Source organism: Chionomys nivalis, chromosome 3 (genome assembly GCF_950005125.1).
Source record: "Chionomys nivalis chromosome 3, mChiNiv1.1, whole genome shotgun sequence".
NCBI classification, from domain to species: domain Eukaryota; kingdom Metazoa; phylum Chordata; class Mammalia; order Rodentia; family Cricetidae; genus Chionomys; species Chionomys nivalis.
This window is the reverse complement of record NC_080088.1, coordinates 64,869,718-64,991,613: the sequence shown is the minus strand read 5'-3', so window position 1 is coordinate 64,991,613 and position 121,896 is coordinate 64,869,718. Positions and strand designations below refer to the sequence as shown.

At 41.7% G+C, this 121,896-nt stretch overlaps 1 protein-coding gene across 4 annotated transcripts; it reads left to right on the top strand.

Annotated features, from left to right (window-relative positions):
• The first annotated feature begins 1,280 nt into the window (after positions 1-1,280).
• Positions 1,281-84,530, top strand: Opa1 (OPA1 mitochondrial dynamin like GTPase). Of its 4 annotated transcripts, XM_057764135.1 has the most exons (31): positions 1,281-1,494; positions 7,283-7,601; positions 8,228-8,324; positions 9,494-9,601; positions 10,058-10,111; positions 11,003-11,070; positions 18,607-18,717; positions 23,293-23,346; positions 26,172-26,276; positions 28,595-28,681; positions 29,210-29,323; positions 36,087-36,167; positions 36,289-36,363; positions 36,952-37,023; positions 37,105-37,204; positions 37,476-37,606; positions 39,369-39,441; positions 39,541-39,613; positions 40,369-40,484; positions 41,181-41,245; positions 41,711-41,787; positions 45,200-45,365; positions 47,428-47,580; positions 49,652-49,760; positions 50,362-50,441; positions 53,755-53,895; positions 56,178-56,294; positions 57,006-57,099; positions 57,492-57,602; positions 80,596-80,670; positions 81,843-84,530. In XM_057764135.1, exons 1-30 carry the CDS (start codon positions 1,445-1,447, stop codon positions 80,658-80,660), a joined length of 3,066 nt encoding a protein of 1,021 aa, XP_057620118.1. In that variant the 5' UTR covers positions 1,281-1,444; the 3' UTR covers positions 80,661-80,670; positions 81,843-84,530. The 4 variants fall into 4 exon arrangements, with proteins under 4 accessions (XP_057620118.1, XP_057620119.1, XP_057620120.1 ...); XM_057764136.1 differs by lacking the exon at positions 10,058-10,111; XM_057764137.1 differs by lacking the exon at positions 18,607-18,717.
• Positions 84,531-121,896: the final 37,366 nt, after the last annotated feature.

Here is a 121,896-nt window from a genome sequence, read left to right as displayed (position 1 = left end):
GTCGAAGCTGGTTTCAGCCCATTGAGGCCAGTCTGAGCCGGTCGAAACCGTTCTGAACTGGTTTGATCTGGTTTGAACCTTCTGCTTCCTGTTCATCAAGACAGGAATGGCCTTCGTCACATGCTCTGATTGCCATAGTGTTCTGCCCCATCCTGGAGCCTGTGGAGCCAAGGACTATTGGCTGGAAGCTCTGAAACTATAAGTCAAAATATATCTTCCTTCTCACATTGTGTACATCAAGTATGCAGTCTCGTGCCACACAAATTATCTCCTTGAGGATAGGTGAGGAAGGAGAGGACATAGCATTTACTTGTGACCATGAGCTCATCTGACTCAGTCAGGTACTGTTCACATCCCTCCAGGATGGTCACATGGGACCCTTCTCTGGGGCCTTTTGGAGTAACATTTCCTAGTTCTTTCTGGTTGCTTAGAGAACTGTTCTCCCATTTTTTCCATGACGACTACTGCTCAACCTATATAACCAATGTATATCCGTAGCTGTTGGGCGGGGCTGGGGAAGCAGTACTCCACACTTCCCCTACGTCTGCCTTCAACTGGAACTTTTGAACATTAAAAAATAGTTGGGAGAAACAGATAGCTGGGGGACTAGGAAGAAGCTGTGCCTGAAGAGGGGATGGTAGGGAGGAAATAGGGAAGGATGGGTTACAAGGAAAGGAGAGGACGAATATCACGTTTTGAAAGTCAAAAGAAGACTTAGAAGATGGCTTAGCTGAACGCTGCTGAAGGGCCATTACTTGAGCTACAGAGCTGTGAAGAGACCTTGACAGACACAACTTCAATAAATCAGTGCCATTAAAATTCAGATGAAAGCCAGCTAAAGAGAGAATGAATAAAATCAATTGTGCCTTCACTAAACGCAATATGTGTTTATTCCAAACCTAGAGTTTAACTGTCTGAAGGCCCTTTCGGATCTGATCGCAGACATTATAAACTAGCCGACCAGGACTCGACCTCCCGGCTCTAAGATTGTTCGGTTACGAAAATACTTTTAAACAGATCTCATTAAATCGGATGCTCCCAATAAACATTCATCGTGTGTATTTCATGTGTCCAGCCCGCTCAACCCTCTCGCTCCGAACCCTTAAACAGAGGAAGATCATTTTCAAAATTCCTACACGGACACTTTGAGGGCAGGGCTGAGGGGGGTGCCTAAATGGGTTCCGCCCACAGGCTTCCGGTGCGTGTGCACGTACTCCGCGGCCCGTTTGTGCAGCCTCCCTAGCGTTCCTGTGGGTGGTTATTTCGGTGACGGACTGACTACGGGTGCCCGGTGGGTTCTTGCGGAAGTCCTTTCGCCATTGAGAGGGACTCGGCGGCTGCTCTATGCCCTTGTTGCCGAGGGACTCTTCCTGGGTCGTTGCGGGAGCAGGAGTCGGACTGGGGCCGACACGGGGCTCCCACGTGGCCGTCTCGGCGCCTGTGTATGGTCTGCGCTGGCGGGATGTGGCGAGCACGCCGGGCGGCAGTGGCCTGGTAAGTGCGGCCTGCGACCTGGCCCCGTTATGTCATGGTCTGGGCCATTTGGACAGCGGGGTTGTCCCATCACTACTTCCTGAATGTGCAGGTGACCCTCAGGCCAGGCCGAGGCTCTTAAGAGAATTCTCACACATGTTTGAGCACCCGAAACTGACAGTACCTGACCGGTGACCACTCCTTGTTCAACTCGAAGATTTTGGACACCTTCGGTCTTGACCCGTCATTGCTGTCCCCTTTGCCTCTGCCCTTGTGATTCCGCTGTTAGCTCTTTCCTGGTTGCTGCTTTTATTGTTGCTGTTCTCTCCCGGCCCGTCTCTTATCTGTGCGTGTCACTGAACTGTCGTCTTCCAGCCGTATGCCATGTCCACTTTGCACTTGCAGCCACTTTGGCTCTTCTGTGTGAAAGGGATCTGTCTGTTTGCCTGACCCTCTGGCTAGAGTCACATCTCGAGCAGTGACGCACATAAAGAGATGCCCTCCTCAGAGATCTTGTGCAGCGTTGAGGTACACTTTCAGGTGCAACGTGCTGCATGCGGCGCCACTTTTCTAATCACGCTGCTGTTGTTGCCCTGGTCTGGTTTTGAAGTAGAAAAATCATAAAATATTTTGATATGTGTGGATTGCCGTATGCACTTTAATGTTACCAAATTTGGTGTTACATATGCAATTCGTTTCCGTAGCCTCCAAGCTTCACACATTGTTTCAAACGTTTGATGATAGCAAGTTATATGCACCAAGGAAGATTGGGAAATATAGTTCTCCTGAATTAACTTCACCTTTAGACATTGATCTTAAATTTTATTTAGAACTTTTAAAGGATTTTGGTTTACTTATGTGTATGGGAGGGGCGATCTGTGCCAGAGTACAGGTGATCTCTCTGGGCAGAGGGGTAGGATCCCCCTGCAGATGGAGTTACAGGCGATTGAGCTGCCTGACATGGATCCTGGGGACCAAACTCAGGTCCTCTGCAGGTACAGCAAGCATTTCTAATCATTCCATCCACCTCTGCAGTCCCCGGAACTTTTTTTTTTTTTAATGTGTATATCTGTTTTGCCAGCATGTATGTCTGTGTGCTACATATCTCTACTGCCCATAGCGACGAAATCACAGCATTAGCACGCTGGGGCTGGAGTGACAGACAGTAGTGAGTTGTCATGTGGATGCTGGAAATCCAACCTTGGTCTTCTGGAAGGGCAATCCTTTTTCTTAACCAATAAACTATCTCTCCAATAAATTATCTCTCCAGCCCTGCCCTCGGGAACTTTCTTTTTAATGGTGTAAATGATTTTATTATACTTAAAAGAAGGGAACCCATTTGTTTTGTCAGAGTTAATTAAGAGTCCAAAAGTGGAACCACCTTTGCTACAATGTGGTTCTTGTTAATCTTGTGGGATTTTAATTATGAGTAAACTCACAATCTTTGGTATTGAAATAAGCTATCTGCAACTTTTGCATTTTCACCATTTTGTAATTAATGTGGAGATATTTCTATTTTCTATAAAATAGAGAAAATGCTGAAGATAGCATATTCATTTTAAACAACAAGACATGTAGGAAACACTTTAAATTGAGTTGACAAACAGATGTATAGTTTGAGTTGTTTATTTAATCAGTTATGTACCATGAGGCTGAATTGTTCCTGAAATTAGGGGTTCCACAGTCATGGCTTTAGCATGTCTCATGCCGAAGCACAGCTTAGCTAATGACAGAAATGGATATATGAAAGCCGGAAAGCCCCAAGCTCAGGAATTTGCCTTTTGCTGTAGTTCCTCTGCAAGTTATATCTGAAATATTGCAGCTTAGTACTACTTTAGTCGTAAGATGGAAACAGATTTTTATATACACATAAAAATACTCCTCCTGGACAAGTCAAAATGAAGACTGATGGCCAACATTGTGGGGGTGCAGTAAATATTTGTTCTATATAGGTAAAAGATGTGGTAGTTGAGCAAGAGATGACTCATGGTGATCTACTTTGCATCACATTCGAATTTTGTTTTTAAGTTTCTTTAGATAAAGAAGTCTTTTTCTCTTCATAGCCACATTTAGGATCTTTCTTGACTTTGTCCTTTGTCTCAGATTTCTTAAGGCTTTGTTCAGCTGTGGGTTTTCTTTTTCCTCAGTCGTCTGGCTTGACCTTTGATTTAAAAAAAAAAAATCTTTCTTCAGTTCTGCAAAATTTTTCTTCAGCTTTACTTTCTTCCTCCCATTGCAACTGTTCTTTTTCTTTCTAAATAATTTAAAAGAATATAAGATTGCTTTAGGTAGGTCCAGTATGTTCTTCATTTCCAAAATAAAGACATGGAATCCCTTTTTCTTTCCACACGTTTTAAAAGATATAAGGTTACCTCTCTGCAAGGATTCATTCATGTTTTCTCCAAGCTACACAGTTAACCATTGTAAAAGAGAAAATGTTTGTAATGTACCAAGTTGTCAGCCAAGTCATAAAACTGCATGTTGTAAAGTCCTTTTATAGTACAGTTTGTTTATGAGTATGCTCAAACTCTACTGAAAAAAAATTAGCAGTCTCCAAACCTACAAAGTGCCCAGAGGTGCTCAGGCATATTCATAGTCAGTGCTTCATTCCCTGAGCCCAGTGAACCATTGCTGTATATTCTGTGGGCTGCATCACACCTCCCATTCCCCTAATTCTCCACTCCCTTATCCAGTGGACCATTGCTGTGTATCCTGTGGGCTGCATCACACCTCCCATTCCCCTAATTCTCCACTCCCTTATCCAGTGGACCATTGCTGTGTATCCTGTGGGCTGCATCACACCTCCCATTCCCCTAATTCTCCACTCCCTTATCCAGTGGACCATTGCTGTGTATCCTGTGGGCTGCATCACACCTCCCATTCCCCTAATTCTCCACTCCCTTATCCAGTGGACCATTGCTGTGTATCCTGTGGGCTGCATCACACCTCCCATTCCCCCTAATTCTCCACTCCCTTATCCAGTGGACCATTGCTGTGTATCCTGTGGGCTGCATCACACCTCCCATCTCCCTACTTTGCATCATAGCTTTTATGTTTTCTACATTTTTTCCTTATTCTGCATCCTAGGCAGTGTCCTTGATTATTTTCTGCTATTGATGTCTATGCAAGTGCAGCTTTGCTTTCCATGAACTGCTTTTTTGATATTCACTAAGCTCTTTTTTAATGTTTAAATCTATAAATGCTATATTCTCTAATATTTTTGAACATGTTCTTATTTAAGTTTGCAGTTTTTTCAGGATTCCTGTCCATACCAGTGATAGCATGCTAATAGCTGCTGGTTTGCTGCAGGGGTCTGGTTGTCTGGTGACATTTAAACATGAAGGGCCAGTGGCTGATGCAGATGCTCTGGCCATGCTGCGTTTTCTTTACTGATTATTTCACTTTCCTTTTTGGACTTTTATGGAATTGCACAGGCAGGTGATTCGAGCTGTTACAAATGCAGAACTGGTGCCAGCTCCTCCTGGAAGCCTCCACACATACACATGCACTTAAGATCCCCAGGTCTTCCCTGACAGACTGCTCAGCTTCCAGAGGCAATTGCTGTCTTCCTGCTCCTTTTACTCTCTTACCTATATATCGTGAATACTTTGTTGTGGGGCTGGAGAGATGGCTGTTCCTCCAGGGGACCTGGGTCTAAATACTGTCACCCACATGACAGCCCACAACCATCTGTAACTCCAGTTCCAGGAAGTCTGATGCTTCATCTGACTTCTGCTGATACCATGTACACATGTGGTACCCCGACATACATGAAGACAAAACACCAATAATAAACATAAAGTAATAATAGCATTTTTTATTAATTAATTAATTTATTTAATTATTAAAGATTTCTGCCTCTTCCCCGCCACCACCTCCCATTCCCCCCCTCCCCCAATCAAGTCTTCCTCCCTCCTCAGCCCAAAATAATAGCATTTTTAAGACTTAAAAAAATAGGAAATCTGATGAAGACTAGCTTTCCCCTGGGTGAGCTTTGTCTGCCTTTTGAACTGGAAGCTCTAGACAATGCCTGTCTTAGTACAGGGATTTGTTCTGAGTCCATTATGGCTCCAGAGGACAACTGAAGACATTCTACATCTAACTACTGACCTGGAATATCCTGTCCCTGGCTCTCATGGTTATTGCTGTCACCATTGTGAAAATAGGAATAGTTGAGGATATGGAGAGAGATGAGGAAGAAAACAAAGGCATAAATTTCCTAGGGCTGTACTTGGCCTTAGAGTTCATCTAGGTGGGATTATATTTAGGTTAGCCCCTTTCAGAAAAGGAGAAATCAGTCACTTATTCACAAACTGATAAAGTTCAATACCAATTAATACTGAAGTGACACGAAGCCATTACTCTAAGCAGCCTTTGCTAAGTTCTTTGTAGGCCCCAAGGCAAATCCAGAGAGCAGGGCCTCCATACTGTCCTCACAGCCCCACATTCAGTGTTCCCTGAAACACTGTTTATACGGGTGATTGTAGTAAGAGGCTACTTGTTTGTTTCCGGCTGCTCAGCCCTGAAAACAGTACACAGAAACCATATTACTTGTAATACTGTTTGGCCAATAGCTTAAGCATATTTCTGGCTCACTCACATCTTAAAATAACCCATCTCCATTAATCTGTGTATCCCCATGAGGCTGGGCTTATCGCGTAAAGTTCCGGCGTCTGTCGTCTGTCTCCGGAGAGGCTACATGGCTTCTCACTGACTCCACCTTCTTTCTCCTAGCATTCAGTTTAGTTTTCCCTGTCTGGTTCTATTCTACCCTGTCACAGGCCCCAAACAGATTCTTTATTAACCAGTGATATTCACAGCACACAGAGGTGAATCCCACATCAGGTGCTGCTCTCCACACTTCCCCAGCGTCATCTCTTGTGGAAAGAGCTCAGACTTTATTACAGAACTGAACCTGGTTTCAGCCTCTCTTTCACTGTTAGGCAAGACATCATTTTTAAACAGGCAGGTTTATAACAGGAACTGTTTATTCTTTCAAGTTTTCCCTCCTCAAGTTTGTGAAAGTACCTAGCATAATATCTGGGACATAGCTAGAAACAAGAGCTGAAGCCTGCAATGCCTTTTCTGTGTAACTGGACGAATGGACATTCTAACACTAGCATTGGGCCTCACCAACAGGATGGAACCAGATGTGGTTGAATGAGATAGGGCATGTAGGCTTCTTGTGCCAAAGAAGGGTAGGGTGGAGCGCAGGCCCTTAGCGTGTACATTGAAGGATCCTCATCTTTTGAAGGCTGCTCCAATACTTGCATTTTCCTAAGGAACCAGGTTTTTGAGACAAGATTAATTTAGTTTCCATCTCTAGGCTAATTTAGGATTAGGAGGCAGAACAAGCAGATATTCTTGACTGCTAGAATTTTTGTCCTTAAAAGCAGAATTTTGCATGCCTTTTTGTTACCAGCTGTTACAGTGCACAGCTGTTGGTAAACTAGTGCTCACCTCTTCCTTCTTCGGTTTCAGTTCCTTGGACCACTATATCACAGCCCACATAAATAAATTAACATGTAGAGTCTGGAGTCCCCGAGCCTGGACTTATAGTTCACCTTTATTCCTGTGTTACTGTCTTCTTGGACAAGTTGTGTTTATATCTCTGTGCTAGATTGTCCTTCATCTGTAGAATGGGCTAGTGTAACTACTCATGGTAGGGATTGAATGAGCTGGCACACAGCAAATGCAGACTACCATGTGATGGGACGTGGTGTGTCAGTATACAGGTGTGCTCTTTCCTCTCAGTTCCCAGGCATTGTTACTTTCTCTGATGTGTCTCCCATCCTTGTTTGTTTTTCAGTGAAGTCTGCCAATCACTAGTGAAGCACAGCTCTGGAATACAAAGAAACTTACCACTCCAGAAACTACATCTGGTTTCACGAAGTATTTATCGGTCACATCTTCCCACTCTAAAGCTTCAAAGACCCCAACTAAGGACATCATTTCAGCAGTTCTCTTCTCTAACTAACCTTTCTTTGCATAAATTAAAACTTTCTCCTATTAAATATGGCTACCAGCCCCGCAGGAACTTTTGGCCAGCAAGGTTAGCTGCAAGGCTCTTAAAACTTCGATATATCATACTTGGATCTGCTGTTGGAGGTGGCTATACCGCAAAAAAAGTGAGTTTACTTTCTTATTATAGTTGTAACTATTCCAAAAAATCATAAATTTGTATAGCATAGGAGAAAGAAGTTGACATTTTTCTTTAGTGAGTAAAATATAATTAGCTGTTGAAACATTTTCTGTGTATATTTACGATGTCTTATGTTGTTTCAGTGATGCCATTTAAATATTAACTATAATTATAAATGATCTGAAGATGGAGCCCTAGTCTGAGAGTAAGAAAACTTAAATTTGGCTGTGGACATTGCCACTTAGCAAAGGAGAGAAAGTTGGGTGGTGTGTTCACAGGGCTACTTCTAAGAGCCCTGAGTCCAGAAGCAAGGTGACTGCTCACTGACCCATCTTCCTTTTTCTTCATGGTGTTATTTAATGCCAACACGAGCCTTGTTTGAAATAGAATTTTGAATTTTACATTTCTCACATTTGATAGAAGAATATTTACTTTCATTCTATATACTCACCTACTGATTTGTTCTTAAAAGACCTAGACTTACATAGATCTGTTCCATAAGAGTTCTGTACATGATACAATTCCTAGTAGATTGTTTTCATCAACCTGATTTCTGTTTTTATTGGGTATGGCACTTAGAATATCTGATTGACATATGTTCTTGTCTTTTAGACCTTCGATGAATGGAAAGATATGATACCAGACCTTAGTGATTATAAGTGGATTGTGCCTGACTTTATATGGGAAATTGATGAGTATATTGATTTGGGTTTGTATCATCAACACTAAAAATAGCTTTTGCATTGTTTTGGGGAGGGACGGGAGTAGAAATAAATGCATTGATAGTTTTAGCTTTTGAGTCTAATATGTGATAGTTTTATTTTAATAAAGTAATAATCTATAAAAGAAAAATTTTATTACACTTATTTATATGTGTGTGGGTGTGCATTCACTTGTGTGCACATGTGCATGCATGTAAAGATCAGAAGACTTTTTTTTTTTTTAATTAAAAGGGATCCTATGGATACAGGGACAAACTCAGGTTGACAGGCCTGGTAACTTTTACCCCACTGAGCCATTTTGCCAACTCAGAGAATAAAAGTATGAGACTCAGTACCCAGCAGTCTGCTATTTTAACATGGCTGTCCCCACTCTTGTGAAATATTTTCTTCTGGTTTTGCTTATTAGTTGAATGTGGCTAACATTTTGCTTTCTTATTTAAAAGTTACATGGCATATGTACCTTGACATTTTGTATTTTGCTACCTAGCACATCCCCTCTGCGTTTCCGTGCTTCTAGCAGCCTTTCCAGACACCAGTTTTAGTATTATGCAATATTGCCTGCATCTTACTTACTAGGACCCTAACCAAAAACCCCTCTCTTTGGTTAACTGCTTTGGTTATTTGTGCTTTCTGCAGACAAGTTTCTTTAAAGTCTGTTAGTGTGGAAAGTGGCTTCATCCCTTTGACAAGTAGGTAAAAACAGCAATAGCTGATTGCAAGTAATTCATGATGAGCTTAAAAAGTTTGGCGTATTTTCTTCAGTCCCTTTTTGAGATCTATGGGGGTGGAATTAGTCTGCATAAATCTCCATCCTAGTACTTCTTAAAGGTAACCATGAAACAAAGGCGTTTTTAGGAAGGGGACAGTTTTGCTTTTTAAAATAGAATACATGTCAGTACTGTGCAATACTGTATTTGCCAGTATCCTAGTGTAGTAACTGAGAGTCTGGATTTGGAGTTAGGCTGCCTGGTCTTGAACCCCGGCTCCCTCACTTCTTTGCTGCGTGCTCTAGATTCTCAACTCTTAAGCGGAGTTGACAGTAGGAAGTCTTTTGTAGGACTGGCTTGAGGTTTAAACAAGTTGACACATTTATACCTAGTTGTTTACTGTTTCCTACTTTAAGACTGCTTGTGACTCCTGTTTTCATCTTCTCTAGACAAAATTAGAAAAGCCCTTCCCAGTTCAGAAGACCTTGCCAAGTTAGCACCCGACCTGGACAAGATTGCCGACAGTCTCACCTTATTGAAGGACTTCTTCACCACAGGTAAGGGGAGACTTTTCAGCTGACTTCACAACTTAGGAACCTCGTAGATGGTCTTATTTGTTCTCATTTTTTAAATTAAAGCATTTTAAAACAAACCCAAAAGCATTTTGTTTTAACACAAGATAAACATAAAGTTTTCACAATACTTTTAATCATTAGCCTAATCAAATGAAAATTTGTAAGAATGTGTGCTTCCCTTTTAGTTGGTGAGTAAGAAAATATTGCTTCTTGACAAGTGGATGAGACTACCTATGCATTTGCTTTTCATAACTGCTTAGAGCCAATATTGTTACTTTGAAACAAATTTAATAGTATAGTCCATATATGGTACAATTCATAAGGTTTATCCTCCTGTATTGTCCAAGTGTTGCCCTAATATGATATAAGTCTGAGATCTCAGACCTCTTTGCTTATTCTTATTAAATTTTTATTTCCCCTTTTGCTGATTTTTCACAGGTCACAAATTGGTTAGTGAAGTCATAGAAGCTTCTGGCCCACTTCTCTTGTTAGGTGTGTAACCAGACATTTTCGCTGACCTTAACATGCCCTTTAAATGCTTCTAATACACTAGGCACGAATAAGATTGCAGACCAAATTTATAATCCTGCTTATATATGCTGATCTTTAAACCCAGAACTGTATTAGACAAACTTATATCCTTTTGATGGAAATAGTAAAAAAAAAAAAACATTTATGACAAAATTTAAATTGCTAAATATATGACATAAAATTATTAAAAGAAAATTTGCTTAGCCAGAGTGTTTTCCTGAAAAAAAAAAACTCTTTTTGATAATTGAAATGAAAAGTAATTTTAGCTTGTCTCATCTGCCCTGTCATAGTGACATTAAATTTGCTTTGTATCATATACGTTGTCTGATGGCAGTGGTACTTGACTAAACTGTAAGTGGTCCCTTTAAAAAAAAAATCCTTACCAAAGACTTCTTAATTTCACTTATACTTTAAAAAAGAGTTAATTTTGAACATTTTGACATTGATTGCCAGTAATTTTCTTAAAAATAAAAATGTATTCTTTGAACCTTGCTTGGTTGCTCTTGAACCACAACCTCACCACTGAGGCCAGCCTCAGTCTCCTGAGCAGAGTGCCGGGACTGCAGGCATGCTCCGGGACTGCAGGCATGCTCCGGGACTGCAGGCATGCTCCGGGACTGCAGGCATGCTCCGGGACTGCAGGCATGCTCCGGGACTGCAGGCATGCTCCTGCTCTGTTTTGATTTGGTTTCATTTCTCATGCTGGGGACCCAGTGTGTACTAGGCAAGCACTCTGCCACTGGGCTGTTTCTCCCCACCCCATTTACTTTTTAATTGCTTAGGTCAGATTTGGAATTTAGCTTGGACTGTTGACATCACTGGGGAATGTAAAAAGCTGTGTTTCTCTTTAAGGTTCACCTGGAGAAACAGCATTTAGAGCAACTGATCATGGACCCGAAAGTGACAAGCATTATAAGAAGGTAAGTACAGAGTACTGAAAATTTGACTTTTCCTTTATTGTTCAGATATTTGAAAATGTTGCTCCATTACTAGAAAATATAAAACTGTATGCTTACTAAGTGAGCGCTGCAGGTCTTACTGCAACAGCTCTGGGATAGAATCAAGAATGCCCATTCCCCTCTGGTTATGCTCTGCGAAGTAACCATTCGAGAGTTTGTTATAAAATATATGTGGGGCTGTAGACATTTAAGCAATCTTCTCTTTCTTGGGACTTCACAGACCAACATATATTCATTCATACATGTTCGTAGATCTCCAAAAGAACTCAGGATGTACAAGGAATACCACATTTATGCATAGAACCTACTTCCTCTTCTGGAGACTTACATTGGAAAGTTTGGAGAAAGATATGAGAGAATAGAAAATGTGTTATTAGCAGATGAATCAGTTCTTACATGTTGAGAACCTACATGGTTGTGTATGAATGAGTTCACTGAGAATACATCGGTTTTGGTATATCTCAGACAATCCATGTGGACGCTACAGAACAGGTGTTAGCACAAGTTACTCTGCATTTCTAGTCAGATGCTCTGCTATTACTGCCTTAGTTTTTAACTTCCATCACCTTTTTTAACTGGAAAAAGAAATAATTACATGTAAAGTTTTTTAAAAATAATGCCTGGATAAATAAATTTATAAGCAAAAGATTCTGTAAACATTATATTTAAATTAAATATTTAAGTTAAATATGGACTGTGTAGTTTATGCTGAATGTTAAAGCATCATAGGAAAGAAATAATTTTATGATTCTTAAAGCAGAAAGAAGAAATCTTTTCTGTATTTCCATTTCTTTCTACTTGAACCTTTTTTTGCTATTCCAAATCTTAAAGATATTTCCAAGATTTATTTTCTGTCGGCTTTTAGGTAAAACATACTATAGAATACATATTTGCTTTCATTTTGATCTGTTTTTAGTACACATACTTTTAATTAAGGAACACTCCTTATTTGTGCATCGAGGAATAGGGTTAGAAAATAGCTTATCAAATGTGGCTAATTTGAGCCAGGGAAAGCCTCGGCTAAAGAAAGCCAAAAACTTAATGTGAAAAGTTAAGTAATCTGAGAAGGAAGCCCTTTCGACAGGTATGGTCATGTGGACCCTTGAGCAGCAGTGATTTGCCTAAATCAGTAGCCATGTTTGTCTCTGCTTTCTCACTGACACTGCATGGGGTCGCTTTAGTAAATGGAGAGCTGATTTTAGACTCGATCAGATTAAATCCCCTAAGCTCTGCCAAGATGATAAGCAAATCATCTATAACTGATCTCTGTAGAATAAATGAAGCAAGAGACTATATCTTTGGGAATTTAATTATTCTTATAGATTTTGTTTTATTCAATTGACTTGAAAATAAATTTGTTGCTTTTTTAAACAATGAATTTGTTTGGCAGTAATGCCCCTTGTAACTTCTTTCCTTTAATTTTTTTCTCAATTTATGGTAATTACTTTCCCCTATTAAAACTTACTAATTGGGGCTGGCCGTATGACTCAGCTGTTGAGGGCACTTCCTGGACTTCAGAGCACCCACACCAGGTGCAACCACCTGAACTCCAGTGCCACAGGATTTGTACCTTCTGGAGTCCTTGCACAGTGGACTCGCATATTACATTTCCACATGCAGATACATACACACATATAATTTTAATTATTTATTAAATGATTTAAGCTTACCAATTTCCAGTGGTTTATTATAAATATTAATTCTGTTAATACAGAATTGTACCTTTGCTGCTTTTAATACAGGTTAAATCAAGTTATAGAAAATGCTAATAGAGTCAAGCCATGTCCAAAACTTGTTCTGATAGTTTTCAGTTCTGTTGATGCAGTGTTATTTCTAATGTTTGACTCTTGCTTATGATACTTGAGAGTAATACAAGCCACATAGACAAGATATAGATAGGTTAGTGTGGTTTGATGGACCTTGCCTACAAAGTCATGTTTGAATATCGTCATGCAAGGAGACTTGAGCCAGTAGTCTTTTTGAGATCATTCATACTGGGCTGGAGAGATGGCTCAGCTGTTAAAGGCTAGGCTCACAACCAAAAATATAAGAGATCATTCAGACCTCAGTTTCTAATCATTTATGTATTTTATTTGTGTGTGTTTTGCTTGTGTACCATCTGTATGCATCATACCCACAAAGGCCAAAAAAAGGGTCGTATCCCCTGGGATTGGAGTTATAGTGAGTTGTGACCTACTATGGGAATTAAACCTTTATTCTCTAGAAGAGCAGCCAGTTCTCTCAACCACTCAGCCTTCTCTCCAGCCTGCTCAGATAGCAGTATTAAAGAGTTGAGTGATCAGCCTGGTATGGTGGTGCACTCCTTTAATCCCAACACTTGGGAGGCAGAGGTAGGTGAAGGTGGATCTCTGTGACTTTGAGACCAGCCTGGTCTACAAAGCAAGTTCCCATACAGCTAGCACTGTTACATGGGGAAACCCTGTCTTGAAGAGAGAGAGAGAGAGAGAGAGACAGAGAGAGAGAGAGACAGAGACAGAGAGAGACAGACAGACAGAGAGAGAGAGACAGAGATTGAGAGATTTAAGGGATCATCAGCAGTGCTAGGATGACATCCACAGTTTGTCTCTCTGGTTTCCTTTTAGTTGTTTTAGCCTTGGCTCTTAAGATGTCCTCATTAAAATCATATTCTGGTCAACATCTGTACCAACCTAAATGTGCCTGATTTCACCTACGTTGTATTGAGGGTTCGAAGCAGTCATGCTTCAGTTTAATAGTTGTCTGTTCATGGTTGTAGTTTCTGGCAAAACTTCTCTACTAGAATAGTAGATGCAATGCAAAAACGATTGTTTAAAATAGTAGTAAATGGAATACATTTCTACAACTAGAACTGAAGAGAAGAGTTGCCCTCTCTAATAGGAGAACACTGTCTTGGCAGTAGAGTTAGGAACACTCAAAGCCAGCTGAAAGGAAACTCAGATGTCAGATAGTGTGGCCCGAGTCATGACCAACACGACAAGTGGTGGCTTGTGCTTCCTGTCTTGAGCTCACTTGTCTTTGGGGAATTAAAGTGGAGATCTTCAGAAAACAAAGAAGCCACACGACACTGCACAGCTAAACATCATCCCGTTCCTTTGCTTCTACCTGAACTCTTATCTGTTTAGACTGTGGACACTATGCTGCGTTGATCAGAAGTTTTGTTGTGAAATGACTAAGCAGTTGGCCTTACTGCATTGCCTAATAAGCATACTGCGTTTTATGTCATTTAGGAAATACTATGAATATGTATCAATAAATTAGACTGTTGTAAGTAGCCACTTAGAAACAAAAGAATGTAATGGAAATTATAATTGATAATTACTGATAGCCATTTTATTTATCTCTTAAAACTATATGTAGAAAATGTTCAAGTAGAAAATTATATAGTATGCTATTTCTGATTGAAAATTAAATAACCCAAAGTGGGAAGACATTTCATTTTGGCAACCAATAACAAATTTTGCATTCATAAATATCTTGAGCAGGTATGTATTAGAAAACCAGTTGTTGGGCTGGAGAAATGGCTCAGTGGTTAAGAGCACTGACTGCTCTTCTAGAAGACCTGGGTTCAATTCCCAGCACCCCCATGACAGCTTACAGCTGTCTGTAACTCCAGGATCCAGCTTTATTTTTAAAAAAATTTTTTAAAAGTTGTTTTTAGCTAAACATATAGCTGAATTATTCAAAGTTTGGAAAATAGTGCTTATGACTATTGCCTAAAGTTCTTTTACTAAACCAAAATGAAGTTTGGTAAATGTTATCTTTTTAGTATCGATGCCAAATACTTTATTTAGGTTTGCAGATCATAATGTCTCTATCAGCTTGTTAGCCTGCCCACTGTATGCTGTCAACTCCGCTCTGCAGTAATCTAGATATTCCTGCCACTGTGCTCTTTGAACTGCGGGTTGATTCTAATGGGTCAAAGGCACTTTGAAAATAGCTGTGCACTATTACTGGGTGGAACTGACACAGACTTTCAATCATGGGTCCCATTTTTCCTGTTTTCTAAACTGTAACCTACAAATTATTTAGCTTCTCTGAGTTTCTCCTTTCCTCTGGAAAAGGAGGAGTAAATGTCAATAAATGTGAAGCTGCTAGGAAGTAAGGGGCAGTGACTGTGCTGTGAGAGGTTCTGTCTCAATGAGATGTTAACATTTGTTTGATTTCTTCTCCTTGCTTTGTTATGAAGTCTTTTGGAGATTGTGAAAATGGAAAAATGATCTGTAGAACTGACCTTGTGGCTTCTAAAGAGTTTTAAATTATCTTTAACCAGAAACTACAGGTGATCGATGGATAGGTAAAGTTCAGCTGTGTTTTGACTCACTCAAGCAACAACATATGCCAAACCCTGTTCTACCTGGCTGTTAACACATCTCAGATATGCCAGGCCTTATTTAAGGTGCTAGGTATTAAAATAAACAAAGTGGAGCATATCTATGGTGCCAGCCACTCAGGAGGCTGATAGGAGGCTTGCTGGAAGTCAGACCTTTCGACCTGTCTAACATAGCAAGTGAGGTAGTTATCTTAGCCTGTTCAAGCTTTATAAAAGAAGGGCCTTAACGAGGCGGATTATAAACAACAGACATGTATTCCTCACGGTCCTAGAGCTGGGATATGAGAGTAAGATGCCAGGTGTGATGTGTGGTGAACACTGTCTGTCTGCAGGGCAGAAGGGACTAGGCAGGCAGCTCCTGGCATCTCCTTTACAAGAGCGCTTAACCTGGAGGCCTTGTGACTTCATCACCATGCCGATGCCCTGATTCTCTTCCTACCACACTGAGGGTTAGGTTTCACTGTGAATTTGGGGGAGCTCATATTTAGACTATAGCATAATAATTCAAATTTCTTAAAATCTTTTGTACCGAAGTCATTAAATTTTAAGCTGGCATTTTCAGTTGGTTTTAGAGCTCTAATTAGAACCAATTTTTTGACGTAATGCTGTCATTTTTTTTACAATTATAAATGTTATACCTGAAACATGAGACAAGATTGTCAAATTACCAATGACCAAAGTTTGTTAAAGATTATACCTTTTAAACCAGGCATGGTGGTACACGCCTTTAATCCCAGGACTTGGGAGGTAGAGGCAAGTGTATCTCTGTGAGTTTGAGACCACCTGGTCTACATAGCCAGTCAGAGTTACATGGTTTTCTCTCTCTCTCTCTCTCTCTCTCTCTCTCTCTCTCTCTCTCTCTCTCTCTCTCTCTCTCTCTCTCTCTCTCTCTTTGATAAATTATTGAAGTTACCTTCTCTAATTGTTAGTCATAGTCATTGTGATTTGTTACAGTTACTGTGATTTCTATATAATATCTTTAAAATGATTATTTCTTGAGAGAAAAGAGTTGAAGCTCAGGAGAGTGTTACTGGCACAGGTGTTCTGTGCATCTGTCTCTTGGCTGTTCTCCATGCTCAGAGGCTGGCAGCTGCACACCTTATTTGGTTCTTAACTTGGGGGAAGGTGCTTAAGTTGCATGATTCTAATCCTTGTTTTCTCCTACTTTTTTTTAGGAGGTAACAGTTAATTTCACCTACCTTCACATAGCAGTGCTTCAGTAACAGACTTGGAAGGAAAGTGAGGTGTCACTAGAAAGAGTACTTTCTGGTAGTCTAATAGATATTATCATGTTAACTACACAGCTGTGCTTAGAAATAAGTGGAAATTCAGGGTGGGGCAGTTAAGCTAAGTCAAAGTCACTTGACATTTTGTAAGTTGGAGTAGTAGTGGTATATAAATATTAACAGGTAAACTACCAGGTATGTCCAGCCTTTTGACACTGACACTGCTTGTCATTTACAAAGTTCACACTGGAAAACTGCACAACTGACTTAAGAAATAAAAGTCAAATAAATATAATCTTCTAAGTAAGTTTGTGCTGCATGTGGCCCATGGGCCTGGGGTTGACCCACTGCAGGCTAACATAGGAAGCCTTCTTCAAAGGCAGATGTCTGTGTCATCTAAATACTTGGGTGATTAGAAGACATGATGACAAGATAAGAGTGCTGGTGGATAACACTGCCAAATTACTTTCTGTTGTTTCATGTTTGGAGTGACAAAAATTATGGGAATAATGAAGATAATTGGCAGTGACTTTGATAAATTTGTCAATGATCATATATATATATATATATATCTTAAAAGACAGCCCCAATTTTTATGAGTCCCTTTTATACTATTGAATCTGGAAACAAATGTTGACATTTTGCTTGTCAGCTGCTTTCATCCTTTGATTTGCTGTAAATCATTCAGTTTTCTTCATTGTCTAACACTGACAGTAATCATAGCATCAAAAGTGGGAATGAAACAAAAATCCCCAAATTTTCTGTCAATTTTTCTATAACTTAGACTGTTTTACTGTATAATTCAAACCCCCATGTTATTTTTAGGAACTCTTTTTATGGTTTCTTAATTTCTTGGGTTATGTAAGGTAAATAAGTGAGCCTTCTACAAACTAAAATTTGAATGTGCATTTTAAGAGACTTTCTAATAATACGAAACAGTATTTTCCACAATTATTTCTTGAAATCTGAAGCTTTGTAAAGTCCTGATTTAGATTGTTTTAGTAATTACTAGCTTTCTTGCCTTTAGTTTGACTTGGTAAGTCTGAGCCCATTTTTTTTTTTAACACGTTACACTGTTCAAATTGATTGTTGGAACTTCACCATTTTAGTTTTTCTAGTTGAGAAAACATCAGTCTAGTATCACTGTTGGTTCTTAATTGTATTTTTCTTCACTTATCTCAAAGTTGACTTTCTCCTAGGCCAACAGTTCACAACACAAAGGGCCCTTAGCTCAGTAGGCAGGCAGAAGGCCTTGTGTGTTTTAGTATTGTACCACAGGGGAGCGCAATGTACAGATAGTGTACCGGCTCAACTTTAATGATTGAGTAGAATCGATGTTAGAAATAAAATTTAAAAAGTAATATGCTCCAACTAGTTCTTATTTTTTCAGTTTTCATAATAACTATTGTTTCTGTATCTTAATTATGTTTTTTTAGTAATATATGCTGTTACTTTCTCAGAAGCTATTCTATTTTATGTCAAAACAGCTCATAAAAAGTGAAAATTCCATCAAGCTGGTTATGTAATGTTTCAAGTCAACAGCATACATTGATTAGTAGTACACACTGGCAGTTTTATAAAGAGTTTTATCAGGAAATCCAGGGACCTGCCATGCCGTCCTCCTTGCACACTCCCGTAGTCTGGTTTCCCTCTGTGTTGACATTGTCTTACTGGCTACTGAGTCAGTGGTCACTGCCCTCTCACGTTCACTTTTTAAACCATGCTGCTTTATTTTGCTGAGATGCCCAGTTTGCCGAGGGGAAAATGGAAATGCATTGCAGAGCCCATATGTGGGCTAGCACTGTGGGTGCGTGAGTTTCCATTTTTGTTTTAAGCTATCCATTCCTCCCTGTCTTGCATCTGTTCTTCTGTTGTACCCTTTGGTTTAACATTGTTCTCCTCCCCAATTTTCCTCTTCTCCTCATTGTAAACTCATGGCAGGGTCTGCTTGGTGAGCTCATTCTCTTACAACAGCAAATTCAAGAGCACGAAGAGGAAGCACGCAGAACCGCTGGCCAGTATAGCACGAGCTATGCCCAACAGAAGCGCAAGGTGATGGATGGTTTACGGGGGCTACTGATGCATCTCACTAATCAGTCAATTCTGCCAAGATCGTGTCGCCTTAATCTGTTGATGGGCTCCAGTCATGGGCAATTATTTTTAACAAATTAAATTAAAAAGATACATCATACCTCCTAAAGTGGATAGTGTAGACAAAACCCAAAATATAACTCCAGTATAGAAACTAAGGTTTGGAAGATTAGGTTATCTGTGAGCGTCCATAGATTTGTATTTAGGATGAAACTGGGAATTGTTGTTTATGGGATCCAGTTGAGTCACTCAGATACCTGGGTATTGAAGCTCTCATGAAGTTTTTAAAAAACGGGCTTTTACCATTAGATCAAAGCCCCATAGGATCAGTCCCTGTATTCTGTACAGACTTTTATCACAATGAAACAAGTATAATGATTATGCATTTGTTTGCAGATCTCAAACTAATTATCTCAGTTCATTTAGATCAGAGAAGTTTTAAAGCTATATACAAATCTTACCCAGGCAAAAAGAATCAGTCGTATATAGTTAGCTTCTTGTTTCCTGTTCGATCTAAATCAAGGAATATATAGATACAGACTCGATGCAGTGCTTCTACTGGCTAATCTTGGTGGTGGTTTATGCTGGAGAGTGTTCATCCTAATTCCATGTTCACTCACTGTCACTTCCTGGCTTTTCCCAATTCCATGGCTATGCAACCAACAACTCACTGTATATTGTTCAGTTTTCAGTGGATGAATAAAATAAGTAGAAGAAACAGGTTATTTCATCTTTGTGGTTAAAGTAGATACCCTGACTTGAGGAAGGACTTATTTTAAACATCTCTCATTCCGTATGTTGTGATTATATCATTTAAATGCTCTAAGACTGAGCTATCCATATTATAGATTTGTTATAGAGAGAAGTGGGAGGAATGTGTGCTCTGGAATGTTAGAAATATGAACATAATGCCAAGTGCATTTTGGTCTTTTTCATAGTGGTAAGATGGAAATGAGGCCCATCTTTCTGCCATCCTAAACTCTAAGATACAGATTAAGATTATACCAACATGCTGCTAATTCTGACCTTTCCAGGGATTGCAGTAGTAAGTACTGGCTGATTTTTTGTGATAGCAGACATGCCTGCTTTACAGGTCTTCAGACTTTTGACTGCCGTTCCTGTTCTATTTACTGGTTATTTACTCAACCCTTTTGTTCCCCTCTTCGGGATTTGTGAAATAGAGTGACAGAACTATGCTTCTGTCTGGGTTGTTTTGTAAAGGAACACTTAGTGGGACACCAGCCAGGGCATTATTTATAAAAGAACACTTAGTGGGACACCAGCCAGGGCATTGTTTATAAAGGAACACTTAGTGGGACACCAGCCAGGGCATTGTTTATAAAGGAACACTTAGTGGGACACCAGCCAGGGCATTATTTATAAAGGAACACTTAGTGGGACACCAGCCAGGGCATTGTTTATAAAGGAACACTTAGTGGGACACCAGCCAGGGCATTGTTTATAAAGGAACACTTAGTGGGACACCAGCCAGGGCATTGTTTATAAAGGAACACTTAGTGGGACACCAGCCAGGGCTTGCCTCTGCCCGCTGTATAGTGAACTTGTGTGAAAGTTAATGGGGCATTAAAAAGAAGTTATGCTACCCCATAATGATGACATTCTTCCTGTCCTGAAAGCCCAGTTCCATGCTGTGTCTTCCTCTGCACCCCTACAGTTAGGACAGAGATGTCATCAGCTCTTCACCATCATAGTCAAAAGATTAGCATTCCAGGCATCTGAGGTTTGCAGGAGGCCTAAAGTAAGCCACAGGCCTTTTAATTCCTTTAAATATTTATTTCTCTGTTCTTGAAGAGTCTAACTAGGTCTTCATTTTTCAGCATTTTGTTAGAAATAGAGTTTTTGCCTGTATTTTCTGAGCAAAAGAGATGAACTGAGGCCAGAGGTATTGGTCATTTCCTCCTATGAGTATGTCCAGATAAAATTTTCCAAAAATTTTCCAGAGATCCTCACATGCACACTTGTTTCAGAGCAGCCATGGTGACCTTCTAGAACAAGTTCTAAAGCGAGTGTTCTCATGAGGAGCTAAGGTTCTCTTTCATCTGAGCTCATTTGTGCAGAAGAGCCCGCCCTCAGTTCTCCCTCAGTTTCACAGCCTTGGGATTGTGGAAAAGCTCTGGTTCAAGGTCATTGGTTTTGTTCTTGTCAGGGTGACTTTAAAATTAATTTCATAATAGAAACTAAATATATTACACAACAGAATGTGAGTCTCGTGTAAGCAGCTGAGCTTTACCAGTAAAACCATTGGAAGATGGCATACCTAAATTGTCTAAAGAGGTAGGGGGAAGTATAGGCTTCGCAAGCAAGAGAACTTGAGTTTGAGCCCCAGAACCCATGTAAACATGTCAGATATGGTGGCGTCCTCTTGTAATCCCAGTGCTGGGGAGGTAGAAATGGGCTCCTTGGGGCTCACTGGCTAGCCAGCCAGGGCTAATTTGAAAACTCTAGAACAGCGAGAGACACTGACTCTAAGGAGGTGTGTAGTGTCCCGGAGGATGACACTAAGCTAGTCCTCTGTCTCCACATGCCTGTGCATGCATGCACGTGCACATCTAATAGTAAATGACAGAGTGGAATAGCCGTGCTAGTAGTCCCTTAAGGAAACATGTAAAAGTTATCTTCTCACCAATCTTTAATACTTGGTTTTATAAACCTAAAATTTTTTATCCTAAATCTTAGAAAACAAGTGAGAACTTAGTTTTTACTCAACTGCTTATCTTAAAACATTAATTTTGATTCTTATTAAATGAAGCAGCTAGGAAGTATGCCATTTTGTAATATTCTACTTGTTTTGATTTCTTATGTAGTCTTTTTAACCCAACTACTAAGTTAACCTTTTGTAGCCCTTGGCTTATATTAACATTTTAGCCTTTTAATTTAGTTATATTAGTCTCTTAATTATTATTCCACATTCTGAGCAACATTGACTTTTTTATAGTAATTCAGGATGTATTGTAAGAAGTCACTCAGTTTACATTTAAAACTAAAACCAAACAAAACACATCATGGTGGCAAAGAAAAACTTTAATCCCAGTGCTTGGAAGGCAGAAGCAGTCCAATCAGTGAGTTTAAGGCCAGCCTGGTCTACATAGTGAGACCACGTCTAGATGAAAAAAGTAAAGCGAAACAGTTGGAAGTATTAGTTTTTGTGTATTGTATTGTAAATTCGCTACAATTGGATGGCTGTTTAGTGGAAGAAAGTCAGTCCAAGGACCTTTGAAATGAGTGGGGAATTTAATCTGCATCACAGATCTCTATGCTCAGACATTACAGAATGACGGCATGCCCTGTGATTGTAATAGGGAGTGGTCTGCTTCTTCATTGGTCATTTAGGCTTTGTTCTTTGGGTCATGGGCTCTTTGACTTGCCTGCCTCCTCATGCTTTAATTCTTTAATAATTCTTGTCCAGTCTACCTCAGCACACATAATCAAAATGGAAAAATACATTACACCAACAAGTCTCCTCTTAGTTGCCACTTAAGGCTAGAAACAAAATTTGTGTCACAAAATCTCATACAAAATAACTTAAGGAGGTTTCAAATACAGACATTTAAGAAGGAAAATAAATGTACCTATCATTTCTAGCAAGTATTATTATCTATGAAAATGGGGAAATTCTGAAAAGTTATTTGGAATTAGGAGTTGAAAATCTAAAAACATTTTGTAGCATGGACAAGATTTATTAATGTCTACCTCAATTAAAAAAAAGACTCATTTAAAATCTGATGAAGATAACTCTGCCTTGTCAAGAAGTCAGCACACACTTACATGAATTTGTCATATGTGACATTGTTTTCATTGTGTTTTCTGTTTATAATTGTATTGTGACTACTTTAAATTATATTATACAATCAAATTTGGAGACTTTAAACAGTTTGTTTTAGAACTATTGATAACAATTTGAAGTAGTTTACACAATACTGTAAATTTTTTTTTTTATGTTCAAATCAGTTCTAGTTGCCTTACTTGGTTTTACAGATACATTTGTTCTGTTGAGAGTTAGCTCATGTTACATTGAAATCAAACTTAAGAACGAGCCTCTGGCTCCACTCTCTGAAGAGGCCGGTTAGTCTCTGTGTCCGGTGCTTGTGCACATCTCCACAGATAATGAGGAAGTTGAAAGCTGTGCTTTAGAAGATCCACTGTGACCAGTGAGCTTTTGCAGTGGCTGTGAACCGTGACTTATATCTGGAATGCCCGTGCTTGTTTTTGGTGACAAGACAGTGCTTTAGATGTTAGGTTCCTGTGCCTTCATACAAAACAACTCTGATAGAGCAAACCCAGATCCACCTCTGCTGGACTGTGACAAGACAATGATTCTTTGATGTTTCTATTTCATAAGATTTTGAAGAACTGTTATTATTGATGAGTATAACTTTATTATCTTAAATATTCACTTGATTTAAATTTTATTTAAAATATGCATATAGTCAGTGCTGCTTTTAAACTTTAGCTTATTGTGTAGTCTATGTAACCCTAACCCTAGTCAACTAAAATTAATCTATTTTAAATATTTAGGTGTCAGACAAAGAAAAGATTGACCAACTTCAAGAGGAACTTCTGCATACTCAGGTAACTGTAGTCGTAAGGGTACCCAGTGCTCCCCTGCGTGTGAGCTGCTGGGGGGCGAGCACTCAGACACTGAGCAGCATCCTCAGCCCCAGGGACTGCTTTGGGATATGGACAGTGGGTTCTCTTTCCAGCAAAGCAAAAGCTGGAATACTCAATGACAGACCTTTCCACTAAAAGTAATTTTTGTATCTACGAAGGCTGATTGAGAAACAGGGTAAGAAGAAACCAAATGAATACCAGGTTAATTCATTATGTAGAGATTCCTATTTTGAGTGATTCTTGTCCTGATTTTAAAGATAAATTATTGTAAGAGGAGAATGGGTAAAAGTATTTGTCCTTATATAACCTAATGCTTATATTTTCACTTTGCTAAGCAAAATATAAAGAAATTTGAGTTGAGTTTCATGTATCTCTACTTTTCTTTGTTTCCTTGAAACCTGAAAAAAAATGTGATTTTTTTTTACTAGAGATAACTCTGATGGTATAAGCCTATCTCTTAGAGTTAACAGTAGAAATGGTTGTTAAAAAATCAGTTCTGTACGATGTAGTGAGTACCCAACTACCTTCCCATATAAGATTTGTCAGCAGCAGTTACTCTATATTCATAACATCTAATAATTAAGACTTATTCTGTAAGCCAGAAGACATAATTACCATCTGAGGTCTTTTTAGGGAAAACATAAAAGAAGGGGCAGTCTAAATGAAATCAAGCAGCTATTATATTTCTGATACATGGTTTTCCTAGACCTGTTCCTGGAGTCTCATGTGTGATTTTTCACTAAGAGCACCTGTGCTTTGGCTGGCACCTGTCTTTCTCCAGACTTCTCTGCCATGAGTTACCATTTGTGTCTCCACTGCTCCCTTGTCGTATACTCAATATGCTATCCTTAATTTAAAAAAAAAATCATCAGTGTTCTCTGAGAGGGATAACATAATAGAGCCATAACATTAATATTCCCTGGGAATGTTTTAGAAATACAGATTCTTAGTTCATCCTAAACCCACTGAGTTAGAATCTCTGGCAGTGGAACTCAGTAATCCTTGGGGTATTTTGTAGTTCTTTTTAATTTATATGGTTTTCGTTTGGTAGCTGACCTGGAACATAAGTCCTCCCACCTTAGACTCCTAAATGCCTGTTCCTATTAAACCCAGCTACAGTCTTTGTTTTTAATGTGCTTAAGGTAATTATTATGATACGTCCTAAATTTGAGAATTCTTTGTTCTTCGTAAGCATGCCCAACCTTCTGACTTTGTAACAAACATGTTGTCTACAAGGTTCACACTAAAGAACCGCACAAACAAGTTAGAAAACGAAATCACACTCCAAAGAATTTATAATGTTTGAAGTAGATTTACAGTTTTGTTTGCATCTCTATTCGCTGCTGTCCACAGGTTAGACACACTTGTCGGCCCATTTATGCTTCCAGAGGATACCTGTAGGTTGACACTTGTATCTAAGAAAGGAAACATAGATTCCCCAATTGATTTCTTAGTTACAAAGAAATGTGCCGGCACTGTACCCTGCAGTGGGGCAGTTCCAGCTCTGAGGCAGTGTTGATGCGGTGTGTGAGGAGCATGGAATATACTGGGCTGTGCAGTTATCCCAACAGCGGTTCTCAGGTAAAAGAGATACACTGGCTGCATGTTCCAATTTTCATTTTAAAGGGATAGCAGACGGGAATTAGTTTTAATAATATATGTTACTTAATGCACTGTGCCCTAAATTAGTATCATTTCAACATGTGCTTGATAACTATGGGTGGCTAGTGACTTTAAACAGCAAAGAAATAGTAAAATTTTACTATATCCTTATAGGCTATAAATGGATGCTTTATTAAATGTTTATCATATAACCAATTAGTTCTACTTGTGTAATCTTATATAGTTTAACTACAGATGGCTTTTTTTTTAAAATTAAGCCTAACTTATACATTCTGTAAGGATAGGACCTTGATTTCTTGTTATTGGCCATTTTCTTTGGAGTTTAAAACCTAAAAAAGTCTAAGAAATGTTTTCCATAATGTGATAAAAGTTGTGTATCTAAGCATTCTGCTGATTATGGGGAAGTGTTAGTCTGAATTTTCTGTGCAAACTAAGATGACCAATTTGAACAGCTCACCTTGAAAAGCAAAGTGCATTGCCAGTTAGCTGCTTTGAAATAATAACCCTAAGTAAGTTGATTTTCTTAAGTATTTGTTTTTATATCGGTATTTTAAATACAAACTTCTCCAGACATGAACATTTGACCGAACCTGATGTTTAAGCATCTCCCTCAGACAGACCTGTTTAAATGCTCTTTCCTCCAGGACCTTAGTTAGGACAAGTTAGCATGTCTGTAAAACCTCTACTCCAGTGGGCTTTCTGAGAGGATCATCACATAGTACATGCATAGGTGTTACACACTCATGTTGTATGTCATACTGTAATCTTTCTTAAAGAAATGTCCAGATTTGAATTTCGGCCAGATAGCCTTATATTGGAGACTTTATTTTGGGATTTTAGGAAATAATTGTTTCTTGGGGTATAGTTCAGACTTCATTAAGTTTTTAAATTTTAGTATTTTTAAATTCTTTCTTTAACATAAGTAAGTAAATTTTTAAGTTAAATGCTAAGTTATAATGGAAAATTATGGATTTCACTGCTTGCTTTAAATAATCATAATTTTATTTTCTTCACATTGTCATGGAACATTTTTAAGTGTAATAATTTAAGTGTAACCAGTTAAGTCATATAACTTCAGAATTTTGGAAGATTTTAATTAGACTTAATATTTTTTTGTTAGCCCATCTTTTTCTAACACAGTCATGTGTATTGTCTTGTTGCAGTTAAAGTATCAGAGGATCTTGGAGCGTCTAGAAAAGGAGAACAAGGAGCTGAGAAAATTGGTACTGCAGAAGGATGACAAAGGCATCCATCATAGGAAACTTAAGGTACTTTATCTTAATTTGGTAGTTGTCAGAACTTTGGCATTTGACATCATGTATTAAATAATAAATTTTTAGTTTATCTTCTTTTAAAAATATTGTTTGGGTGATTTGCCTGTATGCCTATGTACCGCTTGCCCGGTGCCTATGGCAGCCAGAAGAGGGTAGATTCCTTAAAACTGCAAGTACAGGTGGTTGTATAAGCTGATGGGTGGCTGCTGGAAATTGAACCTGAGTTCTCTGGAAGAGCAACCAGTGTTCTTAACGAATGGGACATCTCTCTATCTTCTAAGTGATAAAACTTTTAAATAATGAAGTGTTTTATTGCCTTTTCATCCTAGCCAGTGTAAATATTTCATAAATTATAGTTTCTAAATTCATCATATAGCATACCCATAAAATTTTCATATTTTAAGAAGACTTTCTTATGAATCAATCTATTTTTATAAAATACCTAGTTTATCTTCAGGCTTAATTTTCCATATCTATAAAATTGGGATTCTTTTAAAGGCTTTTTAAAAATTATTGTGCGTGTTTACAAATACACATCTGTGCCAGTACCAGAGAGAGATGGTGAGTGCAGGGCAGGGAGCAAATCTGTGAGGTGGCTCTTTCCCCTTCCCTGGACTCCAGGAACTGAGTTCAGGTCACCAGGTTTGCATGGTATTTGCCTTTACTTGATGAGCATCTTGGCTGCCCCAAATTAGGATTATTCTTAAGTAGTACTCGCCACTGTTGCCTCACTGGTATTTCCACTTCAGTTTGTCTTCATTTTGGAAATTTAACATTTATTTTCCAAGGTAATTTTCTACTACAGAAACTAGAATAAATTTTTAAAAATAAGTGTATTTTGGTATTATTGTCACCAGCATATTGTTAATTACCACTATCAATGAACAAAGTCTACTATCACCACAGACTCAGCCAGATGTATTAAGTTGACATGGTTCTTTTAACTTGAAGGTTTAGTGCTATAATCAGTGTCTGAGAAAAAGTGAACATGAGTTGCTGCAGCATAGAGGATCATGGCGAATGTTCTAGAACCAAGATCCAAAGATGTCATTCTAGTTTAATAAAATGATTTAGTAGCTTTGGCTCTAAATCATCACCACCCAGTGCACGAAAGCCTGACTGTCTTTTTTTTTTTTTTTTTTTTTTTTTTGGATGTTTCGAATATAAAGATAGTGTTCCTCTGTGTAGCTTTGGAGCCAGTCTTATAGACCAGGCTGGCCTTGAACTCACAGAGATCCGCCTACCTCTGCCTCCCAAGTCTGGGTTTAAAGGCGTGCGCCACCGCTCAGCAAGCCTGACTGTCTTTACAAGTGCTGCTTGATCACTGGAAAGTCCTGCTCAAGTGTTAGGAAAAACAGAGAGCTCCCTTACAAATGGCGTTTTTCCTCATAAGATACAATGGTAATGAAAAGTGTGCATTTTTAGGCAGATGTGAGAGCAGCTGTCTACATTTAGGTGTTTCTGTATATTAAGAGTCAAAACTATCATAATGCTCCGACCTTAGTAAATGCTTAGTGGTTACCCTTTTTCTCCCTAAGATATTTTACTCGACACTGTGGCATCCAGAATGCCGTGCTCCATCCTGGTCTCCAGAGAAAAGCAATCCAGGACCTTTGTCCTTTACTCGCATTGCAGCCCTTGCCATTCTCAGGGTACCTAGATCCTCTGCTACTTTACTGGCTTTCCTGACCCTCAGCCCCGCCTCTGCTTTGTCCTCTGGCTCTCACGTGTCCTTGTTTCCTGCCCTCTCTCTCCACTCTGTTGTTGTTTTGTTTTTTCAAGATAGGGTTTCTCTGTAGCTTTGGAACCTGTCCTGGAAACTACCCCTTGTAGATCAAACTGGCCTTGAACTCACAAAAATCTTTTTGCCTCTGCCTCCAGAGTGCTGGGATTAAAGGCGTGCTTCACCACCGCCCAGCTTCTCTCTCCACTCTGTCATGTGCTTTCCCCCTCTCCTGTCATTCTCATACACCCTAGACTGACAGAGGGTAGTTTCTCTGTCAGTTGGTCACCTGACCCCTTATTTGACATTTATGATATTAGTAGTTAGCTTGTTAATGTTAATGAACTTTCCCTTTTACTATCTAATTAGATTATGAAATCCTAAATTAATGAACTTTTTGTTAAGTCAATATATTTCTAAATAAAATGAAGAAGTGGAATTTTTATTCTTATACTGGTTTTACTATGAAAATATATTTATGTAATTAGAAAAAGCAGTGCAAATTTGAGTTTATCCTCTTGATATATATGCAGTGTATTTATTGTTTGATTTTTTTCACTGGGTTTTATTAATTTTAATTTTTTTGCAGAAATCTTTGATTGACATGTATTCTGAAGTTCTTGATGTTCTCTCCGATTATGATGCCAGTTATAATACACAAGATCATCTGCCACGGGTAAGGGGAAAGTAAACACTGTCACCAGGAAAGTGTTCTCCCCATGTCTTACTAACTCCCGCGTTCCCGAGATGTCTTAAACACTAAGCATGGCTTGGCTCCTTATTTGAGGGACTATAAAAGCAAATATGTGTTTTGAAAGAAGGCTGTCAGATATTTACCCTTATACATTCTTTATCATGTTAAAATACCTAGGCAAAAAATTAAACATGTGGATGAAATTTAGTTGGATAGGATCCAAAGTGTGTTGGTAAAATGTAAACTGGCTATGAAAAGTATTTGTGGAAAGTTAATGATCTATTTTAGAAATAACTCTTTATTAGCATAGTTTTCAAAAATAAAAATTTGACTATAATTAATGGATCCAATCAATGCTTCTGCTGTGTGTGTCTTCAGAGTGCCTACATGTGTCAACCCTCATTCTTTTTAGAAAAAAAAATCACTTCTTTTGGCTATAAATATCTAAGAGATTGTTTTAGGTGATGGTATCAGAAAAATACTAAGAACTGTCGTTTGTCTTGTGATTAGGTTGTTGTGGTTGGAGACCAGAGTGCTGGAAAAACAAGTGTGCTGGAAATGATTGCTCAAGCACGGATATTCCCACGAGGGTCCGGGGAGATGATGACACGGTCTCCCGTGAAGGTAGGAGAGGAGACCTTAGGGAAGGTGCCACTCGGTGTTAAAGTGAAGACGTAGCTTCCTCACTTCACTTACGGAAGAGGCTTCTTAGCATCTGGAATCATTCCCACTGTAGGAATTAGTGCAGGCACAGCCAGGGGCACACGTGTGCAGAGCTGCGAGAGTAATGAAGGGAGAGTGGTGGAAAAGGACATCTGAGGCGCAGTGGCTGTCTAGGTGATGCTGTGAGTCCTCTTGAAGGTGTTTGGAGTAGGTCACAGAGGCGAGAAAGAGAATGTGAGTATTGGAAGAGGAATCAACGAATGTAGATAATTTCCTATAGTATTTATATGCTGATTATCATGATCTGTTAAGCTAGAAAAAATGATAACAGGAAACATTGCGAGAACATAGTCAGTGAAGTAAAGGAGACTTGTATCAGTGTGTGTGTGTGTGTGTGTGTGTGTGCTTATTGCCCATATACCAAACTACTAGCAACTCCCCAGTGGAGACAGGAAGAATATAAATACTATAGACTGTTTTATTAAGCAAATATTTGTACATGAATAATAAAAACCCAGAGACAGATATTGTCTCGATCTAAAGATGAGAAAAACAAAGCAGCCAGGCACTGGCCCTTACCTCTACCTCAGACTGAAAATGGGCGATCCTGCCTCCAGGAATCCTCAGAATGAGACTGAGCATGAAACCTGTCTCCTCCCATCTTATATTCCTCTCTAGTGCTGGGATTAAAGGCGTGCACCACCACTGCTGGCCTCTATGGCTAACTAGTGTGGCTGCTGGCTTAAACGTGTATGCCACCACTGCCTGGCATGTATGGCTGACTAGTCTGGATGCTTTGCAATGATCTTCAATCAAGCTTTATTTATTAAAACACAGATACTATACCACTATAAATATTTATTCAGCTCTTAATATATGCCAGCATTGATGTACCAGGCATGTGCAACCTTTTGACATTGTGGTATTTGTATTAGATACAAAACACTTGAGACCCGTGTTACCAAATTAGTAAATAAATAAGTATCTCAGTGTTTAGTTAAGTTTATGGTTTGACGTTGGGCCACATTCATAGTTATTCTAGGGTACATGTAGCCCACAGGCCACAGTTCGGATAGACCTGGCTTTAGACAGGTGTACAGTAAATTAAAGAAGATTCTTGCCATAGGCATAATAAATATCTAAATATTACACTGTTTAGAACATTAGAAATGGAGCCAGTGGGGGTGACAGGATGCCTGTAGGTGGTATAGCTAAGGTGGCATTTGGACCAAGATTTACAGAAAGTTAGGGAAGTAGTCATGTTGCAGTCTGGTACAATTAAGTTCCGAGCAGAGACTAGCTGTGCACAGCTCCTGCTGTGGTTGGGGGATGATCCTGTTTGAGGAAAGGAAGGAGACCAGTGTGATGGGTCATAGTGAAGAATCCTCAGTACAGTCGGAGAGATGATGGATGGCAGGGAGAAGCAGATCATTAGGACCTGCCAGGCCAGTTTAGAGAGTGTGGTTTTTATCTAAAATAAACTGAGAAGCCAATGAAGTCCTGAGTAGAGTTCTATTACCTTTTCAAAGGCTCTGCTGCTGTGTTGGAAAGAGATGTTAGTAAGTGGGTCACACCACAGAGGGCAGATGAAGGGCAGTTGGATTAGATGATACTTGGATACAGGAAGTATTAATGAGGGTGAAAAGAATTGATGGGCTCATGAAACAGTTTTAGAGTAGAACCAACAATACTTCTTGACAGATTGATAAGAGACCAATCATCAAGGACTTGGGTTTCAACCTGAACAGATTAGAGGATGTTAGAGTTTGCATAGAAACATGTAGATAGGTCCAGTTTGGGAAAGATGTTCCAGGGTTTGATATTTTTGCTAAAGGGAGATAATAAATAGGTATCGGGATGTACACATTTGGGAAATGGTCTGGACTGGAGACATAAATTTCAGAACTAAAATGAAATATCTACTGGATAAGATCTCAAAGGAGTGAGTGGGCATAAAGACACAGGAACATGAGAGGGTCAGCCAGTGCCGTGGAAGTAGAACCAGAACCATAGCAGGAAAGAAGTATCAAAGAGGAAGGGACCTGAGGAGCAAGGGAAGACTGAGCACCAGTCGCTCAGTTTACCATGGGGCCAACTCAAGTGCTGGGTGCTATGAAGGCCTTTTGCTTGCTGCTACCTTGTGGTGAAATAAATCACCAGGTTATCAACTGTTAAGAGAAGGGGTGAAGATCTTTTCCCATTCTGTAGGCTGCTGTTTTATCTTATTGACCGTGTCCTTTGCTTTACAGAAGCTTTTCAGTTTCAAAAGGTCCCATTTATTAATTGTTTCTCTCAGTGTCTGTGGTGCTGGGGTTATATTTAAGAAGTGGTCTCCTGTGCCAATGCGTTCAAATGAACTTCCTACTTTCTCTTCTGTGAGGTTCAGTATGGTTGACTTTATGTTGAGGTCTTTGATCCATATGGACTTGAGTTTTGTGCATGGTGATAGATATTGATCTATTTTCATACTTCTGCATGTTGATATCCAGTTACGCCAGCATCATTTGTTAAATATGCTTTCTTTTTTCCATTTTATATTTTTAGCTTCTTTGTGAAAAATCAGGTGTTTGTAGGTGTGTGAATTAATATCCGTGTCTTCGATTTGATTCCATTGGTCCTCCTGTCTGTTTTTATGCCAATACCAGGCTGTTTTCAGTACTATAGCTCTGTAGTAGAGTTTGAAGTCAGGGATTGTGATGCCTCCAGAAGTTCTTTTATTGCACAAGATTGTTTTGGCTATCCTGAGTTTTTTCCTTTTCCATATGAAGTTGAGTACCGTTCTTTCGAGGTCTGTGACAAATTTTGCTGGGATTTTGATGGACATTGCATTGAATCTGTAGATTTTGGTAATATTGCCATTTTTACTATGTTAATTCTACCTACCAAAGAGCATGGGGGATCTTTCCACTTTCTGGTGTCTTCTTCAATTTCTTTCTTCAAAGATTTAAAGTTCTTGTCATACAAGTCTTCCACTTGTTGGTTAGAGTTACTCTGAGATATTTTATGCTATTTATGGCAATTGTAAAGGGTGATGTTTCTCTGATTTCTTTCTCAGCCCATTTATCATCTGTGTACAGGAGGGCTACTGATTATTTTGAGTTAATCTTTTATCCTGCTACATTACTGAAAGTGTTTATGAGTTGTAGAAGTTCCTTGGTAGAATTTTTGGGGTCACCTGTAAGAACACATTTGCATAGGAGACCACTTTCTAAATATAACCCCAGTAGCACAGACACTGAGAAAAACAATAAATGGGACCTCCTGAAACTGAAAAGCTTCTATAAAGCAAAGGACCTGGTCAACAAGACAAAACGGCAGCCTACAGAATGGGAAAAAGATCTTTACCAACCCCACATTGGACAGTAGACTGATCTCCAAAATATACAAAGAATTCAAGAAATTGGTCATTGAAAGAACAAATAATCTAATTTAAAAATGGGGTACAGACCTAAACAGAGAACTCTCAACAGAGGAATCTAAAATGGCTGAAAAACTCTTAAGGAAATGCTCAACATCCTTAGCCATCAGAGAAATGCAAATCAAAACAACTCTGAGATTCTATTTGACACCCATAAGAATGGCCAAGATCAAAAACACTGTTGACAACTTATGCTGGAGAGGTTGTGGGGAAAGGGAACACTTCTGCACTGCTGGTGGGAGTGCAAGCTGTTACTGCCCCTTTGGATTTCAGTATGGCGATTTCTCAGAAAATTAGGAAATAACCTTCCTCAAGACCCAACAATACCACTTTTGGGTATATATCCAAAGGATGCTCAATCGTACCACAAGGATATGTGCTCAACTATGTTCACAGCAGCATTGTTTGTCATAACCAGGACCTGGAAACAACCTAAATGCCCCTCGACCGAAGAATGGATAAGGAAAATGTGGTACATTTACACAATGGAGGACTACACAGAAGATAAAAATAATGAAATCTTGAAATTTGCAGGCAAGTTGATGTATGGAGCTAGAGCTAGAAAACATGATATTGAGTGAGGTAACCCAGACCCAGAAAGACAGTTATCATATGTACTCACTCATAAGTGTTTTTAAACATAAAGCAAAGAAATTCAGCCTACAAATCACAATCCCAGAGAACCTAGACAACAATGAGGACCCTAAGAGAGACATATATGGATCTAATCTATATGGGAAGTAGAAAAAGACAAGATCTCCTGAGTAAATTGGGAGCATGGGGACCATGGGAGAGGGTAGAAGGGGAGAGGAGAGGCAGAGAGTAGAGAGGGGAGCAGAGAAAAATGTGTAGCTCAATAAAATCAATGTTAAAAAGAGAGTGAAAAAGGAGGAGATTGAGGCAGGAGAACAAAAACAAAATCTTTCTAAGAGATTGTGTTAACTCTACTGATAAAGTTGAGTAAAATGAAGATGGATTAGTCAGACTGAAGTCACCAGTAAGGCTATGGGCATAAATTTAAAGTGAATCTGTGGTTGGGAGATTGGTTATTGTTTTTCTTTCACATTCCTCTGATAGAGGTCAAGATAAAGTAATTCAGAATAGAAAATTGAAATCACCAAGAAGTATGCTCAGAATTGTGATAGAAAGTGAGACAGTGAGACTGGTATTAAAGTCTCCAAGTGATGTCTGAGCGGAACTGCAACCAGGTGGAGTGTTGGGCAGCAGGTGTGATTCACAGTATTCCTTGGAGTTTGACTGTGAGTTGGACCATATTTTGTCTTAGTGGTTCCTCCTTCATCAACTGGCCGTATTTGGTGAGCATTTATTATACACCGATGGGAGTCTACTGTACTTAATGTAGGGGAAGCCCAGGGTGGACTTGTGCTTATATCATGCTCAGTAATCATTATAAAGACATTGGGAGTTCATCTTTCACTCTGATACAAGTATCGTAATTCTAGAGTGTCATTTTTAACAAAATCTCAGTCATTCCGTTTTAACAATAAAGATTCAGAAGCCAGATGCTGGGGTGAAAACCTGCTGGCTCAGAGAGACAGAGAAAGCACCCAGCTGACCTTCCTTCTCTGCTGATATTCCAGAAAAAAGACCTTCCTCCTACACCATCTCAAGCAAGACTCCTCCGACTCAGTGTCCCTCTCTTCTGCTTCCTGTTTGTGTCTCTCTCTCTCTCCATCCTCCTGACTTCCTCTTACCCTCTATGTTTTTTTTATGTTTACTTCCTGTCATCTGGTTGCTTTTTCCACCTCTTGACCTATGGTTAATTTTATTTAATCCTGTTTACAATAAATAAGCAGAAAGCTCTTGTATTAAAGGTGTGTGCGAGGCCTGAGCCATACCGCAACTAGAAACGGGATTTTTCAGTAAATAAGGCAATCTCAGGGTTGACAATGTGATCAAATATTCTTCTCCAATAGGAGAGCTTCAGAAAAGTAATGGTTCTGGAAGGAGATTGCCTTCAAATAGACAAGGCCGTTAGCCTTCTGTTCACCAGGACTCTTACTTACTTCTTGATGTAGGAGTCCTATTTATGTCTCCTCAGAGCAGTGAAATTGGCAAATCTGGACTTAGCATTTCAGCTTCTTTACCCCAGCTTCCTGCTTGGTTTCTAAATATCCCTGTCTTGAAGGGACATTGCACATAAGATAAAGAATTCATTTTAGGTGATTCATTTCTGTAGCTCATTTGCTAAGATCTTGGCACCTGAGATAATAGTTGTGCTTAAAAGCCTGAATTCCATTTGTTTATTTGTTTGTTTGTTTGACAGTGCAGTTGCTATAGAGTTTAAGCTTCTCGCTTAGCCCTTTGTCTGCACCACAAATAGGCAAGTACTCAAGGAAAAGTGGCCTGCGCACAATCCACCTAAGGCCTCTGGGATGGGATGCTTAGACCAAGCCGCCATAGTCACTTTCAGCATTGGTCTTTGTTTTCTTGTGTAAAGCTTGATTTATTTCAGGGAAACAAATACATTTTCTTTTTTTTCTTTTTTTTTTTTTTTTTGGTTTTTCCAGACAGGGTTTCTCTGTGGTTTTGGAGCCTGTCCTGGAACTAGCTCTTGTAGACCAGGCTGGTCTCGAACTCACAGAGATCCACCTGCCTCTGCCTCCCAAGTGCTGGGATTAAAGGAGTGCGCCACCACCACCCGGCTTAACAAATACATTTTCAAAGTAAAGCAGTATAATTAGGATACCCTGAAATGTGTAAACCTAAGATTAAGGAATATTGAGTTTAGACACTTGTAAAATGACTCACTGTCACTGCATATTGTTAAATAATCTATCCTGATACTCCCCTAAGAAGCCTGCAGTGAATCCTGCCAACCAGGGTCAGTCTGTGGTTCCGGACCTTCCACCACACTCTTCCTTTCTGTGTGGAGTGAGCCCTGAAGCAGAGAATGTCAGGCCTGTGTGTCTCCATCTCTAATAATGCTATATAGCTCATGTATTGAGGAGTGGTAACCAAATGAACTATCCTCTCCCTGAATTCATCTCAAGTCAAGCCTTGGCTTCTCTTTGAATTCTTCAAGTTGTAGAGGGGCAGTTTCTCTGCTTGGTGTCTGCAGAGCATTGCCTGGCTGGGGAGGCCAGCAGCACCCTAGGTCATAAAAGACAGAGAACCACCAGTCTCACTGCCCGGTGTCAGTATGGCATCACACACAGCACAGAGCAGCCGTGTTAACAGCACCTGAGTATAGCATAAAGGCTCCGTGATTGACCCTGTCTGGACTGTGCGGGTGCCGTGAATTAATGTTAGCTGTGAATGCATCTTATGTTTCTGTCCTTTCAGGTGACTCTCAGTGAAGGTCCTCACCATGTGGCCTTGTTTAAAGATAGCTCTCGGGAGTTTGATCTTACCAAAGAGGAAGACGTAAGTAGAATTCAAATCAGGTTCATCTCTGTGACTTTATGACCCCTGTGTGGTCTTAGACAAAGAAATGAAATATTTGACATTAAGATGGTCTTAGGACTTTGTTCTTCTCCATTAATAGCTTGCGGCATTAAGACATGAAATCGAACTCCGAATGCGGAAAAATGTGAAAGAAGGTTGTACTGTTAGCCCTGAGGTAAGAGAAGCAGTCATTTGAGCCATGATGTGGAGACAGGAAAGTTTATGGATAGTGATGATTAATATGGATGTAGTGTTTAGTTTATAGCTGTTCCAAGATAGGTGGGTGGGTGGGTGGGTGGGTGGGTGGGTGGGTGGGTGGGTGGGTGGATGGATGGATGGATGGATGGATGGATGGATGGATGGATGGATGGATGGATAGATAGATAGATAGATAGATAGATAGATAGATAGATAGATAGATAGATAGATTTTAATTTTTTTTGTTTGTTTTTCTCTTTATGAGACAGGGTCTCACTATGCATGCCTGGCTGGCCTGGTACTCACTCTGTAGACCAAGCTAGCCTTGAACTCACAGAGATCCACCTGCCTCACAAATGCTAGAATAAAATTCTTCTGGCATCATACTCAACATATTTTTTAATGTTCTAAATAAATGTATCAATGTATCATTATAGGGGGAGTTTTCTAGAATAATTACTTGGGTGTCAAAAGAAATAACTTTTTTGAAGTAAATATCTGAATGAACAAGAATTTTCAGGATATTTATCACCACAAATATTGATTTCCCCCGCTCCCCCAATAGACCATATCTTTAAATGTCAAAGGCCCTGGACTCCAGAGGATGGTGCTTGTGGACTTACCCGGTGTGATCAATGTAAGTGCCTGCAGAATATGTGTTCATTTTATTCCTCCTGGGGAAGCCATCTGTAATGACACTTAATCCTTTCTCTTCCAGACCGTGACATCAGGCATGGCTCCTGACACAAAGGAGACGATTTTCAGTATCAGCAAAGCTTACATGCAGAATCCCAACGCCATCATCCTGTGCATTCAAGGTGAGTCCCACAGGTGCTCCTACACGCCATCCTCTCCTCTAGAATTCGAGGCATTAATACAATGTCTGCCATGGAAGCACACATGCAAATGTGTCTCCACTGTCCTTGTCATTTTAGTAATAAATAGAGTTTAAGCTGGGAAGGTTTTGATAGTTTTCATTTTCGACATCATTGGAATTTTTATTGACCACATCCCTAAAGTAAATGTATTAGGACTAAATTTTCACAATCAACTTTGTAATTATTACATTGTTATTTCTTCTTTTTGCAGATGGATCTGTAGATGCTGAGCGCAGCATTGTTACAGACTTGGTCAGTCAAATGGATCCTCATGGAAGAAGAACCATATTTGTTTTGACCAAAGTAGACCTGGCAGAAAAAAATGTAGCCAGTCCAAGCAGGGTGAGGGCTGTGTGTGTGTGTTTCAGTGCTTTAGGCTTCTCATTTAGTGGCAATGAAGACATTTATGATATGATTGCATAGGTTTTTATGAATTACTAGTCAAATAATTCACAGTGGTTAGAATGGCTGTCGGGTACCAGGTGTTATATAACTGGTGACTGACTTGTTTACGAATGATAAATTCCTATTCTGTAGTCTCCTGTAGAACAATGGTATTAAGTCCTCATCTCCACTGCTACTGCATAGACTGTCTCTCTTTCTCACCTTAAACCTGTGGGACTTTGCCTCTGTGTTAGAGTCCCCAGACATACCAGCCTCAGGTGTAGTGATTCTTTCAAAAGACCCACAAGGTCACCACATAGTCATAGTTGCCCTCAAAGACACATTACAGAGCCGTGAAGGAGAAGATGTATGGGATGCAGTCAGAGGCATTCTGCTCATGTTTCCAGAGATCTTCCCTTGGAGGCTGCTCAGAGAGGCCGTACCAAAATTCCAAATCTCAGAAGGAAACTGTCAGCACATACCTCATTACTGCCTGGGAATGCCAGACAGAGGCAAGCAGAGCTTTTGTAGGGTCCTGTTGGGCCTGCTGTGGCGACGTGTCCTTGAGCCTCTGTGCCTCTGCCGTATTTATTTTGGTTGTGAGCCAGCCTTTAGCAGCAAGCCGTCTCTCCAGCCCTCTCTGGCTTGTTTTTAAGAGCAAGGTAGTGTTGTTGTGACACCCTTGGGGCTCATATGGAGAAGAAGAAGCAAGGTGGGAACAATGTCCATAGCCTCCATTTCTCCCCTAATGCTCACATTCCTTTCTTCTCTGGGGAAGTCACATTGGATTTCCCTGGGGAGCCAGTTGAAGCTTATTTCAGGCCTTCTTATGGCAAAGACTCAGCTGTAGTCTAACTTGAACTTGTCTCGGCACAGTGTTCATCTGAATAGGCCTCTGAAAGCAGAAATCCTCCATCGTGTGTGAATGATAGGTGTATGTAGATATGCATTTCCTGTACCCAGACTCCATAGTTTTTATCACACACAGAAAAAGGATTTTTATCCTTAAAAGAGTTGAAAGCCAATCTAAAATATATTGTTTCAAGTAGGGATAAGAAGAGAAATTAGTAAAAGATAATCTAGCTTGGTGAGAATCAAGATAATCAGGGCCCACATGATGTATCAGCAGGTAAAGGTGTGGCCAAATCTGAGTTTGATGTCTGAAACCCACAGAGTCGGGAGAGCTGACTCCTACAAATCGTCTTCTGACCTATATTTATATGCGTGCCCACACATACAAGTCCCATTTTTTAATTTAATAGAATAATTTAAATTTTTAAATATTCAAAGAAAGTATAAGGAAAAAGTAACAGAACTATTTATTGAGTGCTTCTCCGTGTTAAGTGCCATTATCTCATAAGCTCAGTAACCTTTTACTAAAATTAGCTCATTTACTCAAGGCCACACAGCTAGTAAATAGCAGGGCAAGGATCCAACCAAGGTCTGACTCAGACCTATGAGTCATTCCAGGTTCTGATATTGGTATATACATTTAATAAGAAATTTTAAATATAGTAAAGTGTATTTTCCTCAGATAGCAATCAATGCATTTATATGCTTTTGAACAGATATATATATATATATATATATATATATATATGCTGATAAGTATATACACATGTAGAGTTTTTTAATATTTTGCTTTCTAAATTGCATATTGTGCTTTTAAAAATTAAGTGAATCTATCTTTTACGTTTATTTTTCCAATTTATTAAAATAGATACAACAGATAATTGAAGGCAAGCTCTTCCCAATGAAAGCTCTGGGTTATTTTGCTGTTGTAACAGGAAAAGGTATGCTAAGATGGATTGTTGCTACTAATTTTTAGCTTTTGTTGTTTTCAGATAATAAAAATTAATTTTCTTGGTGAAAATTTTGTCCATCTTTCCTAGGAAACAGCTCTGAAAGCATTGAAGCTATAAGAGAATATGAAGAAGAATTTTTTCAGAATTCAAAACTCCTAAAGTAAGTGTCATGCTAAAGTATTCAGAGACTTTTCAGGGAGGACACAGCCCACTGCACTCTTCAGCTACACTGCTCATGTCTGGCAGCAGTCGGTCTCCTGTCGTCTGTCTGTCCACATGCTGGGCTGTATCATGAGGCTGGCCTGGAGCACTCTGGAGTCGATATGAAAGCAGCTTATCACTTGGTACAGCAGATGGCAGGACAGACGGCCTCTGCAGATGTGGACTGAGGGACTACCCTTACACCTCTTACGCTGTTTTCCCTAAACAGTGATTTTTAAAATTAATTTTCCTTTTTAAAATATGTGTGCACATTTCTCTTGTAATAATAGAAAAAGTTGGAGTGGGGGGTGGCAGCAGGATATTCCTAAATAGATACCAGAAGAAACTGACAGAAAATAAGACGCTGCACTGCAACGCAAAATAGAATTACACTGAAAGTTTCTGCATAGTTTTTGGAAGCAGACAGGCATGTTTGCCTCCATATTGGTACAGAAGTAAGGGCAGTTCCTGCAGCCATAGCCGAGGATTCTCTTTTTATTGGGAAGGAAGCAAGGAGCTTGTAGAACTGATCATGTGCATACCCCAGACTGGCCAATGTACTGAAGAGCTCGGTATTGCATGTGGCCAGCGCTTGCCGTGCTGGGCAGGGTAGCTAGCTCATTTCCTCAGAGCAGGAAGTTTTACTGGGCAGCGTCAGTGCAGAGTAAGGGCTCCTTTGTCATTCTGACATGCTTTAGCTCTGCTCTCCTGTAGGACAAGTATGCTGAAGGCACACCAGGTGACCACAAGAAATCTAAGCCTTGCTGTGTCCGACTGCTTTTGGAAAATGGTTCGAGAGTCAGTTGAACAACAGGCTGATAGCTTCAAAGGTAAGCTGGCTTCTTAAAGCAAGTCCGCAAATCCAGGCATGTGACTTACTGTGTGACAGTGGAAAACTGGAGAGATGCAAGCCTTCTATTATATAAGAAATGATTGTCCCTTTCAGGGGCAGCATCACACGGTTTTCAGAAGCTGCAGGTTTGCAGTAGTGTTTACAGCAAGCTTGACGGCCTGTAGAGAATGCGGATACTCCTTACAGGAAGAAGGGAGACGCTGGGAACCCTGCATTGTATTGTTTCCCCAGGCCCATGCTCGTCTACATCAAGTCTTTGCTTCCAGAGCTTCATTCAGGGAGAGCAGCTAATCCTCCCCTCCTGCCATTTTGAAAGTTTACTTAATATTTATCCCACTTAGTACTACAGCAATTTTGTGTTATCTTTATTTCCATTTTACAGATGAGGGAAAAGGTGCAGAGTATTTACATAACCAGTGCCACATAGCTTTAGGACCCAGGATCTGAGTCACCACCAGAGTCCTTTTCCTTAGCAGCTCCGCTACACTGCTACAGCTATGGCTTCGTGAAATGAACATGGAGAAAGTAGAAGTAAGGAGAATAGTTTAGACAGCTGTGGCAGTAATAGCATTCAGAATATCGGGGCACCAGGTTTACTCAGACACCCAGCTAATACACAAGGTAGAGAGGAAGCCTTCAACAGTCAGACTGGAGCATCTTCCTTTCTCCACAGCAACACGTTTTAACCTGGAGACGGAGTGGAAGAATAACTACCCTCGCCTGCGAGAGCTCGACAGGGTAATAATATCAGCGTGCCCCACGGGGCTGTATATGCTTTAATTTCCCTTGTCCTTACAGAGTTGTTGGTCTGGTGAGCAGAATTGCTGTGATCTTAATGGTAATTACCTAGGAGTAGTTGTCTTTTCTACAATAATTTAAACTATTATAACATTTTAAAATAATTAGGAATCATAGGATGTACAACAAAATGATTTCCAAAAAAATACAAATATTCTTTAGTAGTCTTATTGATGTATACCTATGTAATCTAATTTTTCTTTTTAGTTATACATTATCTCTTTACTTATTGGTATTTACATTGGAGATGTAGAGTCTAATGGGAGCTAAAGGAGACCAGAAGGTCATTTACTAGTCTTCCATCTTCAAACCAAACTTACTCGACCACACCCTGTTCATGTCTACCTTTTGATTATCTCTGAAGATCGGAACAGGACAATCCTAACTTGTCTCTGTGTTGCCTAGAATGAACTGTTTGAAAAAGCTAAAAATGAGATCCTTGATGAAGTTATCAGCCTGAGCCAGGTTACTCCAAAGCACTGGTGAGTATTAATCTGTGTCTCGGGGTCTTTTACTTTAAAGTAGAAGAAAGCAATGGTTTCTGTTGCCTGGGTTCATCCCTCAAAATGAAGTAGGCCAAAGAGTAAAGTGCCTCCCTTTAAAACAGCTGCAGCCATAGCCTGTCAGCTGACTGCCAATGGAATCTGCTCTGATCCTTGGTTTATCTCACCTTGTTCTTAAGAAGTACAGGTTTGCTATTTCTGTAGAATCACACATAATTTCTTAAAATTGTCAGAAAGTAACCTATCAGGTATGGTTTTTACTAACTGGAGAATGGCATCACAGGGAACACTGATCTGTAAAGGAAGGATGATGTCTGCTTTTTAGATGTCATGCAAGACCAGAAGTAACTGGTGTTTTCTGTGACATGTATGTATTATGCTGTGCACAATAACATTTTTTTTTAATTTTTTTGTGTGTGAGTGTTTTACCTGCATATGTCTGTGTACCACATGCATAACTGTTGCCCACGGAAGCCAGAAGAAGATGCTGGGTCCCCTGGAACTGGAGTTGTAGATGGTTGTGAGCTGTAGTGCTGGGAATAGAACTTGTATCCTCTAATACAGCCACCAGTACTTTTAATCACTAAGCTATCTCTGCAGACCCACTATTTTTCATATTTTTATTGCTTCCTACTTTTTTTTTTAAGAATTAAATTTGGGGATTGGAGAGGTGCCTCAGGGGTTAAGAATATTGACTGCTCTTCCAGAGATCCTGTGTTCAGTTCCCAGTGACCACATGATGGTTCACAAGCCATCTGTGATGAGATCTGGTGCCCTCTTCTGGCCTACAGGCATACATGCAGGCACTGTATACATAATAAATAAATAGATTTTTTTTAAAAAAAGTAAATCCATCCTTTTGAAAAATTGCCATATGAATCTTAGGCCATGCCTAAATTATCTTCCAATAAGCCTGTGGTATTTAAGAATGTATCACTCTTGGCACAAAACGATCCTTACACCATTCATGATACATATTTTTAGTGTTTATATTTGCTCAGTCAGCAGATTTTCACACTGAGTTGACACCAGCATCTCATCCCTAAGCCTGGGACTCATAGTTTCCCTATCCCAGGCCCTTCCTCACTGATACCCTCCCCTTTCTTTAAGTCATCGTATTTGCCAAGTTTTTCCGTCTCCTTGTTTAGAAAATAGTAGCTGCTCTTATTTTTACTGTTGACTGATTAATCAAATATATAATGACACAAACTGTTGTGTTTCTTATTTGTATTTTAAACCAGTCCTGTGACTTTGTATAACTGAGTTAGCTCATAAAATTGCAAGAGAGATACAGATATATAGATGTAAATTTTAAATGTAAGTATAATTAATTAATATAATCTGGTTTCCTTCCTAGATTATATGGGGATAATATACATAAAAGGTGATTTGTAATCCATAACTAATGGGCCAAGGCTGCAGCTCAGTGGTAAAGTGCCTGCTTAGCGAGCCAAGGCCCTGGTTCTCTTCAGTTCCACCATAAATGGGGAAAGCCTATAACTAATAGTATTATTTATGGTGGGAAAAGAAATGTCCTGCTACTTATTGCCATAAATATGGTTCGTTTTGTTTAGGTAGAGCAATGCTAAAATATTATGATATACCCTCACTGAAATAAGCCTAAAAGGTAAATCTGTTTTGTTTACTACACAAGGCACTTAACAGAGTTGTGAAGAGACAAGAAATGAAAGTTCCAGTGGAGAAGACACAGCTGAGAGCTAGAACATTTGGTGGCTGAAAATTCTTAGCTGCCTGATCAAATGACCTCTAGCAAGTTTTCTTGATCAGTTCTTAGACTCTAGAATTTGACATAAAGATCAGAATACCCAGTCCTAGCCTTAACTGCATTACACCAGAGAATTTCTGTTGCACAGCTGGGCCTACCTTAGAAGTTTTTGTTGGTGGTGTTTATTGGTATGATGGCATTACATGGCACTTTAAGATGAATGCCTTAGTCTGAATTATTGACATCTTAGGAGTATGTAGTAAGTACTGTATGTCCTAATGGGATAATTTGTTATTTATTTACAGACATTCTGCATGCTTTAGTCATGTTTTAATAAAGGAATCCCAGGGAGTTCAAATTAACATATAATTGTTACAGTAGTAATACACACATGGCATTTGTCCAATAATGTGTATGATCTAAAGATAGCCCTGCTGACAATAAATGAGATACTGGTATGATCTAAAGATAGCCCTGCTGACAATAACTGAGATACTGGTATGCCATTTGCATGTAGCCATCTTTTCTAGAACAGTAATTGACTGGCTTTATAGAAATATACTTTGTTTATTATCAGTATTATGATATTGTGCAACTTTTGTAAAAGTATATGTTTACTTTGATTAGTTTAACAAACTGAAATACAAAAGGGGAAAACATACAGTTGAATCCCCTAGCGCAGATGTGAGGAGTCTGAGAATTTGTGGTATTATAAATGTAATAATAAGAAATTATTGTCTTTTCTTATTTAGAGATCTTATTCTTAAAGAATACTTCAAAAGGAAGTATTTCCAGCTTATGTATGTGTCCTTTATACAATTCCCTTAGCTGTGAATTGCTGGAAAGTTTTATATGATGATATCCCATGTCTCTATGCTTTGTGATAGTTTGTTAAACTGTAAAAATTATATCAGAAACTTTTTGCCTTGAACTCCAGTAAACACATAGTGTATGTGAGGACTGAAAATACACTTTTGAGTATCCTCACAAAGAAAATTTTTGATGATTACTAGAGACCTGTAGCCACAGTGAGATGGCACTGGAAACCCACTCAACAGCCAGAGCTGGGACAGGCAGTGAGTGGAGAGTATCTGGGACCCTCCTTCTCTGCTAATAGGAATGTAAACCACTGAGGCATTTTAGAAAAGAATGGTATCTTTAAAAACTAAACCCGAAACTGCCATATATTCACCCACTCCACTCTTAGTTGTGTATCCATGGAAAGGAAAGGCATGCATCCTTCCAAAGATTTGTGACAATCTGCCCACAGCAATTTTGTTTGTAATAGCCAACAACGAGAAATAGTACATGTCCATTAACGGGGCATTGTACACAGTCAGTGATGCTTAGCAACCAAAAGAAGTGAAATAGTAATACATGCACCACAGATTTCAAAAGAAGTATGTTGGGTGAATGAAGATAGGTAGAAGAGCGCATGATACATGTATGTAAAGTTCTAGGGAATACAAGTAGTTATATTAACAGCAAATAGAGTGGTTATAGATCCAATGAGAGTGTTTATCTTTATCTTGATTCCTGTGATTCACTGATACACATATCCCAAATTTGTCAACCTTTCAAATATGTGTAGTTTATTACTGTGATTAGTGATACTTCAATCAAGCTATTTTAAATTGTTTAATGCCATATTTACATTAATTTTAGGGAGGAAATCCTTCAGCAGTCTCTGTGGGAAAGAGTGTCAACTCATGTGATTGAGAACATCTACCTTCCGGCTGCACAGACCATGAATTCAGGAACATTTAACACCACAGTGGACATCAAGCTTAAACAGTGGACTGACAAGCAGCTTCCTAATAAAGCAGTAGAGGTTAGGCTATAATTTAATTAAATGGGTAAGAAGCATCGTGTGGAGGAAATAGGTGCTTTGGATTGAGGGTCTAATTTCCCTCGGTCTCAACTTAGCACTTCATGTATGCTCTGCACCTGCCTCTGTTAGCTAACCTTGATATTGTTCTCAATTGCTGCTAACATAAAAGTTTACTAATAAGGGTGCTGTTTGCCTAAAGGCGTTGCTTCTCCTTCCAAAGATAACATTAATAAAGCCAGCAAAACTGGCCTGAAGGTGAAGTATTTTGAACGTCTGTGAATTGAGCTTCTGTAAGGAGTATCTTCAAATGGACTAATGTTACCATTTTTACATTTTCTTCAAAACCTTATAGCACTTGCATTGAGTTATGGTCTTGCTAGTTTGACTTGGAATTATTTACAAAATTAAAGTACTTGAAAGTATACATTTCTGTCCCGTGACATCTTGGCCCAACCATGTAAAAACTGATAGCTGCCCTACTTGCTCAACCTTCCTGTAGCTTCTTCCAAGAAGCTGCGGTGACAATATTGCCCACCTGGGTTGCGGTCATGATTAAGTGAGTTAGTAATATGTAACATACTTAGGTAATACCTGACCCATCCATAATAGCCACCCAGGATTTTATCACCATTATCCACCTTTCTTCTGCACTCCAGCTGAGAGTCAGTGTGCCCTGGACTCTGAAAGGTGCTCAGCAACCTGTGTTCAATGCTAGATGTGATTTTATTCTGCATACCTGCCTTGAAAATGGCTTCGCTCTTTCTGTCCTGCCCCAGCCTGCCCTCTTCACCACTGTCCTCACCTTCCTGGGCCCATGTCCAGCAGCTGCAGCTCGTACAGCCTCTGCCTATGTTGCATGCTGCTGAACTCTGGTCATTTCTTGACCCACTTACTATAGAAATAACTGGGGAGCTGCTGCTTCTCAGTCACTAGTTCTGGTGTGTCCTGGGCTGGAACATTTGCATAGCCAAAGCTTTCACCAGTGAAACTAGTCCTTGTAACAGCAGTAATTCTGCCTTTCTGCTTTCTGCCCTGTGCTTTATGTTGGGGGAAGAGTGGAGCTGATGAGAAGCTAGTAGGTTCATTCCCATCACATGCAGGCATGGAGGTACACTCTGATAATCCTAGTTCTAGGGACACTAAATAAAGCAAGGGATTGCCCACAAGTTCACAACAGAACAAAGTGAAAACCACCTCACCCCACCATCTACGTGTACGTTCAGTTCTTCATCACTTTTGCCCTGCGCTCTTCCTTTCACAGTGGAGATTGGGTAAAAGTTAGCTGAGTAATAATTTGTAGTACTTGAAGCTTTTAATATGAATCTTTGCTTGCAGGCAAAACTGTAAAGATGATTGGCTTAGTGAGTAAGAACTTAAACTTGAACCGGGCAGTGGTGGTGTACGCCTTTAACCCCAGCATGCAGGATTCCAAGGAAGGATCCCTATGAGTTCAAGGCCAGCCTGGTCTGGAGAGCTAATTTCAGGACAGCCAGGACTGTTACACAGAGAAACCTTGTCTCAAAAAAAAAGCGTGGGGGACTTACATTTGGTTCAGTGTGGAAGCAGCAGGCAGACCCAGGCATGTAATTGATTGAAATAAGTAAAGTAAATATGTTTGCAGACTTGGGGTGTAGGGCTCGCCTAAAGGAGCCAACCCTGCTCAGCTCAGCTAGCACATCCTGTGGGGGATATGAGTTGATTATCTCCCTGCACTGTAGGTGCAGATTTGTTAATGAAGTCTCAGTTTTTAAAATTGACAGCTTTAAGGAAAAAAAAAAAAAAACAGGGCCTCTATGTCACCCTGCTATCCTGGAACTCACTGTGTAACCCATGCTGGCCTTGAACTCACAGAGATCCACTTACCTCTGCCTGCTGAATGATAGGACTAAAGCCCTATAATGCCCAGCTGAGCTGTCTTTTTTTAGTGTGCATGCATTTATCAGTGAACTTGTATTTCCTGATCAGCTGCTGTACCACATCTGTTTGGTTCCGTGCTGTTTTTTCATGTTGCACATTATTTAAGGGTAAGCAATCTAAATACAGCTTTTCCTTTTGTACCCAGGTTGCTTGGGAGACACTACAAGAGGAATTTTCCCGTTTCATGACGGAACCCAAAGGGAAGGAGCACGATGACATATTTGACAAGCTTAAAGAGGCTGTGAAGGAGGAGAGTATCAAGCGGCACAAGTGGAACGACTTTGCAGAAGACAGCTTGGTACGCCTTCAGCTGGTTAGGGCCTGGTGTGCCCTCTGTCTAATCAGAATGCCAGCATCGTTTTCATGAAGTGCCTCAAACTGATTCTTTCATGGAGTTCTTGTACGGCTGCAGTGTGAAGTAATAGATGTATGATTTATAACCTGCCCTTCAACATTCCTCTGGCTCTTCTAAATAACCCTCTCTTCTTTTTTTTTTTTTTTTTTTGACTTCCATTCCATAAGAAAAGTCAAATTTTGCAGTAAGCAGGTTTCCTTACCTTTCCACGAATTGCCATCCATTAGTTATTTTGGGCCTGTTTATAGGTACCTTGGTGTAAAATCATAGCAGTATATATTGAATATCTGCTGTGTGCCAGGAACAACTTTTAAGTTTTTGTTTGGTTTTGTTTTTTAGGTTTTTGTTTGGTTGGTTTGTTTGTTTTTTTGTTTTTCGAGACAAAGTTTCTCTATAGTTTTGGAGCCTGTCCTGGAACTAGCTCTTGTATATCAGGCTGGCCTCAAACTCATGGAGATCTGCCTGCCTCTGCCTCCCAAGTGCTGGAATTAAAGGCGTGCACCACCACCGCCTGGCTCTCTTAAGTATTTTGGAAGCATCATTTGGTTGAAATTTTTTTCAGAGTATGAGACCTTATATGTGCTAGGCAAGACCTCTGTCACCAAGCTATATCCTCAGGTTCTTTTTCTTTAAATAGGATCTTACTAAGTTCTCCAGGCTGATTTGAATCTGTAGCCCAGGTAATCCTTGAACTGTCAGTACTGCCTATATCTCCTAAATAGCTGGGGTGATGGGCTTGACCTACCAGGCCCAAAGCTTGATTGAATTCTGAAATGTTAGTGGGGTTTCGTTGTTGTGTAAGAACACCTGAGCTTGACAAGAGGGAGGACTTTACTTGGGCTTATGGTTTCCAAGGTTTCCATCTGCGGGTTGCTTGGTTCCATTGCTGTTAGGCCTGTAGAGCGAGGATCTGATAGGCAGGCATGGTGGAGAAAAGCTGCTTGGTTTGTACTAGCCAACCACAGAGGTGAGGGGACAAGGGACAAGAGACAGCCTTCAGAGGAAGCCCCACAGCCGCCTGCTATCCTCAGGCCCACTATCCAATGATGCCTTTGATATTTATTCATCAGTGAGTTCATTCATTGATGAAGGTAGCGCCCCCATGATCCAGTCACCTCTCAGTAGTACCAGCATCAGGAGACCAAGCCTTTGGTGGACACGACAGGTAAGGGCAGCCACAGTCCTGTCATGCTCATTGGCAGAGTGGCTACTCTCCACCTTCTCCACCTTCTCTAGCTTCTGACCTCGCCTCCTGCTGCCCCTTTCTTAACAGCGCATTCTCCTACCACCATAGTCAAGCCTTGTTAGTCACCTCTTCTGCTAGCAGGGCCAGCTCACTCAACAGAGGAACTGTTGAAGGGACTGGGCAATTTTCTAGAAAAGCACAGATCTCCCTATGCGCTGTTTGTAATCATAATTTCATTTTGAAGAAATATTTGTCTGCATATTCAAAACCATAACCTTATTTCCTTGTGTGGTAGGCTGGTTTTCTAAAAGAAGTGCCAGTTTCATTGTTCACTCAAAAGTTATCAAATTTAGAAAACAGCTTTTAATTATAAAAATAATAGCTAATGTTTATGATTGGCAAAGTGTTTGAGCCCTTGCTCTGCCACTGTATTTCTGTTAACAACAAGAAAGTGGTTAATGATTTCTTTCTTCTGTCCTGTTTGAAAATATTTCTTCATAGTTCATATGGGAATAAATAAATAAATGCAGAAGGGAAGTGACCCTCTGAATATTATGGTCTAGCTCTTATGATTTATAGTCAAATGTGCTGTTTGCTTCCCTTGAGCGTCCCCTCAGTCAGCTCTTTAGCTTCAGACACACAAGACTCCACTTTATTTTTCAGATAGGAAACTGGCAGGTTCAGCCAATAAAAGAAGTTCCTGTATTACTGTGGGAATAACTTGCTGTTATGTGCTTATTTGTTATGTTCAATATTTACTAAGTTGCCAGCTAAAATAAAATTACTGACATGTAGGAACATAAATTAGATTTTTCTGCCCTGTTTCAGAGGGTCATTCAGCACAATGCTCTGGAAGACCGGTCCATATCGGATAAGCAGCAGTGGGATGCAGCCATTTACTTTATGGAGGAGGCCCTTCAAGCCCGTCTCAAGGATAGTAAGTAGGAACTTGAGCTCTTGAGTTGTAAGCATTGTAAAATATAATCACCACTGGGCCAGCGAGATAACTTGGTGGGTAAAGCAATTGCTATGAAAGCCTGAGAACCTGGTTTGGGTCTCTGGAGCCCACGGAGGAGACAGAGACAAGATGTTCACAAGTCATCCTCTGGCCTCCGCTCACGCACTGTGGCACATGCACTTCCAAACTCACAAATGTGCCATATATACACATACAGAATAAAGTAATTTTCAATATACAGTTAACACTTCAAAGTCTTTGTCCTGAATACAGATAAATATTTTTTTATGTGTGAGTTGCTTTGTAGCTAATAAAGAGAATAATTAGGTTGGAACCGAGATGCTTACATTTATTCCTTACACATAGAAATTCTGTAAACAATTGTACATTTCATATATTTTAAGTACATACATAATTGTCCTACTTTTGCCATACCAATCATATGTTCCTGTATTTTAATTAATTTCATATTAATACAGCATTTAGAAATAATTAAAAAATCATAAACATTGTTAGCTATAATTTATAGCCTTAGTAAGTGGTAAAAATTCCTACTTAATTAATTTTATCTTTCCTCTAGCTGAAAATGCTATTGAAAACATGATAGGCCCAGACTGGAAAAAGAGGTGGTTGTACTGGAAGAATCGGACCCAAGAACAGGTAGGAACAAAGACATCTCTGTTCTTATGATGGCATTTCGTTCATGGTCTAGTTTGCCTTAAAGTTACCGTTTTCTGTAGCCCAGGCTGGCCTTGAACTCACAGAAGTTCTCCTCAGCCTCTTACTTGCCGAGATTATAGGCGTGTGCCACCACATCTGCCTTCATTTTGCTCATTTCAGTTCAAGCATTAACACACAGTCTTGGGACTAAAGATGCCTCAGTAGGTAAAAGTTCTTGCTATGGAGGCATGGGACTTGAGTCTAGATCCTGGTACCCAAAAAAAAAAAAAAAAAAAAAAACCAGCATGGCTGCCTGAGCACAGTGCTCTAGGGGTGGAAACAGGAGGAGCCTCTCGGGCCACTGGCTGCCTGCCTAGCTCCAGGTTCACTGGGAAAGCCTGTCTGAGGGAATAAGGTGAAGAGTGGCAGCCAGGGCACCTGATGTCCTCCTCTGACATCTTTATGTGCCCACAGGTGCCAGCAACCACAAATGTGCACATACATCACACATCCATATACCAGGTCCACACTCAAACATACACGTGTATATATGTGTGAATGGACACATGCACATGTTTATATGCGTACACCATCTTCTCATGGCTCTAGAAGATTCTTTAGAATTTTAGTTACATAAACCTTTCTGAAATATAATGAATCTGTTTTATTAAAAGATTACAAAAAAAATGTGGTTCCTTTGTGGTTGACAACTTTGTTCATTTCATTTCTCTGAGTTTCAGAGGAGAATAGTTGGGCTAGAAAGATGGTTTTGTGGTTAAGAGCACTTGCTACTCTTAGGGAAGACATGGCTTTGGTCAGTTCCCAACACTCACAGGACAGCTTACAACCAACCTGGAACTCTAGTTCCAGAGGATCTGACGTCCTCTTCTAGCCTTTGTGGGCACCAGACATACACATGGTGCACGTACATACATGCAGGCAAAACACCCATACCTAAAGTAAAATAAATAAAATGTCTTTAAATAAAGAATAGTTGTAAGCAAAAGACATGAAACAGAATCAAAGGATATGTGGCAATTATGCTTAAGAAGAATACAGATTTTTGTATATATAGTTTATTATCTCTGAGTTTTACTGTTGGAAGTTCATTCAAACTATTTTACCTTTTTGTAGTAACTTTGGTTAAAATGCATAGAAAGTAAATATGAAAATTCAGATGGGGGCTAAAGAGATGGCCCAGTGGTTAAGAGCACCTGGCTGCTCTTCCAGAGGACCCAGGTTCAATTCCCAGCACCCACATGGCAGCTCACACTTGTCCAGTTCCAGAGGATCTGACATTTTCACTCCAATGCACATAAAATAAAGCTAGATAAAAATTTAAAAAAAAAAAAAAGAAAAAACGAAAGAAAGAAAGAAAGAAAGAAAGAAAGAAAGAAAGAAAGAAAGAAAGAAAGAAAGAAAAGAAAATTCAGATGGGAACTCATCCTTTGTAGTAAGGGGCCGCTTGTTTATTCCTGGCTGCTCAGCCCCAAAATAACCACACAGAAACTGTATTAATTAAATCACTGTTTGGCCCATAAGCTATAGTTTCTTATTGGCTAACTCTTACATCGTAATTTAACCCATTTCTATGTGTATCACCATGTGGCTGTGGCTTACCGGCAAAGTTCCAGGGTGTCTGTTCCCAACAATGGCTACGTGGTGTCTCTCAATTCCACCTCCTTTCTCCCAGCATTCAGTTTAGTTTTCCCCACCTAGCTCTACTCTACCCTATCACAGGCTTAAGACAGTTTCTTAATTAGCCATTGGTATTCACAGCATACAGAGGGGAAGCCCATATCAATCCTTTAGTAAATATTGAATGAGCACTTCAGAACAAAATGGCAAAGTTAAATATAAACAACTTTAAAAATGGGTAAATTGCAGAAAAGTGTATGTCACCCCTGTACCAACCCCTTTTCATTCCTTTGAACTTTTTTGTTGTTGTTTTTTGAGACATAATTTTTCTGTATAGCTCTGGCTGTCCTGGAACTCACTGTAGCCCAGGATGGTCTTGAACTCACAAAGATCCCCCTGCCTCTTAAGTGCTAGATTAAAGGTGTGTGCCACCACCGCCTGGCTCCTTCTAACTTTTCTAGCTTCTTTCCCCTGAACATCAGTCTCATCCTTCAGTTCAGTTCTTAAAGGGAAGAGCATAAATAGAATATAGAATCAAAATAGATAAATGAATGAAATAATAAGAAAAATAGGTGGTATCCAGTCCATTTGCTGTTGCTTCCTGTGTTCACTGAATCTACTTAATTAGCAAAAGAGCTGCTAAAATGTGGGGAAATTCAGGTAAAGAGAATAAAATACTCCCAAAGAGCATAACCTTATTTCCTTGTTTCTATTTGCATTTTAAATAAAGTTAATGACATACATGATTAGTATCCTGTTTCTTTTCCAATGTCCTCCTTGTTCTATAAGCTCCCTAGATTAAGTGATTTGCCCCTCAGTCAGCAGCGCATGAGTTCTCGCCGCCGCACAGATGGGCTGAGAAAAGGCCTGTCTAAAAGATCTGTGGGACTGTCCATCAGAGGTCTCCAACTCAGACACAGGAAGAGACATTGATTAGAAATTACTGGTATATGGCTGCTAAACTCGGTATAGTGCTGAAAACCTCCAAAGCAATCAGTGACCACAGTACTAGCCTCAGCAGCTACTGGTAAATAGACTAACCAGAGAGAGACGGCTCCTGCTCACAAATTGTTTTTCTCCAGAATCCATTTAAGAGAAGTAACAAATGCATTTTATGGTCATTGCAATGGATCTGTACTCCTAAAAGAGGAATCTGGAAGCCTTCCTAAATGAGCCTTCACCCCATTCCAAGCCCAGGGTAGCATATGTAAGATTCAGACTAACAATTTAGATGTAAGAGAAAGGACACCAGAATCACCTGGGAGGTGTTTGTGTATCAGTTTTGCTTTTTCCTTTAAAATATTGACTGACTTGAGTTCTCCTCCCCTAATCCTTCTATCCTTCCACATCAGTTGAAAACTGCTCATGTGCCCTTCTTACCTAGAAGATACAGTAGGAAATGTACTTCAAGAGAAGCAGAAGGTGCCCCCTGGTTAGTTTAGATAGCCGTATAGTTCCTCCTGCCTGCATGAGTGACCAGACTCAGCAAGAACAGAAACACCAGACTTTCCTTTGCTAAAGATGAGAACCCAGGGGTTAGGGATATGGCTTAGCGGTTAAGAGTGCTTGCTACTCTTCCAGAGTTCTGCACCCAGAACCCATCCCTCTTCTGGCCTTGATTTTCACAAGTGCCAAGCTTGCACTGTCTAAACAGCCTTCTTTTAACTTGTTACAGAGTGTTCACAATGAAACCAAGAATGAACTGGAGAAGATGCTGAAGTGTAATGAGGAGCACCCAGCTTATCTTGCAAGCGATGAGATTACCACAGTTCGGAAGAATCTGGAATCTCGAGGAGTTGAAGTAGATCCAAGCTTGGTAAGAAATACGATACAGGAGTTGTGTACTTAGCTCAGTGGTAGATTGCTCGCGTAGCAAGCACAAGACCCTGGGTTCGGCCCTACAAAATTGATAAAGGCATCCAGACCTTGTGTCAGTGCTGCTTTGTATTAGAGTACAACTGACTTGTGTAAATATGGCCATTTATATAAACAGATATTCGTGTGTATTGGGAGAACATAGTTGTATTTTTTTTTTTGGTAGCTTTGTTTGTTCGTTTTAGACAGTGTCTCACTATATAGCCTTGGCTGACCTGTAACTCACAATGTACGCCAAGTTGGCCACAAACTCACAAAGATCTGCCTGCCTCTGCCTCCCAAGTACTGTACTACTATTAAATTGGGGCATGCCACATTCCCAGCAATGTTTATAGTGCCTACAGTCAATGTAGCTCAGTTAGATATAAGTAGATTTAGGGGAAACATGCATTTTAATTTTTTATTGAAATAGATAAGACCTTTGAATCCTACCTAATTTCCCTCATTCCTGGTAAGAGAACAAGGATAGTCTACACATTTGGCCATCTTTTTTCTTAGTTTCAGAATACTTATTTGCAGCACTATTTTAAAACAGTTACTAGATCTATGTTTCCTACTGCCTAGAAGTTAGAAAGAAGGGGGCTGAAAATCTTAAAAGTTAGCTTAGGGCCTGGAGAGGTGGCTCTAACAGTTAAAGCACTTGTTCTCACAGATGACGTTCCCAGCATCCATGGTCCACTAACTAAACCCTTAACTCCAGTTTCAGAGTATCCGGCAGCCTCTTCAGACACTGCCGCCATGTGGTGCACCAACAGACATAGAAGCAAAGCACCCAGTAAAACCCAATTAGAAAAATAAAGCTAGTGAGGAAAGCAGCCTGAAAACCTTCTAGACACCGTGACTACGCTTAAATGCCACCTGCTTTGTTTCTGTACTAGCTTTAAATTTTACCTGCTGTCAGAACAGGAAAAATGGTTAGAACCTAACTGCTTAAGCTGCTGTGCATGTCACCTTATTTATAAACTGAACATGAAACTTTTAGTTAGGTATAGATAGCTTGTCTACATGGTCCTAACTCTCATTAATGAAAGGCTAAAAGGCTGTTCAGTAGCCAATCGCATGGTGAGTTCAAGGCCATCCTGGTCTACAGAGCAAGTTCCAAGACAGCCAGGGCTACACAGAGAAACTCTGTCTCAACAAGGAAGTGGGGGAGGCGTGCAAATTGAGCATCTGATATCCTGATTCAGAAGAGGAAAGTCGAAGCGCTCCAAAACCTGGAACCTTTACCACTCCAGCTTGATATCGCAAGAAAATTTTTCATGGCACTGAATCCAGGCACACTATTGTAGTACAGAAAATTACTTTTAGACTATGTGTGCAGGTATATATATAACATAAGTGAATTTTGTATTTAGACCTTTATCCTACCTCTGAAGTGTATATGTAAATATTACAAAATCACCGCACCCAGCAATCCCAGCTGCAGAGAGTTCTATCCCATGATGTTGGTCAGGGTTACTCGAGCTTTGTGTACCTTGATACTTTTAATTTTCTGACACTTAGGTTAATGCAGTAGGAATTTTCTCTTGGAAGTAGAGTGGAACAGGTTGCCACTCTCTGCAGGCAAGAACATCTCAGGTTTTTTTTCTTCGTGACACTGTTTAGTACATTCTGTAAGGCTGCCATACCAGCCAGAGAACATGGGCTGTCTGGGATGTGGATTCTCAGGTCGTTCCACTGTATTACTGGATCTGCTTCCCTTTAGTGATTGGTACTCAAGTCCCACTTTCTTCATCTGTCCAATGAGGTGGCACTTGTGCTGCCTGCTAGCGTTATTGTTATTAGATATGATGAACATAAAACACACCAAGAAACCATAGTGCCACAGTGGTGGGATACTGTTGTGTGACAGTGTAGCCATAGAAAGGATTGCTTTCTGACTGGTATTGGTGGCCGTAGTCTGAGACCAGCTTCCAGGTCCTAATGGTGTCCATAGACCAGGCTTTCAAACTCTTGCCTTGGTTTCCCCACTGCACCTATGCAGAGATCATCCCTTACCAGCCCTACTCTCCAGTGAGTGTGTCACTGATTGGTAGATGTGGAAGTCTGAAAACTAGTGAGTCAGAAAACTGACTGGACAGGGACGAAAGTGCATTTAAAAAGGTGGCACAACGAGAGCATTGCTGTTGCTTCAGTGAACTTCCGAAAGTAAGTTGTGTATGCAACTTCTCAGTGCTCAGCAGCGGCTATCATAACGCTTCGCTTTTCCTTTTCTCGTTTCAGATTAAGGATACTTGGCATCAAGTTTACAGAAGACATTTCTTAAAAACGGCTCTAAATCATTGTAACCTTTGTCGAAGAGGTTTTTATTACTACCAGAGGCATTTTATAGATTCTGAGGTGAGGTTTCACAAAGCAAAAGAAGTCATTTTTAGCAACAGTTGTTGAAAGATGCTAAAAAACAAACTTCAGCTTTACTATTAACTTTAAGCCCTTGAGCTTCTGGGAGAAAAGAATGTGTAACTTGTCAAGAATAACGTTTTATCTTTTCAGAGATTCACCAATTTAGGAATAACTTGACTTCCATGTGTATCATCAGGAGTAAAGGAAAGGGGGGGCAGTCGTGTGTACCCCAGAGTGACTTGAAGCATGTTTATGTTTTCTATAAGGATAGGATGTGTGTAGAGCATAAACAACCACATGTGTGGTGGGGACCATGTAGCAAAACTTCTTTATTATGCACTTTTATGTGTCAGAATTTTCTCACATCACTGGAATCTTGCTTTTTCTAAAGGAACCAAGTTCTTGTAATGGATATAGCTCTCACACCTTTTAAAGGAACCCCTAGGTGGCAGCAGACTGATGCTTTTCAAGCATTTTCTTACAGACAAAAATGCTTTAAAATAGCCCTTGAAAAGCTCTGCTAATCTGTGTTGTTATTAAATTGAAGCTTCTAAGTGCTTTTCTGGTTTATTTCAGCTCAAAGGAAACATGTATGCATTATTAGATAAGCGCTGGTATGTTTACTAAAGCTTAGGAAATAAGTTCTATGTGTTCAATAAAGGTTTTATTTTTTAATTTGTGTCTGATCTTAACTGTTTACTACTTCAGCTGGAATGCAATGATGTGGTCCTGTTTTGGCGAATACAGCGCATGCTGGCTATCACTGCCAATACATTAAGGCAGCAGCTTACAAACACTGAAGGTAAGGTAACTCCTAAAAAAACTGACTGATTAGAAAAACCTCAGAATCGTAATCTGCTTTAAAATATTAATTAAAAAATTACAATTAGAAAATGATAGGGATAAGAGATGCTATATGTCTACTTTCATTAGATAAAAATTATGGTAAAGAGAGTGGTGTCCTGAACTTGCTTTGTGTGTTTGGAATCTGTGTGTCTGTTACATGTCGGCTTAAGAACATGTGGTCCTCAGAATATGGGTCAGATTTATTGATGAAGGTACTAGAAAATGAGAAATGTGAATTCAAGTGTAGAGCTAACATGGTGATACATCATTTTCTTTAAACGTGGAAATCTTTCATTCTGTACATTCATAAAAACTGTTCTTCTGGGTTTTGTTTTTAACTTTGAACAGTGAGGCGACTAGAGAAAAACGTTAAAGAGGTCCTAGAAGATTTTGCTGAAGATGGTGAGAAAAAGATTAAATTGCTTACTGGCAAACGGGTTCAGCTGGCTGAAGATCTCAGTAAGTAATTCCTCCCATCCCAACTTCATGGATCCCTTCCGTATACCCTTGTGTCTGCGCCCATTTAATCTCAAGCTTAAAGGAAAGTTACAGCTACCTAGGAAGAACTTGTTTTCTTCTGAAGGGCTGAAATACGACATTGACCTAAAATCTTATCACTTCCAAATACTTGAATGTGTGTTTCCTAGGAATAAAGATTTTTCTCTTAGCAACTCCCAAAGTCTAAATGTACCTAGACTCATTCATCTTTTATTCAGTGTTGCTCTACTGTTTGACACAATGGTCCAGACTCATTCTTTTTTCTTTTAAAAGAATGATATTTAGAAATCAAGTTCTGAGAACTAGATGTGCTTGCTGTTAGTGACATATAAGTTCCCAGGCCTTCTCAATAGAAAGGGTGTGTGTGCGTGAGTGCGTGCATGCGTGTGTGTGTGTGTGTGTGTGTGTGTATGTGCTGCTCATATATCCACTCCTAATTGTGTGTATTAACCAAAGACTGAAATGGATGCTGGTACTTCCAACTTGTATCCAATTCTATCAAGTTTGTTCTTAGCTTTGCTCTTTCCTGTGCTTGTAACTTCTTCTGACAGTGAGAACCCAGCCTCTAGCCTCCTTAGCATAGTTACTTATTTTGATCAGTTCTCTTAATGTATAACCAAACTTTTTGCTGCCCCCTTCATTACAAAAATGGTCTTTTCATCCCACTTGGACTCTTGGCCATCTTATACCAGGTCACCACCACAGTTCCTCACTTTGTGTCGATGTGCTTCTTGCCTTGCAGGCTGGGGCATCCTGTTAGAGGCTAAGCTTCCTCATGGAGTTCTGTCACCAGCCCATGCTCAGACCTTGTGTCCAGGAACTGCCCATCTCATCTTTCCAATGTTCTCTCTCTCCCCATCTCCTGGGTCCTCTCCCCTGAAGCCAGAACAGGCTTCGTCTTGCTTGTAGTCCAGCACCCTACATCACGTTACCCCACACAGGTCTGCATCATGGGACCAGGCTGTCAGCACCCCATTACCTCCAGTTGGACTTTTGCACCTGTCATCCCACCCCAACCTTACTTGTTTGGAACACATTTGGTTTTTAAATGCTGGTGAGTTCCTGGCATGAAGACTTGCTTGGATCTTTGCGAGCCCAAGGCGAACACAGAGGCATTGCTATTGTTGTAACTGTTGGTAGTCAGCGCCCCATCAGAGTCTATCTAGTTATGTGTCCCTTTGAGCCGATGAAACTGCTTTTCCTTTCAGAATGTACTTAGATCCGTGTGCTTTTTGGCATGAAAAAAAGCACACACTAAATAGGAAGAAGCTTTTCAAGTTTGGGTACAGTCTGTAAACTGAGTTTGTAGTTCTGCAGTCAGTCATGAAAATGTCCAAAAGAAGCAGGTAAGGGGTCCCTGGTTCTGTGCCCTGCCTCAGCGCTGCTCTCCTTTCCTCGTCTGCCCTGCCTCGTCTTGTTTTCTCTTTCTGCCTATCTGAGCTTCCATTGCTTTCTCTTGCTAGTCTTGCTTTATTCTTTTTTATTTTATTTTTTAAATATATCTCATTGTACTTATTTCCATTTCTGTCATGTTTGGCTGTTTTATGGCTCTGTGGCAGTGTAGTTAAGTTTGTGCTCGGCAGAAGCCCTGTGTGCAGGCCTGGCCAGCTGTTTGTCTGTTGTATTGTACGAAGGAGCCCCCAGAGCCCTTCTTTACTGGTAAAATACGAGCATTTGGAAAACCCTGACTCGTGATTCCATACTCTTTGTACTGTTTTAGGCAAAGGCTTGCCATTGTCACGGTGTGTACAATTCCTGTGTCCCTCAGGACCTATTAGACAGTGAATTACTTTGTTGAAATTTTCCATCTTCTGCATTTTAAAGTGACAGAAAAGTGATGTGCTTTTTCATAACTTGGAATAGAGTAATTCTGTACAGTTCCCATTACTCGCTGGTTGTAATTTGATTATTTAAACAAAGTATGCTAGTAACTCAGATATGTGCTCTGCCAAGCCAAGTTCCCTGTTCTGGTAGTTTTCCTAAGAAAACAGTCATACGACCCCTTGAAGTGATTTGTGACTTTTGTGCAAACAGAGTTATGGTGTTAATGTTCCAAAGAATGTTCTTAAAAGCAGGGGTTTCACCCATGACTCAGCTTTATCAGTTACACTAAGGGAGATGAACCTTGACTGCCCGTAGTTTGAAGAGTTCTGAAAGTGCCTTTTCCTTACTGTGGCTCTTCAATCTAAGGCCTGGGAATATAGTCGTAGGTGCTTCCAGCCAGGCTACCCTCTAGGTTTGTTAGTCACAGCTGTATTGTAGGGAACAGGGTATCTAGTATTGCAGATGCATTTAGGATATAGTATGGTGTTACAAGGAATGGGGCCCCTTGTTTGACTTGGCCGCCTGGCTAGCTTACACCCAAAATAACCACACAGAAACTGTGTTAATTAAAACACTGCTTGGCCTTTAGCTCTAACTTCTTATTGGCTGACTCTTACATATTAGTTTAACCCATCTCCATTAATCTGTGTATCGCCACGTGGCTTATCAGAGATTCTAACCAGCATCCATCTGAGGCAGAGGATCCATGACTTCTCCCTGACTCTGCTCTTCTTCCTCCCAGCATCAGTTCTGTCTTCTCCACCTACCTAAGTTCTGCCCTATCAACTAGGCCAATTCTTTATTCATTAACCAATGAAAGCAACACACAAACAGAAGGACCTCCTACACCAGTATAGGACAATCGAGAGATTTAAGTAAGTTCAAAATTGTAAAGAGTGCTGTCACATAAAATTTAGTAAAATGTAGCATTCATGTCTCACCAGTCATAAATTCACCTGTCTTTCAATTATTCATCACTTTGGATATTCATCAACTGATCATTCATTGGTAGGTAGTACATTATTCTCTTAGGATTCGTTATCATTCTCCACCAAAGTAAAGCAATGAAACACAGGAAGAGCAAAGAAATGGGAAGAAAACCCACTTTTTGTGTGAGGAGGTTTGTTAGAGAAGTCAAGACTCTTTGGACACACAGTGGTTTCTATAGCTGGAGCATGGGAAGGGCAGGACACAGGGTCGTGGGGTGGGAGGGGGCATACGCATTGGTAAAAAAAATAGAATGGTTTATCTTACCCAAAAAAAATCTCAACAGAAAATACCTGTTAAAAAATTGTATTCAAAGAAAATACCTATGCATTTTCAAAGTGAAAGGTAACTGTCATAGAACCTAAGCAGTTACCATCTGAATGTCTCAAAAAGAAAAAAAACACCACTACCAAGAAACAAAACAAAACCCACCAAAACAACAAACAAACAGTAACTTGGGTTTTAGTGGACTGTAGTTAAGTAAAAGAATTTCACTATGTACTGATGAAACTTATCTATTGTTACTATTGCCCAGATATTCAGTTTCCAAGGCAGGGAAAACAAGACAACAAATCTCAGACTACAAGTACTCTTATTTCATATGGTGACAATTACTGACAATCTGATAGGTAATCCAAACATCCATCCTCACAGTTGGTACCACATTTAGACACTGTAACAATCTGTTGAACTTCTTCACAGTGGGCTGTTCACACACAGTGGGAGGTACTGTGAATAAGAATTGAGGCAGGAAGATGAGCTGTGTATCTCACTCGATGGTCCATGAGGTACTCAGTCTTTTGACATCTTCACAGAACACATCTATGAGTCTCATTTTCTGTATTTTCATGTGACACTGATCTTCTATTAGCTAGAAATATAAACTTTCTTTTTTTTTCTGTTTCATCAAAAAACCAAGTAAGCCACCCAGCTCACAGAAAGCTGCAACAACACTATAAACAGCTTATCCCTCCAGAAACATCTACTGTCACCAGGCTTCATCACATCTGAATGTTATTGTAAACGAGTTGGAAGCAAGAATATTCTCTTAAATGATCACAACCAAACAATGAAACCTTAGATCAGAAACAAACCAACACTGGTGTAGCACTTCCAAGAAACACCAGCCTGACTTTCTGAGTGCCCTGCTGATGCCCTTGGAACAGATTCGGTATTTTAGGTCCTAGTTGCTCTCCTTGTGGACTATGTCTTTTGTCTTGCCTTGTCTTTGATGAATTTGAGCACTGCAGGCCCTCTGTGTAGCCCTGGCTATCCTGGAACTCACTCTGTAGGTTGGACAAACTCAGAGATCCCCTACCAGGCTCCAAGTTATTCTTTTCATTCCTTGTGTCTTCAGAGTCAGCCAAGAATTAAAGGGACATTTGCAGTCATTTAGACAGCTTGCTCTGAAAAAGGATTCTTTCCCCATTTTTGTTGGTTTTTTTCCTTGCACTCTATCAACATATTAAGTTGTTTATGTGTGTGAACTGATACTTGTTCACTTGTCTTGAGCCAGAAAACTGCTTTCCATAAGTTCTCACTGGGGTCTCCACTGCAGCCTTTTAAAGAAGCTGTAGCTATTTTTCTCATTTTACAAATTAAGAAATGGAGACTTAGAAATACGTAGTATCTGATCCTAAATTGTTTTAATTTATTAGAAGGAAAAATTCCCAGCTTTGGAAAGTATACACACATACATATATTTGTAGATGGAGCTGCGGGCAAGCCTGCTTTTCGTCCCGCCCGGCTCCTGCACGGCTAGCTTAGCCCCAGAAATAACAACACACAAATTGTATTCTTTTAAACACTGCCTGGCCCATTATATCTAGCCTTATCTTGACTAACTCTCACGCATCTTACTTAACCCATATTTAGTAATCTGTGTAGCACCACGAGGCAGTAGCTTACTGGGAAGGATTCTAGCCTACATCCATCTTGGGCCGGAGCTTCATCGCGTCTGACTTGGAGAGGAGAGGAATGGTGTCTGCCTCACTTCCCTTCTTCCCAGCATTCTGTTCTGTCTACTCCACCTACCTAATTTTCTGACCTATCAGGCCAAGCAGTTTCTTTATTGATTAACCAATGAAACAACAGATTGACAAATGACCTTCCCACATCATATATTTACCCTTTTGCATTGGTATGTGTACATAGTGGCGTGTCTTTCATCCTTCCTGCCTTGTAAGAAGTTTGGAACTAAGACTTCCACTCTGTGCAAACATCTGGTTAAAGAAACACCAGCATGCTTATGAAGTCAACAGCTGAACTGAAGGAATGCATCTTCTTTATATGGCTATAAACTGTCTCAGGACTGCCAGATCCCACTATAATCAGAGTTGCCGAAACCTAGATATCCCCCCTATGCTGGTCTCAGCCTCACTCGGTATCTAGAATGACTTTGAACTTCATGCTTGACTTGCTCTTTGCTCTCACCTTCTGAGTACTTGATTAAGTATTCCAGGCCCAAAACACCAGGGCTTCTCCCATGCTCATCAAACTCTCCCAACAGAACCACAGCCCCAGGCTTCAAGCTAAGAGCTCTTCAGTGAGGCTGTGTTCATGAGCTATGAGATACACCAACCCTTTCAACTTTAACTGGCTGTCATTCTAGCTTTATGGTTTTTGTTGAGCAGGATTGAGAGTGTTAAAATGTTCTCTACCAAATTTCTGTGCATTCCTTCACATTAACCAATATAAATATAAAACAAAGAAAAATACATGAAATATAAAAACAGTAATGAACTCTGACTGTTATTGTGCAGGCTTACTTATTGTAATGGTATAGTTGAATAGCCTTCATGTTAAAAGCAGTAAAATCAAAGTTGCTGTTAATTTAGAATTTTGCAATATCCCCTCTCCCTGCCCCCAGTTAATCTGCTCTGCTGACTGCCCCCATCCTACGCGAGGTAGCAACAGCTGGCCTTTGTACCCGAGCTGAGAGGGATTAGAGAGCAGGAGAGCAGCGTGCTCGGCCTCTTGCCTCTGTTGACTGTTCTTTATTGTTTGATGCCTGAGCATCTCCCAGACAGCAAGCAATTGTTACTGGAAACTTAGAGTTTGTTTCTCTTGAGCGTATACAATGCTACTCGGACTCCTCTTTGTGTTCCTTCACGTTCCCACTCTCCTCTTATCCGCCATCCTGTGCTTTCTCTTGATAATTAGAAAGGCACAAAGATACAACCTTTATATCTTAGGCTGCATGGCATTCACTTGTGACGCTAACACTTAGCCATAGAGACTACAGATACAAGGGGTTTTGTCTCTGAATTACCAGAATTCAGCAACGTGAGTCATGTTTACTATGAGAACTCTGTTCATTGTGGTTAATATTATTTAATGACAGAAAACAGATATACTTGTTCATTTTTAAATTATGATGACAAAAAAGAAAGCAACAGAAGAATGACCAAAGACTTCATTTGCAAACCTATGGTTAGAACTTTATCAAAACCGCTGAAGTCTATAAGGACACTTTCAGTGACTCAAACACCATCCTAATTTATAGGCTAGTCGTAAGGATTTCTTCATTCCCTCTTAAAATCTGAATTAAAAAGAAGGTAGGATATAACTAATAGAACCTTAGTTACCTGGAATGTTTTTATTCTTATTGTATCTAGAAAGGGAAATTATCAGGTGAGTCTGGGATTTAGTTTCTGTTGATTGCATTGTATTTTTAACCTTCCCAGTGTTTGCTGCTATCATAGATGAGACCCTGAAAGATGTGGGACTAAACACCACTCCCAAGGGTCTCTTTATTCTGAACGTGAGACCTAAATGGCATGAAAGCAAAGTTCTGTGGTCAGTCACCACCATCACTTACTTCCCCACCCTGTTTATTCTGGAGAATTCTTCTGTTCATAGCAAGGCAGTTTTCTCTCCGTTAGTCGGGGTGGTGTGTGACTGTCACAAATCTGTTAAGTCGTTTGAACTCCAAATGCGGTAGCATGTCACTTTCGTCTATAGACTTAACAAAGGAAGTCAGTTTTAACAAGTGTTAAAGAAAAAGATAGCACTTAGTTTAGGTACCTAGATCCAGAGAAGAAAAGTGGGGACTGAAGAGGTGGCCCTTTATTACTCTTGCAAAGGCCCAGGTTCAGTTCCCAGGACTCACAGCAAGCAGCGCACAACAGCCTGTAACTCCACCTCATTCTGGCCTCTGTAGACACCAGACACACAAGTGACATGCACACAGATATGCAGGCACTCACACATACACATAAAACAAAAAGAAATAAATCTTTTGAAAAGAAAAAAGTGAGGTGCAGTCAGAATACAGGAGAAGAAAGCATGAGAACAGGACTGAGACCTCTTGGCCTCATTTCTCTCTCGGTCCTCTTGCTTTTTTCATCGGCCCCAGGACCATTTCATCTTTCCTTCTAGGTCATTATCATTTGACCTAAGCCAGTATTTTTCCTCTTGCCTGCTTACTTGCTTTCCGTCGGTGTTAAAAGCATACTCAGCTACTGCCATGGTTGTGTAATTGAGCAGAAAGAAACTGTCTTTCCATTACCCGATGTAAATCAGCCGAAATAACCATTTAAAGAAAATACTCTGGTGTCTATTATGATTGACTCACCCTAGCAGAAGGATCTGGTTCATTTCTGACTACTGTAGCTTATGTAATATATCATACATGGTCAGTGAATGCTTGATCACTATCTTAATACTGACTTTCATTAGCCCTTCTCTGGACTTCAAAGTGGGGAGTGGGGACTGGAGGTGCCAGAGACCTTTCTTCTCTGTCTTGCCAGAAGCTCCAGTTTCATCCCTTGTGAGCCGCTCACATTTGCTGTACTGGCTCTGCTACCCACACCACCCTTACTGGCTTTCACTGTATGGAAACCAGTGATTTATGGGTCCCCAGTGATTTCCTAATAGCTAGTCCATCCACTTCACATGCACCAAAAAAAAAAAAAGTAAAATAATTTCTAATATTAAGAATTTAAGCTTATTGGAATACATTTCCCTTGGATTCGAGTATTTTGAAATGGTAATTTCTAGATATATGTATGTTTGTAAAAAGGAAAGAGTAAACATTTATGTTCTGTGTTACTAGTAACTCTTTAAGCCATCTTTCCTGAGTAAAAGTTTCTACTTTTACAAATTCTGCCACTGTGAAGGTATTTTTCACACTAAAGTGAGATAGAGCAACTGAGGGAAAGTTAAGGATTACTTTTACCTGCAGTCTCCTTGCACGAGGCAGGCTCTGCTTTGTGTTATAGCCAAAAAAGGATGGAGCTGACACAAAGACTAACGCAACCCTTAGGGAGAGGCCTCTGCTCGAGAAGTCATTATTCCACACAGAACTCCCTGGGACAAGGCCTCGATAGTGTGTTCCTGTTGTTGATGAGGAGTACAGGCTCAAACTGAGCCTTTGGATGAAAGTACATTTTTCATGGCTCAAATCTGTTTTAAAGTCATAATTGAGGAATAAATTGGTATAAAATTAAAAGAATACTTACTTTATATTATACAGGCTACTATATTCAATACTTTGTTAACAAATATCTTCTTTTTATTTTTTTATTGATTTTTATTGAGCTCTACATTTTTCTCTGTTCCCCTCCCTTCCTATCCCCTCCCCTTCAACCCTCTCCCAAGGTCCCCATGCTCCCAATTTACTCAGGAGATCTTGTCTTTTTCTACTTCCCGCAAATATCTTCTTTTTGTTGTTGTTGTTGCATTTTTTATTTTCACCTTTTTACATGTTATCGGTCCTCAGACTTTTTCTGCTAGTTACTAAATTCCTTTCTCCATACCACTGAATCAAATATTAAATCAGACTCTTCACCTCCAAATGACATAGTTGAAAATAATTCTATTCCATTTACACAATTTGTAAGAACAGGAACACTTTAATTAAGCCAAGCGAGCAGGCCTCGAATTCTAACAAAGTAATCCACCTCAAGAGCATAGTTATAAAAACAATATAATTCAAGTTCAGAGCTATATTCTTATAACTATGTAGTGATATTTTTTAAACACTCTCTGTTTTAGACATCACAGGACACAATATATTTTAAACTGTCAATTTCTAGACATGAAAATGACTGTGCAATAGAAAAATAAAAGACAGTGGCAGAACCTGCAGTCGCTGGTCCATTAGCCTTGCAGAAGACAGAGGAGATAGGGTGACTGCTAACTTCCCTCTGATAATGATGTCCTAGAAGGGAGGGAAAACGAGGTGTTTTCGTGTGTAGGTATCTTCATTGTTTTCTAAGGTGAAGTGATAATTTTAAATTTTCAGTTTTTACCTCTCTGTGAATAAGGTTGGATTTGTTTTTAAGAACATCAAGACTTCTGCTAGATTCTGTCCTGTAACTGTTGTGAGAGCTGGTAGCACGTCACAGAGATTGTACACGCTTTTATAACATGGTTCTTTCTAGGTGGCTCGTGAGTCTTCCACACATTTTACGTCAGCCCTCGGGTGATAACTTCTAAATCTTTGTGTGAATGTGGATGTATATTATATTGAATTGGAGTGGTTTTATGAAACAGTTTTCTAGGCTTCTTCTGATAGGGGAACACTTGAAGAACATGCTCATAAGTTAATTTATTTATCACATGCATTTTATCTGACCACCATTGCTATGCAAGTAAAATACCATGTGGAATTATGATAGCTATAGATTTTATAAGAAGAGATTATTTCTAGAAACATGCTCCAAGAGTAAGCGGACACTTGTCATCAACTCTGAATACAAAATAAAGTATATGAAATTATAAAAGCCTTAGAAATTGTCACCAAGTTAGGAAATCAAGTGCAGTTTTAAATTATTATAAATCACAAATTATAATTTATAACTCATTATAAATGAGATTATTATTCTAAATGAGAATAAAAACTGTTTCATTCAGTAGTCTGTGGATTGGATTTGTGTTGGGGATTTATGTGTATTGGTTTTGTCTTGAGACAGTCTCTGTGTAGCTTTGTCTGGCCTGTAACTCACTATGTAGACCAGGCTGACCTGGAACTCAGAAGTCTGCCTGCCTCTGTTCTCCACCCCCAAGTGATGGGATTAAAGGTGTGCATAACCATATCAACATTCTTTATCACTTTAGAGCAGTGGCTTCTAACCTTCCTTATGCTCGGACCCTTAAATATGATTCCTCATTTTGTGGTGACCCCAAACATAAAATTATTTTCATTGCTACTTTATAACTCTAATTTTGCTACTATTATGAATCATAATGTAAATATTTTTGGAGGTGGAGGTTTTCCAAAGGGGTCACGACCTATAAGTTGAGAACCATTACTTTAAAGTAAGTTCATTTATGTACTATTATGGAAGCCAGAGTACATATTTAAAACTAGAAATTTGAGTTCCCCCCACTCCTAATAATACTTACCATTTCCTTGATGAGCAATAGATAATGAAATAATAAATTTGAAGTTGGGGGTTAAACTTTTTCAGAATTTCTTTTGAAGTTTTTTATTTTATCTTATTTTATGTGTATAAATGTTTGACTGCATGTATGTAAGTGCAGTATATGCATGCCTCATGCCTGAGGAGCACACAAGAGGGCCCTGATCCTCTGGAAGGGCAGCCAGTGCTCCTAACCTCTAAGCCACTTCTCCAGCCCTGCCCTTTTAAATTTTAAAACTAGTAGTGGGATGTAAGTCTAATCACAGTCTAATCTGCTGGTTTATGAAAGTATATTTTAAAATTTAAACAAAGCAAGAACAGATACTGTGAAAAACAACCTTGATGGGTTACAAACCCACGACAGACTCCCTACACCAGTGTATGGGAAATACACTTCCTTTTTTTTACTTTTAGTTTTTTTGAGACAGGCTTTTACTATGTGGCCTTGGCCGGCCTGGAATTTATAGAGATCCACCTGTCTCTGCCTCTGAGTGCTGGGATTAAAGGCATGCGCCACTATGCTCAGTGTGAAGCACACCTCTTAGGGTAGGTGGAGATATCAGTTAAGGTCAAATGAATTTTGATATTTTACTATTATATATTTCTGAACTTTTCCTCCCAATGAGTACAGTACAAAATTCCCTAGAGATTTCATCATTTGAATTATCCTGTCATGGGAGTAATGAAACCTATCCATGATATGCTCGGTCTTAGAAATAAATTGATGTTTTTCCAAATAATATCTCCATGTAGCATTCCTAGGAGACATTGCCTAGACCTACATGGTGATGGCTCACCTCCATTGTTGGAAGTCAGTGTGCCTTTCCTCTCCTACCTTGAATAGTCTATGGGAACACATTGAAGTATTGCTTAAACTAGTGAAATTTTCAGGCTGTGATAGTTCATTTTAGGGAGATTTTTCTTTCACTGTTAGTTTACATGTACAGAGTAGTCTACTTTAATGCCTTACACATCTCTTTGATCTCTTCCAGTGTTAGTACTTTGAATTGTAGTAGAAGAAATTTTTCCTCCCATTCTGGGACAGGAATTCAAGGTTGTTTTGTTTTGTTTTTAATCTTTTATCTCTTTTTTGCACATCTTCTTACTCCGAGCTGTGTACACAGCTCTTATACAGATCTAGCAAGTATACTGCAAGGATTTAGGTTTTAATTTTTAAAGTCTTCTTTTATTATCAAAAAAGCTAGTACATATACATTATGAAAAATGCTTCAACCAGAGACTATTACCCTTAACATTGTAGCTTAATAGACTATTGAAGTGGCCTCGGGGCAGTTTCTAGAGCCATTCTCTTGAGGGCTGTGGGCTGGCCTCTTCTACTTTTATTCTTTGAGCTCACTGTGAGTGCACTAGTATCCAGCTTCTGATCTGGCAGGTGGGCTATAGTTCCCGTCCTTTTCCTTGTACAAACTTGGTTTTAAATACTTAGAGAACAAGCAGCACCAATACAACTCAAACCTCTGGAGAAGTTGTTTTATAGCCTATGTGACCCAGAGGCTGGGACCCAGCATATCATGGTTACTCCTTGAGAGTCGATCTACCTGTTCCGGTCCCTGGCTCTCCTGCGTGTGCTTGTGCCTTCATCCTATCTTCCTACTCCAAGATGCTCAGACTGTTTTCATCTTAAAATTAATGCATCGGCCTTTCCATATAGACTAACCACCCTTTTACCTTGATTCTCTTATGTTCAGAGGGTGGGGGGGAATGTTTGCCTGCTGCCCTGCTTCTCACGATCTACTTCTTTCTTCCTAATATTTTATCCTCATCTCTACTGAAATTTTTCCCATGGACCACTAAACATCGAGAGAAAGTAGTGAAAGAGAAATGAGATATATTCTATTCAGAAATAGAGAATATTCCATGTAACTTCATCATTTCTTATTTTGAGTTGCATGTCCTGCTTCAAACTTATCTGTCCCTTATGCTTATTTAGTTAATAAACCATCTTTTAAAATTGCAGGGCTTGAGAGGTGGTCCTCCCGTTGCTCATAGTTAGAAATGGATGCTCATTGAATTAATAACTTAGCCATTTACATGAGTGTTTATGGCAAAGTTGAGGCTAGCTCTGTTAGCAGTGGTGCCTTTTTAGAATTGCTTGGTGGTTCTGTTCATCTTGAGTCTTTGGTTTCTGTTTGTGAGTGACTGTAGAAAAAAGAAAGAAAGAAACAACAGTCCCTGTAATTTGGCTTCCTAGTTTGTATTGTTAATAAGTGTTTCAGAGCCTGTGTCCTTAGTGAAACAAAGCATCAAAAATCTAGAGTTTGTGCCAGACAGTGGTGGTGGCGCACGCCTTTAATCCCAGCACTTAGGAGGCAGAGGTAGACAGATCTCTATGAATTTGAGGCCAGCATGGTCTACAGAGTGAGTTCCGTGGCAACAAGGGCTATACAGAGAAACCCTGTCTCAAAAAACGAAGACAAAACCAAACAAACAAATAAACTAAGAGTCTGTACATGCATATATGCTCAGCACACACACACACACACACACACACACACACACACACACCTGTTATTTTTTTTTAATTAAAATATAAATTGCTTCTTTAAAAAAGAATCTAGAATTTGGGGCTAAAGAGATGGCTTAGGAGTTAAGAGTATATACTGTTCTCAGGGGGGACCCGAGCTTGATTCCAGCACCATATCAGGCAGCTGAGCAAAAGAAAGTGTAATTAAAGTTTTGAGGATGATTTCTAATTTACTTAATATGTGACATCAGTTCAGCGACTGGCCTGTCTCTTGCTCTTGCTGCACCAGCATGGGTCGGGCCCTTCTAACCCAAAGGCTGTAAGGTCTGAACTTGAGTACTCACATGATGCTCTGTGGCTCTCGGATGCTGGCACATTGTGGATTTGAGGCTTTTAGATTTAGGGAATTCAACTAGAAAAGCAGAAGTCTATAAAATTTCTGGTCCCAAGCATTTCTAATTGGGAAGAGTCGGCTTGTATTAGTAACTAGACCCCCTTGCAGACCTGGTGTTTCCCACAGGTTAGGCAGTACTTTGCTTAATGGAGCATTTGATTTAAGAGCTAGAAGTTGCATTACATTTTTTTATTTATTCTCAGCCTAAGCTTGACTAAAGCTTTCAATTCATAAATCGGAATTACACTCTGTGAGCTTATATTTGTTCTTCCTCTTTTAAAATTACAGTAATGAGCTGTCTGAGACTCACTCCCGGGCTTCGTTTGTCTGCTACAACTCCTTTCTCAGGCTTCAGTTCTGAAGGTCTTTTGACAAACCAATATTTATAACAGTTTGACAGCAGGACGAGGACAGCTTGAAGCAAGACCCTCTCCAGGACCCGGTCATGCAGTTCCGATCTTGGCCTCCTTTCTTCTGCTGGGAACGTGCATACAGCAGCACCTCCCGTGCGTTTTCTTGTCCCAGGGACTGTCCATTCACTTCCCATCTGTTTGCAGTCTTAAAGGAACAGAAGGGGCCCTCTTCTTATAAATCTGTCTTTGCAAGTGATAAATGATGCCCTACCTCTTTAAGGGCTGCCTGGGTGGTTTTTCTTTTTTCTTTTTTTTAATGTTTCAGCTTTCCTCTCAACAAAATTCAAAATTCAAAGTAAAATGTACTTTTAAAAAATAGGAGAAAAGTAGAAAAGGCAAACTAAAAGATTTTTAAAGTCATATTTAATTGGTTGGAACAGAATAATTTACTGAACTTATCCATTGTCTCAAATAATTGTCTATATTAGTATTTCTTTGAAATATGGTATTTAGATTTTCTATACTGGCAATACACGGGCAAATGAAATGATTCGTTTTTGACAAAGTATATTTTAGCTTATTAGAGGAAAAACAATTTATTAGAATATCAAATAATTTTAAATTTTTGTTCTCGTAATGTGAACTGATATAATTTGAAATATTTTGTGTGCCGTACACAAAATAAAATGACTCACACTAGACAGTTGTAACCTCATGGTAGACTCTGTGACCTTTACTGGAAAACAATGGTCATGAATGCCATAAAAACTTATTATCTGTTATTTCTGGTCCTGAAAGTAAATGTTATAGACACTTGTAATGTCAGCTTTTCTAAGAATTGAGCGTAGCAAAAGCATGGTGGGCATACATGTAGTCCCACTACTCGAGAAGCAGAGACAGGAGGATTGCCGTGCGTTCAAGGCCAACTGGGCTACATAGTGAAGCCTTTTCTCAAAGTTTTAAAATAAAGAAAAAGAAAAGAATTCAATATAAATCATTTTTCCTGGTCTGGAGAGATGGCTTAGCAGTTAAGAGAACTGACTGTTCTTCCAGAGGACCCGGGTTTAATTCCCAGCAACCACATGACAACTAACCACTGACTATAATTCCGTCAACCTCACACAAGCATATATGTAGGCAAAACGCCAATGTAAATAAATAAATAAATTCTTTATAAAAAGATAAATTAATAAATCATTTTTCCTTCCATAAAAAAGAATTCCCTAAAGGTTAAATGTGATAAATACCATCGTTTCCACCATACCCAACAGGATTCTTTAAAGTTATGGTTTTAAAAGCATCACTAGTATAAAAAGACTGAGTCAGCAGGCTATGCATGTCTTCTACACAAGTGTGACTTGATTAGGGCTGGTCTGATGCGGCATAATCGACCAGCAAATAGGATTAATCAGGCTAACTTTAATATCAGCTTTATTAAGGGGAAGAAGGGAATAACTTACAAAACCAAGGTTCCAACAAAGAGCAGGAAACAAAAGGGAAGGTGGGAAGCACACCCGCAATATTTATAAGTAAATGATAACCTCAGGGGATCCCGCCCTAAAAGCAAGGTGATTGGCTGGGTTTCCCCTACATCTCCCCGCTTTTGTCTAAATAAGACAGAACCAAACCAAATACAACTATATACAATAGGAACAAATAATAAATATAAAATTACAAATAACAAACAATATTGAGCAAGAAACATATAACAAAAGTTTTACTAAACATTTTATTTCAAGGAGTCTAAATAATGTAGAGAGTAACTACAATTATCTAATCTTCAACTCCGTCAAAGATCTGAGAAGGGAAGTAATATTACTTAAGCAACCAGGAAGAAGAACAAACGAGAAATTTCCAAAATGTGTAACAAATGACAGAGACAACTGACTACCTGGGCAATCACCCAAAGTCTCATTTGCAATGTTAAGGCAACCAACTTTGGCTAAGGCCTAACATAACTGACATACCATTATCAAAGGCAAGAAACTTTTTTAGAACTATCCTACCCTGTCTTGGCAAGATAAGACAATCCTGTTTTATCCACTTATGGATATTTTATATCTTTGTCAGTAGTCGGGGTATGGGCTTTTCTTTTGCCCAAAGGCCAGTTGTGCCAAGAAGAAGACAACCTCCCAGTGGAGTGTCTTTGGTGCTCAACGTTCTCTCAGAAGTAGAGCGGTGTTGCCAGGAGTGATTGTGTCTCGTTGGCATGGAATTCTAGGTTATATTAAAGGCCATTTTCTACAGCTTTTCGAAGAGGTTCAAGATTATACTATCTATACTAAATATAATCTCTATGTATCTAAAAAACCTGATTATCCTAAATATAAATATGACAAACATATAATTTTCAATACTTATCTAACTTGAAGACTAAGAGAATAAACAACTGTGCAATATATGAGGACAATGATCTTCAACTGTAAACACTGTCGTTACATAAATAATATCAGAGGTAGAAATGTGCATTGCAATATGGTAAATATATCAATACAATATAGACAGAGGTATAAGCATACTCTTATACCATAAATAAAGGTAGAAGCACTCACATTCAATATTCAATATGTCAATATACAAGAATCAGTACCAATACAATTTTCTAAAAACAGTAATTCAAAAATACCAATCATCCCATCAAACCAGTTAATCCCCCCCCCCTTTTTTAAACTTTAATATCAGCTTTATTAAGGGGAAGAAGGGAATAACTTATAAAACCAAGGTTCCAAGGAAGAGCAGGAAAACAGAGGGGAAGGCGGGGAGCACACCCGCAATATTTATAAGTAAATAATAACCTCAAGGGATCCCGCCCTTCAAGCAAGGTGATTGGCTAGGCTTCCCCTACACTGGTCACACTTCAAGTACACACTCCAGAAGTCTCTGTGTGCTCCTAGACATCAAGTGGCCGGTACCCATGGAAAGGAAGGCTGAACAACTGGTTCTTATGGCCACTAGACCACCACACAGCAGTTTGGATTAGGAGTAGGATGGATGCATCTGCTAACACACCTGATAGAAATGTCTCTTAGTGGTCCTCTCAGAGTGGACACTCGGTTTCTAGGGATGTGTTGTTGTTGTTAGTCTCCGGTAGCCCAGGTTAACCTTGAATTTGCTCTGTAGTCCAAGATCAAACGCAGCTTGCACTTCTGATGCTCCCCACCCTCCGTCTCCACCTCCCACCTGGATTATGCAGTGTTGGAAACTAAAGCCAGGGCAGCATACAGGTCAGGCAGCATTCTAGCAGCTGAGCTATGTTCCCAGCCCCAAGTCTTCAGTAATGTCCTCAGTGTGAGCCAGTAGTACATGCACTCCTGGGAGAACCCACAAGATTGTCCAAATACACAGTTATTTAATTGGACTTGTCTAAAGATAAAATGTATCTCCAGCAGTAGATGAATTTTCCATCCCACATAAAACTGCTTTCATTTAGCAGCTCAACCTTTTAGTGAGTATAATATAACCAAAAGTTATATCATAACTTAGTCAGCACCTTGAATGACACTGTTCTTTGTTAAATAAGACAGACCCATAGTCATTCATAGGTAGCTGTGCTGAAATTAGTGGTACCATCCAACTGATTCCAGAATCTAACAGCTATAAAGACCTAAATGTAAGGCTGCTCTGTGTTCATGCCAAAGTCCTTTGGAGAATAGACTTCAAAATATTTAGAAATTACATGAAGGTTCTATTATATTCACCAAAGGAGCCTGATAGGAGTGCTTACCTTGCCTTAAAGTGTTTTTTTTTTTTTTTTTTTTTAAAAAAAAGTGCCAGGTGGTGGTGGCACACGCTTTAATTCCAACACTCTGGGAGACCGGCAGGAGGATAAATTCAAGGCCAGCAGAGTCTACAGAACAAGTTCCAGGACAGTCAGGACTACACAGAGAAACCCTATGGGAGGGAACAGGCTTTATGAAAGCTGGATTCGGAGCCAGGCATGTTGGTGTATGCCTTTAATCCCAGCATTCAGGAGGCAGAAGCAGGTCCATCTCTTTGAGCTGGAGACCAGCCTTGTCTACACAGTGAGGTCCAGGACAGATAGCGATGAGACCCTCTCTGGGGAAAAGGAAAAGAAAAGCAAGCAAGCCGTGCTTCTCCATGAGTCACTTTGAGCTGCACATGTTTTAGCAAGCGTGGGGTTGCGCTGTTCCTCTCAAGCTTTAAGATGGCTTTGGGGACATGAAATAACACATTTTTAATAGTATCCTTTAATGTTTAAATGAATAAGTTATCGTGGGTATCAGTTTTGATTATAGTTTTGATCATTTTGGTTCTGATTTCCTATTTCCCATTTGTAATTTTGTTTCCTTGTTTCTCTATATCCTAGATTCCTATAGTCCCTGAGTTTTTTTTTATTTATTTATTATGCATATAATATTCTGTCTGTGTGTATGCCTGCAGGCCAGAAGAGGGCACCAGACCTCATTACAGATGGTTGTGAGCCACCATGTGGTTGCTGGGAATTGAACTCAGGACCTTTGGAAGAGCAGGCAATGCTCTTAGCCACTGAGCCATCTCTCCAGCCCAGTCCCTGAGTTTTAAAGGGCATTTATATAGTACAATTGTGTGATAAACAGCAAATGTTTTCAGGAGTGTGTGAGCTCCTAAGGAAGAGGGGTGCCAGTCATTCCAACCCTGCAGTGAACAGCCCTTTACTGAAGAACTTCACCCACATGTCCAAAGTGTGTGCGCACCATGTTACGGGGTAGCTGTTAGGTGGTTTGAATCTTTGGGTGTATGGTTTCTTAAAGCAATTGTGTTAGTTCTTCAGCTGATTCTTCCTGCTTTCTTTAAAGACATCAAACGCTGTCTAAGGTTTATTTTAGCACATGAAGTAGTGTTTTGTGGGTGGCTCTTTGTTCATGTTCTAAACTAATACTAACCACTGAAGTGAACTCTCTCCCAGGTTGGGCCTTTTGGCAGTCGCAGTGTATTCAAAACCTAATTACAGATTAGTCTGTATTTGGGACTTTTAGAGCAAGTATCAGAAGACTCAAAGCGCTGAGAGGAACGGTGCCATTTCATGTGGGGATAAAGAGACCTAAAATGTGAATGGGTGTCAAGTCATCTGAAGAGAAGAAGAAAGAGAAGGAACGTCATTCACTGAGGCTGGTGGTTTATGAGTTGAGGATTATGGGAATATTCATGACTCAATCAAGATGCACAATGAATCGATGTTTGAGATGGCTCATCTTTTAAGTAAACATTGGGTAAATGGGAACGAGCCTTCGTATTCACTACATGTAGAATACTATTCTGTGTAACAGAATAGTTTAAGCCCTTCCTGAGTTGATTTGTCAAAGAGACCACAGATTTTATAAGAATTCTCTATGTGAATATTTAACCCAAATTTTTTAGATAAACGGGAGTTTGCTTTACAGCTAACCGTGCTGATTTGTGCTCGTTTCTGATTTTTACGAGATGTATTCTGTTTTACATAAAAGGTAATACTCCGGTGCCATTTGCTCTGTTGCTCTTTTGCTTTGGCATGAAGCAGCAGCCCTCCTGTGGGTTTCTAAATCAGAGGAGGGCAACCAGGGCTCAGCCTTAGCAGGGATGGCTGCAGGACTGAAAGAGACAAACAAAATGTCAAAATTGCAATCGTTTCAAAAGAGTAGACATTCCTCAATTGAAAGTAAAAGAATAAGCAAGGAATGCATTTTGTTTGGTTGATTGGATTGGGGTTTTGTTTGTTTCATTTTGGCTTGGTTTGGTTTGGTTTTAGGGTTTTGGTTTTTTGAGACAGGGTTTCTGTGTGTAACCCTGGCTTTCCTGGGGCTAGCTCTGTAGACCAGACTCTCCTCTATTTCAGAGATGCACCTGCCTTTACTGGGATTAAACACTAAGGGAATGTTTCTTAAAGGTGGAAAGCAGCTGAGCAGGGAAGAGCAAGACCACAGAGCAGCTCCCAGCCACACTTGGCTGCTCATATACCCACACAGCACAGGCACATACACAGAATTACAGGCAAACCTTTTCTAAAAGAGAGAGGTTAGAATTTCTTCATGTCCCAGAAGACTTCATCTAGTTCCTTACAGGTGAAAAAGACAGCTGAATTTCTTCTGTGAAAATGATGCTTATTGACAACTTCTTTTTCCCTTGTATCGCCCAGTCTCCCTTCTCCTCACACCGCCCATCTTCCTTACTTCTAGTACTTATTTAAATGCTCTTTGTGGCATCCTTAAGGTTTTGTGGCAAGGCAGTACCATCAATTGTAAAATTTTTCATAAAAGTGTAAGTTTTTAAGAAGTTTAGAATTTTCTTATTTTTGTGTTAAACAGTCCTTTAACTTTTCTTTAGAAAAAAAAAATATTGCTTACCTCTTCATTGTGTAAAAATCGGATTTCCCTTTAGACCTTCCAGATTAGACACTGCCTCAGCGGGGCTTTGTCTCTTCACACAGATAGCTCCTGCTCCGGCCTGTCCCCCTGTGCCGCCATACACCTACAGTCTACCCCTGGAGGATGGCGGCCACTGAGAGGGCAAAGGTTGGCAAACTGACCTTGTGGCTGCCCAGCTGCACGCAGCTCATGTGTGGAATAAAACTGGATTATTCTTTCTGCATATGGCCTGACCTTCCCAGATAGCCTGCCCACCAGGGAGTGATTGGGGGCTGCGGGGCTGGAGACGCCTCTGTGGGATTTCACTTGTGCTGTGCTTTTCAGGCTTGCCAGGGGCTTCGCTGGGGTTGTTCTTGTTTGTGTTGGTTTTTATGAAAACTATGGTCATCTCTATAACTGCTGTGAGATAATTTGAAAAGGTTTTTCTTCTCTCTTAAAGAACAATTTAAAGAACTGAAATGTATATGAAACTCAGAAAAATACTCATTTTTTAAAAATCACCTGTTTTTAAACAACTAAATGAATTTGTTTTAAAACTAAGACTGGCTTCATTTGGAGAAGTAACCGTGTTTGCTAGTTTGACTGCTGATTAAGAGATGGAAGCTAGCCTACCAGAAAAGTGTAGGTTGAAGGTCTAAGGACCTGCCCAAAGGCTCAGAGTGTTGTTGTTTGCTTCTCTGTTTCAGTGCTGAAACACTGAACAAAAGCAAACTGGAAGAAAAGTTTGGTTTGCTTCCTCGAGGCAGAGGCTTAGGTAGAAAGTGGCTCACTGGCGTACTGCTGTCTGACTTCCTCATCAGCTCGTGCTCTGCTTGCTTTCTTTTACAGTTCAGACCTATCTAAGTAGGGATGGTGCCACCCACAGTAGGCTGCCCCCCTCCACATCAATTATCAATCAAAAAAATCTTCCGCAAACCGGTCCAATCAAGGCAGTTCTTCAATTGACATTACCTCTTCCCACGTGATTCTAGGTTGTGTCAAATTGACAACCAAGATTAGCCATCACAAGTCTTTCCTCGTCAACTTGACAGCCAATCACATCCCTACATATCATCCTTGAAGACAATAACACGGTTATCATTCTACCTGGCATGATGTAACTCGCCCACATACAATCACAGTTACGTTTTTCTTAAAATAGTTGGCAAAGTCACCTTGAGGAATGCTTAGTCTTTGAGCACCTTCTAACTTAAATATGAAAATATGGATTGATAACCCTTAGCCACTGATATCTCAGTTGCTGTTGTAGTACACTTAGCCACCGATATCTCAATGGATGTATTACATGATAAGAGAGGAAGAAAGCACGAGTGTCTGCTTAACTTGTGCGCATATGTGCAGTTGTTTCCTAACAAAACGGTACAGAAACATGAATGTCAGTTACAGCTTCATTTTTGTGTCTCATCATGTGACTTTATCTGGTATTTATTACTACCTTCCCCTACTAGTCATTATTTCCTCAACCCCCAGCAAACACCGCAGCGGGTCTGGTTCTTTCCCTGGAGAAAGGACCAATACCTTCATCCCAAAGGCTCTGGACCATTTGCCATCTGCTTGGATTGGGTTGTTGTAGTTTCCCATTGTTACTCAGAGGACATGGTAACACCAAGGTGTCTTAAAGGCTCTCCTGTATCATAGATATAGTCCGCTTTCCCAATGGAAGTCCAGATGGATCACCCCTCCTAACACTTCCTGCCTTAACCTGTTGTCCTAAGGGCATCAGAAGCCCAAAGTGGCCCAGCACTGAGCTAAATTTAGTTCAATGAAGCATTTGTTGTGTCTTCTGGCTAAAGCTCTCCCTACCAGCCTGCACACATGCGCACACACATACACACACACACACACACACACACACGTGTGCTCGCGCACACACATATATGTAATTTAAAATTGTAAGAGATAGATTGATATTGTCTTAGCTTCTCTGGTTCACTCATCTGTAGAAGGAGGAGATGCCACCCCTGCCTTAACTGATATCAGATTTTCTCCGTGGTTTGATCAAAACAATAGAGCTTTCGTCTCCACATGCTTTTTTATTCTTAATCTAATACCAAGAATTAGAAGTATTAAATTACAGAGCATCTGCAGATGTGACTGTAGTAGCCACCATTGGAGTCCTACAATGCTGTGCAAGGTACAGAAGGATGGTTCTTACTTTGGCTGGGCAATCATCACCAGGGCACACTGCTAGCAGAATTTGTATCTTCCAACACAGATGGTTTAATTACAGATGTAAGTGTTGGCCTCTGAAGACACCTTCTATGATCTTTCTCTGAGTAGAGAGTAGAATACATGCCAGTCTCGTGTCTAAGTCACTAGCCTTGAACTCGTTGGCTCCCATCCACTGGTGATTCCCGCTTCTGTGTTAAGTTGTGAGGAAGGGATGGAAGCGTTTCCCACACTGCGTGGTGTAACTGGTATTCCAAGGCAGGAGGCGTGACTGAATCCACAGCAGTAGCATGCATGGGGACAGTTCACATATCTGCACAGAGAAATCAAAGATTTTACGTGAAGTCATTAACATGAAAAAGTAAAAATTCAAATAAATATAAATCTGCTTTCAGTGGTTCTTTATATTTTTTTTTAACTTTTCACATTCACACCTAGTTAAAAATATTTCCCAGTTCCCTTTGCCTTTATCTCCTGGCATTTTGAAATATGACTGATGTATACATCTTACCGTGGTGGTTTTACCCAACCTTCCTGGTAACTTTTCCCGCTATTTTATATTTTTAAAAGGTTGTTTTCCAGATGAGGGACAGTTTTGTTCGTTGTTAAGATAGTAAGGTCTGCCAATGCAGCCCAGGCTGGTTCCACTCATCCAGCCTTCCACGAGCTGGATTACAGCATAAGCCACCATTTCCACTTATTCCTAAAAACAGCCTTATCGTTTTTCAGATTCAAGGAATCTAAGAGTGCAGTAAAACACGTCTGTGGGTGGGCACATAAGAGTCCACAGCTCTATCTAGTAGCCCCCAAGGGTCTGTCTGTCAAGCATTTCTCTTCCTCTGCTTCCCAAAAGCGGCTGCTTGTGACTCTTCTGACCCACTTGCACATGGACCACAGGAGGTTTAGTGAGGATGATTTTCTCCCTTTTCCTCAAATAGCTAAAGAAGTTTTGTAGATGATTTAATGATAAGGATTCTCTCTAATGTATGCTGCCTTTGAAAAGTAAATGTGTTTATCTTCTTTTATCTCCATAGAGAAAGTTAGAGAAATTCAAGAAAAGCTTGATGCTTTCATTGAAGCTCTTCACCAGGAGAAGTAAACTGTATTAAGTGAGTAATTCTGAGACTGGGGTGCACTGGGCACAAAGCATGGACTAAAAGTCTCTTCTAATAATTCATGGTTCTGCATGACAGCATCCGGCTTGTTTTCTATGATGTGATCCTTTTGATAGCATGGCTTTCAGAACCAGCTTCCTTTGTATTGGGCTATGCCTTTAAGTCTTTTGATTACCTTTTGGCTAAACTAAAACTATTCTCTAGAATCCATTTTGGGCAGAACCAAAGTTAATAAAAGTATTTAATGATGATTTTTTAACATGTAGGTGACTCGTTCCCTACAATGAACTTGAAGATATAGTTGATCTTGTCTTTTTCTTACCCTCGTGCCCAGAGTCCGTAGTTATGAGTGTTAAACAAATCAGCATGCAGTGCTTCCCTGTCAATTCCACTGAAGCTCCACCAGAAACAGACTGTATTCGCCCTTGATGCCAACCTGTGTGGCATGCCTCAGGGCAGCAGTTTTGCTTTTCTGTGTTCTAGTTCTGTTTTAAGAACGAATTCTAGCCGGGCGGTGGTGGCGCACGCCTTTAATCCCAGCACTCGGGAGGCAGAGGCAGGCGGATCTCTGTGAGTTCGAGACCAGCCTGGTCTACAACTAGTTCCAGGACAGGCTCCAAAACCACAGAGAAACCCTGTCTCGAAAAAACCAAAAAAAAAAAAAAAAAAAAAGAACGAATTCTAGAATGTGGGTGTGGTGGCACACTCGGGAAGGAGAAACAGGAACTTCTCTGTGAGTTAGTTCCAGGCCAGCCTGGGCTACATGAGAGAAATCCTGTCTCAAAAGAAGAAAAAGAAAGAAACGGATTCTGGGGCTGACAGTGCGGGTCAGCAGGTAAAGGAGCTCGCCATCAAGCCCAACTACCTGAGTTCGATGCCCACCTGCAGATAGAAGCAGAGAGCAGAGTCCTGCTGTCCCCTGGCTTTCACACCCACACTTTGTACAAACACATACACACAATAAATGTTAGGACAGAAAAGAATTCTACTATATGTTTGTTTACATAATATGCTTGGTAAAATTGTGCTACAATTGTATTATTTTAATAAATCTAGCAGATTTGAACAGTTAAGCTTTACTTTTTAGTCAAGCTATGATTCAGTTGCTTAAGTCTTTTCATTTGTCTTGCCAAATCTGAGTTTATCAAATGGGTTTATTTTTACAGAATCTGCTCATAATCACCTCTGCATACACGGGAAGAATGAAAACTTCAGTCTTTTGTCCTGCCTCCTTTCTCCTGTTCTGCCTTTTCAGTGCAAAATAAAGTCATAGGGTGAAATTAACCTATGTGTGTTACAGGCACCTCAACCCCCCAGCTGCCTTTTGAGCAGAAGAACAGTAAAGACAGCATCCCCAGTCTGTGTGCTTGTACTGACGTGACAAACTGGCCAGTAGGCCTAGCCCTCAAAGATAAGGAAGTTATCTCTCAAGTCTTATTTGTGGCGGCACCAGTGGGGTTCATTATGGATGTCTTCGGACATATAATAGTAGTTGCTTTGGAATAAAACTTACGGTAATTTTTAAAAAGGCATCAATTATGTATATGGTGATAATTGCCTGCTAAGCCGTCATCTGTCTGCAGTGTTCTGTATCCAGGACTGTCTGACTGTAATAATCCAGTTTATGTTCACCCCGTGAAAGGAAGCTGGTTTACCAAAGGATACTTCAGACAGGGTAACTCGTGTTGGACGGTTCAGTGTGTACTCAGTGACAGAAACATCAGCCTTCCGTTGCCAGTGTAGAAACTCGCCTTAGCAGCCAGTAGCAGCTGCTTACACGGTTGCTGTTCTTACAGACTCTGTATCCATTTACAATTAATTCTTTTTGAATATTGTGTGCTTTACGTGAGGCTTTCTGGTGATAGGAGTGGGGTCTCTCCTGGTAGCAGCCATTGGAGTATGACTCAAGATGGAGAAGAGTCAAGGTAATCAGCTGACGAGTTTCACTTAGAGCGCTGTCAGACACTGAAGTGAGCATCAGGGGCAGGCTGCCACACAGCCTTCGGGCACTGTTTTCAGTGAAATTATTCTAACAAGTGGGAGGATGGTGACGCACCCCCTTAAAGCTGAGAATTCCATTTAATTCATTGCAGTTACAGTAGCAACCCTACCAATATTTTCATGTGCTTTATTTAGAATTGTATTGGTTAAGAGACTGCAAAGCAAACAAATGCACCATATTTTACTCAAATATCCCTTTCATCTATTACTTTTTCTTTAATTAAGGCTTTGCTGTGCTGGTGAAAATGCCCAGTGTTACAGGTTGCAGTTTTTATTTCACAGTTAATTTTATAAAAGGTTTTCTTGGAATTGTTTTTTGTAAGAATTCTCCACCACACACATACTTTATATATACATATATATGTATATATGCATGGAAGGCAAAATATTTCAGAAACTATAAATTCGGTACGCATTTTATTTAAATTAGGAGATTAGAAATTTAGGTTCTATCCTCACCAAGAAAAGCAGCATCCATTGTTTCCTAGGATGCGAGTGCTCCGGTGCCTTGTGTCCCGTAGGTGTGGGACAGTGCTGAGCGGAAGCTAGGTAGAGAGAGCCCTGTGCTGATTGACACATGGGTTAGGAAAGGGTCCCCTAAGCCCTGCCAATCTAACTGGGTGGAAGCCCTGCCTAAGGCCAGCAGGGAGAGCTGCAGTTTTCTCCTAAGGAAAAGCTGATGTTAGGCATCATATCCCTTTGTATAGTTTTTTTTTTTTTTTCATGGAAGAGAATTTTTATTTCTTTGTGGGGGTCAATATTTGTAACTTCAACCAAAAATCCCTGTCATTCCTCACGTCCCCACGGGTTATTTTAACCTGGTTTCCTGCTAATCATGTCTTTCCACACCCCTCGAAGGCTGGTATTTGTCAGATGCAGAAGCTGTAGACAGGAGATAAACTTCAGTACAGCAGTCAGCCCTGTGTGTCGAGTCTGTAGTTCAGGTGCTTGATCTACAGAAGGTAAAGTCTAACTGGACCAGAAATCATTTGTTTCTCACATCTGGATTTGCAGAGAATGAAGTGTACAAAATTCTATTTGGAGAACTAAGGGATTTTTAGTAGATGGTAAGCAAAATGAATTGTGGGACGTCAGCTATAACAACATGAACCAGAGGACGCAAGCGTGCTGCTTTACGGACACAGCGGCCAAGCTGCGGTTGCAGGCAGAGCTGCCAGCCTTTCGGGGGGTCTTATTCCTACTGTCTCATATTAGCACCATTTCCTAGGCCATACTCAGTGGACTCTCACACATTACCTGGTACCCAACGAAATCTGCAGTGTGAATGTGCACAGGGGGCACAACAGGTGGGACTTCCTCACTGCAGTTTCAGAATGTCACATGAGGATTCTGGTGGCACACAGCAATAATCCTAGTCCTCAAGTGGCAGAAGCAGGACTGTGAGTTAAAGGCAATCCAGAGCTATGTAGGGAGACCCTGTCTCAAAACAAAAATCACACAATTAAGAGTGTAGACTTAATGGACAAATTTCTAGCTATTTTTTTTTATTTATTTTAGATGTATTTATCTAATAAAAAGAAATATGGTATCTTTTTCTTTGCAGTAACGAGATCACGGTGCTGGCATATCTCCATCCTCTACGCTGGTGTATGGTAGACTGTCATTGTTGTAGCAAACGGAAATGTGCTTGGAATATGCTTACCTTCTAAACAATCATGGCTATTGGATATCTAAATATTTAAACTTAACCATGTCTTCATGTGCACTGTGAATGAACTTTGTATTATTTTTTTAAACCTGACACTCGATGTAAATGTTACTACGACTTCTATTTGCCTGTGCTTGATCTAAGGTCATTTGTGTAGATGGATAATTAAAAGATACTGAAGTGACATCATAGTTCTATTATGGAGAGCATCTTTTTACCTTGTCTTTGTTTTAATGAGGAAGAGACGCCCCATAATATAGCCAAATCCACGACCCAAGGAGCTTTCAAAGTGGCTTTTCTCAGAAGGCTGAATGTCCTGGACCTTGCACATCACACTTGTAATCCATGTCCAGCTGATGCTGCTTTTCCTGCCTTGATATATATCAAAACACTTGGGTATTTTCTTCAGTAAAATGTGAAAAAGAACAGTTTTCTAGTTCCACTGTGCTGCTGTGACCACCGCTTCCATTGATGATGCTGATGTGTTCAGTCCCACAGGACGCTCGCTAAGGGCTGTTAACTAACTCCGAGGCCCCGAGGGGACTGTAAGCTTCATGTCTATCCATTCTGATTAAAATGTCCTATTCTCACGTTTTATTGCCACCACACTTGGCTCCCGAGTGATGCTCATAAAGTAACTCACTGGTGGTTAGGTAGCAGAGTGCAGGACTGGGTGTGCTCGGCACAGTCAACACTGGGAGAAGTACAGAAGGACAGATTTCTGGTCAGTGAACGTAAGCTCCTTTGTTGTAATTCAAGCTTTCGTCTTTTCTGTGTTTCAAGTTCCAGATCTTCATCCAAAAAGTGAAGAATTTAGTTACAAAAGACTCAATAGAACAATTTGCTTTATTTTAGCATATTTATTCAGTTAAGGAATTAAAATAGTTACAATGTGCTAAAGACAACACAAGTGTGTTTCCTTAGGAAAATTTATAAATAATTAAGTGACCAGCTTGAGATAGGTATGATGGTCACTGACCGCACACTAATCAGACTAAGTAGACGTTTACAGGAAACTGGAAGGTTAAGACAAGAACCACAAAACTGATAGAGGCTTACAGTAACATTAAAAAGACTAATCAGGAGATCTTTGTGCTGTGTGTTCATAAAATTATGGGTAAGAAAGATCTTCCTCAAAAGTCATTATGTTAGATTACTTTCCTAAAATGACAGAATTGAGTTACCACCTTAAAAATCGGAAACGTGGCCAGATGTGGTAATACCTTCTGGAATCCCAGCACTCAGGAGGCAGAGGCAGGCAGAACTCTGTGAGTCTGAGGCCAGCCTGGTCTGCAAGCCAGGGCTACGCAGAGAAACCCCAGCTCAAAAGAGGAGTTCAAACCCAACCTGAGCTACATAGCAGTCTGTTTCAAACCAAACGGTGGCAAACATGTACGTGATTCCTCCTGGAAAGACTTCAGTGGGTGACACGTTCTTAAAACCAGGGTTAGGGTTCTTTTGGAAGGCGGTAACTACTCTTAAGCATGTTCAAGTCAGCTCTTCCATACCTCTTTGTGGTAAAGAATTGCTGCTATTTTTATTAGTAGTATAAACTAATACAGACGTAAACTGATTTCTGTGCACGTATTTGAAACCGAAAACTTGAAAGGAGAAATCAGAGAACCCACTAAAGACCCAGTCACCACACAGTATTGCTGGCCACAGCCTCCCAGGACCAAGTCCCCTGCTCACTCCTGGGGACAGGTCTACCCCCAGTCTTGCATAACTGAGTAATAGCAACAACCTGGAAGTCAGGATTTTACCCACTGTAGCATATACCAGACACTCATGAGACCTTGAAGGTTTTGTGAAGGAATTTGAAAGGAACAGGTTAGCTCCCTCTTCCCGCAGTCTGGACGACTCACTTTCCTCCACCGTGGTAGGCCCTGGCTTTCATGATGTCTTTGTTCAAGGTCGGTAGCAGTATCTTTTGCAAAAGTCTAGTGGTACCCTAAAATTATTCAATAATTTTGAGCCTGCAAAGCTTCCATTAGAGACAACGAATATTCTGTTGTTTTGGACAGAACTCAGATTTTACTGGCCTTGCTTTAGCCTCTAGAAAGTTCTGCAAATCCTTGACCTTTCAACTTGAGGAATGAGCATAACCGCTTTTTGTTGCCCAGTCTATTCTCCCTCTGTTGTTGAGTTCTTTTTTTCTGTGTCCTCCTCTCTCCTTTTTTCTGTCTCTGTTTCTCCGTTTCTCCCTCCCTCTCTCCCCCCCCCTCATTTCTTCTTCTCTCTTCCATGGTACTGGAGATTGAAGACAGAACATTCAACCACTGAGCCACACCCAACCAAAACTGTAAGGCTTACTTGACTCTGGGTTAAGAACATGTTTGTCTAGTGAATGTAAATTGAAAGCTCCACACAGACAATAATGAACCTACCAGCCAGACCCCCTGGAATGCAAACACATGATTTTTTTCTGTTATTTATAGATAGCAATAACCAGAAGTCACCATACTAATGCCTCAACAACAAAGTGCACACACCCAGAGACAATAGTAAACCTGCCTCCTCACCGAACAGTACTAAAGTAGGAGGTGCCGGAAGTTTGTTGGCAAGGAGGCCTGTGAAAGATCTGAGCTGGGCTCAGCACTGTAAAGAGCTAGCCTTGAGCAAAGAGATTCATCCAGAGCTCACCGGAAGCACTAATGGTCAGCATCTTGTCTTGCCAGAAGATTGTGCCTGTGAATTGATTGAGAAAACTCGAATCCGGAACAAAAAATCCAGCATGACTTTTGTTTTTATCACTAGCAGAACTGTCTCTGTCTATGGCTGTGAGTGCCTTTGACAAAGCCACCGTGTGGCAAAGTCAGGCTTTGAAAGCCAGTCTGGTCACAAAGCACTTTGCACAGTAACCTCCTCTACAAAGTGCTTTGAGGACAGCACGCATGTGCGTGGTATTGGGGCCCACTGGTACACCATACACGAGAAAGTCAAGATGAGCCCATCATTTAAACAAGCGGGACATTCGTGAGGCTGTGCTGCAGGAACGGCTCTGAGCAGAGTGTGCCTGGCTGCAGTGGCACGGCTCACCTGAGCAGAGGTGTGCCCGGCTGCAGGAATGGCTCTGAGCAGAGTGTGCCCGGCTGCGGTGGCACAGCGCTGGGCCTGAGCCTGTCAGCCCTCCTGTGCCATTTCCCTTCACCTTGGGGATTTCCACCTCTTACTTTTGCGGATACTGATCTTTTTGGGTTAACTTCTAAAGATGCAGAGTTATTTTTTTTTTTTTAATCCCTGTTTTTAAAACTTTTTTTTCTTTCTTCTGTGGTACCAAATTTAGTTTTCCTAAGTTTCTCCTTTGGCTGTCTTTTTGTTACTTAAAAAAAAAAAAAATCTAACACTTTTGAAAGGAAAGGTGTTAACAGAAGCCTGTACAATTTCAACTAAATTTATTTCCAAAAATCTCATATATACCCTTGGTTCTCTTGTTTTGAGGCACGTCAGGCTTCTCAAGCCTTAATATGGAAATGGCAGCTTTTCCTGCCAAGACTCTTGGGAGTATGTCTGTCTTTCAGGCACTTCTCAGCATCAACACCAAGCCACTCCCAGTTTTATGCGTCCAGACTCCTCTTTCCAAACATCTTGATAATTTACATTCCCGCTAATTATACTAATTACTATGGCCGTAGCTGGATCGCGACCATAGAGTGCAGTGTTCTTCATATGGCGGGAGGCACTGGGACCGGGATGCTCTCCCCATGGGCGCCCCCCTTCGGTGCCATTCGCCAGCTGTGCCCTCGATGATTGGCTGGCCTTTTGATGTGCAGATAGTACAAGTTGGTCACAAACTTGTGTACAATGAGGCTGTTCTGGTTCATGTGAAAATCAACATCCTTTTTTGTGTTAGCGGGTGACAGGATGCTGCAATACCATTAGCATTTGCAAAGAGGGTGCTCGGTGCTGGGGCGGCACCATGGATTGTGGCTGCTCAGTTTGTGTCGCTCCTTTATGTGAAAGGATACAAAGAAGCTGAAGGCTGGCAAAGGCCTGTCAAATCTTGTAATGTAGTGCGACCCCCAAACTCTACTTGGCCTCCAAGCAGCTCTTGTTCCCTGTCCCACCCCTTTCTGTGAATGGGCACTGAGGTAGGTAAATGAATTCAGTGCCTGGTGGGTGGGGGATTCCTTTCTGACCTCATTCCTGTACTATTTGTTTGCAGGCTTGTAGGGGGAGAGGAGGACATTTTGGAATCCTTTGTGTCAAATCATTTTCTTGCAGGTTGGGGAGTTAATGGTAACTTTGTCTGAGGCTAGCCAAGCAGAAAGTCTCTGCAGATGAGGCGTGGCATGTTTAACCTCCTCAGGAAAAAAAAAAAGCAACATGAGAATATGGAAATGGGGAACCTTCTAGAGCAGATGGATATGCCACACGTAGGCATGTTCAACATCTGCTGCCAGGAAGCTCAAGCCTTGCCCGGCGTGTTTCTGCGTAGGGGAGTTCTTCACTCCTGAGTCATCATGCCTGTTATACTGATGTCTACAGTTAGGATAATCGTGTGTGTGTGTGTGTGTGTGTGTGTGTGTGTCCTAGTATCTGACTAAGTGGCTGTAGTGTGGTGTGATGGAAGAATTCTTAAAATAAACAAAGAACAAGTTTTCTTTTTATACCTAAAAGATGAACTACAGCATTAGAGCCCCATACTAGAGCTCATATTTTGCAGAAAGAGGTGGGGAGGGAGGGAGGGAGGGAGGGAGGGAGGGAGGGAGGGAGGGAGGGAGGGAGGAAGCCAAAGAAGCTATTGGTTTAGCGCTACAGCAATAGCCGGTTCCCAATTCCAGCAAATTTTGTTCCATGGAGATTCAGGCACAAGGGCACAGGACAGCGCCTCCACAAGCAGGCCACCTGTAAGGGAAGTTGGAGCTTGGGATGATCATATGACGTCTTATTTTTAAATGTTTGAAGCTAAGTTTTGAGATCCAGACACCCGTGAGTCAGAAGTATCTACACTCAGCATGCTGCCCACTCGTGAGTGGCTGTCTGAGGCCTTCGGCTCCAGCAGTCTGTTCGTCTGTGGACACAACTTCTGGGAAATAACACGACTTCTGGTTGTTCTTGAAGGCGCAGCTTTATGATGAGGCTGGCCTGGAGGGTGATTATTGATTAAACAGCTGCTGTATTCCAGATGCTTCAAATATACCGGCCTGCTTATTTTTACGGCTTCTTGGTGTAAGCGCTATCCGTGTAGGCGCTATCAGCATCTGACCAGTGTACCCTGACAGGGGCTATATAAAGTCCGTGCTAGCTAGCTGACAGGGCCTCTATAGGAGCCCCTGTAAGTGTAGCTGCAAAGTCCTGGAAACAGAACTGCAGAAAGGACTGGGCCTTGGCCTGGAGCTTCCTTATCTGTTCTATCCAGAGGCATCAGTGCCTTCATGACACAGACCATTAGATTTAAAAACAGGAATCCATATATTCTGAAAGTCGGTGTGCAAAGTGATTTTGGACTCCCAGCACCCTGGAAAAAGCCAACTGCAGCCACTCATGTTTCTGACCCTCGCACTTGTGGAGGGGCAGGAGCAGAGAGGCCCTGGGGCCTTGCTGGCATCTAGCTCCAGGTTCACAGAAAGACGCCATAGTAGGTGCTGAAGAGATAGCTCAGTTGATGAAGCGCATGCTGGGAAGAGCAATAGAGGAGGGCATCCACAGGCCGCCACTAGTCCCTGACCTCTGCACACACAGGCTTGGGTGAGTGCTCACACACCTCTTTTCAAGTGCACGCATTTGCAGGCGTATGTTCTGCTGCTGCGTCCAGCATAACATCAGTATGTACTAAGGGAAAACCTTCACTGGATGAGTTGCACATATATGTATAACAACCTTTGTGTGCTCTTGGTGTCTGGTGTGTTTCAGTTCCGAAAGGCACACTGGTGAGCTTCCGCAGGGTGAAGTGGAGCTTACCATGCCAGTTTGTTCATTTTGACAGATTTTGCCAAGAGGCAATTGCATTTTTGCAAGTTACCATAAAAGAGGTATTCCAAATATATAATTGATGCACCGCTTACCTAAAACCACCCCACAAAAAATGCCAGTTGTCTGTACACTGGGTGGGTGTGTTAGATCCCAGCTGCTGTTTGAGTCTTGATCATCTGCAGCTGGAACAGCTGATTCTGCACACAGACCCCAGGCTAACAAACTTTAAACAATCCAGAGTTACCTGCGGTACACCTGTGTGGTGGATACACATTAGCCAAATGGGTTCCTCCTACACACACACACACACACACACACCCTTAAAGTCACACTCCTGCAAATGCAAGACACACACATGCCTGCCACCCTATTCCCTGGAATGAGAAACAACCCTACCATGGACCACCCACGAATCGCATGGTGTAGAACCTCCTGAAATCTCTAAGAAGTGACCCCCACTCAGCTCCATGGGCCTGAAATCTCAGAGCCCCCACTTATTCTCTCTGTCCATTTGTCAATGGGGTCGATAACTCTACTAACAAATCTCTTTCCCAAAGGACAGCCCTCTCCAGTGTGCCCCTTAAGCCACTAAGAATGTAGCTATGGAATCAGGACTCACAACAGAGTTCATCCCTTGTTCTAAAGAGCACAAGCCTACCTGGCAATAGGCTAGGAGAGGCTGCTGCTGAGCAGAGAGAGGCAACGCCATGGACACATACAGAGTTCTGACTCGTGTGTCAAAAGAGGAACAGATCACAGGAACGGCATGAAGAACGCCTGTTCTGGGACTCCGCCATCTGCTTAGGCCCAGGAGAGCCCTTCCTCCTGCACCAGAAATGAGAAGGAACAAGAACTGATAGCTGTGATCAACTACCTAACAAGGAGCCACTTACGGAAGGAAGATTTCATTCTGCCTTGAGTTTGAGAAGGTACACAATCCATCACAGCAAGGGGGAGTTGGCGGCAGAAGCGTGACATGGCTGGACATAGGACATCTTTAGTCAGGAAGTAGAGAGTGGAGAAGCAGGGCTGCTGTGAAATCCCAAGGCCCACTCCTGATGACCCTTTCCCCCAGGGAGGCTCCACCTCCTAGAGATTGAACCACCTCCTCTAATCCTGCCAGGCACTGCAGTTCAAACGGGCGAGCCTAGGGGGAAAAAAAGCTTTTACATCAGCTTTGAATTTTAGGGCTGCTATTGCCGTGATGAAGCACCATTACCAAAAATGGTTTGGGGAGGACTTACATTTCCACACTGCTCATCATCCTCAAAGGAAGTCAGGATAGGAACCTGGAGACAGTAAAAAATAAAAAAACCTTTCTTGCCCAGTATAAGACAAGAGGAAGAAGCTGTGATTGGCACAGGGTGTGTCCGGAAGGGTGAAGGGAGATCAGGAGTTCAGAAGGTAGGCACGTGGACCTGTGGATAGGCCCCTGGGGCCCCTGAAGCAGCAGTGGCTTCTCCTATCCCCTGGCACACCTTTTCTGAACCCAGTGCTAAGAACTGAGCCCCGAGTCCCTCATGAACATCTAGCTCAGAGATGGCAAGTCCTCCCCTCAAGGGGAAAACATGAGAGCTGTGGCTCAGCCTTGCACTAGAAAAGGGTGAAACGGCCTGAAACCAAGTGAGGTTTCTAAGGAGCCATGGGTTAGCAGCCTGAGGATACAGCAGGCCTTGAGAGCAGATACTGTTTGAGGTGTGGGTAAACAATTCGTAGTCAAGGAGTGGGAGATTGCCCTTCTACACAAACAGCCCTTGTCTTTCAGGGCCACTTGAGAACTCAGTATAGCTGTCACATTAGCTGTTTTTATTTTACGTTTTTTTTCGTGTGGATGGGCTCTTTACCGTGACTTTAACTTTCTCCATCCTGGATACTGTGAACGCAGTTACCCAGAAGTAAGAAAAATGAACTTTTAAAATGTCATTGAATCCTCACTTCTGAAAATCAATCAGCTGCTTCTGTAAACCCTATATTTGTGCCACCACCCCTTCCTAGGTTTCTTTCTAAATGACAAAGTGGCTGCCGACACACAGAACTGTCTGTAGGTGCCCCTGGGATGGCACTCCCCTCCCAGATTGGTCCCCTCCTGTGCCAGCTCCAGGCTCTCATCTATCTGTCCCCTTCTCTCCATCTTCCTACCTTCATCTCCAGCAGGCTGCTTGCAGATGGCACAGACAGTTTCTATCTAACCCAGCCAAAGGGCAGCCAGTCCTACCATGACACTGTCCCTTCTCTGACTTGTGCTGTTTAGAGGCAGGCACTGTGCTGTGCACCAGACAGAAACATGATTGTGTCCCCATCGGTATGATCTTTGGAATCCACGCGATCCTCCCCAGTCTCCTATCTCAACACACTCACTGCGGCCCATATATGTCACCTCTGTGATTGCCATAAGCCTTTGTGTTTATCACCTGCCCACAGCCTCTTAAAATCTGATTCTGTGTAGCTGTATTTCTCTGTTGATAGAAATCAGAATCCTGCTGGTCTCACTGAAGCCTTCATCAGCTTCCTGCGATACTGCCTTTTGTAAAGGAAATCAACTTTAACTGGCAGGTGGCCTTCATGGCTATTACCTCAGGGAATCTTCAAGATATATCAACCAGGTGGATAAGGCAGTCATTGTGTGAAATGAGTAGGTTCAGTTCTCTTATTAAGCCTCGAATGAAATAGTTAAACCTTAATCAATCAGTTTGATTCTGACAATAAAGCGTCTTGAGACGGTTCCAACTGTATCTTGGCATGCATTTCTGGTTCTGTGAGCTATCAACTAGACTCAACATAGGAAATGTGTCAAGAAGAAAATTGTGCCCTCAATTTTTTTTTCTTTTAGTTTGTTTGCATAGGGAACTCTACACGAGTCACTGCCCCCTTAGATACCAACTCTCTTGTTTTTTTGTTTTGTTTTTTTGTTTTTTATTTTTTTTTATTATTTATTTATTTATTTATTTATTTTGGTTTTTCGAGACAGGGTTTCTCTGTGGCTTTGGAGCCTGTCCTGGAACTAGCTCTGTAGACCAGGCTGGTCTCGAACTCACAGAGATCCGCCTGCCTCTGCCTCCCGAGTGCTGGGATTAAAGGCGTGTGCCACCATCGCCTGGCTTTTTTATTATTTTTTTTAAAAAATCTCTTTTTTAAGATTTATTTATTGTGCCTGCATATATACCTGCACACCAATAGAGGGCATCAGATCTCATTACAGATGATTGTGAGCCACCACATGGTTCCTGGGAACTGAACTTAGAACCTCTGGAAGAACAGTCAGTCAGTGAGCTATGTCTCCAGTCCAGATACCAACTCTTTTGTGCCCCAGCATCAGGTACAGGGTCTTCCAGGTCCTTTTGCTGCCCCCAAGGTCAGCATGAATTTGCAATACCAGTGTTTGCTTTACTCTTCCACTGACCAAGAACCAGCCCTGGTGGACTGCTGGAGCCTTCGGAGGGACCCAGTCAATAGCACCAGCCTACAGCAGCCACCAACGCAAGGACAATTTTTATAAAAGAGAAACTGGTTAATAAATGGCTGTGAGGACAAGATTGTGCATACAAAATAGGATGGAAATCTCGAGGGCCTTTACCTGGAAGACAGTCTTAAGAAAGAAGTATCGAGATCAAATTAGCCTGTGGGCATGTCTGTAGGGTGCTGTGGTATTGTCTTGATGTTAACTAATGGAAGACCCAGTCCGATACGGGAAGAAGCACCATTTCCTGAGAAAAAGGCTAGCGGAAGGCTAGTCTCTCTTGGCTCTTGACTATGGATGGGATGTTACTAATTACTTCAGCTTCTGCCTTGACTTCCCTCAACTGAGGCACTATAATCTGGGACTGAGAAGCAAATAAGCTCTTCCTCCCTTATGGTGTTTCTTGCCGCAGTCCTTGTCACAGCAACAGAAATGAAACTCAAGGGCACACCGTTTGTTCAAGCATGCCATATATTGTGTACTCTGATTTAAAAAATAAAATTTTCTAAAGTAAAAAGACCATTGCTTTTATTATGTAGAACCTGATCCTATAGCTAAACCTCATATCAGTGATTTGCATTAATCAAACAAACAAACAACCCCATGTTGAAAACTGTCGACCGCCTTGGCGGGTCATTAGGGATTGTAACCCACCTGGCTGATCAGTTATTCCAGGGTCACGGAGAGGCACTACCTGAAAGACATGGACGGGAGACAGGAAGGAGGCCAAGCAAAGTTCTTGTCAAAGCCTCCGTTTTATTAGCATCATGGTTGCAGCTTATATAGCCCCTGGATGAGGAGCTTGGGGGACTGGGGCACAGGATCTTGTAGCATGGTCCACGTCGGTCAGGTAGGCCAAGAGGTTACAATCGGTCAGGTGACGATTCCTCTGCCAGGAGTTCACGAGTTGACACACCTAGTTCTCTAGATAGTTTGGAATGTGAGGCTGGTTCCGCTAACAGATAGCTCTCTATTAACAGATAATTTGGGTCTGGGATAGGCTTTGTCAATAAAACAATTCTCAATACAATTGGGAAGTGGAGCCCTCTGCAAACTCCTCAGGGTGATGATCCCCATAATAATTTTAGGGGGAAAATGGCTCCTGACAGAAAATAGCTGTAGAACTGTACTCCCCATGAAAAACCCCTTGGTCTATTAACCTAAAGTCAGGGTCTCTTTTATGAACGATAAGTACCAGAAGCAGCATAGCAAACATCCTAGAATGGGCTGCATTCAGGTCCTTGGACAACTCCTCCCGGTCTGCTCTGTCCCTTGAGGTTCCAGTGGCTCCCCGTCCTTGCACTCAGGTGTCTGTCTCGTTTGACCCACCACTGCATTCCACACTGTTGACCAGCCGTGCCGTGGAATCCTGGCCACCTCCATTATATCCATGCTGATTTTCCTCCTCTTCTGCTAGAATGTCTAATATCTGCGTTGCCAACTTTTCCTTCCCCATCCAACCACTGAGAATTCTGTCCTGACCTGCTCTCAGTCTCTACGCTCTTACTAAATTTCATCCGATCCCAAAGCCAGCTATGTCATCAACAATGATCCCCAGCACCTCAGTACTTGCATGTATATTTCTCAAAGATACCTCAAGGCTGATCTTACTACTGCCCTCCACGACCCCGTTTCTTTCTATTTCACTAAGCGATAGGGTATCATGTACCCCAGGTTAGCCTTGAACTTGCTACACAGCTGACCTTTCAGATCCTCCCGCCTCCACTTCCTGAATGATGGGATCCTAAGCATTTCCAACCAAGTCTGGTTCTAGAGATGGTACCCAGAACTTCATGCATGGCAGGGAAACTGTGGTGGTTTGAGAGTGACCTCCATAGGCTCAGATATTTGAATAGTTGGTCCTCAGTTGGTGGAACAGTTTGGGAAGGGTTAGGAGGCCTTGATGGAGGAGGTGTGTCATTAGGGGGTAGGATATGAGGTTTCAAAAACCCATGTCATTCCCAGTGTCTATCTCTCTCCTGTAATGGCATTTCAGTTGTATTTTAATAAATAACGACTATCTGAAGATCTGAGAGTAAAACAGTCCCATTGGTCAGATTTACAGTCCAGGTTACGGTAACACACAACTTTAATCCCAGTATCCACGGTGACACACACCTTTAATCCCAGTATCCATGGTGACACACACCTTTAATCCCAGTATCCACGGTGACACGCACCTTTAATCCCAGTATCCACGGTGACATGCACCTTTAATCCTAGGAGTCACAATGACCCACCTTTAATCCCAATAGCCACACTAGTAGCCAGAAAGACTGGGCGGTGCCTGCCTTTAAATGATGCTGGTGCACACCTTTAACCCCAGCCCTAGAGAGGATTAAAAAGTGGGAGGAGACAGCTCTCAGACACAATCTCCTTCTGAGATTCCAGGAGGCAGGATCACCATTTCAGACTGAGGTCAAGATAAGAGCCAGTGGCTGGTTGGTTCACTTTTCAGATCTTCAGGTTGAACCCCAATTTCTCTCTCTGCGTTTTTATTATTCGTGCTTCACTCTGCCTTGTCCTTGTGGTCAGATGTAAGCTCTCAGCTAGTGCTCTAAAGCCTTGCCTGCTGCCATGCTCCCCACCGTAATAGTCACAGACTCTAAAGCTCTGGAACCATGAGCTCCCAAATTAAATACTTTCTTTTATAAATCGCCTTGGTGATGGTGTTTGTCATGGCAATAGAAAGTAACTAAGACATAAGCACTACCTCAACTGAGCTGTATCCCCCTGCATGCCCTACATTTTATATAACTAGAACAAATTATCTTCAGCCTCAAGGACAAGAGTGTTCTGACCATTGGTGGCTACGACAATATAACTGTGGTGTTCTTTTTCCTTTCTTTTTAAAATTTGCATGCACTGATACTTTGTCTGCCTATAAATCTGTATGAGGGTGTTGGGTACCCCGGAACTGGAGTTACAAACAGTTGTGAGCTGCCATATGGGGGCTGGGAATTGAACCTGGGTCCTCCGGAAGAACAATCAGTGCCCTTAAACCACTGAGCCATCTCTCCAGCCCCACACTGTGGTACCTGAATGCTTTTTCAGACAGTTCAAGCTCCCATGATTGAACCCATGACTGTCTTTTAGGACATCTTGTTTTTCCAACTGAAGCTTTATTGTGAAAACTGGGGTCAGGATTTAAGTTTTTCAAGAACATGTCCTGGGCTGTTCTGAGAGCCACTTCTTGACCACCCATGTCTCTCGGATAGACTGCGTTTCATGATAGCCAGAGACCCCGATTTCCTAAACACAGTGGCTGCCGCAGTAAATCATTATTGAATGGATGTGCTTATCAGAATGTGGAAACTATAAAACATTTTATAGATTAATATCTGCTCAGAAAAGGAATTCCCAAAGAACAGAGCAATGCTATTTTGTTACAGCCCTGGTCTCTGAACCACATTGACAGGCTTCTTGGTATCTGGTACCATTCCCCACCCCACCCCCTGGGGGAAACTGTGGGTGTGGCCAGAAAATTCAACTGGGTTAGCATTATGGGAAGCCACTTCTTCTCTAGGTAGTATCAAATTCATCTCAAATTCTTGAGTTCTCATTTCACTAAAAAATAAAATAAAAATAGAACTCTGTGTGTGCGCATGTGTGGTGTCCGTGAATGTATCCATGTGTGTGTGTGTGAATCTCAGGTTGTTGTTGTTGGCAGTGGTGGTGTTGTAATCAAAGCCAGGTGATGTGCAACTTTCCAAGTGTCCAGCATGTGTTCAAAAGCATTAGCCAGGATTATGATACTATATCAGTCTAAACCAAGGGCCAGTCAATAGGTGTTTTCAAACCAAACAAGAATGGTGCCAGAAACATTAATGGAAGCTTGCCTACCTCCCATAGCGACCGCTCAGGCACACTGAATGCCACTTATTTTCCCAAGATCCTTCTTCCACTGGGGCAAGCCGAGGACGGGCAGCCAAGGACCCACCTGACCTTTGAGCGCCCTGCTTCCTGGAGCCAGCCTAGTTGAGGCTGTGCTGCGGTTGGGGCCCCTGCTGGGCTGTGTGGCTCCCCTCTGGCTGCACCTGTGCTGTGCTTAGGGGCTGGGAGGCTTGGCCCAAGAGTGAACAAAACAGTTCTCACACATGCTGTGTTCGCTGTGTTCGGGATGGATGCTAAGGAGGCTGCTTAGCTCTAGCCCAGAGACTGCAGTTATGGATTCTGAAGAAACCTTGGGCTGCCACATATCCGTGTTTGGTTTTCATGAGGCTACGCAGAGAATCTAAATTCAGGCTGTTTTATATGCCCCCCCCCCCAAAAAAAACCTTTTTTTTAGTGCAGAGATGTTCGGATTAACACTTTAAATGCAGAACATGATTATTTTTGTTGGTTTGGTTTGGTTTGGTTTGGTGGGGGTGGGTGTTGTTTTGTTTTGGAAGTCCTCAGATGAGTAAAGGTGCCTCAGACCTCCGTCTAGGAGAGAACTGCTGCTGCCCCTCCCTTCAACTGACTGTTGTTCAATTTAGCTTTCATATAGAATCATACGTTGCTATATAGTATTAAGTCGTTTCCTGGCACGATTTCACACTGACAGTCTAAAATCTCCCCCGTGTCTGTTCACCCCTGGAGGCAGCATGGGAGTGTAACTGGGAACAGGTTCCAGGGAGGGACGGGGCAAGTCGGCTCCCGGGCTCAAAGCCACCCTGTGAACAGCAGTTTGCAAGTCGGCGACGTCCTAGTCATTTGCCTTCATTTGCTTATAAAATTGGAACATGAACTAGTGACGGAGACCAGCATAGCAGGCCTGGTGAAATCCTGATTCTCCAGCCACGCCAGGGCCAGAAGGCAGCCGCCACAGGAAGCTGAAGGACGCAGGGAAGCCGGGGAAAGCAGGCTGCGGAACAGAAACGGAAAGCAGAGGAGGCCGAGCTGGTGGAGGAGGTGGCGATGCTCAGGGCCTCCTGGACAGACCTCTCTAATGAAAGCCCCTTCTTCCTCGGGGATTATAAGAATATTCATGACCCTTGGGATCAGCAGGTGAGGCTCAGTCCTCCCTGCTCATCCTTTGGGTAAACAGTCCAGAAAGCCGAGGTTGCCCAGAGGAGAAAGGAACAGTGGGAGCAGGCCACTTCCCTTGCTTCTCTCGCTCCCCGGCCTTCTTTTATGTTCCCGGGTGGAGGGGAGGGCACTTGTCTCGAGGTGAATCAAGGACTGTGTCTTTCATTTCTAAAGAGCAGGCAGCGAGGCCGAGGCAGAAGTCCCGTGACATGACTTGAGACACAAAATGGTATCTTAGCATCGAAGATCCCCTTTGACGACAAGAAGAAAGGCCCCTTTCTTCCCAGTCCGGATTAGGCGAGGAGGGAATTCTCCGGAACATGTGTGCATTGTTTGGCGGAGGGCAGCCAGGCCGGCCAGGGGCTTGCCTCCCAAAGTCAGCCCAAGGAAGCTTGTCCCTAAGTAATTAAAAGGGAATGGAAACAGCAGGGAGTCTTGTTCCAGTGCTGCCCACCAAAGTGGGGTCCCTGGGGGATGGTGTGGCCCAGGAAATTGGCTAAATTAATGGTTGTGGAGGGCTTACTGACTGTGTGGGCCCCTGGAGGCACAGAGAGGGCAGGACAAGGAGTCTCCTCAAAGCTCCTTTGATGAAAGAGGGCAAAGGGAAACACCCTCAGAGCAAGCATGTGGCAGCTCCTTGCCACCTGACTGGGCATTCAAGATGCCCTGGGGACACAGCACCTGCAGTGAGGGGCCAGCCCCTCACCAAAAGCAGAGCCCCCAAGACAGTGTGTCCAGGCCCTCATTTGTCCGCTGGTGCAAACTGGGCCCCTCACTTTCTCCAGCTGATGTTGAGGGGGTCACAGGTTGTGGCTGGGCCTGAGGACCCTGGAGCTTAAAAAGGGGCATAGCTACTTTCCTTGACAACAGAGTGTATGGAAAGCAACCTCTTGTTCTTGTCAGTGGTTGAGGGTCTCACTCAGAAACAACAGGAGAATGTAAGAAGCTCCCAACTGAAGGCTAGTATTGCCTGTCATTTATGAAAAAGAAACTTTTTTCTTGAAAAAAAAATTGTTTTCCCAAAGAAGAACTTATAGATGGCGATGTCTTAGGAGCTTCAAGAAGGCAGACATGCTTCAGTTTTCCCAGCTCTCTTTGGCAGATTGCACTATTGGGGACTGTGGGCAACCTTCAGCAGCAGTGGGGGAGGTTCCTGACCTCCAGGCAGCTATAGGCAAGATAACAAGAAAACAGCTACAGTGCCCGATAGTTAGGATGGGCGTTCCCAAAGGCCAGAGCCCATGAGCAAGCCTGGGCACTGACTTCCTTTGGAGAGTAATGAATCTAAGTCAATATTGCAGAGTAGACATGCCTTCTCTGGCTGCGTAAATATTGGGCCAGAGACTCGAGTGCCTCTGTGCTGTTGACAACGACGAGATGGTGGCATTGTTGTCTTTGTTACGGTGAAGTGCGGCTCGCAGAGGCTGGCCTAACACCCTGTGTACATAGAAGGGATGCTGTGTGAGGAAGCCCATGTGTTTGCTCTGCCAATACATGCCAGCAGCCAGCTCTCAAACATTCTCCCCTCCATGGTTACAGCTGGAGCTGCTGGAAGCCTCTGCCCATAGGGCTGCTGAACGGTGGCTAAGCCACAAACATCTTTCCCTCTCTCTCTGGTTCATTTTTGAATAGAGATTTTTTTTTTATTAACATGTAATGTACACAAGCCATTAGTACAACCTGGCAATTCTTCACAAGCTACCATATCTCATTGAGCACTAAGCCCCCAGGCCCAGGACATAGGCCTTCCCAATGCCTCACAGGCCCACTGGTACACCTGTTTTATCTCTACCAAGGATGGCTTCTGTCAGGAATATTGTAGAGTTGTTTCTGTTTGTTTGTTTGCTTGTTTGTTTGTTTTCATTGAGCTGTATATTTTTCTCCACTCCTCTCCCTTGCCCTCCTGTCCCCTTCTACCCTCTCCTGAATTGTTTCTGTTTTAAGTCCCAAGATTTGGATATTTTTTTTCCTTGGTGTTGGAGGTAAATACAGGGTATGTTTGTACATACAGCAGGGCATGGTTACTGCACAGCCAGCCAGACACCAATGCAATTCTGTCCCTAGTGTGAGCAAGGCCTCTCTGATCTCTGGCAACAAGGACCCACTCTGATAAAGGACAGAACTTGTCTCTCTGCCACTCCCTGCCCCCCAGGGCCAGCATATAGTGGCCTGTATCTCATTTTCAGCATGAGAGATGCAGAGGGGCTGGACCACGTAGGACTGTGTCTGAGTCCATGCTGACATACACATAGCTTCAGGAGCCATGTTGAAACAGTGACCTCCACCTTTCTCATCATGCCCTGTCTGCCTCTTCCTTCCACACCACTTTCCATCCTTAGAAAACACGAGACAACCTCATCATGGGAGGGGATCAGACGGGCTCAGTTCTGAGTCTGTGTTAAAAGTGTCTCAGGCGGAATTCGAGAAGGAAGATTCCTGAACACTATTGCCTTCCCTCTGACTCCCTTAGTCAACAGCCTTTTCTATGCTTGGGTAGGGGCAGGAGAATGGAACGTCTGACAGCAAATAGGCACAGCCAAGAGTTCAGCCTCCTTACACTGTGTGTGTGTGTGTGTGTGTGTGTGTGTGTGTGTGTGTAGGGAAGCGGGGCCTCCAAGGGAAGGGCGTTACTCAAGGTTATGTATCTGAGGCAAGCCTACCTCATCACCACACCCAACTTAGAAGGTGTTTAGAGGACTTACTGACTCAATGGTACAGAACATGTCTAGTGTGCGTGAGGCCCGAGTTCCATCGTCAGCAACACAATAAACTAAGGACCTGATGGCTCTTGCCAAAGGACAAAAGTAATCTTTCTCTATGAAGGACACTTTATCTATCATTTATTCATCTACCTATCTACCTACCTACCTATCTATTCTCTCTCTCTCTCTCTCTCTCTCTCTCTCTCTCTCTCTATATATATATATATATATATATATATATATATATATATCATAAGAATCTTCCATCTTGTCTAATTCTCCCTTGTATCCCCTTAACACCCCTAGGCTGCTGTAGAATTTACTCACTCCAGGATAACAGCCACCCCACGCTCTATGATCATGGTCTCCACTTCAGGCTTGCCTTTGAACTATGTGTCAGTGCTATGGCTTAGCTCAGTCCCTGACTTGGAGATGCTGAGGCCCTGGAGACATCTGTTCTGCACTTGGAGGTCATGGCTGTTCCCTTCAGCTTTTCCGCTCACTAGACCCAGAGCCTTTCCCTGAGCGTACGTACACTCTGGTGCTGCTCCTCAAGTACCAAGAGGCTCCACCCCCTAGAGGTGGAGAGCCAAGCTTGCCCCCACTGCAGGCTTCCACATGTGGTACCAGATGCCAGACAGCCTTTTAATCATGGAAAATTCATAAATTATCTTGTCCTGAGGTCTTTTATTCACTTCCTTTCAAACCATAGAGCCACAACTCCACAGGCCTAGTCACGAGAACAGGGGTTCTCAACCTGTGGGTCAAAACCCCTTGTGGGAGGGGTGTCAAATGACCTTTCTGCAGGGGTCGCCTAAGACCATCAGAAAACACAGTTCTTTATGTTATGATTCATAACAATAGCGAAATTACAGTTATGAAGTTGTAATGAAAATAATTTTATGATTGCGGGGTCATTGCGATATGACGAGCTGTTGCAGCAGTAGGAAGACTGAGAACCACTGCACCAGAGGTTCTGGAGGTTTGCAGCTGGGGACCCACAGAGACCTGGGAAGATCTCAACAGAGACGAAAGGCAGGTGGCACACTGGCATATAAAATGGTGCTTCAACATCATGTGCCACAAGAAAACTGCTAAGATGCCCCTCAGAAGGAAACCAGGCAAGAGAGTGAACCACTTACTGTTGGCACAGGCCTTTGTTTGGGAAGCAACTTATAGAAGGTATCTCTGTAAGAACTAAAGCTGGCCGTCCTCTTACCAGCCAGGGTGGTTATAGGGCAGAGACGAGATCATGCAGAAGGCAGATAAGAGGTTTGCTTTTGTGGCCCACAGTTGGTCATTGCCAAGGGTAACTAATGAGTCAGTTCAAGAATGCTGGATGATCAATAAACATCTCTCCTGGAGGCCATGGCTGGGGTCCCTGGGGCAGGCAGTCAAGAATCTGGAGAAACAAGTTAGTCTAGTTCTAGAAAACAAAGTGTAGTTACCAGGATTGTGACAGTTCAGCCAAAAAAGGAGTTTTACAAAATGGTTGATTCTTGGTAGCAATCGCGAGTTAAATGCAATGAGATACTAAGAGCAGCAACGGTGCCTGGGTGAGCCTCTGAAGGTGCTGGGTCAGACCCCCACTAGAAATAAAAGATGCCAATAACAGCCAAGCCAACCTTTGGACCTACAAGGGGTAGAAGAGGAAAAGGAGAAGGGAATTTAAGTCGACTCTCAAAGCGGTGTCCAAGCAGACACCTTCCCTCTCACACAAAGATTAATACACAGATGAACTACACAGGATGCGCTGGAAGGGGTTCGCAACCATGGCTTCAGGGGAGAGTCAGAGGAGAAAGAAAACTGCTGTGGGGTGCGGGGAGAGGGGGCGGACAGGAATCGTCCAACCCAAGAACATACAGCTCCCACTAAACATGGCATTCAAAAAAAGACTATAGAGACAATAAAAGAATCGCAGATTCAGGGATGAGATAATGACGGGTGGGAGAACACAGATGGCTTTGATACAGCCATGTCACTGTATGTGATACTACCGCGGTGAATACATGCCTGTGTACGCTCATCACCAAGGGCGAGCTCTCGCATTACCCCGACTTTAACTGATAACGATGTACCCATGTAGACTTCAGCAACACATCGCTCATGGGGATGTTGCCAAGACGGCTATGCAGGCACAGGGATAGGAGCTGCATTGAAATCTATGACCCTAATTTTCTGGGAAATTGCTCTTAGAAACTGTACTAAAAAGCATGGCAGCATCACTTTGGCCATTGGATGAAGACAAAAATCGTTTTGGAGATGAGGAGGCAGGTACTAGACTGACACTGTGGTGACTGTCACTGTGGGGGGTGCCACCCCTGGACACAGATGGCCCTGGGTTGTTTAAGAGAGTACACTGAGCAGGCAGTAAGCAGCCATTTCTCCGTGCCCGCTACTTCCGCTCCTGCCTCCCAGTTCCTGCTTCAGGTCTTGCCTTGACATCCGCCCGTGACAGACTATGGCGTGGAAGTGTAAGCCAAATAAATCCTTTCTTCCTCTGAGTTGGTTTTGGTCAGTGTTTCATCACAGCAACAGAAAAAGTGGGACAGCGTGCAAGCATGGGGAGTGTAAAGCTGATACCCAGAACCCACATTAAAAAAAAAGTGTATGAGGCACACCTGTAACCCCAGCACTGAGGAGGTGAAGAAAAGAGAATCTCTGGGGCTCACTGACCAGTCAGCTTAGATTGCAACCTACAGGCCGGTGAGAAACCCAGTCTCAAAAAAAAAAAAAACAGTGGACCACACCTAAGAAACAGCACCTGAAGTTGACCGCTGGCCTTTACAGGCACAGTGCACATACAGTAATGTGCACATTCGTGAACATGCTCTCACACATATGCATAGCCCCCTCCCTCACTCTTCTCCCCAACATAAAACTGGCTCAGACTGGTCAAGTCAAATGCATGGTGGAAGTGGGTAGGGATGCAGGTCACTTACCTCTGTTAGAGTTCAGGCTTATGAGATTTTAAGAAAAGAGAATTGGGGGCTAGAGAGATGGCTCAGTCCTGGCAGCTCTTCCAGAGGTCCTGAGTTCAATTCCCAGCACTCATATGGTGGCTCACAACCATCAGTAATGAAATCTGGTGCCCCCTCTTCTGGCATGCAGGCATGCATGCATGCAGGCATGCATGCATGCAAGCAGAACACTGTATATATAAGAAATAAATAAGTCTTAATAGAAAAGATAATTAAGAAATTTTACCTGGTGTGTATTGCATTTAAAAAGATAGATATACTGGCCGGGTGGTAGTGGCACACGCCTTTAATCCCAGCACTTGGGAGGTAGAGGAAGGGGGGTATCTCTGTGAGTCCAAGGCCACCCCGGTCTACAGAGTACATCCCAAGACAGACTCCAAAGCTACAGAGAAACTCTGTTTCGAAAAACCAGAAGAAGAAGAAGAAGAAGAAGAAGAAGAAGAAGAAGAAGAAGAAGAAGAAGAAGAAGAAGAAGAAGAGAAAGAGGAAAAGACGAAAAGAAAAACCAAACAAAAACCTGATGCAAGGAGCTTTAAAAAGATATAAGCTCTAAACAAACAAACCAACAAATAGAAGACACCACAGTGTGATGGCTGACCTTGGTTCAAGTTTTGTTGTCATTAGTGAGATTCTATAACCTGCAGGAGACTTGGTCCTTCATCTTAACAACAACAAAAATGGTAAGAATGACGACTAAATCTCAGATTTGTGATAAGGGTTAAATATGACAGCATGTAAAATGATTGAAAATGTTGGGTTCATCACCATCCCCAGGTGTGTTTGGAGGGTGTGTGTACAGGGTCTCTGCTTGACAGACCAGCCTTGGCTCCGTATTTGACCGATGGTGCATTTGAGTTTCCAATCCCCTTGTCTCTCTCCCAAACGCTGGGATTACAGTCCACAACGACAAGATTTATGTGGAGATGTGAGTCAAACCCAGGCGTGTGTGTGTGTGTGTGTGTTAGGCAAGCACACCACTGACCAAGCTGCTAGTACAGCCCTTGAATGTTTGTCAAAAGAAACATGGGTTTCCTTTTTAAAAGTTTCCGTAAAAAGAAATCTGAGCCTAAACTTCATAATTCTTCAAAAGATATAGAAACTCAAATAAAATTTCCTAAAAAGACCTAGATAATACTACCTGATATCAGGATATAAAGCTAACGATCAATAAATGGTGATTTGATGTAGCCGCCTCGACGGGTTACTCTGTCTAGGGTGTGTAACCCGCCTGGCTGGCCAGTTATTCCAGGGTCACGGAGAGGCACCACCTGAAAGGCATAGGCTGATAAGGGGAAGGAGGCTAAGCTTATTTGTCAAAGCCTCCCTTTATTAGGGTCATGGTTACAGCTTATATAGCCCCTGAATGGGGAGCTTGGGGGGCTGGAGCACGGGGTCTTGCCACGTGGTCCATGCCCGTTACGCCCGTCACGTAGTCCGAGAGGTTATGATGGGTCAGGTCACGATTCCTTGGTCGGGAAGTCACAAGGTGACACACCTAGTTGCCTAGATAGTTTGGAATGTGAGGCAGGTTCTGCTAACAGATAGCTCTCTATTAACAGTTAATTTGGGTGTGAGATAGGCTTGGTCAATAAGACTATTCTCAATACAATTGAGAAGTGAAGCCCTCTGCAAAAACTCCTCACGGCGGTGCTTCCTGTAAATTTTGGGGGGACACGGCTCCTGACATATCCCCCTTCCTTTTATAAAAGCAGGCATCTATCAAGTGGAGGGCACCAGGTCAGAGTCTAACCCCGGTGTCAGATCTAAATGAGAAGGGACTGGGACAAGGAAGGACCCTTCTCTCGAATGGTGGAGCAATTTTTCTCTCCTGGGAACAGAGGGGTGCCTTATGAGTAGCATTAGTTCCTTGGAGGTCCTCAAATAAAAGGTATCTAGCAAGACCTAAAGTAAGCAGGTCTTTGACCACAGGGCACCCTGTCTTAGGCCATGTGGAGGGCAATCCTCGTGCCTGGCACCATGCCATGTTGAGCCGGTTTTTACAACCTCTGTATGGTGTGCTGTTCAGGCGAGGGTCCACACTAACTCCCGTCATTGGGCCCCTGTATCTATCATTAATGAAAAGTCTACGAGGAGCTCCTCAAATAAAAGATATAATGATATAATTTTGGCACCAATAGCTCCATCTTCCAGACAAGAAGAAAGGGTGTTTTCCAAACCCAGTATTCACCTTTAGTCCGGCCTAAGGTATATCCTCCTTCCTAAATGCCTACTCCACAATAAGATTATGAGTGCTGCCTGCCAAAAATTAGGGCAGTGTAAAGGGATCAAAATCTAAAATTTTTAACATATGCATTAAACCCAAACATTTTACAGCATGTGTCAAACCTTTTCCAACATCTATAAGCAGTTACAAATATCATTAGGTCAATTCCAGTAAGAGTACATACATACAATGACAGACATTTTGTTATCAAATACCACCAGTTCCAGTCTCTGAACAATAGTCAAAACCCCAATCTTCCCCCTTCTTAAGTAAAGAGGGGTTAATATTTTAATTAAAATGAGTTTTTTGTGTCCCAAAGTTTAAAACAGTCAGATGTTTAGTCTACACCTCAGCTGCAAAGCAAACAGAATGCAGACTGCAGAAGCAGCTCAACATTTGTGCTTCAGGGCAGGTGGGCTTCCTGGGTGAGGTGAGCTGTAGTCAGCTATCTGAAGCGCATCCTGGCAATTATCTGGTCTCCCTGGACCCTCTAAAGGCAGCATGATGTCCTGCAGAGTGGCGTAGCAGGTTCTGTTATCAGGCACTCCTCCTTGGGGGCAGAGAAGACTGACCGGACCAAGCATTCCTCTCCAATCTCCTCCGGGAAGTCCTCTGTGGGGTGTCTGCAGCCACGACATCAGGTTTAGCTTTTATATTTTCTTTCTGTGAAAAAAGCATAAACATCTCCTCGACCCCAAATATATATAGGTCGGGTTTTTTCATAATGCATTGCAAGGGCCTTTTTACCTTGCCTTAGTAAAGGTTAGCTTGGTGTCATCATGCTAGATCCGTTTGCATCAGGATCTGTGTGCAACTGTTATAAGTTGCTGTGTGCAACTGTTATAAGTTGCTTTCAAGGAGCCTTAGTATGCTCCATATTTTCTTTTTATTAATTATTAGCCATATGTGTAGTTCTTCCTTGGAAGAGCCATTTGTAAAATTTAGCATAAAATCCTTTAAGGGATTTTTAGCTATAACATTAGCAAAATACAGGTGTGTGAATTGTAGCAATGATCATCTGGGAAAAGATTTTTGTTTTGGCCTTTGAATTGAGCAAAGGCAATTGTCCAGGAATCAATCTTAAAATTATCAATGAATCTATTGTTTAGTATAAGAAACATTGATCATAGTCAATATTCTGTTAAACCATCTCCCAGATTTTATCCTGCCCTTTTGTACTAGACAGGCTACTGTTCTAAATTAAGAGTTTAATATCTTAACTGACAAAACTGAGAAAGTTTAGCCATAAACAGCATTTTTTTATAAAACTGTTGTAGAACAAGTTTTACATTTAATATACACACTTGCCATAGCTGTATTATAATTAATATACTGTACCTGTTGATTTATATTTTACCTGCTTGAGTACCTGCTTGGCAGCTTTCTAAGCTCTCTATTGGAAACTATTTTTTGTAAGAATTTTACCTAGCAGCTTAAGGTCTTCTATAAGAATATTATAACTAGAGCTTTAACCATTGAATATCTAATAAAAAGCTTATAAGCTATTCTCTTAAGTTGCAAGTCTGTCCCACAGATAGGAGAATGAAAAAAGGAAGTATTTTAACTAATGATGTTGGCCTCATTAGACACCACCATGTAGAAGAATAAAAATAGATCCATATCCATTTTCATGTACAAACTTAAGTTTAAATGAGCCAAAGGCCTCAGCATATAAAAATTATGTTGAACCTCACAGAGAAAAAATTTTTGAAGTACACTTTGCCACATCTCAAACATAGCCTCAGTGGCACAAACATTTGGAAAAACCATAAATTATATCTCCTGAATTGAGAAACTTTTGTATAACAAGACTATAGAGTGAGAAAAGATCCTTACTTATCATAAACCCATTTTAAAAATATATGAAGAACTCAGGAAATTAGTTATTAAAAAATTTAATCCAATAAAAATATTTGTTGCAAACCTAAACTGAAAATTCTGAAAATTCTCAACAGACAAACTTAAAAATGACTGAGAGACTGTTTAAAAAAATGCTCAAACATAATATCCTTTAGCCATCAGAGAAATGTAAATTAAAACTTTGAGATTTTATTTTATCCTTGTAAAAATGACCAAGATTAAAAATTATTGCTAACAATTTATGCTTAAGAAAATGTGGGTAAAGAAAAAACTTCATTGCTGGAAGTGCATACTGGCATTGGAGGTGTAAACTGGCAGTCACTTTTGGATCATACACAGTATTGAAAGACCTGGATAAATCCAGACTTCTCTAGCAGAAAGAGAAGAATCAAAAATCTAGGGCTAGCCTGTTCAGCAACCCTGCCCTAGGAACCAGCTGAAGACAAAACCAGATTGTAATCCTGATAACAATACCGAAAAACAAGGAATTTTCCTCCTGTGATTATCATCACACTGCTCTAGGAACCTGGGAGTGGTCCCGAGAGGCAGGGAGCTGTCTCCCTGTGACCATCACTGGATTTTTGGAATTTTTATGACCCTCCTGGACCACAGGGCTGTGGTCTCTTTTTCAAAAATTTCCTCTACAGGTCACTAGAGGCCAAACTCTTCCCCCACGTGGGTCATGAGCTTCATCCCCAGTGTATCGGGCCCCCATACCATCTCCTTAACCAAAGCCTTGTGCGATTGCAGCAAGGACAGTCTCCTGCAAGTCACTGGGGGGGCTGTGCCCTCCCGAGACCTGAGTGAGAGTCTCCCCAGCATTGGGAGTCCCTCATTACGGCCATTTTTCAAAATTAGGCAAATATTTACCTTAAAACTTATCAATACCCCTGTTGGGCCTAAATATAAAAGTTTTTTGACCATAAAAACATGTGCTCAGCTATGTTTATAGCAGAACTACTTTATCATAGCCAAAATCTGAAAATAACCCAAGTGTATCTCTTTTACACCTAGGATAAAAGAGACATCATCCTTTTAAATATCCATGAATACCACAAAATATCTTGGAGTAACTCCAAGCAAGCAGGACAGAAGTTTTGGGTCCTGTTACCTTTGCTTGTGAAGGCGAAAATGTTTTTTATTTTTAACCATTATCATTTGTATAACTCTGGCCCTCAATAAATTTAGTGAGAGGCCTGAGTCTCAGCAGTTTACCCTCAAGCTACACCTGGCAGCAGGAAAGGAACACAAGCTGAGACAATACGACTCCCACCCAAGAGCGGGCGTACAAATGAAAAAACTTGTATGATAAAAACTTTAACTCTTTTAAGAAAAAATTTAAGACATTAGAAAATAAAGATCTCCTACTTTCTTGGGAAAGTAGAAGAAAACATAGCAAAAATGACAATTTCACTGAAAGCAGTCTACAGATTCAGTGTAAATGTCCATTAAAAATTATAGCAACATTTCTCACAAAACTTACATATAGATTTACTATAAATGCACATTAAAATTACAGCAAAACTTCTCACAAAACTTGAAAGAACAATCCTCAACTTTATAAGAAAGAAATAAAAATTCAGGATATCCTAAACAATTTTTAAAAATCCTCTGAATGTATAACAATCTTTGATTTCAAAACTTTTCTACAGAACCACAGTACTGAAATTAATCTACCTTAGATATAAATTTATATGCCTACAAACTAAAGATTTTTGACCAAGAAGCAAAATTTTAGAATGGAAAAGAAGCACATTTATCTCCTTTTATTGTCCTGAAGCTGTAACTTTCTGAGTCCAGACCTCCTTACAGCAAACTGTCTGGCAGCCTCCACTCCACATGGCAGGCGGCTAAGACACAGGCTCTCTAGCCCTAGGGGGTCTTCTGTGGAATCAGGGTGGAGTTCAGCAGCTTTCGCTTGTCTAGCTCCGTTTGCCCGTTTGTCTAAAATCCTGCCTTTTTCCATAGTGAATTGTAAGTCCCGAATCTGAGAGGAGAAGTCTGAGAGTTCATGCTACAATGCAAGAACTTGTTTGAAACCTTCTATTTGGGCCTTAAGGGCAGCTTTGTATTGAACAATTTCTGAATCAAAGGCATGCTATCGGGAGCAGTCAGAGCATAGGGCTGTGGCTGTGGAGTCCTTTTTGGCTGACTAAGGAAGACACGGAGAATAGGGTGTATTTCTGGGCCTGTTAAAACTAACCAGAGGCATATTTTATCTATAAAACAAAAAAATGCAACTAAATCTCATTTTTTTACTCTTACTCCTCTTACCCTGAGTGATTGCTGAAATTCCTTTATGAATTTCTCTTTCCTTGAGAGCGACTGGCCTATGTCTTATGGGACGACAGCGAACCTGCGCCTACCTTATCCTGCAGATCTGTCCGAGTTCTACAGCTGCAGAATCTTCTTTTTCTTCTTGTTGTCCCGGGACTGCGTCGTCGTCCGGGAAGTTAACCGTGCTCCGAGTCCCTGTTCGGGCGCCACTGTAGCCGCCTCGACGGGTTACTCTGTCTAGGGTGTGTAACCCGCCTGGCTGGCCAGTTATTCCAGGGTCACGGAGAGGCACCACCTGAAAGGCATAGGCTGATAAGGGGAAGGAGGCTAAGCTTATTTGTCAAAGCCTCCCTTTATTAGGGTCATGGTTACAGCTTATATAGCCCCTGAATGGGGAGCTTGGGGGGCTGGAGCACGGGGTCTTGCCACGTGGTCTACGCCCGTCACGCCCGTCACGTAGTCCGAGAGGTTATGTTGGGTCAGGTCACGATTCCTTGGTCGGGAAGTCACAAGGTGACACACCTAGTTGCCTAGATAGTTTGGAATGTGAGGCAGGTTCTGCTAACAGATAGCTCTCTATTAACAGTTAATTTGGGTGTGAGATAGGCTTGGTCAATAAGACTATTCTCAATACAATTGAGAAGTGAAGCCCTCTGCAAAAACTCCTCACGGCGGTGCTTCCTGTAAATTTTGGGGGGACACGGCTCCTGACAATTTGATATGATGATAGATGACGTAAGTCAACTAAATAGCGTGACAAGCTTGCAAATAGACCCATGGAGACAAGGCTACTTGACTATTTTGACAAAAACAAAAATGTGAAGGCAGTTCAGAGACTTTCTTTCCTAAATGCCAAAGCATTTGCACAGCCCTGCACATTTTGCTACAGGCCACAGTGAACTGGGTCTGAAAATAATGAGTAGAAAACTCCAAAAGTAAACAAGTTTTAAATTGTGCACTGTTCTGAGCAGTATGGTGAAACCGCTTGCTGTTTAGCTCAACAGTGTAATAAATCATTGTTTTGTCCAGAATATTCGCACTGTATTTCCTGTCTCGTTAGCCAGCAGATACTTGAGTAATTGGATCCGCTGCTGTGGTATCACACTGCATGTTTCAAAGCAGCTTTACCAGAGTCCCAAACTGAATGAAAGGTGGGAAAGAAGACAGTCTGGGGAACCTGAACATTCTCTTACACCTCCTTCTTGACTACGGACACAATGTGACCAGCTAACTGCCTTGTGTTCCTGCCACTCTGCCTCCCCCACCACGATTGGCTGTACCTGCAAATCACGAGCCAGAAGGAGCCCCTCATTCCCTTAAGTTGGCCCTTGCCAGATAGTTCAGTTATAACCAGAAACAATGTAATTACAGCATAAACTCTGTACCAGGAGTGAGGCGATTGTTCTGAGAAATCTGACCAACAGTTCTGAGGCCTTCTGGTCATCACAGGGGTGATGCCGAAGAGTGTGGACTTGCAAAGCTCAGTGGACCTTGCTAGTGGGATTCAGAAACAGAATATGGTTAGCAATGCAGAAAGTGAGGACTGTGTTCTTAAGGCTTCAGGGGTACAAGGACTCCATCAGAAGCCAGGTTAGAGGCCTGTAAGAAAATGCCAGTGAAACTGAATTTAAAGGAAAAGGGCATGAGGCAGGAGAGATGGCAGAGGTTAAGGTCACTGACTGTTCTTCTAGAAGACCCAGGCTCGATTCCCAGCACCCACATGATGGCTCATTAGCTCCAGCCCCAGAGATTGATGCCATCTCTGGCCTCCACTGGGACTGTACACCCATGGTGCACAGACACATGTACATGCAAAACATCTATACATATAAAATAAAAATAAATTTAAAAAATTAGAATGGGACAAAGTTGTTTAGAAAATGAACTCTCAATATACATATATATGCACATAATACATATATATGTATGTATGTGCATATATTTGTAATATATATGTATATAGCCCAGTATAATATCTGGGCTACAGTACAATTATTGCTAAAAATCTGTTCATACAAAATCAAATGATCTGAACAAACATTTCGTGAAGGAAGAAGATGCACAATAGTGAATAAAACCCGGAAAGTTGAGCTACTCTACTGTGTGCCTTCAGGGTGGTTGGGATGAAGCTGTCGGGACCAATGTCCACACACATGTGGAACAATGGGCTCTTCATGCATTGCTGGTAGAAGGTATGATGACATAATCATTTTAGATAACAATGGTTTGATCCAGTCATTCCATTCCCAAGTGTCTTCCTACAAGAAACAAAGGCACGCATCAGTATATCCAGGGCTCCTGGCAGCTTCACTTGCAGTAGCCCCAAATTTGGCGGAACCCAAATTTGCGTACCAAGAGAAGAAACAAGAAACACATGATATTTCTTTTCTATCCTCATCCCGGAGTACCAGCTGGCAGTCTTTAATAATGGTCCACAACATGGATGAGTCTCAGAATGATTGGGGAAAAAAAAAGCCAGATTTTAGGCAATTATTTATTTAATTAGTTTGTTGTTTGTTTGTTTCTTGAGACAGGGTCTCTGTGTAGCTCTGACTGTCCTGGGACTTCTAATGTGGCCCAGACTGGTCTTGAAACTATAAAGATCTCCCTCCCTCTGCCTCCTAAGTACTGAAATTAAAGGTGTGCACCACATGACCGCCAAGAAGCCAGATTTATGTTATCATCACTGGCCCTTTTGTTTTGAACCAGGAACGCTAACGTATCAGTGAAAAATTAAGTGAAAAAATAAGTGAAAAATTATTCTTAAAACCTGGATCTTTTGTTCTCCGAGAAGAGAGTCATTCTGAGGAAAGCAGTTAGCTAGGGGTTTAATCTGTAAGCATCATAGACTTCTTTCTAACCCCTCACAGTCCTCTGGAAGTACCTCAGAAGGTCAGCCCAGGTCACTCTCATTGTTATGGTGGGGTCAAAGTCTGCACTTAGACATGCATAGACTGTACCTTAGTCCAGGAGAGTACAATGTATCTGCCTTCCAGCTGCTTCTTCCTGCCAGGTTCAGGACTGCTTATACAGAGTCTTGAGTTCCAGAACCTAGTAATCCTCCCACAGAACATCATCTTTCACAAGCCATGACAAGGGATAAAGAATTCTAAGACTGGGGAAAGATTATCATCTGGGAATCAGAACACCAAGTGGTTTCTAAAAACAAAACAAAAGGCAACCTAATCAATTACATGCTAAATAAAAACATAAATACAAACATTTAGGGTTTTTAAAGATTTATTTATATTTATTTCATTTGTATGGATGTTTGCCTTCCTGTATGTGTACCAGAGTGTGCAGTACCGATGGAGGCCAGAGGAGGGTGTCAGATCCCCTGGGCCTGGCATTTGCAATAATTGTGAGAGGCCAGGTGAGTGCTGAGAATCAAACCCAGATCCTCTGGAAGAGCAGCCAGTGCTCTTAACTTCTGAGCCATCTCTCCAGCTCCAAGAACAAGTTCTGACAATAAAATAAGAGTACATATTATACTGTCCTTGGGGCTACAAATATTAGAAACTGCAAGCTAATACATATTGATCACAGACCTTGGGGGTTCCTGACTGTGGAAAGAAGATATTACATGGAGTACAAAGGAATTTTGGGGTTGAAGTATTATCTTCATACTGACTTCCTGTGTGCTGAAACTTATCAATGCTTTAAATATATGTAGTGTCATTTATATATGCCATTTATATTTCGGCTAAAAGGATGGTGTTCTGTGTCACACAGACATGTATTTAAATTCTACATTTACATTTCCCTTACACACTGTGACCTTAGATCAGTCACTTACCCTTGAAAACCCTGCAATCCAGTAATAGGAATACTTCCGAGACTGTAAGGAATAGAGGGTTGTAGTTGTAGGAGTGGCGGGCTGCGTTCCTGCCCGGCTCATCCGCCTGGCTAGCTTTACCCAAAATAACAACACACAAATTGTATTCTTTTAAACACTGCCTGGCCCATTAGCTCCAGCCTCTTACTGGCAAATTCTCACATCTTGATTAACCCATATTTAGTAATCTGTGTAGCACCATGAGATGGTAGCTTACCAGGAAAGATCTTAACCTGCGTCTGTCTCGGAGAGGAGAATCATGGTGACTGCCTGAGTTGGCTTTCTCCTAGAATTCTGTTCTGTCTACTCCACCCACCTAAGGGCTGGCCTATCAAAGGCCAAGCAGTTTCTTTATTAATTAACCAATGAAAGCAACAGATAGATAGATGACACTTCCACATCAGAGGGTGACCTAACACACGCAAAGTGACAAACATGAAGCATGGGACACAATACACACATCACAAATGGTACCCCTTATTGTGGTGCTTCCTGCAGCTCCTGTGCTCAGGAAACCGCTCAGTAAAGTTGCAGGTTTCCCCCACCTTCCCTTCCCCGATCGAATCCCCTGTTGGTAGAAAAGCCAGAACTCTAGAGGAAATAGCTATCAACTATAACAAGCAGAAAACTCTGGGTTCCACGTACGGCACGTGGTTCAGCAGCATCTTGGATTCTTCTTGTTCCACCCGAGTATGTGTGGCTAATGCCGACCAGGGAAGGACTGGGGCAGTCCCTTCTGAGTAAGCATTGGCCCAAGCACAGACTGGAGCCTCTTTCTCCCACAGGGAACTTTCCGCTCTACAAGCGCTGAGCAGCTGGGGTTTGGAGTTCGCTTTCCCTCCCGAGTGGAGCAAGCACTTTGGAGGAGGGCAGCCCTATTGTTGCAGAGGTTTCTTTGACCACAAAGGCTTTGCTGATGCCCCTGCGGTCCTGAAACAAAACTAGACCGGAACTTTCACAACAGAACAAGGCCTGCTCTGTGAGGCCAGAGCGGATGAAACCTTAGTAGTGCGACTGTCAGCGTGACTACTCTTCCCAGTCCCTCAGAGATAGAGAGATGGTCAAGGAAGAGTCAGTGGTGCGGCGGCTGGTGGACTTTGTGGGAGGGGGCAGTGGCAGGCTCCATGTGAGTGTTGTTCATCTTGTACCCATTTTTCTGGTGGCAGAGATATTTCCACGGGGCGGATCTGGCTCACAAATGAGCTCTGGTGGGCTGTGAGCTGAGTTCTGCAGATGCCTGGAAGCGCTGCCTCCTGGCGATCCAGGATGTCTAGAAGGAAGAGAGAGGGCTTCCCAAGTGGACAAAGGCAGTCTGCACTGTTTCTACTTTTTGCAGGCAGCAGAACCTTCTATAAATATCATTAAGTTGCCCTGGGGCTACCGTGGGATGGGAGTAGAGACTGAGATTGCACTTGCATGGAGCTTGCAGTGTTGGGGAAGGGTCTGAGAAGTCACTTGTCTGGGCCTCCATTCCTGCCACTGACAGATTGCAACCGGATATTCTCATCACCAGGGGCTCCAGCAGCATACATCTTGTGGTTCCTACTGACTCACAGTACCTAGAGAAGCCAAGGCAGAGCCACAGAGCCCTGGGGACACATATTTCCAGGGATGGGGACAGCCAGGGGCCACGAAAGGGATCCAGGACACACCTGGTATTTTCAAAGAGCTGGAGGTCCAGGCTGCCTCAGCTTTAGATTCCCCCTTGAAGATTGTGCATTTGTATTCCCAGCCTGTGTTCTGGGCACCCCTCCCAAGGCAAGGAATCACGCCAGGAATCTACACTCAAAAGAATACCCAACACCCCACTTCTTTCTTCAAAACTTCAAATACGTAGCTGGTCACTTCAAAACGTCAAACTTTCGTAGATGGCCACTGATGTTCAGTTTGACTCTCACGTGCAAACTAACTGCACTCGCTTTCTCCTCCACCAGGAAAACTCTCAAGCTTGCACTCAGAGGCGCTCTCTTCCCTTCCAGAAGGTGTTTCTTCTCTTCTCACAGAGCCGTGCCTTGACCATTACACCAGAAAGACTATGTTTACATACATGCATATATGGTTCTTGTGTGTGTGTGTTTACACATGATCTTACTCTGTAAATTGTCAAATCCATTCCTACCTATTGGCAGGAATGCCTCAGGAAATCATACTTCTCAACACTATCATTTATATGTACATTTTTATAGGATCTTATTATGTAGCTAGCCCTGGCTGACCTGGAACTCTGTAGACCAGGCTGACCTGGCACTCACAGAGATCTACCTGCCTCTGCCGCCCAGAGTGCTGGGATTAAAGGCGTGCGCCACCACATCCAGCTCTGTACTTACATTTTTTGAGACAAGGCCTTCCTACGCAGCCCAGACTGGCCTTGAATTCATCATCTTCCTGTCTCTGCCTTCCAAAGGCAGGGATTGCTAGTGCGTCCTACTATGGCTAGCTCATTGTAATTTTAGTGTTCTCCACAGACAAGCCCTCCTCACAGACCCTCAGGAAAAGCAGCGTACACGGCGGTAAAGTGGCATGTCCAGAGACACACAGGTTCAGCGAACACACAGGTTTGGGGTCCGCAGCTGCCACCCTCGGTCCCCTGCCCAGCACATGCCATGCATGCTCAGCTGAGAACAAAGCTTGGGGAGGCTCATGCTATTAATGCAGGCTGCTGGAAAAACCTTCAGGGAACCTCCCAGGTATCCCAGCCAACCACAGTCCTAGAAAATATGGGGTGCTAGCCAGGCTTATCCTGCCCAATGACAGCCTCGAATCTTACCATGTTATTAGGCTCTGGTACAGGAGAACGCAGAGGCATCTCAGATCCCACCCCTGAGGGATACGGGTTTCCTTAGGGCAGTGGTTCTCAACCTGTGGGTCGCAAAACCATCTGAAAACAGAGATATTACAATATATATTCACAACAGTAGAAAAATTACATTTATGAAGTAACAACAAAAATAATTTTATAGTTGGGGTCACCACAACATGAACAGTTGTATTAAAGGGATGCAGCATTAGAAGGTTGAGAACCACTGCCTCAGGGGATGAATGGGTAGGTTAACCCAACTGGCAAAACACCACATTAGAGAACACAAAAACAACAACAAAATGGCAGAGACAGAGAGAGAGAGAGAGAAAGGGACAACGAGATAGGGACAGATAAATATTGTGGCGGTGGTAAGACTGGACGAACTCTCGGGAGAGGGAGTGCTGATGAGCGGTAGGGGTCAGTGAGCCCAGTGAAGCTACCTGGAGGTGGTCTTGAACACAGGGAGGAAATGAGGGAACCCAAGGGGAGAGGCGAAAAACCTTGCCCTCCCCTACTTATCTGGATTCTGCTCAACACAGCACTACAGGTTTAAGATGCTCATCTGTTACTGAATTCTACACTTGTAATTTTATTAGGAGGTAATCTGGAATTTAGGATTTCCTAGATGGAAAATGCTGCATGTTTAGAACATACACAGTTTCTATTGGATCCATCGGTTGAAGAGGAATTCCCCACTCCTGCTGTAAACCAATTTAGCGCTTGCGATGAACTCATTGTAACCACAAAAACAAGCAAGTGGGGCTGGCAGTCGGTTTCCTCCGCATTCTTTATGGCCAGACAGGTTATTCATGGCTGGAGACCAAGTCACTTCCTGCCAGGCTGGGGGGCTCCCCTGCTGCTGGGAACAACTCAGACCTGGAAGGAGTCTGTATGGTTAGGTGCTGCCGGAAGGAGCTGCAGGGGACAGTGTGACCTAACAAGACCGCTGTGGAGAGCCAAGTCACTCTGCACGCCACAGGGACCCTCCTTATGAGGCAGTCACAGTCCTCACAAAGCCCAGGAAGGAGCTGTTGAGATTTAATTGTGCAAACCCACGTGGCTGATGGGAAGGACTGGGGAAGGGGCTCGAGGGGGCTTTTTTCTCCTTGCTTTCCTTTCTCTCTCTCTCTTTTTTTTTTTACTCTTTCCCCCCTGACTGATAGAATAAAAAGAAACGATGCTTCTGTCTGCCGAAGCCTGGGGACTTTCTTAGGGTTCTCTGTGTAGTGTTATTTGAAAAAAGACAAAACGCCCCAAACAAAACACAGTTGTATTAACACAAAAGTCTAACTCCACGGTTGAAATCTCCCTTTCCATTCCCAGGGACGGTTTCCCAAATGAACCCCGGCTTGTCCCTGCAGACAATGGGGTCCCCTGGGAGCTGCACGTGATCAGACCAGTGAGTGAGAGGCCAGCAGGTCAGTGGCCGGGGGGGGGGGGGGGGGGGGGGGGGGGGGGGGGGGGGGCTGGCTGCTGGCTTTCTGTTTTGAGGCAGTCTCTCTTGTGACCAGCTAGCTGCGATGCCAAAGGCTCCGTGCTCAGGACGGGGGCACGATGGTACTACCAAACTCCGGCATCATTTTCTGTGTATCTTTCTTTTCTCTGTCCCCATGAGACGCTGCCCTGGCACCCAGTACAGACACAGGAAGGATGGGGGGGGGGTGGGAAGAGGAGCGGACGCATTTGCTGAACAAACATGAACCAGTGTGCGCACCTGTTTATGTGTGTGTGTCCTTGTGTATTTTTGGATGACTTAGCCAGCTCTAAAACAAACGAAAAGATCTCTCAGCTCAGAAAACAGAGCCTGGCACCAGGATGTGGAATTGGTATTTTCAGATCCCTAGGATCTCTGAGGTACTCCCCAAACACAGGTGCATTGTGGGAGTTCTTGCCCAGGAGTAAATGAACCAGGGAACAGATTCAGAGGCTTGGAAAGGGGGCCATGACAGGGTGACAGCACCTGCCAGAGGCCATCTTCCATGCTGTATGAGGGCAAGTCACTCTCTCAGGCCAAATCTCACGTCTGTCCCTCTGGAGCTCTGCTCAAGGGTACAGGAAGTTAAGATGTAGCAGGGTTGACAGGTTGCAGAGAAACAGAGAACAAATCAAAAGCTCCTCAAGTCCTCACGTCTAGAGCTGTCAAGAGGGAGAAAGGCCTGGATGAAACCATGCTGAGGAGAACAGACCGGGATATGATATGCCACCCGAGAGCTACACTGGAAGGCGCTTCCTGCCTCCTGGCCTCAGTTTCTTCGTCTGTAAAACAGGCCTTTTGTGTGTAAGTTTTAATGAGAGAATGACCTGGCTGTCGCCTTGTATGGTCTTGTGGCCCAGATCAGCAGGTTCGCAGGGGCAATGAAGTCATGTTAACAGACAACGTGAGCCTTCTCCAAAGTTATAAAGTGGGTGCTGAAAACTAGCCCAAACCCACCCTCCCTCAGGGTAGTGGTTGCGGCAAGAAAACCTGAGTTCCCTAGTAACTGGGGAGGGTATCTAGGCCATGACCTGAAGGTGATAACATATACTACATCAGAATCTTAGAATGATCTAAATGAGAGTATGACAGACAGACAGACAGACAGACAGACACACACACACACACACACACACACACGGTGTTTTAGGTAACACTCTTGGCCCACTTATAAAGGTTTAGGAAAATTTTTAAGAAACAGATTTGACAATCTCCATCAATTCTGGATCCTGAATTTCATTCCAAAAATGATCTAAACTGTTTGAATTTTTTTTTAAGTCAGTGAGATTTCCTTTAATCAAACTCTGATACCTGACCCTATCTGAGACCGGATTAGCAGGCAGCTGGTACTCAGTTATCAGGAACTGCCTCACATAAGCCCTCCTCCATTCCCACCTCTCCCACCAGCCCACCTAGCTGCCTAAACACCATCGTGGGAGGACCATGCCTCTGGACCCTGTTGGAAGCCAATCAGCCCAAGACTGAGCCCAGGATCTGAGACAGTCACTAGATGAAGCCTCAAGCCGAGCAGGGCAAATCCCATTTAAAGCCTGAAGCCGGATTTTCACTCAGTACGTGTTGAAAAGCCTTCTCTTAGCGGGTACTTTAGTAGGCTTCCCGTGTAAAGCCTTTAGTTGCTGCATACAGAAGGACCACCCAATAGTCAGAGTTTTCTAGCAATAGTACTGAGGCCTTAGGAGAAAGTGTGGCCTCTCTGTCACCAGAAGTGGCGAAGCAGACACTGTCAGGCGCTAGTCAAAGGAAGGATTGACGCTCTGGGCTCACAGGTTATAATAGCAATAGGCAGTTAACAGTGAACAATCACCATCTCTTAGGATCATTTCAAATACATCACACAGTTTGGCTCATGGCATTGAGGGAGCCTACCAAATAGGTATTGTTATTTCCATTCTTACATAGAAAAAGAGAAGGGCCTAGATTCATACTTCAGGAAGGGGTGCTCTCACTCAACATAAACACATCAAAAAACCATCCCAGGGGCTCATTGGTTAGGAGATTTTGCTGCTCTTGCTGAGGACCCATGTTCAGTTCCCAGTACCACACAGGGGCTCACTATCATCTTTAACTCTATCTATTTCCAGGGGTATCTGACAGCCTCTCCTGGCCTTCTTGGGTACCAAGCACACACATGGTACAGAGACATACATGCAGGCAAACACTCATACATAAAAAATAAAAATAAATAAACCTTAAACATACACGCATAAGCACACACACCTGAATAGGACATATCCAAGCAGCCCCTCTTACCTTTCCATATTAATGGGATCCCAACCTTGGCATTACATTGTCAAGTCTGACATGATGACCAGTACCTTCCTTTCCTCAGAGCACCAAGAAATGTGTGTCTTTGAGGCGTGACAGCTCTCTCTTGGTGTAAGGAGACAGTAGTAATGTCTTCTCTGGGTCATGGCTAGCCTAGGAGTGGCAGGGAACAACCATCACAGCACTGTCTTCAGTTGACACCCAAGGACTGGCTTCAAGCACAGCAGAGACCTCCCTCTTCCAGGGCCTTTTTCATTCCTCCAGGGCCAGCAGCAGCATTGGTATTCTTACCTGGTTTTGTCTGTTCATAGTTCAGGTCTTCAGAAAAGACCAGCTAGAGCTGACTGCACATCTGCTCCTGGCAGCAGACTACCTAGGAGCCGGCTGATCCAGGGACTTCTGGGTAGGAGAAAACTTGTCCTCCAAGGTCAAAATGCCTTCAGTAGCTCCACAAGAATCAAAGCCTGTGTCTACTCTCTCCATATCTATTCAATATTGTACTCGAAGTTCTAGTTAAAGCAATAAGATAACAAAAAGAGATCAAGGAGATACAAATCGGAAACTAAGAAGTCAAACTATTACTTTTCACAGATGATATGTAGTATACATATGTGACCCCAAAAACTCTACCCAGGAACTCCTACAATTTATAAACACCTTCAGTAAGGTAGCAGGAATACAAGATTAACTCCAAAAAATCAATAGCCCTCCTATACACAAATGATAAA

Excerpts from the sequence above, each read along its gene's own strand:
- Opa1 (XM_057764135.1), top strand. The coding sequence starts at position 1,445 with ATGGTCTGCGCTGGCGGGATGTGGCGAGCACGCCGGGCGGCAGTGGCC. Across the intron at positions 8,325-9,493 it reads TGATGAGTATATTGATTTGG|ACAAAATTAGAAAAGCCCTT; the intron begins GTTTGTATCATC and ends CATCTTCTCTAG. Across the intron at positions 23,347-26,171 it reads AGGAACTTCTGCATACTCAG|TTAAAGTATCAGAGGATCTT; the intron begins GTAACTGTAGTC and ends GTCTTGTTGCAG.